The following is a 144,179-nucleotide window of genomic DNA, read 5'->3' on the forward strand; positions in this document are numbered from 1 at the left end:
GTTCTTTCTTTCCCTTTCTTCCTTTCTCTGTCTGCTCTTTCTTTCCCCTCTTTCTTTCTCTCTCCCTCTCTGTTCTTTCTTTTTCTTATTTTCTTTCTTTTTGTCTCGCTGTCCTTTTTTTCTGTCCCCTCTTTCTTGCTCTCTGTACTTTTTTCCTTTCTCTCTGTTTCTTCTTTCTTTCTCTCTGTTCTTTCTTTCTCTCTCCTTTTTTCTCTCTTTTTCTTTTTTCTCTCTCTGTTGTTTCTTTATTTTCCTCAGTACCAGTCAATGTGCCCACAGTACCAGCCACGGTGCCCATAATGTCAGCCACTGTGCCCTCAGTACCAATCAGTGTGATCAGCAGTGCTAAATGGGTGTGGTTGGGGCATGGACATGGGTGTGACTAGTTGTGAAATGGGTGTGGTCGGGCAGCCGGTAACCAATCATCATAGTGGTTGTCATCTGTTTCCATCAACTTTGTTATATGTGGGCAGTGGGCACCTCTAGTAAGGTGGGAACGAGATGGCGGGTCTTGTCGCCTCTGCCTCACACATAAGTTACTATGAGGTGTACTTTATTCCTGCCACATTTCTTTCTTGGCCTACTGAGAGAAATGTTTTGACCAGTTGAAAGTTATACAACCTGAGGATTGTGCATGTGTACGCTGCCCGCATGTAGTAATATGTGTCTGTATATATATATACTTACTCCGATCCCTATATAAACCCTGCCCCTCCGACCGCCATCCACTTTCCCATGCTCCTGTTCCAATCCTGGGGTCTTTTTTGTCCCCCCTTGGTCCCCCACATGCTGAACATCTGGGACATGACTAACATTGCGCATTGTGCGCTTGTTTGTCGCCAGATGCAGCGTCGTGTCCAGTGTGTGAGGAGACGGCGACTTGTCTGTGGCGTTAACCTCTCTGCTGCCATGTTGGGCACAGCCTGTGACGAGGAGCGTCTCTTCCTGTGTATCCGGCCACAGGCTGCACATTGGAGGCTGCTTCTATCTGGGGAAGTTCATGAAGCAGAAGCCTCTGTCTGACTCATGTGAAGTAACTTGTCTGACAGGTCATGGGCCCAGGTCAGCAGGTGATTGCAGACTATTAGCTGGTTTCAATGTTAGGTACAGGTGAGTCAGGACTAGATGTTGGGTGGAAGCCTTCCAGTATTTGTAAGGCCTCGTGCACACGCTGAGTATTTGGTGAGTTTTTACCTCAGTATTTATAAGGCCTCGTGCACACGCTGAGTATTTGGTGAGTTTTTACTTCAGTATTTATAAGGCCTTGTGCACATGCTAAAATAAAATAACTCAAGGAAAGTGCAGTATAAAATTCACCTAAATATCATAGTTATGCACCCATGGAAAATATTAAAAGACAACTCGGACAAATAAGATAAAACAAACGAAAAAACCGAGGAAAATGTCCAATAATTAAAATTTCTTTATTTTATTATTTAACAAACAAATGTATACATTATATATATAATTAAAATAAATTAATAAGGGGAGGTCAATGCCAAAATGAAGGCACAGCCAGGGGACAGCTGTAAATACTTAGTAAAAATGCACCCACAGTAATGTCATACAAAATCTAGTGAAAACAAAAATGTATAATTAATGTATAATATATAAATATATAAACATATATATCAAGTGCAAAACTACAGATGATAAGTGCAAGCAAGAAAGAACTGTGTAAAAAAATATATATATATTAAAAAATGTAATATAAAAATAAAACTAAAATAAATATGCAATAAAAAAGATTAATTAATAATAAATAATAAATATATTACCACAAATAAAGTGCAATGTGTTGAAAAAAAGTGAATAAAAAATCCCTGTATAAATATATATATATATACACATATATTTAAGACCAAGTGCTGAAATAATTAATAATAAATAAAAAATAAATAAATAAACTAATAAGCTGCCGCACATAAAGTGCGATGTGCTGCGGTGATGAGGTGATGCGGTAAATCAGCGCTTATAGTAAAAAATAAATAATAAAAGAAGTGAGCACAGTGTGGATACCTTTCTGCTGCTTCTGTCCCCAGGATGTGCCAGCCCCGACGCGCGTTTCGGCGTACCTTCGTCAGGGGTACGCCGAAACGCGCGTCGGGGCTGGCACATCCTGGGGACAGAAGCAGCAGAAAGGTATCCACACTGTGCTCACTTCTTTTATTATTTATTTTTTACTATAAGCGCTGATTTACCGCATCACCTCATCACCGCAGCACATCGCACTTTATGTGCGGCAGCTTATTAGTTTATTTATTTATTTTTTATTTATTATTAATTATTTCAGCACTTGGTCTTAAATATATGTGTATATATATATATTTATACAGGGATTTTTTATTCACTTTTTTTCAACACATTGCACTTTATTTGTGGTAATATATTTATTATTTATTATTAATTAATCTTTTTTATTGCATATTTATTTTAGTTTTATTTTTATATTACATTTTTTAATATATATATATTTTTTTACACAGTTCTTTCTTGCTTGCACTTATCATCTGTAGTTTTGCACTTGATATATATGTTTATATATTTATATATTATACATTAATTATACATTTTTGTTTTCACTAGATTTTGTATGACATTACTGTGGGTGCATTTTTACTAAGTATTTACAGCTGTCCCCTGGCTGTGCCTTCATTTTGGCATTGACCTCCCCTTATTAATTTATTTTAATTATATATATAATGTATACATTTGTTTGTTAAATAATAAAATAAAGAAATTTTAATTATTGGACATTTTCCTCGGTTTTTTCGTTTGTTTTATCTTGTGCACATGCTGAGTATTTGGTGAGGTTTTACCTCAGTATTTATAAGGCCTCGTGCACATGCTGAGTATTTGGTGAGTTTTTACCTCAGTGTTTATAAGGCCTCGTGCACACGCTGAGTACTTGTTGAGTTTTTCACTCAGTATTTGTAAGGCCTCATGGACACACTGAGCATTTGGTGTTTTTTACCTCAGTATTTGTGAGGCCTCGTGCACACGTTGCGTATCTGCAGAGTTTTTTTACCTCAGTATTTAACCCCTTCCCACCCCTTGACGCACCGTATGCGTCATGAAAACTAGTGACTTCCCGACCCCGTCACATGATCGGGGGGCCCACAGAGTCTGAGCAGCCCGGGGCCCTGACAATCCTTAATCTACCCCTGGATGTATGCCACCGCCGCGGCATTATCTGTATTATTATTATTATATGTATTATTATTAATTATTATTGTATGTATTATCTGTATTATCTGTATCTGTATCTGTATTATCTGCATTATCTGTATTCTTGTAGATTGTAAGCTTGCGAGCAGGGACCTCAATCCTAATGTCATTGTTTGAATTGTCTTAACTTGTATTGAATTTATTGTCTGTACATGTCCCCGCTTAATTGTAAAGTGCTGCGGAATATGTTGGCACTATATAAATAAAAATTATTATTATTATATCTGTTTGAATCCGGACTGGCTGGTTGTTGAGGTATCTTTCCCAATGTAGAAGTGCTAGGAAGACCGCCCTCAGTTTTAGAATGTTGATTGATAGTGAGGATTCTTGCTTCGACCATCGTCCCTGGACTGTCAGGTGTCAGAATACCGCACCCCAACCCAGGGGACTGGCATCTGTAGTCACTACCTGCCAGTGGACGGGGGAAAAGGCCGAACCAGATGAACGAGGAGGTCAGCCACCACTTGAGGGACTCCCTGGTCGGAATTTCAACAGAGAACGAATTCCCTGCTGGAGGGTAATTCACTATCTTTCTGGGAGAAAGACCCTCGAGGGGCCGGCGTTGATTACCATTCCTAAGATTTCTAGGCGTTGTGTTGGCGTTAGGTGAGATTTCTCCCTGTTTGTGATCCAACCAAAACGGGACAGCGCGTTTAAAACTACCGCTAGATTTTCCTGGGCCTGAGCGAAGGAGGGCACCTTGACTAGAATATCGTCGGATATGACACCAATAATATGCCTCTGCCTCTTAATATAGCTACCATCACTGCCACAATCTTTGTGAAAATTCTGGGGGCTGTTGCCAGCCCAAATGGCAGGGCCACAAACTGGAAATGCTTCCTTTGGACAGAAAAACGCAGAAACCTCTGATGTCCCTGAAAAATGGGGACGTGTAGGTAGGCGTCCCGGATGTCTATGGAACATAGGAATTCCTGATCCTCCATAGACGTAATTACCAACTGAATCAATTCTGATGAAATGGCGTAAGCGGACCCATCTGTTTAGCCCTTTGAGGTCTAGTATGGGACGAACTGAACCATCCTTTTTTAGTATCACAAACAGGTTTAAGTAAAGGCCGGCGAAACGTTCCTGCTCGGCAACGGGGACGATTACTCCTGCGTTGAAGAGAGAGTCGATTGCTGCAGAAAAACCTAGAGCCCTAGCAGCATCTTTTGGTTGCGATAGAAAGAAGCGATCTCACGGGAGCACCCTGAAGTCCATCTTGCATCCTGTCGATACTACCTCCTTTACCCAGATATCCTCTAATGAACTCTGACAGACATCTCTGAAGAGGAGAAGGTGGCCTCCTAGTCAGGGAGAGGTACTGGAAAGGAAGTTGGACTCCCTGCTGGTGTCAGGCTGAAGTGGCTCTGCCTGGCCCTGACCTGGTAGTTCTGTTGTTGGAACTGCGGAAATGCCATGAAGGGGTGGCTCGAAAGGATACCTTCCTTCTATCTCTCGGTGCGGTGCTTGCGACCTCTGTGGGCTCTGAGCATAAGTGCCTGTCGCTGGGGTATGGCGAAAGGGCTGAAAGGGCTGAGCCCTACATTTGAAAACATATCGACGAGGCTTGGCCTGGAGGAGAAGGAAGCGTGTACCCCCATTGCATCCTTAGTGATTTGATCTAGCATTGACCCAAAGAACTGGGTGCTCTGAAACGGCAGATTGGTCAGTGATTTCTTTGAGGACAAATCAGCCTGCCAAGCCTTAGGCCAGACCGTCCGCCGGACGGCTACCACGTTACTGGATGCTTGAGCTGCACAAGACGCGGCATCCAGGGCTGCTGATACCATATACCTCCCGGCATGGGAGATTTGATCTGCGAATTCCGCCAGTTCCGCTGGTGGTGCCCCGGCCAATATGCCCTGTCTAAGCTGTTTTGCCCATTCTGTAACAGACTTAGCTACCCAAGCTGAGGTGAAGGTTTGACACAATGTGGTGGCTGCTGCCTCAAAGGCGGATTTTGACAGGGATTCTATCCTCCTATCATTGGGATATTTTAAAGCTTCCCCACTGGTGAGTGGGAGGACTGTATTGGTAGCGAGTCTGGACACTGGTGGATCCACAGAAGGGGAGGCGGTCCAGTTGGCGGTGAGATCTGGAGGGAAGGGATGTAGCATCCCAAAACGACTTTCTCTCTAAAATTGCCTGGTTGGGTTTTCCCTTTCCCTGGCCAACACTTCCTTAAAATCCTTGTGGGAGGCGAAAACCCTAGAGGGGGACTTATGATGCATAAATGAAAAAGCCTGATTATTAGGTTTTTATGTGGCGTCCCCAATGTTAAAAGGTCTCATTGACTGCAGTAATGAGGCCCTGAACCATATCCTTGACCTGGGACTGTTCTGACCCGTACTCAGAACCCTCCTCTGAGTGTATCTCCGATAATGCCTCGCCTGATTCCGGGGATGGGGACCGGGAGGAGGCAGACGGCCAGAGGAATTCTGGCGGTGAGATGGAGTGAGAAGGGGACCTGGGTCGATGGTCCTGTCTAAACCTTTTACGGCCTCTAGAAGGCCCAATATGAGGCTCCTTTTATGCTCCTGTGTCCACTGGAGTCTGAAGTGGCAATCTGTTAAGCGCCGTTACGAAGGTCTGTGATACCCTGGTAAGGTCGGCCACGGACTTGGATAAGGAAGAGGCCCATCCTGGACACTCGCTGTCTCCCATGGCTATGGATGGCCCCTGGGCGGCAGGCAAGGTGCTTCCACCTGCTCCAGGGGTAATGTGGGAGCTCTGACAGGCAAAACGGGGGGCTGCACCTGCTCTCTATCGTAGGTGACACCGTAGGTCTGCTGCAATCTGAGCAGAGTGGTGAGGACTGACCTAAAGGAGGCCTGACATTGCATTTGGTACATACAAAATATTAGACCAAGGTCACTGAAGCAGATGAGGGGGAGGAGTGCGACTGCTCTCCCTTGAGCATAATGACAGGTTTTACCAGGTGCCGACCGTCGGGGGTAGAAAGCGGAGTGAGAGAGCAACCTGTAGTGCAGTACTCACATACCCACGACCTTTGTGCCCGCCGCAGCTGCCACCCGAAGGCTGATGAGGGTGAGAGAGAGCAAGGTGAACAGCCCTGCCTAGAGGCCTTATGAAATCCCGCCCAGGAGCGGTGGGCGGGGGCCCTGCTCTGGCCTCCTGGAGCACCAAGATGGCGCTGGTATAGGAAGAGGAAGCCGGGGGGCAGAGCCTGCCAGAAGCCGGAATCTAGCGTTGGCCCTGCTGGGCTCCTACTGGAGCCCAGGGCCATAACGCTGCCACGGGAGGAGGCTGGAACTGTGCTGCACCGCGTGCTTGAAAATAAGTGTTGGCTCCTAACATAAGAATATAGTCATGGGCTGTAAGCCCGAGTGCTGATTACAGTGGTCACATTCAGCCAGAGCGGCTGGTAAGCGGATCATACTACGCCTCTTACCTCCAGTTCACCCCGTAACAGGGGTCGGTTATCTGAATGAAAAGATTGCTGTCCCAAACCTTTTCTTCAGGGCGACTCTCTCGATCATCAGGCTCTGGTGGGTAAGTGATGGGAGACTAAGGTCGGGACCAGGAGCGGCCATCTGAACACGTGTCCTGTGTTAGGGGATAGGGTCCTGCTCGTGGGATTCATGAGGATACGGGGTGGCAGTACACGCCATACTCATGATCCCAGTGTGGGAGTACAGATGTAGCAGCTCTACTCTGTATCCCTCCATGGTTACCTGAAAAGGACCGACGCACATTGAGGTAGGCATGGATCTACGAGGGACCCCTGTCCACCTCCTGCTGACATGAAGCAAAACTGATTGTCCTACAGCCTGTCAGAGGGGTGTATAATGCGGAGGCGGAGTTAACATTTTTTTCATGCATAGTGTCAACCTCCTAGTGACAGCAGCACACACCCACGGTCTCTGTGTCCCCCAATGAGACGAAAGAGAAAGAAAGTTTTACAAGCTGGGTGTGATCCTCCGGTTTTCCGTTATTTAGAGAATACCTGAATGGTATGTTTTTAGGATCCCGGAGATTATGTTCCTCTGTGTGATTCAACAATGTTCCAGGGGTCCACTGAACAATGGGGATCCCATGAACATTAAGTCGGAATACTTTAAACTCTGGATATCTTTCTGACAGAGGTCCAAACCCAGTGTACACTTGACTATAACCTTTGTCAACAATTTTAACAATTCTCCAACCCTCAGAGGATATAGCTAACATCAATCTAAATTTACACTCAGGGCATGACATCTACAAGATATTTGCCGGAGGTTGTCCTTTCCAGGTAATCCCAACTGCTACACACAATGCAAATATCATAATTCCCAGAAAAACAAGAGCAGTGCCTTCAGCACAATGAAGATTAACATATTTCAATGGTTGTTGACAATGACCAGCACTGTTTTCCATGTATTCATATAAATATATACATACATGCATCTATATATATATAGATATGTACAGTCATATGTTAAAGTTTTGGGCACCCCTATTAATGTTAACCTTTTTTCTTTATAACAACTTTGGTTTTTGCAACAGCTATTTCAGTTTCATATATCTAATAACTGATGGACTCAGTTATATTTCTGGATTCAAATGAGGTTTATTGTACTAACAGAAAATGTGCAATCTGTATTTTAACAAAATTTGACCTGTGCAAAAGTATGGGCACCTCAACATAAAAGTGACATTAATATTTCGTAGATCCTCCTTTTGCAAAAATAACAGCCTCTAGTTGCTTCCTGTAGCTATTAATGAGTTCCTGGATCCTGGATGAAGGTATTTGTGACCATTCCTGTTTACAAAACAATTCTAGTTCAGTTAAGTTTGATGGTCGCCGAGCATGGACAGCCCGCTTCAAATCATCCCACAGATGTTCAATGATACTCAGGTCTGGGGACTGGGATGGCCATTCCAGAACATTGTAATTGTTCCTCTGCATGAATGCCTGAGTAGATTTGGAGCGGTGTTTTGGATCATTGTCTTGCTGAAATATCCATCCCCTGCGTAACTTCAACTTCGTCACTGATTCTTGCACATTATTGTCAAGAATCTGCTGATACTGAGTTGAATCCATGCGACCCTCAACTTTAACAAGATTCCTGGTGCCGGCATTGGCCACACAGACCCAAAGCATGATGGAACCTCCATCAAATTTTACTGTGGGTAGCAAGTGTTTTTCTTGGAATACTGTGTTTTTTAGCCTCCATGCATAACGCCTTTTTGTATGACCAAACAACTCAATCTTTGTTTCATCAGTCCACAGGACCTTCTTCCAAAATGTAACTGGCTTGTCCAAATGTGCATTTGCATACCTCAGGCGACTCTGTTTGTGGCGTGCTTGCAGAAACGGCTTCTTTCGCATCACTCTCCCATACAGCTTCTCCTAGTGCAAAGTGCGCTGTATTGTTGACCGATGCACAGTGACACCATCTGCAGCAAGATGATGCTGCAGGTCTTTGGAGGTGGTCTGTGGATTGTCCTTGACTGTTCTCACCATTCTTCTTCTCTGCCTTTCTGATATTTTTCTTGGCCTGCCACTTCTGGGCTTAACAAGAACTGTACCTGTGTTCTTCCATTTCCTTACTATGTTCCTCACAGTTGAAACTGACAGGTTAAATCTCTGAGACAACTTTTTGTATCTTTCCCCTGAAAAGCTATGTTGAATAATCTTTGTTTTCAGATCATTTGAGAGTTGTTTTGAGGAGCCCATGATGCCACTCTTCATAGGAGAATCAAATAGGAGAACTACTTGCAAGTGGCCACCTTAAATACCTTTTCTCATGATTTGATACACCTGGCTATGAAGTTCAAAGCTCAATGAGGTTACAAAACCAATTTAGTGCTTCAGGAAGTCAGTAAAAAGTAGTTAGGAGTGTTCAAATCAAGAAAATGATAAGGGTGCCCATACTTTTGCACCGGTCAAATTTTGTTTAAATGCAGATTGCACATTTTCTGTTAGTACAATAAACCTCATTTGAATCCAGAAATATAACTGAGTCCATCAGTTATTAGATATATGAAACTGAAATAGCTGTTGCAAAAACCAAAATTGTTATAAAGAAAAAAGCTTAACATTAATAGGGGTGCCCAAACTTTAACATATGACTGTATGTATATTTAATTAGGAGCTCTGTTTCTAACCCATATGCGCTTGGTGTGAAAGACCTCTCCGTCCGGACTTTGATGTAAATACAGGGCGTTGTTTTTCAATCCAAAAAGAAGAAAAAAAAGAAAAAAATCCCAGCTTCTGAAAGATCTATTTATTGAGTAAAAAAAAGTAAGACAGAGTTCACATGAATGTCTCCATGACGCGTTTCGAACACCAGAACTGTGTTCTTTATCAAAAGCTGAGAACAATGCTGGCAGGTAACATTTTGTACCCAGCTTCAGCCAATAGACAACAATTATACACATGTGTTACATGAAATTAATGAAAATTACCACTTAAGGGTAGTGTTGAGCATTCCGATACCGCAAGTATCGGGTATCGGCCGATACTTGCTGTATCGGAATTCCGATACCGACATCCGATATTTTTTCAATATCGGGCATGGGCATCGGAATCGGAAGTTCAAAGTTGATTGACAGCCGAAATGACGTCATCATGATGCGCGGTGTGTGCGCATCATGATGCGCCGTCATTTCGGGCCTTCCGGGGGTCTCTGCCGGCCTGCCGGGGGGCTGTGCCGGCCTGCCGGGGGGCTGTGTGGACTGCCCGGGGTCTGTACCGGCCTGCCGGGGGGCTGTACTGGCCTGCCGGGGGGCTGTGCTGATGTCCGGGGGTCTGTGCAGGCATCGTCCGATGGGACTACAAGTCCCATCGGGCGATGCCTGCTACCATGACAGTGATTGACACATTAGCCAATGATGGGACAGTAGTAGTCCCATCATCCGGCTAATGTGTTAAATGTTAAAAAAAAAAAAAAAAATACTACATACATACTACATGCATGCTACATACATACTACATGCTACATACATACCACATATATACTACATGCATGCTACATACATACTACATGCTACATACATACTACATATATACTACATGCATGCTACATGCATACTACATGCTACATACATACTACATATATACTACATGCATGCTACATACATACTACATGCATACTACATACATACTACATACATACTACATGCATGCTACATACATACTACATGCTACATGCATGCTACATACATACTACATACATACTACATACATACTACATGCTACATACATACCACATATATACTACATACATACTACATGCATGCTACATACATACTACATGCTACATACATACCATATATACTACATACATACTACATGCATGCTACATACATACTACATGCTACATACATACCACATATATACTACATACATACTACATGCATGCTACATACATACTACATGCTACATACATACTACATTTATACTATATGCATGCTACATACATACTACATGCTACATGCATGCTACATACATACTACATGCTACATACATACTACATACATACTACATACATACTACATGCATGCTACCTACATACTACATGCTACATACATGCCACATATATACTACATGCATGCTACATGCATGCTACATGCTACATACATACTACATGCATGCTACATACATACTACATGCTACATACATACCACATATATACTACATACATACTACATACATGCTACATACATACTACATGCATGCTACATACAATACATACATAGACATACAGTACATATACAGTAACATAGAGTAACATACTTACCAATACTTGTCACATTGTTCCCCGAAGCCATTGTCGTCTACGGAATAAATCTTAACATAACAAACCACAAAAATACTCACCCATGATCCGAAGCAGTCCACGAGTGTGTCCCACGACGATCTTGGGTAGAGAACTGCAGCATCAGCTGATGCTGCCGCTCTCTACGGCCTGCAGGAATCCAATGACGGAAGGTAGGTATCCTTCCGCACTGTATTCCTCCGCCACTTAAAAAAAAAAAAATCCCTAGTCTCACTTTATGGTAAAAGCTGTGTGCCCACGATGCGCTTTTGAAGCGTTTTTTTCCTGAGCAGAAACGCATTCCCTTGCCAGGAAAAACGCGTTTGTTTACACGGTTTTTGACACGTTTCTCATGCGTTTTTTCATGCGTTTTTCAATGCATTTTTAATGCATTTTTTTAAGCATTTTTTGACTCCAAATATAGTTGTTTATTAAAAAAAAAGCTACTATGAGGTCATTTCCTTTTCCAACCCCTTTTCTCCATTTTGATTTCGGGTTGTTTTCAAAATGCCTCACGTGCAGGACCAGTGGAGTCTGAGCGAAGAAAACTTGCGGATTTTGCTGCTGACTTTGTTACTGAATCTGCTACACCTACACCACAACGAGCAGGTAACATAATGTCATGCGATTTTTTGATCTGTTTAATATTTTATTAAATATTTTATGTATTTTTGACTAAAGTCTATATTCTCTCATAGGAGCGCTCTAGGAGGAAGAGGAGGAGGAGGAGAACAAGAATGTGGGTGCACCCGATAGATCAAGAGCGGGCGGCAAAGGGCCACTTCAAGCTCCTTTACCAGGATATACGGAGGTAAGATATATAATGGAAAATAGGTCTATTGGTAGCCGTGTGAACCTAATGGATACTTAAGTTTATGTTTTGTTCTTATGTCACATTTTCATCTGTGTGCTTAATCGTAATTTTTTTTTTTTTGCAGTCATCCTGAAAAATTCATACAGTTCTGCAGGATCCCAATTGAAGCATTCGATCGCCTACTCGGCCTTCTCTCTCCAGCTTTAGATTATGAGGACACGGTCATGCGACGAGCCATCTCTGCTGCGGAAAGGCTGCTCATCACCTTGCGGTAATTTTTTTTTGTTTTGTTTTGGTAACACATTTGGCCTCCAAAAGACTGATACACTGCCCCCATACTGCTGCTAGCCACTGCCCCCAATACTGCTGCCAGCCACTGCCCCAATATTGCTGCCAGCCACTGCCCTTTCCACTGCCCCCATACTGCTGCCAGCCACTGCCCCCCATACTGGTGCCAGCCACTGCCATTTCCACTGCCCCCATACTGCTGCCAGCCACTGCCCCCATACTGCTGCCAGCCACTGCTCTTTCCACTGCCCCCAATACTGCTGCCAGCCACTGCCCATTTTCATCTGTGTGCTTAATCGTAATTTTTTTTTTTTTTGCAGTCATCCTGAAAAATTCATACAGTTCTGCAGGATCCCAATTGAAGCATTCGATCGCCTACTCGGCCCCATACTGCTGCCGGCCACTGCCCTTTCCACTGCCCCCATACTGCTGCCAGCCACTGCCCCATACTGCTGCCAGCCCCTGCCCTTTCCACTGCCCCCATACTGCTGCCAGCAGTGTGCTATTTACGCCTGGCCTTTTTTTTTGCTTATCAATGTTTTTTTTTCAGGTTTTTGGCCACAGGAGAGAGCTACACATCACTGCACCTCCAATTTAGGGTTGGTAAAACCACCATCTCTAGAATTGTGAGGTGCACATGTGCCGTCATCTGGCAGAAGTTGCAGCCCATGGTGATGCCTTCCCCAACCGAGGAGACTTGGCTGCAGGTTGCAGCAGGCTTTCAGACTGTGGCCAATTTCCCAAACTGCATAGGTGCTGTCGATGGCAAACATGTGAGAGTGCTGAAGCCACCATGATCAGGATCACGCTTCTTTAATTATAAGAAGTATTTTTTGGTGGTCCTGATGGCGTTGGCTGATGCACATTGCAAATTTGTTGCCATTGACGTTGGTGCTTATGGCAGTACTGGGGATTCTCGGGTGTTGCGAACATCACAGATTGGACTGCAAATTCTTCGAGATGGCGGAACGCTCTCAGCCCCAAGAACTTTGCCGGGTTCCACACTTTGCCTCTGATGAGGCGTTTCCCTTACAGACCAACCTGCTGCGTCCATACCCACGAAGGGCACTGGATGACCAGCGGAGGGTTTTTAATCATCGGCTGAGTCGTGTACGCAGATATGTGGAATGCACCTTCGGGATCATGTGTAGTCAGTGGCGGATCTTTCACACAGCCATCCAGTTGGATACGCAGACTGCTGACATAGTCATTAAGGCATGCTGTGTACTCCACAACTACGCTCGAGAATATGCCATCGACGTAGATGAGGAGTCACAGCTGTCTGAATTAAATGCTGTTTCAAATTTGGGTCAAGGAAGGGTATCCAACTCGGGTGTGCGTGTGCAAGAAACCTTCACTGACTACTTCCTGAGTCTGAAGGTGCCATGCACTGGCAATACTCCTGTGCCGGTGTAGGGCAGCCAGGACAGCAGAGAAGATCTGAAGACTAACTACAAGCAAGCAAGGTCCGTTGTTCTCTAATAAATGTGAAAATACAAAAAAGTTAATAAAAATTAACTTTGTTTGCAAAATAAAATCTGTTCTCCATTATTATTATTCAATAATAGCGGTTGTTGGTATGGGCAGTTATTGGGGGATGTTGGAAGACATTATGCATAATGTGGTTAATTTTTGAAATGCCAGCAGCTCCGGTTTGCACTGAGGCACTTGAGCTTTATGCTGTAATGAATATATATTTAATATATTTATTATACTGATTGCCTACACACCTTAAGGCCGTTTACATACTTGCTTGCTTGTCCGTTCCTCAAATTGATTCTTGTTTTGACCTTTGTGCTGTTATGGTAATATGTATTTTATGTTATTTTTTTCTTTAAATAAAAATTTATTTTATAACCAATTTTGTTGGTTTTTTTTTTAATATATACCAAAACTTTGCAAGAATTCCAAAAAAATCGAAGGCAGCTGAGCACACCAGTAACTAGAAATTCACATGTAGTTTATTTGCCCATGTGTAACTTTTCAGTCACAAGTCTGGACCGTGAGCCCGCTCCAAACACCCGCTTTAGACTTGAGTCGTGCGTGTATAGTGGATGCTGTGAAGGGTTTTAAGCCTTACAATAGGCTAGTCCTTCATTTTCTTTACAGATCACTTATCAGTTGTCATACTATTGTGTCAGGTAGGATTACAATAAGGCCAAGGTCACACTTGCATGTGCAATGCGAGAAACTCACGCCTCAATGCTGCTGCCACTCGGGATCGGAGTGTGCAGCCGCAGGTATTTCTATGCAGCCGCACACTACGATCCGAGTGTTGACGGCAGTGTCGCGCATTGATGAGAGAGACTTGCGCGAGTTCCTTACATTGCACATGCAAGTGTGACCCCGGCCTAAGGGTATGTTCACATGCCTTTTTTGGTGCAAAAAATTTTTTGCGAAAGAAATTAAAATACACATATTTTCTTTTGAAAATTTTTTTAATAAACATTAAACACTTGTTTTGAAAAAAACAAAACAAAAATTATTTAAATAACAAAAAGCACCCTGTCAACAGGACAGAGAAGGGGGGGTGGGACATACAGAGTGGTTTGTGGTGATACTAGGAAATTTCTCACAAAGTATGGTAGTCAGGATCATATCCATAGGTTGGATACATGTTTGGGGATGACATAATTGAGGTGGGTGAAGTATTATGGCCTGCGGTCTGTGTTGATGGTGGTCGGCCAAAACCAGACGGTTCAGCAGCGTCATTTCTGTATGCTGCCGCCTGCCGAAAACGCTGCCATGCAGCTGGTGCTGGTGGTGGTGGAGGCCCACTTTGGGAATTAAAAATATTAAGAATCCCCGTCATTATAGCTGATGACGGGGGAATTGGGGATGGGACGTCAACAGTCATTAAGAGTAAATTGACTGCTGACATCAACATATTCTGCCGGTCACGTGTCATGGATCTGAGGCGGCCGGCTAAAAATGAGCCAAATTTGTCAAGTTCATCTTGCCTCGACGAAGTGTCGAGCATACTGAGGGTTCGACTAGTGAGGTTTTGTAACACACTAGTCGAAGGCTCAGTATTGTTTACCTTTTTGGGTGCCGCCCTTCTCGATGGCACGGGACGGGCAGAAGCAGCGCCCATACTAGTAGGCCTTGACACGCCACCAGCAGAGCTACAGGCAGCGCCCGAGGCAGGAGCAGCAAAACAGGACTCTGACGCGACCTCAACCACAGATGCCGAAGTTCCCGCAGCAGAAAATGTTGGTGTTGCAGATAACATACAGTGGGGAAAAAAAGTATTTAGTCAGTCAGCAATAGTGCAAGTTCCACCACTTAAAAAGATGAGAGGCGTCTGTAATTTACATCATAGGTAGACCTCAACTATGGGAGACAAACAGAAAAACAAATCCAGAAAATCACATTGTCTGTTTTTTTTTTTCATTTTATTTGCATATTATGGTGGAAAATAAGTATTTGGTCAGAAACAAAATTTCATCTCAATACTTTGTGATATATCCTTTGTTGGCAATGACAGAGGTCAAACGTTTTCTGTAAGTCTTCACAAGGTTGCCACACACTGTTGTTGGTATGTTGGCCCATTCCTCCATGCAGATCTCCTCTAGAGCAGTGATGTTTTTGGCTTTTCGCTTGGCAACACGGACTTTCAACTCCCTCCAAAGGTTTTCTATAGGGTTGAGATCTGGAGACTGGCTAGGCCACTCCAGGACCTTGAAATGCTTCTTACGAAGCCACTCCTTCGTTGCCCTGGCGGTGTGCTTTGGATCATTGTCATGTTGAAAGACCCAGCCACATTTCATCTTCAATGCCCTTGCTGATGGAAGGAGGTTTGCACTCAAAATCTCACGATACATGGCCCCATTCATTCTTTCTTGTACCCGGATCAGTCGTCCTGGCCCCTTTGCAGAGAAACAGCCCCAAAGCATGATGTTTCCACCACCATGGTTAACAGTAGGTATGGTGTTTGATGGATGCAACTCAGTATTCTTTTTCCTCCAAACACGACAAGTTGTGTTTCTACCAAACAGTTCCAGTTTGGTTTCATCAGACCATAGGACATTCTCCCAAAACTCCTCTGGATCATCCAAATGCTCTCTAGCAAACTTCAGACGGGCCCGGACATGTACAGGCTTAAGCAGTGGGACACGTCTGGCACTGCAGGATCTGAGTCCATGGTGGCGTAGTGTGTTACTTATGGTAGGCCTTGTTACATTGGTCCCAGCTCTCTGCAGTTCATTCACTAGGTCCCCCCGCGTGGTTCTGGGATTTTTGCTCACCATTCTTGTGATCATTCTGACCCCACGGGGTGGGATTTTGCGTGGAGCACCAGATCGAGGGAGATTATCAGTGGTCTTGTATGTCTTCCATTTTCTAATTATTGCTCCCACAGTTGATTTCTTCACTCCAAGCTGGTTGGCTATTGCAGATTCAGTCTTCCCAGCCTGGTGCAGGGCTACAATTTTGTTTCTGGTGTCCTTTGACAGCTCTTTGGTCTTCACCATAGTGGAGTTTGGAGTCAGACTGTTTGAGGGTGTGCACAGGTGTCTTTTTATACTGATAACAAGTTTAAACAGGTGCCATTACTACAGGTAATGAGTGGAGGAAAGAGGAGACTCTTAAAGAAGAAGTTACAGGTCTGTGAGAGCCAGAAATCTTGATTGCTTGTTTCTGACCAAATACTTATTTCCCACCATAATATGCAAATAAAATGGAAAAAAAACAGACAATGTGATTTTCTGGATTTTTTTTTCTCAGTTTGTCTCCCATAGTTGAGGTCTACCTATGATGTAAATTACAGACGCCTCTCATCTTTTTAAGTGGTGGAACTTGCACTATTGCTGACTGACTAAATACTTTTTTTCTCCACTGTATCTGTGGGCATCAAGGATGATGGGCAGTCCTCAGGAACATCTGGTAAGGAGAACGTATGATCCTCCACCTCCTCTCCCAGACCCTGCTCTGGGCTATTTGGATGGGCCGGAGGAGTTTCAGCCCTGATGTTGCCGTCAGTTCTGTAGAAGAAAGAAAAAACCATGTTAATTACAGACTATTTAAAAATGTTACATAAATTGTAATAAAAATTTATATGTAAAATTTACTGTCACGGTCACGTGTGTCAGGACGCAGCGAGTACCGCAAGGCGAACCCATGTGACGCACGTGAACCTGGATACAGCCTCCAGTGGGGCGAATTTAAATAATAAACACGTGCAGCTGGATACACCGCCTCCAACTGGCGAATTTAGACATTACACGTATATACAAGTCTGGAAACCCCGCCTCCAGTAAGGCGAATTTAAACAATAAGGGAAACCTGGGAAACATTAACAATGGTGGGCCCTGCGATAGGGAATAGGGAAATGGAGACCTCCTGAGCTCCCCTGAGCCAGTGTCCCTGCACTCCTAACGTTCCCTATGCCGGTTCCGCACCGGGCGCGCAACAGGAATCTAAAAACCCTAGCTCGTCCTGACCTAAACCCTCACTAGGGAATTGGTCGGTGCGGAAACTAATCCCACCACTGCACTAAAACACACATGATGAAAGATGACAAAACAGGGGAAACACCAATTAGCTTTGCTCTGTTGCGTACGCTCCTAGGAACAGAGCCCACCACCTGTGTATATTTTCTCCACCTGGATCCATCACCATAACTGGATCCTTCACCATAGTGCAGCCTTGGAGCAGAGTCCACCACCAGTTGCAGCTGTCCAGTAACAGAGTCCCAAAGTTGAGTTCAGCTCCTGCCCAAGAAGTCCAGCATGCTTGAGTCCAGCTCTCAGCAACCAAGTCCCGCATGCTGAGTGCAACTCTCTCCATAGTCGTCACTCCACCAAGCCATGCAAGCACTTCCTGCCAACCCCATAAACTGTGACTTCACCACGCCATGCCAGCCCTTCTTGCAGACCACATAGCTGCCACTTGTCCCCTCTGGCTGGGCTGCGCAGGACTCATGTTCAGCTCCTTCCTCGCCCAGGCTTCCTTGTGAATGACTAACACACAATATCACCAACAGTCATCAGACACACCTGGCTCCCTTTTATAGAGCCTAACACCTGATTTGTAATTAAGTGCACATTAAACCAAAGAAACTAAAGTGCACTACCATTCACCACCACCGGGGCAACTTAGAATGCACAACACCACGTGTAATAATTCTAATGGCCACCGGGGGCAATCAACCCACTTTGGCACCAAGCCAAAGGAAAAAAAAAGTTCAATTTGTGTATTTAAACTGTCAGATCCAGCCTGGATCATGACATTTACCTCCGCAAGTTCCTGCTAGTTAAAATAAACTTGAGCTGGTCTGAGTATTGGACCCTACCCCTCGGAGGTGAGCTTCCACTTGGAGGTTTTAACGACTTCATAAAGCAATCTGTTACAGACCTCCATCGTTTCTTTACATCTTCCACTGAAATGAAACAATAAAAAAAAGTTTTTGAAAATTCAATCATTAAAAAAACTGGACAAATTCAATGTATGCAATACATACTAATTATTTTTTGTCCAGCTGAAGACAGATGAGGCCACTGAGGATAAAGTTCCTTCACAATAGCCGGCCATACATCCCGCTTGGAACCCTTGTATTCCTCACATGAGCGGTCCCATACGGCCAGATGTTTTTCAATCTACAATAAAGTTAAGGTATTTTTTGGAAATTATTGTGTAGTCAACAATAAGAAGATTATAACAATATCTACTTTTTCACACATCAATTAATATATATCCACACGGTAACACACTTTCAAAACCAATATAGATATGTATGAATCCATGTACACATGTGCACACACACACAATCACCCCAACATGGCTCTTTCAGTCTACTCTCCGTTACGATGATGATTACCCTAACCCTAATCCCAACCCTAACCCTAATTCCAACCCTAACCCTAATCCCAACCCTAACCCTAATTCCAACCCTAACCCTAATCCCAACCCTAACCCTTATCCCAACCCTAACCCTAATTCCAACCCTAACCCTAATACCAACCCTAACCCTAATCCCAACCCTAACCTAATATATATACACACACATACATTTATATACCCCATTTTCAACCCCTCCCCACAAAAAAATTTTTTTCTGGCAGGGGGGGTAAAAATGTGGAATAAATATATATATATATTTTTTTTATTTTTTCGGGTGGGGGGGTTAAAAATGTGGAATAAATATATATATTTTTTATTTTTTTTGGGTGGGGGGTTAAAAATGGGGAATAAATATATATATATTTTTTTTTTTTCGGGCGGGGGGTTAAAAATGGGGAATAAATATATATATTTTTTTAATTTTTTTTTTCGGGCGGGGGGTTAAAAATGGGGAATAAATGTATATATTTTTTTTATTTTTTTCGGGCGGGATGTTAAAAATGGGGAATAATTATATATATATTTTTTAATTTTCTTTTTCGGGCGGGGGGTTAAAAATAGGGAATATATATATTTTTTATATTTTTTTGGCAGGGGGGGTTAAAAATGCGGATTAAATATATAATTTTTTTGTTTTGAATTTTTTATTTAGACATTTATTTTTTTGGGAGGGAGGGGGTTACAAAAAACCACACACTTTAATTTAAAAAAAAATTAATGAAATAAGCACAACAATTTTTGGGAAATTTTTTTTATTTTTTAAGCAATACAAAAAAAAAAATGATGTCATGCTGGCTGCACTGCGCAGGCACCCTGGCTCACCTGAGATGAACTAATTGGCGTGGGAAAAATTCCCACGCTCATGAGTTCACCTCAGGTGAACCTGGGAGTCCGCGCATGAGCACACCGCACCTCCCGAGTTCACCCGAGCAGCGCGAGCTGCCTTCGGGTGAACTCGGCATACATTGAACCGGGGCGCTTTACGACCCCGTTCATTGTAGCGGCGTCGGTGGTTTAGAGCGGCCACATATTATGTGGCCGCTCTAAACTTTAGATCTTCGTGGGACACTCGTTTTTATGGGATGCTGCGGAGGGTAGGTATTTTTGTGGTTTGTTTTTTTATAATTTTATTTAGGTGGAACATGGTCTTCGGGGAATTAGCTGTGTAGGTGATTACGGGTTTTTTATTTTATTTTTTTTTTAGGTGGCGACATCGGGGACAGGTAATTATAATTTTTTTCCACAGGTAACCACTGGCCATCAATGAAAAAAAAATATTGGACACATTTTATAATTTTGAAAAAAAAAAAACTTATGAAAAAAATTTAACAAAAGGGGGCCGGACCATGAAAAATATTATTATTATATATATATTTTTTTGCTATATAAGGGGGGTTATTTGATGGACGGACATGGGGGGGCGGGGCAACCGAAAAAAATGTTTTGGTTTTTTTAACAGCAGGAACAGCTCGATGGGAAATACTGCTCCCATCGTGCTGAGCCTGCTGGCGCTACTGAAGGGGGAACAGACATAGGCCGATGGGAGTAGTTGTCCTATCGGCCTATGGCAGACAGCACACAGACGCCGCACACACACCACATATACACCGCACACACACATCACATATACACCGCACACCCGACACACACAGAGACACACACCGAAACTTACCACACGTATGAGGAGGCCCACATCCAGGTCCATCCTATGGTACCATTCCATGTCAGCAGCCATGATCCAGGAAGACAGGAATTATGGGATTTTTTCTTGTCTTCCTGGATTATGGGATGCTCCTGGGATGGCATTATGGGATGGGCCGATGTCACTTCCTGTAGTGTGCGTTTTGAGACGCTTGAAAAACCGCAAATGTTTGTTACATTTGAGATTTTCAAGCGTTTCAATACATGTCTATGTAGGCGGAATCGCATGTGATTCCGCAAATTAATGAACATGCTGCGATTTTTACCGCTTAGCGATACCGCAGCGGTAAAAATCGCAACATTAGCACAAGGGTATGTGATACTTTTTTTTAAGTGTTTCTGCGGCAGAATCGCGCGTTTAAAATCGCCGTGGAAACGCTTAAAAATCACTACGTGGGCACACAGCCTAAGTGGTAATTTTTATTAATTTCATGTGACACGTGCATAATTAGACACAAAAGGAAGCCCAACACTCTATAACAGAAGAAAATGCGTCAACCTAAGCAAATAAACCGCCATAATGGTGCAGTTTCCACTCTATAAGTCTCATAGAAAAAGGCAAAAAATGGGAGTAATGGATACAAAAAAGTCTTTATAAAAGTATATATTTTATTCAACAGTAACATCACTAATTACCATGTAAATAGCACGGTGGCAACAAATACAAAAGACGCAAACAGGACAACATTAAAGGAGAGACTGAGGTGTAATCCCAAAAGCCAGTCGCACAAGAATTGCCATAAAAACGTGTCAAACAATAATGACACAAAAAGTACCCATAATCAAAAATATCAGCAAGCAAAAATATGTATCATATGCTGTAAATAGGGGCAGGATACAAAGTAGAATGGCAATGTGCTAGCGGCAAAAATTGGCAAGCCATGTCCATAAAACATCTCATGGTGGCCATAATTGGTGATAACAAAAGTAAAGCGGACAGCTTACCAATATGTACACATCGGCCAAATCCAGCTGGGCAACCCCCGACGCGCGTTTTGCGCTCACACTGGGCGCTTTCTCAAGGAGGATAAAGGTTGGAAGAGGAGTAGGACCTTAAGTATCCTAGGCAACGTGATCACATGTGTGATCACATGGTATAGAAGAGCCAGTCAGAGGCAGCAATCACGGCGCATGCGCCGCGTCATCAAAGGCCCTGTAACATGACGGCGGGCGTCAGGTCAAAGTACGCACGCGCGGGGAAAGAATTCCACCGCGCTTGCGCCAGAGACACAGCAGACGCCAGCCCCCATGCCAAAGGCAAATACCACCTTCATCGTAGTTGTAACACAATATAACACATCATAAGGCACAGGTATTGGAATAAAATCTCCAAAAGTTACCAGAACAAAATGCTGAACATAAAAAACCAACAATTAATAAAAATAACAATCTGGATATACAAAAAATGGCCCAAAGAATACAGAGGTGGTTAATATAATGCAAAATAACCGGCACATATAAATCTATATCCGTGGATGATGATAATTCTCGTTCATTGGAGCACGTAGCAGATATCCATATGTCAATCAAGCCGGAAGGGTGACATGGAGACAATACGAGTAAAAAGGGGTCCATGAATCCAATATGAGTGATCACAAGGTCCATAGGTCCAAGAAGAGCCAGTAGGAAAACAATATAAAACTAAAAAAGACAAAACAACATATGTTACAAGCATATAAAAACCCCACAAGGAAAAGGAATAGGTACAACAATGGATGCAATAGAAAGTGAGTTATAAAAATATACATTGCAGAAAAGACACGAAGCTAAGGGACTCGTTAAGACCCCTGGGGGTTACTGTGTCAAGTGTGACGATCCATCTTGCCTCTTTTTGGGCCAGTATTTTCTTATAGTTGCCCGCTCTAATTCCCAAATGGACACAATCTATGCCCCTAACCATAAAGGACTGTGGATCACAATTATGTACAGCCCTAAAATGGCGGGGGATAGTTTTAAGAGTCAAAGGGTCCACCACTGTCTTGGCTGCACAAATGTCCCGCACATGCTCATGCACCCTCACTCGCAGTTCCCTAGATGTCAAGCCAATGTATATCATGGGGCACCCGCATGTAGCATAATAGATAACGTTGGTGTTCCCACATGATATACGCTGCTGTATCTGGAAGTTTTTAGAACCATCCGATGAGTGGAACGTCGAGCAGCGCAGGACATTCTAGCAGGCAAGACAGTGACCACAAGGGTATGATCCCACATTTGGACCCCTAGATCCAAAGGGGTTGCCAGACACTGGAACATAATGGCTCCTAACCAGGAGGTCCTTGAGATTTTTGGATCTCCTGGCCGTCATCAAAGGACGATCTCCAATAGCAGGAGTCAAGGAGGATTCAGAGCTCAGAATCATAGAATCATAGAATCATAGAATCGTAGAGTTGGAAGGGACCTCCTGGGCCATCTGGTCCAACCCCCTGCTCAAAGCAGGATTCGCTAAATCATCCCAGTCAGATGCCTGTCCAGCCTCTGTTTGAAGACTTCCATTGACGGAGAACTCACCACTTCTCGTGGCAGCCTGTTCCACTCATTGATCACTCTAACTGTCAAAAAGTTTTTTCTAATATCTAATCTGTGTCTCCTCCCATTCAGTTTCATCCCATTGCTTCTAGTCTTTCCTTGTGCAAATGAGAATAAAGTTGATCCTTCTACAATGTGACAGCCCTTTAGATATTTGTAGACCGCTATTAAGTCTCCTCTCAGTCTTCTCTTTTGCAAACTAAACATTCCCAAATCCTGCAACCTTTCCTCATAAGACAGGGTTTGCAGACCGGTCACCATTCTGGTCGCTCTTTTCTGAACTTGCTCCAGTTTGTTGATGTCTTTTTTAAAATGTGGTGCCCAAAACTGGACACAATATTCCAGATGAGGTCTGACCAAAGAGGAGTAGAGGGAAATAATGACTTCACGTGATCTAGACTGTATGCTTCTGTTAATACATCCTAGAATTGCATTTGCCTTTTTTGCTGCTGCATCACACTGTTGACTCATATTCAGTCTGTGATCTATTAGTATACCCAAGTCTTTTTCACATGTGCTGTCACTTAGCCATATTCCTCCCATTCTATATATGCTTTTTTCATTTTTATTGCCCAGATGTAGTACTTTGCATTTCTCCCTGTTAAAAACCATTCTGTTAGTTGCTGCCCACTTCTCCAGTTTAATTAAATCTTTTTGAATCCTCTCTCTCTCTTCTCTAGTATTAGCTATCCCTCCTAGCTTTGTGTCATCAGCAAATTTGATCAGTTTACCCTCAATTCCTTCATCTAAATCATTGATAAAGATGTTGAACAATACAGGGCCCAGGACAGAGCCCTGTGGTACCCCACTTGAGACATTCCTCCAACTGGATGTGCAGCCATTTACGACCACTCTTTGGGTCCGATCACTAAGCCAGTTATGAATCCACCTAACAGTTGCCTTGTCCATTCCATACTTAGTCATTTTTTCAATAAGGATTGTATGAGAGACTTTGTCAAATGCTTTGCTGAAGTCAAGATATACTATATCTACAGCATTTCCTTGATCCACCCAATCAGTGATACCGTCATAGAAGGAAATTAAGTTAGTCTGACATGACTTATTAGTTACAAACCCATGCTGACTCTGTTTAATCACTTCATTCTTATCCAGGTATTGACATACATGTTGTTTAATAATTTGTTCAAAGATCTTTCCTGGTATAGAAGTCAGACTCACCGGCCTATAGTTGCCTGGGTCCACCTTCTTCCCCTTTTTGAAGATAGGAACAACATTTGCTCTTCTCCAGTCTTCTGGCACTTCTCCTGTTCTCCAAGAATTTTCAAAGATTATGGAGAGGGGTTCAAAAATTTCTTCTGCTATCTCCTTCAGTACTCTGGGGTGTAATTCATCTGGACCTGGAGACTTGAATTCATTTAGGTTAGCTAAGTGTTTCCTCACTATCTTTCTGTTTATAGATATCCTGGATTCTTCTATTCCCTTAATAGGACAGTGAATAACAGTTGATGTTACATTTCCTTTCTGAGAGAAAACAGATGCAAAATAGGAATTTAAAAGTTCAGCCTTCTCAACATCCTGTCTTACCATGTCATCATTTTCATCCTGTAAAAATCCTATAGCATCTTTGACTTTTCTTTTACTTTTGACATATCCCCAAAATCCTTTATTATTGCTTTTGACATCTCTTGCAAGCCTCAATTCATTTTCAGCTTTAGATAATCTGATTTGTACCCTGCAGGTTCTGCAGACAGCATTATATTCTTCTTTAGATATGCCTCCCTCTTTCCATTTTATAAACATTTTTTTCTTCCTTTTTAGCATGTGCTTAAGTTCTGTGTTCATCCATCCTGGCTTCCTTAAATGCTTCCTATTCTTCCCTCTTTTCGGAATTGTTAACAACTGTGCTTTGAGAATTTCATTTTTCAAGATTTCCCATCCTTCCTGGACATTTTTGTCTTTAAGGATATCCAGCCATTGGATCCCTCCAATTCTCTTTCTGAATCCCTTAAAATCTGCCTTTCTGAAATCTAACCTTGATGTCTGAGTCTTCACAGGTCTTCCGCCTCTAGTTATCCAAAATTCTAAAATAGCATGGTCGCTACCTCCTAGGGTCCCAGCCACTTTTACCTCCTCAACCATTTCCTCCCTGTTTATAAGGATTAGATCCAAGGTAGCAGTTCCCCTTGTTTTCTCCCTTACCTTTTGGAAGATAAAGTTGTCAGCAAGAGAGGATAAGAATCTCCTTGACCTGTTAGTTTTGCCTGAGAGAGATTCCCAACAAATGTCTGGATAGTCGAAATCTCCCATGACAACTATGTCATATTTTTTCGAGAACTTGGCCATTTGATGAATAAAGAGTTCATCCATATCTTCAGCTTGCACTGGCGGCCTGTAGTAAATGCCTACAATGGTGTCCTTTCCATTGTTCTGTCCTTGTATTCTTACCCAAACAGTTTCCACAGAACTCCCAGTCTCTGAAGCTTCAATCTCTGTGCAGATATACGCGTTTCTAACATACAATGCGACACCTCCTCCTCGTTTATCAAGTCTGTTTCTTGCAAATAAGTTGTATCCTTCTAGTCTTGTATTCCAATCATGTGTATTGTCCCACCAAGTTTCAGTGATTCCAATGACATCATATTTCTTTTCCTGTGTTAATAGTTCCAATTCTCCTTGTTTGTTGCCCATGCTTTGTGCATTAGTATAGAAACACTTTAGTTTGTGATTGGTTTCTCTTTCTCCAATATTTTTATTAATTAGATTCTTTCGTCTTTGTTCTTCCTTTCCACTTCTAATAGCAGAGTTCTCAATAGCATTTGTCAGGTGTATGGCTTTTTCTGGTCTTTTGCTTCCCTTCCCATGTTGTTCTAGTTTAAAGCTCTCCTTACAAGAGTAGCAAGGCGATTTCCAAATACATGCTTTCCAGTCTTCGTAAGGTGCACCCCATCTCTAGCAAGTAGTCCATCGTATAAGTAGTTCACTCCGTGATCCAGAAATCCAAATCGCCCAGTGACTAGAAAGGATCTCCCTCATGTGGCCCCACTCATGATTATAAGTGGAGATGAACCGAATGGGGTTAGAGTTCCTTCCCCCACCACAACCTCTAGTACTAGTCCTCGGATATAGAAGATCCTTCCGTGCAGTAACTCTTGCCCTGTCATAACCCCTCCCTATGCATCTGTTGCTGTATCCTCGATCACGAAAGCATGCGTGCAATTCTCTAGCACGCCTTTCAAACCTATCATCCGTAGAGAAAATTTGCCTCATCCTTAGAAATTGCCCGACCGGGACGGCCTTGATAATAGAATAATTGTGCGAGGATTCCGCATGTAACAAGGCATTAACCGCCGTAGGCTTTCTGTAGACGTCAGTCTGTCTAACTCCAGAGTGACGTCCAGAAAATCAATGCTTTTGGAATCATACTTAAAGGTAAACTTGATGTTGAAAGTATTAGTATTAAGCCATGCCATAAAATCCTCGAGTTGCTGCACAGTCCCGTCCCAGAAAAACAATACATCATCAATGTAGCGGTGCCAGCACAGCACATGGGAGGCGGCCGGCGCGCCCCCGTCCAATTGGCTGTTCTTGGACCTATGGACCTTGTGGTCACTGATATTGGATTCATGGACCCCTTTTTGCTCGTATTGTCTCCATGTCACCCTTCTGGCTTGATTGACATATGGATATCTGCTACGTGCTCCAATGAACGAGAATTATCATCATCCACGGATATAGATTTATATGTGCCGGTTATTTTGCATTATATTAACCGTCTCTGTATTCTTTGGTCCACTTTTTGTATATCAAGATTGTTATTTTTGTTAATTGTTGTTTTTTTATGTTCAGCTTTTTGTTCTGGTAACTTTTGGAGATCTTATTCCAATACCTGTGCCTTATGATGTGTTATATCGTGTTACAACCACGATGAAGGTGGTATTTGCCTTTCATGTGGTAGCGCGCATGTGATCCGCGTCTCCCTGGCTTCCCTGGCATGGGGGCTGGCGTCTGCTGTCTCTGGCGCGGTGGAATTCTTTGACGGCCAGGAGATCCAAAAATCTCAAGGACCTCCTGGTTAGGAGCCATTATGTTCCAGTGTCTGGCAACCCCTTTGGATCTAGGGGTCCAAATGTGGGATCATACCCTTGTGGTCACTGTCTTGCCTGCTTGAATGTCCTGCGCTGCTCGACGTTCCACTCATTGGATGGTTCTAAAAACTTCCAGATACAGCAGCGTATATCATGTGGGAGCACCAACATTATCTATTATGCTACATGCGGGTGCCCCATGATATACGTTGGCTTGACATCTAGGGAACTGCGAGTGAGGGTGCGTGAGCATGTGCAGGACATTTGTGCAGCCAAGACAGTGGTGGACCCTTTGACTCTTAAAACTATCCCCCGCCATTTTAGGGCTGTACATAATTGTGATCCACAGTCCTTTATGGTTAGGGGCATAGATTGTGTCCATTTGGGAATTAGAGCGGGCAACTATAAGAAAATCCTGGCCCAAAAAGAGGCAAGATGGATCGTCACACTTGACACAGTAACCCCCAGGGGTCTTAACGAGTCCCTTAGCTTCGCGTCTTTTCTGTAATGTATATTTTTATAACTCACTTTCTATTGCATCCATTGTTGTACCTATTCCTTTTCCTTGTGGGGTTTTTATATGCTTTTAACATATGTTGTTTTGTCTTTTTTAGTTTTATATTGTTTTCCTACTGGCTGTTCTTGGACCTATGGACCTTGTGATCACTCATATTGGATTCATGGACCCCTTTTTACTCGTATTGTCTCTATGTCACCCTTCCGGCTTGATTGACATATGGATATCTGCTACGTGCTCCAATGAACGACAATTATCATCATCCACGGATATAGATTTATATGTGCCGGTTATTTTGCATTATATTAACCGCCTCTGTATTCTTTGGGCCATTTTTTGTATATCCAGATTGTTATTTTTGTTAATTGTTGGTTTTTTATGTTCAGCATTTTGTTCTGGTAACTTTTGGAGATCTTATTCCAATACCTGTGCCTTATGATGTGTTATATCGTGTTACAACTACGATGAAGGTGGTATTTGCCTTTCAAGCGGTAGCGCGCATGCGATCCGCATCTCCCTGATCACCCTGGCATGGGGGCTGGCGTCTGCTGTGTCTCTGGCGCAGGTGCGGTGGAATTCTCTCCCCGCACATGCGTACATTGACCTGACGACCGCCGTCATGTTACAGAGCCTTCGATGACGCGGCGCATGCGCCGTGATTGCCGCCTCTGACTGGCTCTTCTATACCATGTGATCACACATGTGATCACATTGCCTAGGATATTTAAGGTCCTACTCCTCTTCTAGCCTTTATCCTCCTTGAGAAAGCGCCCAGTGTGAGCGCGAAACGTGCATCGGGGCTTGCCCTGCTGGATTTGGCCGATGTGTACATATTGGTAAGCTGTCCGCTTTACTTTTGTTATCACCAATTATGGCCACCATGAGATGTTTTATGGACATGGCTTGCCAATTTTTGCCGCTAGCACATTGCCATTCTACTTTGTATCCTGCCCCTATTTACAGCATATGATACATATTTTTGCTTGCTGATATTTTTGGTTATGGGTACTTTTTGTGTCATTATTGTTTGACACGTTTTTATGGCAATTCTTGTGCGACTGGCTTTTGGGATTACACCTCAGTCTCTCCTTTAATGTTGTCCTATTTGCGTCTTTTGTATTTGTTGCCACTGTGCTATTTACATGGTAATTATTGATGTTACTGTCGAATAAAATTTATACTTTTATAAAGACTTTTTTGTATCCATTACTCCCATTTTTCGCCTTTTTCTACATGTGTATAATTGTTGACTGTTGGCTGAAGCTGTGTATATAATGTTACCTGCCAGCATTGTTGTCAGCTTTTGATAAAGAACACAGTTCTGGTGTTCGAAACGCATCATGGAGACATTCATGTGAACTCTGTCTTACTTTTTTTTACTCAATAAATGGATCTTTCAGAAGCTGGGATTTTTTTTATTTTTTTTCTTCTTTTTGGATTGATTACACGCTGGACTACATGATCCCATGCTCCCACACACCACAGGCTGTTACAGGTGAACTGGTAGGATTTCTCTTTTCGTTGTTTTTCAAGTCTGTTGGGGTATGTTTTAAATGAGAATTACTTATAAGGGCATGGATATTCACATACCAGAGTGCCTACTGAGTATTCCCTTGCTTTACAAATCTTATTTTTGCCTGTGTGGTCTTTGGAAATACTTTGCTTAGTAACCACCTACCATAAAGGACACAATTCTCGTCTGTTCTTTTTCTGAAACATGTACAACCCACACAAAATCTGCAGAGCATTTAGCACAGTTGTTTCACTTGCAGCCTCCCCAAATATTAGATTATCGCAAAACCATAGACCACCAGAAGCACGGACAGGAAAGGCCCGACTACATGTTCCCAGTCTTTCTGCTTAGCTTCGAAATAATAAAAAAATATTTGGTTTCAGCTTATCTCACTCTTAGGCTGGAGTCACACACAACATATAAAAAATCAGTCCGAGAATCACAGAAATGTTCCCTGAACAGTGATCTGTATGTCATCCGTGTGCAATGCGAGGATGCAATTTTCTCGCATGTAAGCATCCGTGTGACATCCATAAGGTGAGATTTTCTTGCCAGCTTGCAAAATAGACATAATGGATCCATGGGCTCAAATTTTCGTGAAAACATATGTACAGTGAGACATATATATATATATATATATATTTATATTTTATACAGAGCTAGATAGTAGAATAGCCAATAATTTAATAGTAAGTTTCTGTAAAATCATTACAGAACCCCACAGGATATGAGACATGGTTTACATACAGTAAACCATTGCATATCCGTTAGATTTATACACTATATGTCCCTCAGTAATAATGTAATAATTAGTAGTGTATGTGTGTAAAATATTGGAGCTGTAGGTGTTAAATTTAAGAATTAATTCACGGAAAAAAAATGGCGTGGGTTCCCGTGCAATTTTCTCCGCCAGAGAGGGAAAGCCAGTGAGATGTGCCTATTCCAGCACTTAGCCTCTCTTTCTTCCCATTGCCCTGTAGTGGGTGGCATATGGGGTAATAATGGGTTTGTCAAAGAAATGGTTAATCTTAGTTCTCTAAAGTCTAGAAAAATATTAGAAAAACAAGTTTGTAACCCATGACACCATTTTAATTATTATCATCTGTCTACGTGGTTGAATACTTTTGCCAATGGTCAGCTCCAAATTCACCTCTGCTATATTTGAATGATGTCTAAATATGTCGAGGCCAAATATCTTCTTGGCCAAATGCACTAACAGGATATGGTTCAACGAATTATTAAAGTGACCTAAAGGAAATGCCAAAACCCCTCCCATGTTCCTGCCACATCTAATTAAATATATCTCATATCTCAGGATATAGTTGACATATCGTTATATAACTTATCTTTCTTGCCAATTATTGTGTAAACTCTTCTTCATTTTGCCAATTGTTACACAGTGCTACGGAATTGTCCATATTTGTTCATTTCCTCTACTGATGGGCTATAAAGGATCTAACCTGACCCTCCTAATAAAGGAGATTTACTTGACAGACAAGCAACCTGTGTCTCTCGTTTTATTTCTCCCAATCCTAGGTACCTAGGCAAAAGCTCCACCTGAGCTATACCCGAGGAGACATAGAAATCCCTTCTCCGACAACTTGGAGGCCCCAGCGAGATATAATATTCCCCTTCGACTTTCATCTCAGACTGAACAATTGACCGCCTCTATCCTGAACAGAAAACCAGATCCCGGGTAAGTGAGTAGATTTGTTACTCACACAGTTTTCTCTCCGGGAAAAGAGGCTATCTGGAGTCAGTCAGTGGGGATTTCTAATGGGAAAAGCCCTCCGGTAAAATATATATGTATATTACCTTTTTTATCTCTTGATTGTCTAAGTGCTGTTAGCAAGTGTTTTGTTTCAGGATGAAGTGCGATGATTTTCCATTTGTTTTGTCTCTATCTATAACGTGTTCCTGTCTCTGTTTGTAATGATGTAAGTGATTGTTAATACTGAAAATATTGCAATCAAATTGTCTTGATCCCGCTCTGCTATACTTGGTTTATGTTTGTTCTAACGTTTATTCTTTTGTTTGTTGATGCCTTGTCAGATGTTAATTGATAAGTAGTACGGATAATGCTGTGCTGAACTGTTCTGATTATAATGCAGTCCTGATATGTTGCTATATCTGTGTTGTGGGGTACTAAGCTGCGCTGTTGATGTATGGAGACTAAATGATGTGTGCTCAGTGTATAAATAGCCTTTTCATTATTCAAAGCAGTGAGTAAGATAAAACTCTCTGGTTAGTTGCTACTTGGAAAAAACTTATAGGAAGGTCCTGGGTGGGAGTTTGTAGTGAAGAGGGAAACTCACGTGAAGACAATCTATGGGAATGTAAATGTTTTATGTATGGAACCCGGTACTCAGATAGGGCGCTAATTAGAGGATATAATGAACCAAACATGAGTTTCTACAAATAGATGTGATTTATGTTTTTGTCCATTGGCACTAGAGCATTTTTGATAAGATGTGGGGAGCGAGAGAGTACACAAGTACTGTGTATATGGATGTGATTGAAATGTCGGACAAATGCTTACCATGTATCATATGCTGTGTGAAAAGGGTCTGTGTTCAGTTCAGCAGTATAGGCACAGAGTATATTCTGGTCATATGCATTGTTTAAAAGCTGCGTAGATGTATTGGACTCTAGATGGTATAAGCCAAGGTGGCAAGATAATATCACGCACGAATATTATCTTATTGAACCCGGAGCAGATTCAGGAATAGACCTTGCATATTCAGAGTCTAGTAAGGGCTCAGTTCCAGATGTATGAGGAGTATATAGCGCTTGTGTTTGGAACTGTGTTGTTGATAGTAATCTGTCTAATTGTTTGGGAGAGTATGTATCAGCATTAGGACAGAACAGAGAGCTGCGGTTCAGGTTATTGCTTTGATAGCAGGATTGCTTGCTATTGTAGTGGATCAGTGGGATCCAGCTATTACATAACAGGTCTGAAAATAGGGATCACTACCTTTGACAGCTGTTATTGGTGCCAGGCACACAGGTCAGGACAGACTACGGATCCGACATATAAGATAAAGGACCTGGAGCATCATGGGCAGGATTATAAAGCAGTTAGCAATACTGCTGACAATTCTTGAAAAGGCAGGAATGCCAAGGAATGGATGTTTGGATGCTGAGATATAAGTGTTTAAGTAAGGAGCAAGCTGTATGGATTGGAAAATGTGACTAGGGTGTGCAAGTTGCAGTGTGGATCAGAACCTCTGATTGAGATGGTCTGTTTTAATACTAAGAATGATGAATGTGATGAAGTTAGAATGAGAGAATGTATGTCAGGCAATTTGCAGTGTCTCCACACACAGGCTGCTCCCCCTTCACAAGATCAGTCTGTGCTTCCATAGCTCCCTCCGCCCCTGTAGTAGCGGGGGATAAGACCAGCCCCCCTTAAGCGGCCCAAAGAAGAGCGAAGCTGTGTGCTGACAGGAGATTTTTTCTTTGTCTGCAGCCTTAACATCTGTATACTATACTTGCTTGGCTCCTGTAGCCTCATCTCCACCCATCTCTGGTAGACCCTGGTGATATACCATCAGCCAAGGGTCCCATAGGTGCCAAATACGGGGGAGGACTGCTCCCCATGTCTCCACAGATGCAAACTAGCTGACTTGTGTATGATGCTTCTCCTCTATACTTATTACCCTTGGGTTGCCACAGGGGTTCACAGACAGTTTCTCCACTCCGGTAAGGAACAGCCCCAAGCATTTCCTACGGAGGGGAGAAATGAGGAAACATTTTACATTTCACTTGCAGACAACCCTTACACTTCATAACTATGATTTGAAAAACCCCAGAGAAGCCAGATTTGCAAAAATATGTTACTGACAGAATTGAAGGAAGATCTGAGAAAAGAAGTGATGAGAGTGCGGCCAGAATGTATATACAATCCCTTCCCATGTTTAGGGGATAGAGGACCAGATTAACAATAGGAAAGTAAAGAAGCAGCAGAAGGCAACTCCTGTTATGGTGAATATACCTCCGGATGCATTTAATAATGCTGTGAAAACTGTGGTGCAGGCGGCAGGTATACATCACAGGGGAACAGGGGGAGAGAAGAAAAGGAAAGATGGGATAACAGACCCAGAGAAGTGTAAACAAAAATAAGGGTTCCCCCACGGGATGGTCCAATCACTATGACATAATTTAAAATTTCCTCATGGTAAACAATTAAAATGCCTGATTGATACTGGGGTGAGCAGTTCAATTATATAAGGATATGCCACAACGATTCAGGACAGGAGGAACAGTCTATTGCATGAAACAGAACCCATGAATGTGTGAATAGCACGTACCACATACTTGTGTGCCTAATTTCTAGTCTCAGATATACAGTGGGGAAAAAAAGTATTTAGTCAGTCAGCAATAGTGCAAGTTCCACCACTTAAAAAGATGAGAGGCGTCTGTAATTTACATCATATGTAGACCTCAACTATGGGAGACAAACTGAGAAAAAAAAATCCAGAAAATCACATTGTCTGTTTTTTTTCATTTTATTTGCATATTATGGTGGAAAATAAGTATTTGGTCAGAAACAAGCAATCAAGATTTCTGGCTCTCACAGACCTGTAACTTCTTCTTTGAGTCTCCTCTTTCCTCCACTCATTACCTGTAGTAATGGCACCTGTTTAAACTTGTTATCAGTATAAAAAGACACCTGTGCACACCCTCAAACAGTCTGACTCCAAACTCCACTATGGTGAAGACCAAAGAGCTGTCAAAGGACACCAGAAACAAAATTGTAGCCTTGCACCAGGCTGGGAAGACTGAATCTGCAATAGCCAACCAGTTTGGAGTGAAGAAATCAACTGTGGGAGCAATAATTAGAAAATGGAAGACATACAAGACCACTGATAATCTCCCTCGATCTGGTGCTCCACGCAAAATCCCACCCCGTGGGGTCAGAATGATCACAAGAACGGTGAACAAAAATCCCAGAACCACGCGGGGGGACCTAGTGAATGAACTGCAGAGAGCTGGGACCAATGTAACAAGGCCTACCATAAGTAACACACTACGCCACCATGAACTCAGATCCTGCAGTGCCAGACGTGTCCCACTGCTTAAGCCTGTACATGTCCGGGCCCGTCTGAAGTTTGCTAGAGAGCATTTGGATGATCCAGAGGAGTTTTGGGAGAATGTCCTATGGTCTGATGAAACCAAACTGGAACTGTTTGGTAGAAACACAACTTGTCGTGTTTGGAGGAAAAAGAATACTGAGTTGCATCCATCAAACACCATACCTACTGTAAAGCATGGTGGTGGAAACATCATGCTTTGGGGCTGTTTCACTGCAAAGGGGCCAGGACGACTGATCCGGGTACATGAAAGAATGAATGGGGCCATGTATCGTGAGATTTTGAGTGCAAACCTCCTTCCATCAGCAAGGGCATTGAAGATGAAACGTGGCTGGGTCTTTCAACATGACAATGATCCAAAGCACACTGCCAGGGCAACGAAGGAGTGGCTTCCTAAGAAGCATTTCAAGGTCCTGGAGTGGCCTAGCCAGTCTCCAGATCTCAACCCTATAGAAAACCTTTGGAGGGAGTTGAAAGTCCGTGTTGCCAAGCGAAAAGCCAAAAACATCACTGCTCTAGAGGAGATCTGCATGGAGGAATGGGCCAACATACCAACAACAGTGTGTGGCAACCTTGTGAAGACTTACAGAAAACGTTTGACCTCTGTCATTGCCAACAAAGGATATATCACAAAGTATTGAGATGAAATTTTGTTTCTGACCAAATACTTATTTTCCACCATAATATGCAAATAAAATGAAAAAAAAACAGACAATGTGATTTTCTGGATTTTTTTTTCTCAGTTTGTCTCCCATAGTTGAGGTCTACCTATGATGTAAATTACAGACGCCTCTCATCTTTTTAAGTGGTGGAACTTGCACTATTGCTGAATGACTAAATACTTTTTTTCCCCACTGTATGTGATATATAATCTTTGTAACAACCCTGCTGGCGTCACTGCATGGCCTCCCATCCCCCGCGCATCAACTTACTCACTGCTCCGGGTCATGCTGTGAATTCTGTCTGTTGCCAGTCCTGTGCTCTTTGCCTCTGCTCTCCTGCATGTTTCCTGGCTATGTGTGTATAGGGGGGCGGCGCCAGAACTCTCTGGTTCTTATGCAGTCAGGGTGCACCTGTCTAATCTGTCCCTGACCAATCACCTAGAGCCCTTGACTATTTAGCTCCGCCACACCCCTGAAACATTGCCTGTGCAATGTCTAATCTCAGTATCTTGCTGCTGAGGAAGCAGGCCCTGTCCTGTGTATTTCCTCCTTCTCTGGAGGAATACTTCTTGTCTTGCCTTACACCTTGTCTGCCTGCCAGGAGGCTGAATATCCTGGCCCTTGAGTCTTGTTCCCAGTACCTTGTCTGTACTCTGTCCTACCTTAGTCTCCCTTTCTCCTTGTCCGTGGCTTCCTTCCCTGCTGTGTCTTTCCTTGTGTCCTCTCTGTCTGTGCATCTGCACCCTTGCAGCTCTGTCTGTGCATCTGCACCCATGCAGCTCTGTCTGTGCATCTGCACCCTTGCAGCTCTGTCTGTGCATCTGCACCCTTGCAGCTCTGTCTGTGCATCTGCACCCTTGCAGCTGTCTGTGCATCTGCACCCTTGCAGCTGTCTGTGCATCTGCACCCTTGCAGCTCTGTCAGTGCATCTGCACCCTTGCAGTTCTGGCTGCTCAGCTCCCTAGCTGCTCTGCCTGCTCGGCTCCCTAGCCGCTCTGCCTGCACGGCTCCCTAGCCGCTCTGCCTGACGGCTCTCTTGCCGCCCAGCCTACTCCGCACTCCTGCGGCTCCACCTACTCCACACTCCTGCCTATATCCATACCTGCACCTCCTGTGTGAACAGGTCCAAATCCTGTTCCAACATACACCACTCCCTCCTGCCTACACCTGCTGTGTGAACAGGTCCCTACCTGCCCCTTCTCATACCATGCCAGTCTGTTCTGTGTCTCAAGCCGTGCCCGCCTGTCCGGTGTCTCCAAGCCGTGCCCGCCTGTCCGGTGTCTCCAAGCCGTGCCCGGCTGCCCAGTGTCTCCAAGCCGTGCCCGCCTGCCCTGTGTCTCCTAGCCACGCCTGCTTCTGCTTGCCTAGTGTCTCAGCCGTGCCTGTCATGGCTACCTGCCTGCCTGTCTATAGCTGCTGTCAAAGTGACTTGTCCCCGAGTGGGACCAGCAGCCACAGCCAGACACCACCCTGGAGTGGCACCCAACAGCTATCTGCCGCACAAGCCTGACCTCACCATCAGAGGCTCCAGTGAAATCCGAGGTAGCTGTTGTTGCCACGCCCCTTCCAGGGTAGTCTGGTTTGTGGCACAGAGGGGCCACAAACCCCCGGCTTGCGCCATTCAGCCAAGGCGCGAGCGTGACAATCTTGATAGGTGCTGATATCCTGAGTGCTATAAATGCAGTTTTTTAATTAAGTTTGGAAGAAAGGCATTACTGTTACAGGCCCGTTGTCTGAGGCAACCCTCTCACAATGATGTTGCTAATTTAGCTAGATGGCGAGAAAAACTGCAACTGACCAAGATGAGGACATTTGGCAAATGTTCGATCAGGTACCACTTGCAGTATGGGTAAAGGATACGACAGATGTTGGTTTAGGATAGTACTAGTATTCATCAGATTGAAGCCAGGAACTGTACCGGTGCGTATTAGATGATATCCCCTGAGCAGAGAGAAAACAGGTACTGTATGTCTAATGGAAACAGCTTCCTTGTTAATATTTTTGTACCATGAAGGATGTAAGGTGTCAAGAGGTAACTGCCAATAGCAAAGAAAAAAGTTGTTTTTTTAGGTCATTGCATTTCACTTCAGCTGAAACACATAGCACCAGAAGAAAAAGCCATAAGCCAAGCAATGGAGCTCACTTCCATCTGCCACTGAGGACATTCCTTTGGCTGATCAGCTACTGTAGAGAATGGATTCCCTCTGCATCACAAACGATACAGCCTCTCTTTGATGTGTTGTCATTGTGGTACAACAAGGGACAGCCATACCAACTGACCCAGGAAGCAAAAGAGGGGTTCAAGAACCTGAAGGAAGCCATTCTCTCAGCCTCGGCTCTAGGAATCCCAAATTATGACCTCCACTTCCATTTGAATTGTCATGAATTGGGGGGGACATGCTAAGGGTATACTGTATTTTTAACATGGCTACTTGCCAATGTGCAAGAGATACCAATCCCTAATGTAGATCCAGAGTTTTATGTAGATGTGTCACAGGATTTACCAAGATGAAGTACCTTATACAGGTTATTCAGTGGTTGATCAACATAAGGTGGTACAAAGTAAAGTTTTACCTTCTGGGATGTCTGCTCGGGGAAGCTGAATTGAAAGCACTCACTGAGGCATGTATAATGGAGCATTTACTGATTGCCAAATACGTTGCACTTTTTCCATGATTGCAGTCCCTTATGGAAGAGCAGAAAGTTTGTTGGTTCCTCTGGTAAGCCCATTAAAAATGCAGAATTGGTGGCTCAGCTTCTCAGGGCATTGTAGCTGCCTAAAAAAGTTGCTATAGTGAAAGTGGAAGCTCACAATAAAAAGCGCACTAAGGAAGCCGAAGGTAATAACCAAGCTGATATTGCAGCCAAGGCTGCCGCTTTGTTCCCTCTTCCCGCAGGAACATACACTGTACAAGTGTCAGGGGAGGTGGATCTTCAATTACTCCAAAGCCTGCAAGAACAGACCTCTGCACCAGAAAAGGAAGAATGACAAAGGCACTCAGGTGTGAAAGAAGAAGATCGATTGTGGAGAGCGGACGGTAAGTATTGCTTGCCTAGGGCATTGGTCCCTATGGTGTGCGCCCTCTCCCATGGATTAACACATCAATGCAAGGATGCAATGGTAAGCCAGGTAAAAGCAAGTTGGGTCGCACCAGGGTTCCATTATGCTACTGCAAAATTTGTACAGGGATGTGTAATCTGCGCATGCCATAATGTAGGAAAAAAGGTGAAGGTGTCACCAAAGTGCACTCCCAAGTCATTTTACCCTTTTCAGCTACTGAAGATTGATTTCATTCAGCTTCCAAGAGTAGGCAACTATGAATACGTGCTGGTATGTGTGGATCTTTTCTCCAATTGGCCAGAGGCATGGCCCTGTGCTCATGCAAATGCACGCACTGTGGTTAAAAAGCTAATGTCAGAAGTTGTTTGCAGATATGGAGTGCCAGAGGTAATTGAAAGTGTCCGAGGTAGTCATTTCACGTCACAGGTGTGCCAAGGAATCACCCGAGCCTTAGGGATGGAGCAATCATTTCACACTCCCTATCATCCTCATAGCAGTGGCAGGGTGGAAAGGTTAAATGGTACACTAAAAATGAAAATTCAAAAAGCGATGGCAGAAACAGGTAAAAACCATGGACTGAGTGTTTTCCCATTGCATTGTACACAGTTAGGGTTATTCCCAACAAAAAGACAAGTTTGAGTCCATATGAAGTTTTGTTCTACTGCTCTGTGTTAGTTACGTCTTATACAGGTTAAGTGTTTCTTCATTTATAAGCATCTCTGGAGGCAGATTCTCAGGCAGATCAGTATCTGGCCCATAGCCTGGGACAGTTCATTTACATATTCAGGAGAAATCCACATTTTTCTTACAAGACTTCAGATCACAAATATTAAGGTATCATTTTATTCAGCTTCCTATTATCTACATGGCCATATAGACATATAAATATAATTCACCTTGAATATGCAGCTAAGTCTTTTTAGCTTTTGAGCATTTTTTGAGTACACCTGCACTTTAATTATTGGGGTAGTTCTCTTTTTTGCCCTTTTTTGTATCTGTTTGGCTGCTTCACGTACTTCTTACAAGGGTCATGAGATTAGACTAAGATTACAGCCTTTTGTTACATCTTAAAACTGACATTCATGCACTTGTGGTTTGATTTTAGCACCTACTACCCATCCTATTGCTACATGTTGCTAGATGGATAATATACTTTGAAAGATCAATTACATATTAAGTCTTTGAATGTGCCATGCCATGTTTTGAACTCTTGAGATACCATGATGAAGTGAACAGGCCAGGTCAGTATAACTCTATGTAACACTATAACTGTCTGTTGCATTGTAGGCTATAGCCATATCAATCAGTTAAGGATTTATCTATTAACTAGCTGAAGAGCCCGGCGCTGCCCGGGCATAGTAACTAACTACGGTTAGTTATAACAAATTATAATGATTATATCTATATATTGTGGTGTAGTTACCACTATGTCAGCTAGGGGGCGCTGTGTGGGTGTCCCAGGACGGGTGTACAGGCACATTCAGTGTGGTAACAGGAGCAGGGTCCTAAATGACCATTATGGGTCTCAAGGTGGGTGGCCTTGGGATGCAGGCTCCAGGGTGTATTGATCAGCAGAGGTACTGCTGATCTTTCTGTTACACTGTGTCAGGGAAGCCTGTGTGTGTCTATACAACCTTTAGTGATGTCATAGCCATGTGATCACCTGTGGGTGTGGTTACAGGGCTATGTAATTGAGGTGTTTGGCACATGTGAGAGAGTGTGGAGGGAGTCTGTCTGAGTGTGGACAGACTTCCATGTGTCCAGGGGGGACACTACAGAGAGTGTATATGGGGAGGACTACAGCTCCCAGCATGTGCTGAGACTCTCAGTCCGAGTCTGAAGCCACGGACATTTCTGTTCCTTTGCCTGAAGTGAAGGTTACATTTCAGTGTTATGCTGTCTATGGTTTATGGAGTAATAAACCTGGTGAAATTTTAAAGGAACGTGCCTCATGTTTGTCTCCCGCTGCACCTAAGCGAGTCGAATCCCTACAATTGGTGACAGACTGCGGGCAGCGACTCCCAGAAGCACGTGTGGCAGTGCTGTCGATTCTGAGCCAGGAGAGCAGACGGTCTGACAACTGTGAGTAATACTGACCGAGGTCAGAGAAAGTGACTGTATTAAAATTTGTGGGATACCTCTGAGGAGAAGAGGCGTCCAGGAACCTGTGTGGCCGACACAGGTAACAGACAGGAGTCTGTGTTGCACTGGGGTCAGTGAGAGACTGTGTTCCTGGATTGGTTCAGTGAGCAAGGTCCTGGAGGGTCAGTGTTGGGAGGTTCTGGGAGAGGAATTGGATCCCGGGAACACGTGATATGACCTTGGACCTGGTGAGGCGTGTGTTGGGCAGTCTCAGGCGGAGACGGATGTCCTGAAGAGCACCCGCTGAGCCCCTGGACCTGGTGAGGCTGGTGTGTTGGGAGACCCTGGGAGGGGGGTCGGCTCCCTGAATAGCACCCGGTGTGCCCTGTGTGTTGGACGGTCTCATGTGGAGACAGTACGTCCTGAGTGGCACACAAACAGGACATGTAAGAGACTGTGCATGTGTTTTTTCTTTTTTTTTTCTTTTCCTCTGCAAAACCTGAAGGTGCTTGCTGTGGCTCAGTGGGGTCACGAAGGTCTCGCAGCACAGGGACCTGGTGTTTTTCTTGGGAGCATTGGTAGCAGACGCTGTCTGTCTACACCATCCTGCTGCAGCTTTATTGCATGTGACTAAGCGGATACAGTAGTTGTGGCTTTACACAACTATTAAGGGTGAGTACCCTGTATTATTGCTGCGTAACCCATTATACCTGCACTGGTAAGGCCCTATGGGCGCGCTTTTGTGGTTTCTTTTATCTTTGAGGGTGACAAGCGTCTTCCAGTAACCCGGCGGGGTTACGAAGGTGACAAGCGGCTTCCGGTGGATCGGCGGGTCCACGAAGATGGCGCAGCAGGAGCTGCAGTGACACCAGCCGCTGGGTGTGTGTGTGTGAACAGCAGCCGGAGGTGCCGGTGATCAGTGACAGCAGGAGCTGTGGTGGTGCCAGCAAAGACTTGTGTGGTATCGTTAAAAGACAAACTGTACTGTGTGAACTGTGGCCTAAGAGGTTCTGCAGGACGGACATGGGGAAATCCCAAAAGGGGGCGGTGACCCAAAAGGGGGCGGTGACCCAAATTGGAGTGGTAACCCAAAAAGGGGTGGAAACCCAAAAGGGGGCGGTGACCCAAATTGGAGTGGTAACCCAAAAAGGGGTGGAGTCCCAAAAGGGGGCGGTGACCCAAATTGGAGTGGTAACCCAAAAAGGGGTGGAGTTCCAAAAGGGGGCGGTGACCAAAATTGGGGTGGCAACCCAAAGCGGGGTGGTGGTCCAGAAAGGGGCCAAGTGTGAAGAAGTGACAGCACTGGGTGTCTCAGTAGGTATGTCTGGAGTACCGCAGTGTATGTGCAGGTCTTTTTCAGAATGTGGAATATCCTTTCCGGGGAGTAATGATGGGCCACAGATGTGTACAGTGATGCTGCACCGGGAAGGAGCCTTTGGTCGGCTGGAATCAGAGAGTCAGGTGACTCTGACAGGAACTCCTCTCGTTTTCTCTCTGACCGAGAAAAACATCAGGGTTCGCTGTAAACACGGGGTCACGGTGAACTACGCAGTAGACACAGTAGTGTTTGAGGGGACCAAAGGTGGTGAGTGCCAAGGTAGAGGAATACCACGGGACTTAGTCTATGCCTGGGAGAGGGGCCGGGACTTTCTTTTGTTTGATGACGTTTGGCCTGACGATGGAGATGCTTCGACTGTGGGGCCAGCGGACACTGAGACAGTGACGGCTCCTGACATGGACAGGTCAGAGGTAGAACTGACCAGAGGAAGAAGTACATCTGCCCAACTGACGGACCTGATGTCTCGTGATAAGACAGATGGTGGGCTGGGGGATGAGACGACTGGACTAGACACATTGGTGCTGGACGGTAACTGGAGGGTTCACTCGACTGGGGTGACTGACCCAGTGGTACCCTTTAACGATATAATTAAAGAGGTAGTGGTGCGACACGTGATGAACAAAAGAGAACAAGATCATGAGATACAGCTGATAAAGGAGACTGTAACAGAACATGTCGAACGGGAAAGAGTCCTAAGGCAAGCAGCTGAGCACAGAGTGGATGAGCTGGAGAAGGAAGTCTCTGAGCTCAGAGGTCACCTGTCAGCATGTAAAACCATGAACAAGACCCTGTTGGAAGATATGGAGGTGCTCAGAGAGGCCCAAGAGAAGCATCAACAGGAGATTCTCAGGAGAGAGGATCAGCGTCGCTACCTGGCAGAGGAGCGAGATAAAGTTCTGCAAGAACTCAGTGGAGTAGTAAAAGGTCTTCTGCAGGAGAAGTGGATGGGCGAAGACGTACAGCGGCCGTGCCCGACTGATAGCAAGGCAGAACTGCCAAAGCCCATCTTGGAAAAGGGTCCTGAAGACTGTAAATCTCAGGAAGATGGTGAGCCAAGAGCTGCACAAGACAGTCACCCGGTCTTGGCAGATACCTTGAGGGAAGTGTCCGTGGGGAACCCAGAGCCATCTGTCCAGGATGAGAGCAAGTCCATGACCTTCAAGTGCGTGATGGAGGTACCCGAAGACGTGCGAGAAGCGTGTGCCAGCGAAGGTGTGCATGAGACCTTTAAAAAGGCAGTAAAGGCCTATAGTGTGAGCTGGGCACCAGAAACAGACCAGTTGGTGATACTGGCAGAAACGGAAGACACAGAGAGAAGGGTGGCTGTCCTGAAGGAGATGCACCTACAATGTCTCCACACGAAACAGATGCTCGTGGAGCGTAATAGGAAAGCCGCTCGACGTCTGGAGCTTGCAAGGGAAGCACAAAGTCGGCTGGGCTTTGTGGAAGACATAATTCCGGTACCCAGAAATCTGGTGGGGAAAGTCGTTGGCAGACTTGGAAAGGTGATGCAGGAGATGGTGAATCGATCCTGTGTGAAGAGAGTGAGGATCCCACCTGCTGGTGAAATCCAAGTCGTTATTGAAGATGACATGGTTCCTGTCATTGTGGTTGGTTCGGTGGAAAGCATTGGGAAGCTTCGCATGCTCCTGGAATATCGGGTAGCGTACCTGAAGGAGATTGAGCAGCTAAGACAGGATCGACTGCAGATGAATGAGCAGATAGAGAACGTCAGGTGGCGTCCCCCTCCAACCCAAGGTGTAAGGACCCGAAGGGATCCTCCAAGGAATGAAAGGACATGTAGTCGAAGGCAAGAACGTCGAGAGTCCGCAAGTGGCCGTTCTAATCTTAGTAACATAGGCACGAGACTCGGTGGTGGACATAGCGACAGAGGGTCAGACTCAGACCAGCCAGTTGGCCCAGCTGGACGTGGGACTCATGACCATGCGAACTGGGAGAGCCAGCCAGTGAGAGAAAGGTCGCGTGATGAAGCACACTGCAGACAGGTGGAGACTAAAGAGTGTCTGGTCACACTGACGGACGTTGACGGGAAGGCCAAAGCCCAAGGCCGAGATACTGACCGCTGGGGGCAGGGGAGGCCTAACGTAAATATGCAGTATGACTACCGAAACAGACGGAGATGGTCCTACCGACTGGTAGGGCAAGGTGACATGGGTGCCAGGTCTCAAGATCCCTGGGTGATGTCATGTGTTCAACCCCACAAGTTTGAACAGATGGGGGAGGTATGTGGTGTAGTTACCACTATGTCAGCTAGGGGGCGCTGTGTGGGTGTCCCAGGACGGGTGTACAGGCACATTCAGTGTGGTAACAGGAGCAGGGTCCTAAATGACCATTATGGGTCTCAAGGTGGGTGGCCTTGGGATGCAGGCTCCAGGGTGTATTGATCAGCAGAGGTACTGCTCTTTCTGTTACACTGTGTCAGGGAAGCCTGTGTGTGTCTATACAACCTTTAGTGATGTCATAGCCATGTGATCACCTGTGGGTGTGGTTACAGGGCTATGTAATTGAGGTGTTTGGCACATGTGAGAGAGTGTGGAGGGAGTCTGTCTGAGTGTGGACAGACTTCCATGTGTCCAGGGGGGACACTACAGAGAGTGTATATGGGGAGGACTACAGCTCCCAGCATGTGCTGAGACTCTCAGTCCGAGTCTGAAGCCACGGACATTTCTGTTCCTTTGCCTGAAGTGAAGGTTACATTTCAGTGTTATGCTGTCTATGGTGTATGGAGTAATAAACCTGGTGAAATTTTAAAGGAACGTGCCTCATGTTTGTCTCCCGCTGCACCTAAGCGAGTCGAATCCCTACAATATATAAAGCTGAGTGCATAGCCCCACCAACTCCACATAGCCACATTCACTATAATATCCCACATCATCCCGTCAAAGCCACCGGACTACTACCCCTATTATCCCACATCATCCCATCAGCCAGAGCCACCGGACTACTACCCTTAATACCCCACATCCTCCCTTCAGCCAGAGCCACCGGACTACTACCCTTAATATCCCATATCATCCCTTCAGCCTGGGGTCAGAACCAGAGCGCTAAGTGGAACGGTCCTAACTTCCATACCGGGGATCCCTTTAAGAGAGGCCTGGCGTCAGAACCAGAGCGCGGAGTGGATTTGCCCTGACTTCCATACCAATGATCCCTTTAATAGAAGCCTGGGGTGAGAATCAGAGCGCTGAGGGATATACCCTAACTTCCATACCGGAGATCCCTTTAAGAGAAGCCTGGGGTCAGTACCAAAGCGCAGAGTGGATTTTCCCTCACTTCCATACCGGGGATCCCTTTAAGAGGGGCCTTGGGTCAGAACCAGAGTGCTGAGTGGATTTGCCCTAACTTCCATAACGGGGATCCCTTTAAGAGAGACTGGGATCAGAACCAGAGCGCTGAGTGGATTTGCCCTGACTTGCATACCAATGATTCCTTTAATAGAATCCTGGGGTCAGAATCAGAGTGCTGAGGGATTTGCCCTAACTTCCATACAGATCCCTTTAAGAGAGCATGGGGTCAGTACCAAAGCATTTGAAGGCAATTTCCCTGACTCCCATAGCGGGGATCCCTTTAAGAGAGGCATGGGGTCAGAACCAAAGCGCTGGATGGATTTGCCCTGACTTCCATACCGGAGATCCCTTTAAGAGAGGCCTGGGGTCAAAACCAAAGCGCTGGATGGATTTGCCCTAACTTCCATACCAATGATCCCTTTAAGAGGGAAGCTGTTAGGCGTCGGATTTCTGGCTCTACACAGAATCCAGAGCTGTACATTCAGCGGTATCCCATTCCGCTCCGACCGCTCAGGGTCCTGCTCAGCAATCACGGCAAGCCAGACGTGCTGCTCAGACTTGTTCTGTGAGCCTGGATGTTGCTGCCACCTCTGGTGCAGCAACGGCAACGCAACCTGCTCAGCAGGGAACCGCTCCAGAGGCTAAGTCCTCGTGCCGTGCTACTGGACATGTCCAAAAATTGACCTCTAACTGGAGAGCAGAGGTCACGTGCTCAGGTTCTGCGTCGGATCTGATTGGTTCCTTCCAGGGTACTGGAAGGTCCCGGAAGCGCATGGCTATAAAAGCCCGCATGGCGGCTCGGCCATGCGCTAGTGTAGCATATTATGCTGAGTGTGAATGGTGATGGATGCATGTTCTGGTGACTGACTTATTAAGAAACCCCTTCCCTCTGATATTACGAATGGTGACAGAGTGTTGGAGATAGTCAGCTCCCATTAGTGGCAAGCCAAGCGCCACTGTGCTTCCTGCACTGCACACTAGCGTCCAGCTTTCCGGTGCCGTCGTCTAGCGGCTATAGTTATTGCCGCACAGCGGTAGCAGCGTCCATTGGCGGTTGCAACGTCACCCGCTGGTTATCCAGTGAGGCTAACAGGGCCAGCGTCTTTGTGTTATTTACTGTAAAGCGACTTAGTGTCTGAACAGAGCCGCTCTTAGTGTTCGGGTGACGTTAACCCGAGTGCAGTACTCACCTAGTGGTGTATCTGCCATTGTCCAGAAGTGGTCTTATCATCTACCGCACGGTGGACCCCGGGCGGCGAACGCACCTTCTATTATTTATATCTGGTGCGTTCCGCCGACCCTAACATTACACTAGTGCCAGGGTCTGGCTAGTAATGGCAGACGTGCAGCAGTTGCAGCGCTATATTCGGCAGCTGGAGAGCAGGTTGGCGGCTATTGAGAGCACCAACTCAGCTGCGAATACTGCGCTAGCTGCTGCTCAGACAGTCGCTGAGGCTGTCTCACGTGTGCCCGCACTTTTGCCCACGCCGACAATTACTCGCCTCCCGCTTCCCGACAAGTTTTCGGGTGACAGTGCCACCTGTAGGGGATTCGTGAGCCAGTGCTCAATTCAGCTCGAGTTACTGGCTGCACGGTCTCCTACTGTCATGATCCAGGACGGGGTTTCGCTTTGGCCCTTCCTGATCAGACTGGGGGCTAATTGTTCCGCCTCTCTCTGGCAGAGGGCGGTTATTTAATGTTCACTGGACCTAGGTCCGGTGTCAGTTATACTCCTGCCCTCGGCTGAGTTAGTTGACCTTGTGCATACGTGTGCCTTGTGCCTGATATCTTGCTTGCTTGTTTGGTTTGGATCCGGTTCTGTCCCTGTTACGAGTTCTGCCTGTCCCTCTTGTACTGCGCTACCTCTCGTGTATGACTCTCTGCTTGTGTCCCGACTTCTCTATGCTCGTCCCTTTGGCACCACGTCGCCCTCTTGTGTATGACCTTTGGCTTTGTCTGACCACCCGTCTGTTTGTCCCTCCTGTGCCTCGTTTGCCCGTACTGTGTGTGACCTCCGTTTTGCCTGACTCTGAGTTGTTGTATGGTGTCCTGTTATCTCTGAAAGCAGGACGCTAAGCCCCTCCCCTTGCAGTCACATGACCATAGGTCCTGTGCCAGCTTGCTAACTTCAGTGTCCTCAGGTCCTGTGCATCTTTACTTTCCAGCGCTGACAGGATCCTGACACCGATAGTTTGAAGAATGCATTGTCACCTCTGCTGCCCTGCTCCACAGGTATCTTTTAGCACTGTTTCTGTACTCAGGACATGCGCACTGGCTCAGTGAGCGAGTGTAGTGCGGCGTTCCTGACATTATAACTGGCCATTACCATTTTTTTTTCTCTGCTCCCCTTCTCCTGTGTATGTGATGGATCCTATGCACGCTCTTTCTGAGCAGGTAAAGCAGCTGACTCAGATACTCCTTGGAGAACGAGTCCTGGCTCAGTCTCAGCAGCTGATCGCTGACACTGTGCAGGGGGTATACTCATCGGGGGCTCGGGATGTTACATTAGTTTCCCCTGAGTCTCCGGTTAAGTTACCGGATACCTTTTCTGGAGATAAAAAGTTCAGAGTTTTCAAGGAGGGCTATAAGCTTTTTTTTTCATTGAGACCACACTCTTCTGGGGATGACGGTCAGAGAGTGGGGGTCATTATATCTCTGTTAAGGGGAGCCCCCCAAGCTTGGGCTTTCTCCCTTTCGACCATGGCCCCTGAGCGTATGAATGTGGATGCATTTTTTGAGGCCCTGGGGCATACAGTTGTGGCCAAAAGTATTGACACCCCTGCAATTCTGTCAGATAATACTCAGTTTCTTCCTGAAAATGATTGCAAACACAAATTCTTTGGTATTATTATCTTCATTTAATTTGTCTTAAATGAAAAAACACAAAAAGAATTGTCCTAAAGCCAAATTGGATATAATTTCACACCAAACATAAAAAAGAGGGTGGACAAAAGTATTGGCACTGTTCAAAAAATCATGTGATGCTTCTCTAATTTGTGTAATTAACAGCACCTGTAACTTACCTGTGGCACCTAACAGGTGTTGGCAATAACTAAATCACACTTGCAGCCAGTTGACATGCATTAAAGTTGACTCAACCTATGTCCTGTGTCCTTGTGTGTACCACATTGAGAATGGAGAAAAGAAAGAAGACCAAAGAACTGTCTGAGGACTTGAGAAATTGTGAGGAAGCATGAGCAATCTCAAGGCTACAAGTCCATCTCCAAAGACCTGAATGTTCCTGTGTCTACCGTGCGCAGTGTCATCAAGAAGTTTAAAGCCCATGGCACTGTGGCTAACCTCCCTAGATGTGGACGGAAAAGAAAAATTGACAAGAGATTTCAACACAAGATTGTGTGGATGTTGGATAAAGAACCTTGACTAACATCCAAACAAGTTCAAGCTGCACTGCAGTCCGAGGGTACAACAGTGTCAAAAGAAGAAATATGCAGCACTCACCGATATGGCTGAAAAACTGTGCGTCTTTATTTCACATGAATTCCATCAAATGTGTGGACATGCAGGACGTTAGAGGAATGTTGGGGGAGGGAGGTGCCGGACAACGGCCGTTTCGCAATTACTCGCTTTTCCGTATCTTTACTTTCCGGCGCTGACAGGATCCTGAAACCGATAGTTTGAAGCACGCATTGTCACCTCTGCTGCCCTGCTCCACAGGTATCTTTTAGCACTGTTTCTGTACTCAGGACCCGCGCACTGGCTCAGTGAGCGAGTGTAGTGCGGTGTTCCTGACACCTACAGAGCGGGCTAAGGTGGGCTTTATTGTGTCACTCTTGTCTGGCCGGGCATTACAGTGGGCTACACCGTTGTGGAAACGTGATGATCCTGTGGTTCAGGGTGCTGCTCAGTTCCTCACGGCCCTGAAGCAGGTCTTTTTGGGGTCACGGATCACGCACGACACCTCCCTGCAATTGCTATCCCTAACACAGGGCTCACTCTCGGTCAGCCATTATGCCGTCCGGTTCCGAACATTGGCTTCCGAGTTAGAGTTGCCTGACAAAAGCTTTAGTCCCGTTGTTTTGGAGAGGGTTAGCTGAGCACGTTAAAGACGCTCTAGCTACCAGAGAGGTTCCCGCAAGTCTGGTAGAATTGATTGCCGTCTCCACCCGCATTGACCTTTGGTTTACGGAGCACGGGTTGGAACGGGCACAATCCAGACGTAAGGTTCACTTGGCTCCCACATTCACCGAGCCGCTAACATATCCCGCACAGGAGCTTTTACCCTCCGAACCTATGGAGGTGTCTTGCACCGGCTCAAAGCCACAGCCGATGAGAAGCTCTGTACCTTGCTATCAGTGCCGACAGTTTGGTCATCCGGCTAGCCCGTGTCCCCTGCGGGTGAAAAAACGTCCACGTCCAGTGGTAGTAGGTGGTGGGCAGTCCAATATGAAACCCTTCTCACCCAAACTGGTATTCCGGGGCATCTTAGACAGTGGGTCCTCCACCTGGGAGGCAGAGGTTACCGTGGATTCCGGGGCCGAGGGGAACTTTATGTCTTCTGCCTTCGCCCAGAAACACGCCATTCCCCTGGTACTATTACCACAGCCTCTGACCATCAGGGTGGTTAACGGAGCACCGTTACCCTCTCAGGTGACCCATCAGACAGCTCCACTTGGGCTCTTTATCTCACCCTCTCATCGTGAGACTCTGTCCCTGCTCATCTTGCCCGATGGCATCGATCAGGTGCTTCTCGGGGTTCCATGGCTCCGTTGCCACTCTCCTCATATTGAGTGGGTGACAGGGAAGATACTCGCCTGGAGCAAGGACTGTGAGGGAAGGTGTCTGAGGGGCAGTCTTCAAGTGTCCTCCACTGAAGTGCCTGCGGATCTCTCCGCGCTACCTAAACCCTACCACCAGTACGCGGACGTCTTCTCCAAAAAATCTGCGGAAACGCTCCCACCGCACCATCCATACTATTGCCCGATAGACCTCATACCAGGCACGGAACCTCCTAGAGGCTATGTATATCCACTATCACTCCCCGAGACAGAAGCTATTTCACAATATATCCGGGAGAACCTGGCTAGGGGTTTTATTAGAAAGTCGGTGTCGCCGGCTGGTGCAGGGTTCTTCTTCGTTCAGAAGAGTGGAGAGTTACGCCCCTGCATAGACTACAGAGGTCTCAATGCCATAACTGTAAAAAATAAATACCCTCTTCAGCTGATCTCTGAACTGTTTGACAGGTTGCGAGGGGCCCGGATCTTTACGAAACTAGATCTACGGGGGGCATACAACCTGATCCGCATTCGTGAAGGAGACGAGTGGAAGACAGCCTTTAATACCAGGGATGGCCACTATGAATATCTGGTCATGCCCTTCGGCCTTTGTAATGCGCCTGCTGTCTTCCAGGATTTCGTCAACGACATCTTCCGCGACATGCTCTCTACTTCGGTGGTGGTCTATCTGGATGACATTCTCATCTTTTCGCCAGACTTGGCCACTCACCGAAGAGACGTCTGCAGGGTCTTCGACCGTCTACGGGCGAACTCCCTTTTCGCCAAGCTGGAAAAGTGCCAGTTGGAGCAGGAGTCCTTGCCGTTCCTGGGCTACATCATATCGGCCCAGGGGTTGGCTATGGATCCTGCCAAACTGCAAGCGGTAATGGATTGGCAAGAACCTTATTCACTCAAAGCGATGCAGCGCTTTTTAGGGTTCGTCAATTATTACCGCCAGTTTATACCTCACTTTTCCACACTGGTTGCTCCTTTGGTTGCTCTCACGAAGAAAGGAGCTAACCCTAATGCTTGGACCGAACAGGTCTCCAAGGCCTTCTCGGCTATAAAATCGCATTTTGCTGGCGCTCCCATTTTACATCGTCCCGATGTGAACAAACCGTTTATACTGGAGGTAGATGCCTCTTCTGTCGGGGCAGGAGCAGTCCTTTTCCAAAAGGATGCTCAAGGTCGGAAGCATCCCTGCTTCTTCTTCTCAAAGACCTTTGCACCGGCGGAGAATTACTCCATCAGGGACAAGGAGCTGCTAGCCATGAAGTTGGCCTTTTCAGAGTGGAGACATCTCCTAGAGGGAGCTCGGTTTCTCTTCCAGGTCTATACGGACCATAAAAACCTGGTCTACCTACAGACGGCCCAACGCCTGAACTCTCATCAGGCCAGGTGGTCGCTCTTTTTCTCCCGCTTCCGCTTCACCTTGCATTACCTATCAGGAGAGAAGAATGTCCGTGCGGATGCTCTCTCACGCTCGGTGGTTTCGGTGGAGGAAGGGGAGGCTGAGCCTCGGTTAATCCTCCCGCTGGAGAGTTTTACGACCGTGGCTCTCGAGTCAGTGCCACCAGGCAAGACCTTGGTGCCTCCTCAGCTACGGCCTGAGGTCCTCGCCTGGGCACATGCCTCCAGGGTAGGTGGTCATTTTGGTAATAAACGGACCACCAAACTCCTGGCAAGGTCATATTGGTGGCCACATATGGCTCAAGATGTTAAGGAATATGTGCAAGCATGCATCTCATGTGCTCGGAACAGACCCTCTAGACAGAGGCCGGCGGGCTGCTGTATCCCCTGCCAGTGGCGGATAGACCTTGGGAGATGGTTGGCATGGATTTCGTGGTTGGCCTGCCCAAGTCTGGTGGCAGTACGGTCATCTGGGTGGTCACCGACCATTTTTCCAAAATGGTGCATTTGGTGCCACTCGCACGGTTGTCGTCCGCTCGTGGTCTTGCCACTTTGTTCATCAAGCACGTATTCCGCCTACATGGCATGCCGGACAAAATCGTTAGTGATCGAGGTCCCAGTTCGCGTCTCGGTTTTGGAGGGAGCTCTGCAGCTTACTCAGCATCGAGCTAAATCTGTCCTCCGCTTACCATCCCGAGACGAACGGATTGGTCGAGAGAGCCAATCAGACCTTGCTCACCTACCTACGGCATTTTGTTTCTGCCAGGCAGGATGACTGGGCATCCTTGCTACCAAGGGCCGAATTTGCCCTAAACAATGCGGTGGCTGATTCCACTGGTCAGACACCCTTTCTCCTAAACTACGGCCAACATCCACGCGTCCCTGTCATGATGCCAGTGTCCTCCACTGACTCCAGGGTGGCAGACTGGGCAGTGGAGGCCCGGGACATTTGGGATTGCACTCAGGATGCCATCCGTGCTTCTAAGGAAAGGATGAGGGCGTCCGCGGACATGCATCGGCGACCCGTTCCAAGCTTCTTCCCTGGCGACATGGTGTGGCTCTCCACCCGAAATATCAAACTGCGGGTCGAGTCCCCCAAGTTCGCGCCGCATTACATTGGACCTTTCAAGGTCCTCGAGCGAATTAGCTCGGTGATCTATCGCCTGGCTCTTCCTCCACATTTAGCCATTTCGGACGTGTTTCATGTGTCCCTCCTCAAACCAGTTCACATGGCCCGTTTTTCTGAGTCATCGGCCGGGTCGTCAGACTTATCGTCTGACGAGTTTGAGGTTAATGCCATCGTAGGGCTCAGGTTTGTCCGTGGCAAAAAATTTTATTTAGTGGATTGGAAGGGTCATGGGTCCGAGGCTCGAACCTGGGAGCCGGTGGAAAACGTCCACGCACCGCTCCTGATCGCGGCCTTTGAGCGCAGTGAGGGGGGGGCCCTAGGAGGGGGGTATGAGCGCAGTGAGGGTGGGCCCTAGGAGGGGGGGTAATGTTAGGCGTCGGATTTCTGGCTCTGCACAGCTGGAATCCAGAGCCATACATTCAGCGGTCTCCCTTTCCGCTCCAACAGCTCAGGGTCCTGCTCAGCAATCACGGCGAGCCAGGCGTGCTGCTCAGACTTGTTCTGTGAGCCTGGATGTTGCTGCCACCTCTGGTGCAGCAACGGTAGCGCAACCTGCTCAGCAGGGAACCGCTCCAGAGGCCAAGTCCTCGTGCCGTGCTACTGGGCATGCCCGCAACTTGACCTCTAACTGGAGAGCAGAGGTCACGTGTTCAGGTCCTGCGTCGGATCTGATTGGTTCCTTCCAGGGTACTGGAAGGTCACGGAAGCGCATGGCTATAAAAAGCCCGCATGGCGGCTCGGCCATGTGCTAGTGTAGCATATTATGCTGAGTGTGAATGGTGATGGATGCATGTTCTGGTGACTGACTTATTAAGAAACCCCTTCCCTCTGATATTACGAATGGTGACAGTGTGTTGGTGATAGTCAGCTCCCATTAGTGGCAAGCCAAGCGCCACTGTGCTTCCTGCACTGCACACTAGCGTCCGTCGGTCTCCGGCTTTCCGGCGCCGTCGTCTAGCGGCTATAGTTACAGTGGGGCAAAAAAGTATTTAGTCAGTTAGCAATAGTGCAAGTTCCACCACTTAAAAAGATGAGAGGCGTCTGTAATTTACATCATAGGTAGACCTCAACTATGGGAGACAAACTGAGAAAAAAAAATCCAGAAAATCACATTGTCTGTTTTTTTTTCATTTTATTTGCATATTATGGTGGAAAATAAGTATTTGGTCAGAAACAAAATTTCATCTCAATACTTTGTGATATATCCTTTGTTGTCAATGACAGAGGTCAAACGTTTTCTGTAAGTCTTCACAAGGTTGCCACACACTGTTGTTGGTATGTTGGCCCATTCCTCCATGCAGATCTCCTCTAGAGCAGTGATGTTTTTGGCTTTTCGCTTGGCAACACGGACTTTCAACTCCCTCCAAAGGTTTTCTATAGGGTTGAGATCTGGAGACTGGCTAGGCCACTCCAGGACCTTGAAATGCTTCTTAGGAAGCCACTCCTTCGTTGCCCTGGCGGTGTGCTTTGGATCATTGTCATGTTGAAAGACCCAGCCACATTTCATCTTCAATGCCCTTGCTGATGGAAGGAGGTTTGCACTCAAAATCTCACGATACATGGCCCCATTCATTCTTTCATGTACCCTGATCAGTCGTCCTGGCCCCTTTGCAGAGAAACAGTCCCAATGCATGATGTTTCCACCACCATGCTTTACAGTAGGTATGGTGTTTGATGGATGCAACTCAGTATTCTTTTTCCTCCAAACACGACAAGTTGTGTTTCTACAAAACAGTTCCAGTTTGGTTTCATCAGACCATAGGACATTCTCCCAAAACTCCTCTGGATCATCCAAATGCTCTCTAGCAAACTTCAGACGGGCCCGGACATGTACAGGCTTAAGCAGTGGGACACGTCTGGCACTGCAGGATCTGAGTCCATGGTGGCGTAGTGTGTTACTTATGGTAGGCCTTGTTACATTGGTCCCAGCTCTCTGCAGTTCATTCACTAGGTCCCCCTGCGTGGTTTTGGGATTTTTGCTCACCGTTCTTGTGATCATTCTGACCCCACGGGGTGGGATTTTGCGTGGAGCACCAGATCGAGGGAGATTATCAGTGGTCTTGTATGTCTTCCATTTTCTAATTATTGCTCCCACAGTTGATTTCTTCACTCCAAGCTGGTTGGCTATTGCAGATTCAGTCTTCCCAGCCTGGTGCAGGGCTACAATTTTGTTTCTGGTGTCCTTTGACAGCTCTTTGGTCTTCACCATAGTGGAGTTTGGAGTCAGACTGTTTGAGGGTGTGCACAGGTGTCTTTTTATACTGATAACAAGTTTAAACAGGTGCCATTACTACAGGTAATGAGTGGAGGAAAGAGGAGACTCTTAAAGAAGAAGTTACAGGTCTGTGAGAGCCAGAAATCTTGTTTGCTTGGTTCTGACCAAATACTTATTTTCCACCATAATATGCAAATAAAATGAAAAAAAAACAGACAATGTGATTTTCTGGATTTTTTTTTCTCAGTTTGTCTCCCATAGTTGAGGTCTACCTATGATGTAAATTACAGACGCCTCTCATCTTTTTAAGTGGTGGAACTTGCACTATTGCTGACTGACTAAATACTTTTTTGCCCCACTGTATTGCCGCGCTGCGGTAGCAGCGTCCATTGGCGGTTGCAACGCCACCCGCTGGTTATCCTGTGAGGCTAACAGGGCCAGCGTCTTTGTGTTACTTACTGTGAAGCGACTCTATGTCTGAACAGAGCCGCTCTTAGCGTTCGGGTGACGTTAACCCGAGCGCAGTACTCACCTAGTGGTGTGTCTGCCATTGTCCAGCAGCGGTCTTATCATCTACCGCACGGTGGACCCCGGGCGGCGAACGCACCTTCTATTATTTATATCTGGTGCGTTCCGCCAACCCTAACAGATGCTGTGCCTATGGGATGATGTGTGATGGGGATATAGGCGCGGGAAGCGGGATTCTTTTCTGTCATGTGCCCTTTGCTTCTTTCAGGGGGCAGACAATGGCTGGGAGGAGGGTGGATAAAAATCAATGTTTTTTTAAAAAAAATCAAAAAAATCGGATTTTTTTTATTTAAATCGGATTTTTTTTATTTAAATCGGATTTTTTTCAATAAACTGCTTTTTGAGGAAAATATTTTACCATCCAAAGGTTCTTCCATCATGAGATAAAGCTGAGTTGTTTAACTCAGTAGAATAAAGGCTGTATATGTGTAACATTCACAATGCCATGCTCTTCCAGAGGTTTCTGTAGGATTAGTGGGCAGTTTCTCTCCTATATTATCACAGACGCTCGCTTTACTTACGCAGTTCTCAAAACTGAATTTGACTCCGCAGAGGTCCCAGCCTCTTCTTCATGGCAAAAATGTTACAACATGAACAGAGTTGTGAAAAAGACCTTAATCCTATTGTTCTACAAACCTATGAATACAGAATCAACCCCTTCAGTGCCAAGTCCAAGAAGTTAGACAATATGTTTCTGATTGTTTGGAGTGGAATAGATCTGCACAACACAAGAAGAATGTGAATCTAAGTGTGAGGAGGAGGAAGGGCAAGCAGACAAGAAAATTAAAGTGAAACTTTGAGCACAATACTGCAGCATAGCCACAGACAGACAAGTCTGGATCTGTTTGTGTGTACGATCTGAGGTTTATTACATTCTTTCCTTATAATGGCAGCAGGCCGTAAAAGAGACCCAGTTTGGGAATATTTTAATGAAGCTCCTTCTCCTATCGGTAAGGCAGGCATGCGTGCAAAATGCAAACGATGCAACAAAGAGATGCAAGGCCTGGTGGCGCGAATGAGGCAACATCATGAGAAGTGCGGTGATGAAGATGACCAAAGAAACACTTCTGAACAGGCAGGATCTTCAGGTTGGTAAACATTTTTATTGAATCCTAGTTATGAAGAAAAACAAATATTCCTTTTGGGGCAGGGGCAGTGATGTGTTGTGTACAATAAGCAGAAATTGTATAAACAATAAAATAACAGCATTGACTTTTTTTGTTTAGGGGAATTCATGGATTCTGGAAACTATCCACCTCCAAGATCACCATCATCCTGTTCTACAGTTTCAGAGTTATCCATCCAGGATAGTGCTTCATTAGCAGCAGCAGCATCATCATCAGACACCCACAGCCACATATCACCATCACCCAAAAGGAAGAAAAAACCTTTACCTCCTGGAACCACCATAGATAGGTTTGTGATAAGAACTAGCAGATTAGAAAAAGAGTTGATTGATGAAAAAATTGCCTAGTTTATTTATGCAACGAACTCTTCTTTCCGTCTGACTGAGAACCCACATTTCATTAATATGGTTCAGTCACTGAGACCAGGATACAGTCCACCCGGCAGAGCTGATGTTGCAGGGAAACTGCTGGATCAAGTGTATGACAGAAAAATGGAGCAATGTGCAACAGCTCTGGAGGGTAAAATTGTTAACCTAAGTATTGATGGGTGGAGTAATGTCCACAATGATCCTATTGTATGTGCTTGTATAACAACAGAAGAAGGTAAAGTCTTCCTTGCACAAACAACTGATACGTCAGGAAATGCACACACAGCAGAATACTTACAAGAAGTGGCAGTAAAAGCTATAACGACATGTGAACAAAAATTCAAATGTCTAGTACACAGTTTGGTCACTGACAATGCTGCAAACGTATCCAAAATGAGAAGAGATTTAGAAGAGCAGGGAGGGAATACAAAGCTGCTAATAACATATGGTTGCAGTGCTCATTTGCTGCACCTCTTAGCCAAAGACTTAAGTGTTCCAGAAATAAAGGCTAATGTTGTTGAAATTGCTAAATACTTCTGTAATAATCATTTTGCAGCAGCAGCTCTGAAAAGGATGGGTGGAACCAAGCTAACGCTCCCACAAGATGTTAGATGGAACTCTGTGGTGGACTGTTTTGAGCAGTATATAAAAAACTGGCCTATTCTGATGACACTTTGTGAAGAAAATCGAGATAAAATAGATGGCACTGTCACGGCCAAAATCCTCAACATTGGGCTTAAGAGAAATGTTGAACATATGCTGAGCTTCCTGAAACCCATCTCTCAAGCTTTAAACAAAATACAGAAAAATAGCTGTTTTATTGCAGATGCTGTTGAAATTTGGAAGGAACTGAGTGAACACTTAAAAACAGAACTACACATGGACAGAATTAAATTACAAGCAGTAAACAAACGAATGGGACAAGCACTGACTCCAGCTCATTTTTTGGCAAATATTGTCAATATCCAATATCAGGGTCAAAATCTAAGTGCTGAGGAAGAGGAGTTAGCTATGACATGGGTATCCAGCAATCATCCATCTTTAATGCCAACTATAATAATCTTCAGAGCTAAGGGGGAACCATTCAAGAAATATATGTTTGCTGAAGACATTTTAAGGAAGGTCACACCAGTAAACTGGTGGAAGTCACTTAAGCGCTTGGATTTAGAGACTGTTCAAGTAATGATTTCACTTTTAACAGCAGTAGCTTCTTCTGCAGGCGTTGAAAGAATATTCTCTTCCTTTGGACTCATTCATTCTAAATTGAGAAATCGGTTGGGACCCAATAAAGCAGGAAAGCTTGTTTTTCTTTTCCAGATTATGAATAGGAACAAAGAAGAAGATGATGATGAAGATGACGACAAGTGAGCTACAGAGGACAGCAGGGACAGTAGTATTTAAGTTTTTCATGTGTCGGCTGGGCTGACAGTCTAAGTTTCTTAAAATATATATATTTTGTTTAGCCAAATTAGTTAACAAACATGGATGTTTGTTTAAGCAAATAACTTATGCTGTAATGTTGTTGTTGTTTCAGTTGAATAAATCTATTTAAATTGTTATTAAGGTCAGGATTATTTTTCTCCTTCCTAAGTACAACAGAACAGTGGTGTCGAAATATGAATGATTAACCCATTAAACTGGGGAGAAAAAAGTAATATAAAAAGTGATTCTAAAAATCTTCATCTACTTGCATGTTAAAGTAGCAAGAACTAGTTTAGGTAGAAACTTTGATTTAAATCACTGATTTAAATCAAGCCTTACTGACTAGTGATTTAAATCGTGATTTAAATCGTGATTTAAATCTAACCAATCAAATCCACCCTGGCTGGGAGCTTATATTTCTGGGGATGCTAGATTTCTCCCACCATGTCAGTGACTGTTGAGGTGTTGTCAAGTGGGAAAAGTTGCTCATAGCAACCAATCACAGCTCAGCTTCTTTTAAGCAGCTCTGGTGAAATGAGAGATGCTTAGTGATTGGTTGCAAGGAAAACTGTTGCTCATAGCAACCAATCACAGCTCTAATTCTAGCTCTGGTGAAATGAAAGATGCTTCGTGATTGGTTGGTGATACACACACACGTTCATTTTTATATATATTGTCTTTGACCCATGTTAAACTAGTGCTTGCCTAGTCTGTATGCACAGCAGTAGCCAGGTGTGCTCAACTTTCATACAGACGCACTGGATCCATTTTGGATCTGAGTACATCTGTTTTTCTGTGTGTTTTTAATGTGTTACATTAGGGATTGACAGGGATGGACAGCTGTCATTGAGCGGGGGCGCCACATCGCTAAATTAGGGTGCCAACATCCACTGTTAGGTAGGCCATCAGATCCTAAGGCTTACTAGGGGGAGCTTTAGGTATATTATATCAGCCCCCCAAAGACCGCTGCCCTGATTCCCTGTATGTTATCCTCATTTGGGGGTTTTTGTATATTTATCTAATTACTAATAAAATATATCTTTTAAGGGGAATTCTCTGTATGGTTTAGTTACTAATAAAATATATCTTTTAAGGGACATTCTCTGTATGGTTTAGTTTGGTACGTGTTACCCCCTTTGTCAGTTCATTCATACTGGTTTACGATAAATGAAAATACCAATCATACAAATATGCACTCACAAACAGAATGGAAAACCAGGAAGTAAAGGAAGGAAAACCCAAATGGGAGAGGATAAGAATATGCACACAGACAAATTTCTAAGCAACAGTCTCCTAAACACTCCAAAACGTTTATTACATTGCATCCTCTATTATGTATAGTGCTATTCAGGGCCGGGTTTGAGCGGTAGCCACCAGCCTAGGGCACCCTGAGGGGGGCACACTTTGAGAAACAAAGAAAGTGACATGGCTGAATGCCTGCGGCCATCCAGTGTCTTTCTCTGGCCGCAGACATTTAGGCCACTGAAGCTGGGGTGAGGGCACAAAAAGTTGTGAATAGGTGGGTACTTTAGGAGTTCTTTTACCTTAGTTTCTGGCCCTTTCCTTAGGTGCTGAAGGTTCATTGGGGAGGAGGGGTGGACCAGCATTGTTTGCATAAAGCAGAGGGATATGCATTTTGCATCTGCAGATGTGCATCAGAGCACCTATATTAATCACATGATCTCTAAAAGGAATCATGTGACATAATAGATTGGGAGCTGGGGGCTACACCCCCTAAACTGGCTGGGACCCTGGCTACTCTTAATCAGCCCTTGAATGTGTACTTATAAGCAGGGCCGTCATCAGGGCATTATGTTAGGAGTCGGATTTCTGCGTTTACTCAGCAAGGATCCAGATTCTCACATTCTGCACTCTCCTCCTATTTATCCACTGCAGAGGAGATTGCCTTGCAGCAAATTTCTCCTGAGGCTAAGTCCTTCTGTGCTCCTACTGGGCATGCTCACGAGAAGATCTCACATTGGAGATCGGGAGTCATGTGTCCAGGTCCTGTTCCAGATCTCATTGGTCCATCTCGGAGATCTGTAAGGTCCCGCACGGCTATAAAAAGTGCGCATGGCCGTTCTGCCATGCGCTAGTATAGACTATACTGCTATGTGTGAATGGTGATGGATGTATGACTCTGGTGACTGACTCATTTGAAACCCCTTCCCTCTGATATTACGCATGGCGATAGGGAATTAGTTTAGTAGTCAGCGCCAGTCAGTGGCAAGTCTTAAGCCACTGTGCTCACCGCACCGCTAGCGTCCGACATCGTGCTTGCCTTCCAGCCTTGTCGTCGAGCGGCAGTGTCTTACGCCGCGCTGCAGCCCCTCTTGGCGCTCGCGGTAGCGACGCCGCACACACGGTATGTCTAGAAGGACGCAGATCCTCTTAGGGCCTGCTCCTGTGACCAGATACCGTGTGAGCATTTTACTGAACTCTGTGACACTAACAGGTTCAGTGTTCTTTGTGTTTTTGTGTTGCGGCACCTCTGTGTGTGAACAGAGCCCGCTCTGCCCACTACGGGTGAAGTTGAACCCGTGCGCATTATACTGCCATATTGCTCCTGCCATCACTCAGCAGCGGTTGTAACACCTACTGCACTGTGGACCCCGAGCGGCGAACGCAATTTATTATTTATTTTTATTTAGTGCGTTACGCCGTTCCTAACATTATAATAGCGCCAGGGTCTGGCTAGTGATGGCAGAACAGCAGCAACTCTTAGGCCGGGATCACACACAGCGAGATACGGCAGAGTCTCGCAGGTTAAAACCAAGCTGTAGGCACCGGCAGCTCCATGTATTGCTGTGCGGCTGCACGCTCCGCTCCGGAGTGCCGGTGCCAGAGCTTGGTTTTAACCTGCGAGACTCGTCCATATCTGGCTGTAGTGTGACTCCGGCCTTACAGTGTATTCGGCAGCTTGTGGGCCGGCTGGCCACTCGTGAGATGGCTCAGCTGCACAATCCACCGAAGCTGTTGTAAAGGCAATCACAGACGCGGTTTCCCGTATGTCCACGTCCTCCCCCCGCGCCGACAGTTACCCGCCTCCCGTTGCCCGATAAACCGCCGCGAAAACACCGTGACGTGGAAACGCAGCCTTACAGATACTGAGGTAAAATACTGACCAAATACTGAATGTGTGCATGTGACCTGGTGATGAACACGTCTTCAGCCTTTCTGTTGCTCTGGACAGCAGGAGGGTTAAGCAGTGAACACAACCTGTCAGCAGGTTTTACCATATAGTGTGCAGCCAGCACTTGTAATTCCTCATATACAGTATTCTAGAATGCTCTGTAACAGTCCTCAATGCGCTCTCCAAAAACGAAAAATAGCTCTCATTATACTCACCCGTAGGGTGGTCCAGTCCGATGGGCGTCACTGGTCTTGGTCCGGCGCTACCTCGTCGTCCTTTTTGCTTTGCGTGGCTGAGGCTTCCTACAGCGTCCTCCATTGCGCTCCTGCGGAGGGCAGATAACAGTACTGTAGTGCGCGCTGTTCTGGCCTTTCCCAAAGCATACGCACTACAGTACTGGTATCTGCCCTCCGCAGGAGCGCAATGGAGGACGCTGTAGGAAGCCTCAGCCACAAAAAGGACGACGAACACGAGAGGAAGCGCCGGACCAAGACCAGTGACGCCCATCGGACTGGACCACCCCATAAGGGAGGATAATAAAAGCTATTTCGTGTTTTATTTTATGCAGCACACTGGGGGCATATCGCACTCCAGAATGCGGTCACAGGTGCTGGCCCGATTTATATGGGGAAAACCTGGCGACAAGCTCCATTTAAAGGGAAGCTGCATTACACAAGCCAGACATAGGAATGGCTCACCCTCTCCCCTCCTGAGAGCCCATTCACACGGACCCTACACGCCCTATGCCCGCGATACTTGTGCGGACGTGCGTGCTGTGCGGCAGTCACCGTGTCTGTCCGCATCCTCACACTCAGGCTCAGCCGCGCGATAATCACGTGACCGCGGGATCGGCTATCAGTGATCACGTGTTCGCGCCAGTTTTCCGCCTCCTGCGCCGTCGCCCCCCTTTCTGTCACCTGATTGAGTTCGGCCGCCACTTCCGGCAGTCACTGGACAGCTCCCGATCCGTTCCGCCTGGGTCACCGTTTGTTTGGTTGTCAATGGCAGAAACCGTGGCAGATACCCGCCGCCTACACAGCAAACCCCAGAATCTGAACGACGCGTACGGGCCGCCAAGCAATTTCCTGGAGATAGATGTGAGCAACCCGCAGACGGTCGGTGTGGGCCGGAACCGCTACACGACATACGAAGTCCGGCTGAAGGTGAGCGGGGCTGTGCGGCGCTACCGGGGGACTGGTCAGTAAGGAGTCAGTAAGGTACCAGCCTGTACCCTGGCGCAGTACATTCCTATACTGACCTGTGTGCTGTGCCACCTACCACCCTGTACCCAAGAGCTGGCGCAGTACATTCCTATACTGACCTGTGTGCTGTGCCACCTACCACCCTGTACCCAAGAGCTGGCACAGTACATTCCTATACTGACCTGTGTGCTGTGCCACCTACCACCCTGTACCCAAGAGCTGGCACAGTACATTCCTATACTGACCTGTGTGCTGTGCCACCTACCACCCTGTACCCAAGAGCTGGCGCAGTACATTCCTATACTGACCTGTGTGCTGTGCCACCTACCACCCTGTACCCAAGAGCTGGCGCAGTACATTCCTATACTGACCTGTGTGCTGTGCCACCTACCACCCTGTACCCAAGAGCTGGCGCAGTACATTCCTATACTGACCTGTGTGCTGTGCCACCTACCACCCTGTACCCAAGAGCTGGCGCAGTACATTCCTATACTGACCTGTGTGCTGTGCCACCTACCAGCCTGTACCCAAGAGCTGGCACAGTACATTCCTATACTGACCTGTGTGCTGTGCCACCTACCAGCCTGTACCCAAGAGCTGGCGCAGTACATTCCTATACTGACCTGTGTGCTGTGCCACCTACCAGCCTGTACCCAAGAGCTGGCGCAGTACATTCCTATACTGACCTGTGTGCTGTGCCACCTACCACCCTGTACCCAAGAGCTGGCACAGTACATTCCTATACTGACCTGTGTGCTGTGCCACCTACCAGCCTGTACCCAAGAGCTGGCGCAGTACATTCCTATACTGACCTGTGTGCTGTGCCACCTACCACCCTGTACCCAAGAGCTGGCACAGTACATTCCTATACTGACCTGTGTGCTGTGCCACCTACCACCCTGTACCCAAGAGCTGGCACGGTACATTCCTATACTGACCTATGTGCTGTGCCACCTACCAGCCTGTACCCAAGAGCTGGCGCAGTACATTCCTATACTGACCTGTGTGCTGTGCCACCTACCAGCCTGTACCCAAGAGCTGGCGCAGTACATTCCTATACTGACCTGTGTGCTGTGCCACCTACCAGCCTGTACCCAAGAGCTGGCGCAGTACATTCCTATACTGACCTGTGTGCTGTGCCACCTACCAGCCTGTACCCAAGAGCTGGCGCAGTACATTCCTATACTGACCTGTGTGCTGTGCCACCTACCACCCTGTACCCAAGAGCTGGCGCAGTACATTCCTATACTGACCTGTGTGCTGTGCCACCTACCAGCCTGTACCCAAGAGCTGGCGCGGTACATTCCTATACTGACCTGTGTGCTGTGCCACCTACCACCCTGTACTCCAAGAGCTGGCACGGTACATTCCTATACTGACCTGTGTGCTGTGCCACCTACCACCCTGTACCCAAGAGCTGGCGCGGTACATTCCTATACTGACCTGTGTGCTGTGCCACCTACCACCCTGTACCCAAGAGCTGGCACGGTACATTCCTATACTGACCTGTGTGCTGTGCCACCTACCAGCCTGTACCCAAGAGCTGGCACAGTACATTCCTATACTGACCTGTGTGCTGTGCCACCTACCAGCCTGTACCCAAGAGCTGGCACAGTACATTCCTATACTGACCTGTGTGCTGTGCCACCTACCACCCTGTACCCAAGAGCTGGCGCAGTACATTCCTATACTGACCTGTGTGCTGTGCCACCTACCACCCTGTACCCAAGAGCTGGCGCAGTACATTCCTATACTGACCTGTGTGCTGTGCCACCTACCAGCCTGTACCCAAGAGCTGGCGCAGTACATTCCTATACTGACCTGTGTGCTGTGCCACCTACCACCCTGTACCCAAGAGCTGGCGCAGTACATTCCTATACTGACCTGTGTGCTGTGCCACCTACCAGCCTGTACCCAAGAGCTGGCGCAGTACATTCCTATACTGACCTGTGTGCTGTGCCACCTACCACCCTGTACCCAAGAGCTGGCACAGTACATTCCTATACTGACCTGTGTGCTGTGCCACCTACCAGCCTGTACCCAAGAGCTGGCGCAGTACATTCCTATACTGACCTGTGTGCTGTGCCACCTACCACCCTGTACCCCAAGAGCTGGCACAGTACATTCCTATACTGACCTGTGTGCTGTGCCACCTACCACCCTGTACCCAAGAGCTGGCGCGGTACATTCCTATACTGACCTGTGTGCTGTGCCACCTACCACCCTGTACCCAAGAGCTGGCACGGTACATTCCTATACTGACCTGTGTGCTGTGCCACCTACCACCCTGTACCCAAGAGCTGGCACGGTACATTCCTATACTGACCTGTGTGCTGTGCCACCTACCACCCTGTACCCAAGAGCTGGCACAGTACATTCCTATACTGACCTGTGTGCTGTGCCACCTACCACCCTGTACCCAAGAGCTGGCACAGTACATTCCTATACTGACCTGTGTGCTGTGCCACCTACCACCCTGTACCCAAGAGCTGGCGCAGTACATTCCTATACTGACCTGTGTGCTGTGCCACCTACCAGCCTGTACCCAAGAGCTGGCGCAGTACATTCCTATACTGACCTGTGTGCTGTGCCACCTACCAGCCTGTACCCAAGAGCTGGCGCGGTACATTCCTATACTGACCTGTGTGCTGTGCCACCTACCACCCTGTACCCAAGAGCTGGCACAGTACATTCCTATACTGACCTGTGTGCTGTGCCACCTACCACCCTGTACCCAAGAGCTGGCGCGGTACATTCCTATACTGACCTGTGTGCTGTGCCACCTACCACCCTGTACCCAAGAGCTGGTACAGTACATTCCTATACAGACCTGTGTGCTGTGCCACCTACCACCCTGGGGACAGTAAGGTACCAGCCTGTACCCCAAGAGCTGGCACAGTACATTCCTATACTGACCTGTGTGCTGTGCCACCTACCACCCTGGGGACAGTAAGGTACCAGCTTGTACCCCAAGAGCTGGCACAGTACATTCCTATACTGACCTGTATGCTGTGCCACCTACCACCCTGGGGACAGTAAGGTACCAGCTTGTACCCCAAGAGCTGGCACAGTACATTCCTATACAGACCTGTGTGCTGTGCCACCTACCACCCTGGGGACAGTAAGGTACCAGCCTGTACCCCAAGAGCTGGCACAGTACATTCCTATACAGACCTGTTTGCTGTGCCACCTACCACCCTGGGGACAGTAAGGTACCAGCCTGTACCCCAAAAGCTGGCACAGTACATTCCTATACAGACCTGTGTGCTGTGCCACCTACCACCCTTGGCTCATTAAGGTACCAGCCTATTCTCCATGAGCTGGCACAGTACATTCCTATACTGACCTGTATGCTGTGCCACCTACCACCCTGGGGTCAGTAAGGTACCAGCCTATACCTTATGAGCTAGGCATAGTACATTACCGTACAGACCTGTGTGCTGTGCCACCTACCGCCCTTGGCTCATTAAGGTACCAGCCTATTCTACATGAGCTGGCATAGTACATTCCTGTACAGAGCTGTGCCACCTACCACCCTGGGGTCAGTAAGGTGCCAGTCTATACGCTATGAGCTGGCACAGTAGATTACCGTACAGACCTGTATGCTGTGCCACATACCAACCTGGGGTCAGTAAGGTACCATTCCCGTACAGACCTGTGCTGTGCCACCTACCACCCTGGGCTCAGTAAGGTACCACCCTGTACTCGCATGAGCTGGGTACAGTACATTTCTGTACAGACCTGTGTGCTGTTTGCCTCCTTCTACTGTGAGATTAGTAAAGTACCAATCTATATCCCATGATCCAGCATGAAATTCGCAGCTGGGTTTTGCTGTTTTTTCATGCTGATATACCATACTAAACATTATATGTGTGCATATATTCATAGTGTGCGCAGATGATAGATATATTGAATTGGGTAGGAAAAAAAATCTATTAAACTGATTTGTAGTGCTTGTTACTTGTGTTTGCCGAGGGTGCTCGGGTATGCACAGAGTAGCGCGGGTGCTCAAGTGCCATTTTCGCCTCCCCGCGGCTGTTAGACAGCAACAAAACATGCGGGGATTGCCTGACATACGTGCATACCCGAGAACCCTTGGCAAACACGAGTAACGAGCACTTGCGCTGCTGTAACTTAGTTATCTCCCATTATAGATTTTGGCACAAATCTCAACCCTGACTCAATACTCGTGGTGTTATGTAAATTGTTAAAAATGTTTGGTACCCAATTTCTGAAGTTCTAAGCAAATACCTTTTATACCACAGCAAGTATCTTTCTCCTGGAGCTCTCCTATAAATCGGCCAAATCTTTCACCATCACTTAATGGTCGTATGTATGGCCATCGTAAGATTTGGGATTTATCAAAAAAGTAATGTGTCAGTGATGCTGTGCGACGTCACTTGTACGATGTCGAATGTGTCAAGCACATGTTATATATTCTTGACAACAGCTGCCAGTAGTACGCTTCCTATATCACTGTCAATGGTTCTGATATGGGTGGCATATTTTGTTATAATATTTGCCAGAGATCACAACAGCTTGGTAGTCACATGCATAATGCTAAGGGTTTGTGCACATGTGAAATATTTTTCTGCACAGTTTTATCTAAAGCCAGCAAAGCGAATGAGATTTCTTAAGTGTCATGCACACATCACTTAAGGCCCCGTCACACTAAGCGATCTCTGTAGCGAGATCGCTGCTGAGTCACAACTTTTGTGACGTAACAGCCATCTCACCAACGAGATCGCTGTGTGTGACAGCGATCAGCGAGCGGCCCCCCTGCCGGGATCGCTGATCGCTGGAAGAAACCTCCGAACACTTCTTTCGTCGCTGGTCGCCCGCTGGCCAGCACGCATCGCTGCGTGTGACAGGCGGGAGACCAGCGATCAGGTGTAAAAAATAATAAAAAAAATATTGTTATTCTCACCTTCCGACGTCCCGTTCAGCCATCCTGCCTCTCTCCACGCTCCGGTCCCAGTGAGACTTTGTTATCCCGCGAGACCGTGACATCTCGCAGTCATTCGTGCAAAGGATCACTGGGACCGGAGCGTGGAGAGAGGCAGGATGGCTGAACGGGACGTCGGAAGGTGAGAATAACTATATTTTTTTATTTTGATTCTATTTTTTACAGGGATGGCAAGTGATGCCGGGCGCTCGGCATCGCTGTGCTGATCGCTGGTGAAGCTGTCTGTGTGACAGCTCACCAGCGATCCTGACACCTTGATATCGTTGTCGGGATCGCTGGTAAGTCGCTTAGTGTGACGGGGCCTTTACTTGTTTTTCTTTGCACGTGTGAAGCTATTTCAATTCATGAACATACCACAGCTACTGGTCAGGAGAGGACTCAAAAACGAGGATACAGACAGGACACCATGGGATCAATGAGGAAATCATGAGGTAAAATTTGTACTGCTTCTGGTTTTCAACAAGTTTTACCTCACAGAAAGCAACAGCTGTGAACCCCTGCTATAATGTCTGTCCTCCCCTGCCCAGGAGCTGTGGTATGATCAGACCATGTTCCTGTACGGTCAGACACAGCCATTACACAGTACACAGGGGCACATTTATAAGATTATCTCAGCACAGGAACATTTTATTTCCAGATCACAGCCAATTGTAGAAATTATTATTATTCAAAGATCTGTTCATACCCTAAGAGCCACAGGTGGCTTGCAAGCCGCTGGCTGGGAATTATTTTTTTTTTTTATAAACCTGCCTATATTCTGTGTACTTTTGGAGCAAACCTCTTTGTAAGGCTGGCGGATACCTTAGAGCGGGGCCGTCTGCATACGTAGGCCCCAATTAATCAAACTGGTTTCTCCAGAATTCTGATGTAAAGCTGTGTGAAATGTGGCAAAATTGTTGTGCATATATTTAGCGACTTCTGGCATTCTTACACCAAATGCTGCCACGTCCTGCAACATTTAGAAAAGTGGATGGAGTTTGGTGGGAATGGATGTGATTAAGCTCAGCAAACAAAATCATCATTTATGCCACTTTTGTGGCGTTAATTATGCCGGAAATGATCTCCAGTTTTTGATTGGAGTCCACTGCTTGTGGTGGTGCAGGTGAAAGATGCCCCATATTCAGCAGATCCCCGACCAGTTTTGATGAATTAGGACCATAAGGTGCCTTCACACTGAAAGCCTGTTGTGCACGAGCTTTCTTGTCGTGTAATCAGCCTGCTGATCACCTAATGAATGAGAAAAACACTCGTTCACCAGGTGAAAAGTCAGTATGCACAGAACAGTCTATTACAGATCTGTGTGCATAGATTACTTTGGTCTACCGGTGTAAACAGGCTATTAATCGACCACCTAAATGATTTCTGTCCGACAGCTGTTTTGTGCCGCCAGTTAGTCTGTGTAAATGGATCCAAGGTCTATTGCAAAGTGAGCAATGGGGGAGGGCTCTTTCATTATCCCGTTGCCTTTCACAAACAATTTGTCTGATGTAAACTATGTAAGAAGGTCTTAGGTGGAAATAATGGATATTCTGGCACATATAAGTATTTTTGTACACTTGTGATTGTAAAGTGGGAGATAACTGCAGGTTGTCTTACTCAGCAGAAGGGAATAGGCCACTGTCAGATCCCTGATACCAGTTTATCTCCAGCGAGAACCCAGAATGAAAATTTTGTAATCCAACATGCATAATCCTTCCATCATACCCATTAAATGGTTGGTTGTTTCCACAGAAATCTGCGAATTTTGCTGACATTTATGAAATCTGGTTTCACCTAAACTTTCTGTGAATCATTGCATTAACCATAAAGCTACAAAGATACTAGTAGTTTGTCATTGTCAATCCACACTATTCCTAGTGAATGGATGTCTGGAACCCCTGATGGTGGTCTATAGGCCCGGGGCCATGTGGCGAGCACAGTTCGCACAACTGTAGTGATCTCGTGCTTATACTAAGTGAGCAGTGGGAGTTTTCTATTAGGCTAGGGCTATACAATGACATTTGCTGCACAAAAGGAAACCTCTTTGTAACTTGTCTGTGACTACTTTAAAGCTGCGTTTTTTCTGTTAGTCACATGCAAGTTGTATTAGTCAGTTCGCAGGGTTGTACTGCAACACCAAAGGAACGCGTCACAACAAACTTAATATTGCTGGTTAGCGCTAACTTTGCTTCTTCCACCATTATCCTCAAAATCCAGCAGCAACCGCCACAAATTCCCATAGGGTAAGGATGGGCCTACCCAGCGACTTGTCATTTGACAACAATACTCAGAAAAGTCATATGGCCAAAACGTGTGCAGCTTGCCTTCGACTTACTGTTGCGCTACTATTTAAGAGCTCTGATTTTGCTGTATATAAATAGTCAAGTTGCAGACAAGTCACACAGTGAAGTCTATGGCAAGTGTGATGGGTGTGACTTGTCACAGGCAACAAAAAGTCCAAGTCAATAAGAAACATTTTCAACTGTCACAGTATGATACCATAGGAAATCGCAATGTGACACTGCGATTGTAGTGTAACATGGCATGTGTAGCCCTAGCCTAAGAGAAATAGCCTGCTGTCAGGAAAATTGAGCATTCATATATTAGGCCTGTTTCACACTTCCGTTGTTGTCTGTCAGTTGTTATCCGTGAAAATGGCAGAAAACGGATCCGTGATCGTTGAGATCAACGGGTGTCACCGGACCGTTCTTTTGACGGATCCGGCGAAAGTGAAATTTTAAAGGAACCGCAGAGAGAGAGAGAGAAATGTTTTTTTTTTTCTTTTCTTTTTTTACGATCACGGAAGGCATTACTGGGTTAAAAATGACCCCGGAGCAAAGCTTCTGGGCATGCACTTGCGCACATGAAAATAGCGGACCGTCAAGGAGAAAAAATGTTGCAGTGTCCGTCTCATCCGCCCGGGAGCCAGAAAAATTTTGGCGGATCTGTAAAAAAACGGGGGTGACGGACGACCGTCAATAATGTAAGTCTATGGGGGGAAAAAACGGATCCGCCCCTTTTTTGGTGGATCCGTTTTTTAAAAAAAATTGTCGGATTATGACTGACGTGAAAAAACTGAAGTGTGAAAAAGGCCTTATATGTAAACTCCTCTTCATAAATTGAGCAAGTCTGCAGTCATGTCAGTGTGGCTGTTTTATACAGGTCGCTTATCACTGCAGGACCAAAGTTACTGCTCTGAGAGATCTCCCCTATCATCACCAGCTAATCAAAGTTGTTTCAGGCCATACAGTTGTGCTCAAAAGTTTACATACCCTGGCAGAATTTTTGCTTTCTTGACCTTTTTTTGAGAATATGAATAACGCCAAAACGTTTTCTCCACTCATGGTTAGTGGTTGAGTGAAGCCATTTATTTGTCAAACTACTGTGTTTTCTCTTTTTAAATCATAATGACAACCCAAAACATCCAAATGATCCTGATCAAAAGTTCACATACCCTGGTGATTTTGGCCTGATAACATGTACAGAAGTTGAAACAAATGTGTTGGAATGGCTACTAAAGGTAACATCCTCACCTATCCTCACCCTGTTTGCTTGTAATCGGTGTGCATAAAAGCTGAGTGAGTTTCTGGGATCCAGACACTCTTGCATCTTTCATCCAGCCACTGATGTTTCTGGATTGTGAGTCATGGGGAAAGCAAAAGAATTGTCAATGGATCTATAGGAAAAGGTAGTTTAACTGTATAAAACAGGAAAGGGATACAAAAAGATATCCAAGGAATTGATAATGCCAGTTAGCAGCGTTCAAACGGATTAACAAATGGAAGATCAGGGGTTCTGTAAAACTACGGTCAGGTAGACAAACAAAAATTTCACCCACAACTGCCAGGAAAATTGTTCAGGATGCAAAGCAAAACCCACAAATAACATCACCTGAAATACTGAACTCTCTGAAAACTAGCGGTGTGGCTGTTTCAAGATGCACGATAAGGAGGCAATTGAAGAAAAATGGGCTGCGTGGTCGATTCTCCAGAAGAAAGCCATTACTGTGCCAATGCCACAAAGTATCTTGCCTACAAGAGGCAAAACAGCACAGAGACCAGCCTCAAAACTTCTGGAACAAGGTAATTTGGAGTGATGAGACCAAAATTGAATTTTTTGGCCACAACCATAAACGTTACATTTTGGAGAGAAGTCAACAAAGCCAATGATGAAAGGAACACCTTTCCTACTGTAAAGCACAGAGGTGAATCGCTGATGTTTTGGGGAAGTGTGAGCTACAAAGACAAAGTAAACTTGGTCAAAGTTGAATGCAGCACATTATCAGCAAATACTGGAGGCACATTTGCAATCAACAGCACGGAAGCTGAGTATGGGATGTACTTGGACGTTCCAACATGACGACAATCCAAAACACAAGGCCAAGTCGACCTGTCATTGGCTACAGCAGAACAATGTGAAGATTCTGGAGTGGCCATCTCTGTCTCCTGATCTTAATTTCATTGAGCCACTCTGGGGAGATCTCAAGTGCGCAGTTCATGATAGACAGCCCAGAAATTTACAGGAACTGGAGCTTTTTGCCAAGAAGAGTGGGCAGCTTTACCATCTGAGAAAATAAGAACCTCATCCACAACTACCACAAAAGACTTCAAGCTGTCATTGATGTTAGAGGGGGCAATACACGGTATTAAGAAATGGGGTATGTGAACTTTTGATCAGGGTCATTTGGATGTTTTGGGTTGTCATTATGATTTAAAAAGAGAAAACGGTAGTTTGACAATAAATGGCTTCACCCAACCACTAACCATGAGTGGAGAATTTTTTGGTGTGATCATTCATATTCTCTGAAAAAAAGGCCAAGAAAGAAAAAATTCTGCCGTGGTATGTAAACTTTTGAGCACAACAGTACATGCAGCGTAGATGGCCTCCTCATCTCACCATCACCAGTTTGTGCTGAGATTTCACAAGTCATAGCCAAGGTTCAACTGCATGTACTCACCAGGAGAGTTAATGCCTCACTCTCTCATAAGTGAATTCAGCTTAATGTGATGGGTGGTAGAAAATTCTCTGGAACTGTTTAATCATTTCTTTCTGTTCTGCTTTTCAGAAGAGACTGCAATACTTTTAGCTGAGGTAGCTCGTCAAGCCTCAACTGCTATCAGCGACTGCAAGCTCCATTTCACCCAACAGAAACTGCCACTGCCAAGCAGGAGAAAGGGGCACACAGTGGTGGTTTGAATTCTCGCTGTGGGCTCCTCTTGTCTAGGTCCATGTTTGCAGACAGTCCCAATGTAGGGTCTTCCACTCAGAGGATGACAATAGGCAACTTTATATAGCTGTGAAGTAGGTGAATACTTGTTATAACGTTTACTGTGATTGCTTGGAAAAGAAGAGGTTTTGCTCTGGTCAACATATAGGCTAAACATTAGTGGCAAACTACTTTTGACTACTAGAAATGTATGTGCTTAGAAGCTCCCAAGATCGCTATATATATGGACTTTTCTGGGATAACAGTTTTAATACATTTTTATGTGGCCATCTGGGAGTGGTTTCACTGTATATAGATATGCAGTCATATTGTGTACATGGTGTTTTGTGACCTCAATAATCCCAATTTCCTGACTGCCTGATGTAAAACGTGAGACGATAATTTTCCTATTTCAGGAAACTGAATCGCTGTCCTCAGCCATAAATCTGCACAGTTTATTACATTCTTTAGCCCACTGAACAGTAAGGCAGTGGAAAACCCGCTTATGTTTAGACATATTTACACGCAGAGCAGTAAATTCGGTTGAAAATGCTGAAATACGTAAAAATGATTACTGTGACCCCCACCAAACCCAAGAACAAGGTCTGCAGAGTCCTTTCTAAATGGAGCATTAGTTGAGCATTCGAGCCGGTGCTCTATTCATTGTCTTTGCAATGATTGTGGATAGCCAAACCTCATACTCATTCTGTGACAGTCCAATAGACCATGAATGGAGTAATTGCATGTACGGTATACTTGACCACCACTTCATTTAGATGGAGATTCATTTGGGGGTGAAATCCAGCGACTGCAGCTTCCTGATAGGGTTAAAGAGGGAACACTCTTCCTCATGTTAATCATCTCTACGTGCAGCTGTTGTAAATGACAGTGGGGTAAAACGTCTGTGACCCATGCAAAAAAACTAAACAATTTTGGCCAGTGAAGCAGGATGTTAGCTGTTATATACAGCCGACGCACACTGCTTTTTCTCCTGTCAGGGGGCGGTAATTACTTAAAGGGAATCTGAATAGCAAAAACCTTCTGTCAATCTGCGAGCACCTTAATATAGAGGTAGACACCCTGATCTCAGTCATGTGTCATTTACTAGGTTGCATGTTGTAGGTTCAATAAAACGATAAAATCAGTGTTTTATTCGCAACCTATTTTCCCTAGAGGAATAGTTGTCTTGTGCCATTTAGTCCTTCTACTCTTTGTAACCTTTGCTGCACTACTGAGTAGCAGCTTACTGCCTATGCACAGTTGACACAGAAAGCTTCCGATCAGTGGAGTGTGTTGGGTTATACAGAGCTCAGCATTCCGAGAACAGCTACATCTGAAGCATAAATCCAGCGATTTTATCAAAATAATACAGGCCAGAAGTGATACATTGCTGGAAACAGGGTCTCTGCCTCTACATCATGCTGCTCTCAGATTAGGTGGCAAAAACCTGCTGACTGATTCTTTTTAATCCTTAGCGCTATAAAAAAAAAAAGTTCTGAGGAATAAACAAGCTTTGAAATGCGTTGAAAAACATGAAGGTAATCTTCAAAAGAACCTGTCAGGTGATTCATGTTGCCGAACCATGGGCAAGATGAAATGGGGACAGGCTCCCTCATTACAAAGATCTATGTTTCACTCAAGTGCTGCTATGCTTCGGAGAGAAGTCATCAAACTTTGAATTACTGGTAAAATTAGTATTATTGAAATGATAACTTAGAGGAGTTTGGTTCAGACAAGTTATATAAGAGATGTAACACAGATGAATTCTGGAGAGCTCCGAGATGCCTTCTATCAAGGTTATTGGAGGAAATGTAGTGGTATGAAGCTGCTCTGGTGCTGGAAAGCTTTATCCACAATGCAAGTGATGGTGATCAGATATGGGCACCACTCTGTTTTACAGCCCTTGTGCTGTGCAGCCGAAAGTGTTGGCGGATTAATACACCAACCTGTATAAATGTATGTCCATGCTGAAAATGTTCTTTAGGTGTACAGTATCTACATATTAAAGGGGTAGTCCAGTCTAAAGCTAGAAGTCTGCTGTCAGGCTTCTCCGGTGTCGGGAGGGGGGGTGTCATGTAACCTCAGTTATGCGATATGCAAACTCACGTCCACATTCCAACTAGACTGTTTCTGGCTCTCGCTCAATACACTTGTATTGAGTGAGGCCGCGCCCGTCTAGTTGGAATGTGGCCGTCAGTATGCATATTGCATACTTGTGGTCACATGACCTACAGCACTGGAGAATCCTGATTGCGTGCATTGCGCACCATGTGAATCTCGTCTCCTGAGATCTCGGGACGAGATCTGAACCTGAGCATGCGCCGTTCCCGGACCAGCGGCCATCTTCCTGGCGTCCATGTTCCCGGAGGCCACCGCAACATGGCGGCAGCCAGCAACGGATTTGCGGGGGCCTCCGGGCTTTGAGGAAATGCCGGCGGAGCCCCCCACAGAGCACAGAAAGCCGCTACACCGGAGCACAGCCTGCCGCCAGCACCACACCACAGAGCCCCGCGGCACCCACACCAGCCTCCAGCCATGGTCGGAGGTTAGTATATTGCGACCATAAGATGCACCCCCCACTTTCCCCCAAAATTTTGGGGGAAAAAAGTGCGTCTTATGGTCCGAAAAATACGGTATTTGCTAATATTATTACTACTACTGCTACATATTCGGATAGGATCTTGGAGATGGGAAAACCTCTATAAGTTGTGTCTTCTGGCATTCACCTTACTTTTTCATTGAGTTTTATTGTATTGAGTATGGAGTGGCTTCATAGTGGAAAGAGAATGAAGAATGGGTGGCTCCCTTTTTTTTTTTTTTTTTTGCCGCTTGGCATTTTGGAAGTCCGAAGACTCTCAAAAGCTTGAACAGCAGCGTGATTTTACAGTAGAAATGGTTAGGAAAAAGTCAGGCACGCATTTTCTGAGTGGTATTTCTTTCTAGGCATCTTTTGGAGCTCCAAAAAATATCTTGACAAAACGGCTGTGTAAAGCCAGAATTGTGGCTGTTAGAGTAGTGACCGTTCTTGGCCTCCAGCCATGCGGATCTTGGATCTGTATATTTGGCGGCGTACATTAAATGCACAGTCAGTTTTGTGTGCTGGTACTATTTGTTTTGCTTGGCCCCCGGTTTTCAGTGCCGAGCCTTTGCCGTGAATGGCGCTCGGAGGTTGTGCAGCTGTAACACAGTGTGCTTCTTGCTGCACATATTCCACCTCTTTTGTTTGTTTTCCCAAGCTCACTTCTGATGCTCGCATCATTGAGATGCCCTTTTGAAAGTTAATTGGATATTAACATAAGCAATAAACAGTAAGCCGAAGTGAATAGCTTCTTTTTAAACTTTCAAACAACTATTTTAATGGAAATGTAAACCCAGCTGTATCAAGGCTACCTTGGCCTACTTGAAATGGCAGTATAAAAGTAGGCTCCATGGCAACCAGGCAGCTTTATGTTTGTCTATGACTAGTAAAGCAGGATGAAAGAAGCCCCGCAGTATTATTCATTATGTTCATTGGCTTCTAAAAAGCATCCAGCAACTACCTAAAGTGGTACTTGACTCTCTTCTAATTTCCAGTGTCTTTACTCTTGTTTTCCTTTATGTGGAGAGGCTGGGAGGGAAGGATTTTAAGGACATGCAATTTACGGTGACTTCCTCCAAATTATAAATATTATTTAAAAGCTATATTCAACCATTTTATTGCTGTGCTATTGCCTCCAGTAGTTTATCATTTTGCAACAGGTATGTTTTACAAGCAGTAAATTAATGGTGAGTTGGTTGTGTACCACAACAAAGCGAAGAATGTCCTAAACAAGACGTTCGGTGAAGAGGGCTTCAGAAAAGAGCTCCGATACCAAGTAGCTGTGTAATCCTCGCTGCATTGTTTCTGGGCAGCTTTTTCCCACACAGGATCCTATACCCTCTAACAAGCATTCAAGTGGGTTATTGTGTTTCAAAGACAATATAGAAATGTATGTAATATTATGTACATAAAACACTATTTACACCATTTCCTGCATAAATGCAAATTTGCTTGTACATTTACGTTTTTTTTGTTTTTTTTTGTTGATCCTACAACCATGGTTATTAACACCTACCTGCTCAGTTTTTCAAAGGGATCCTAACAGTGGGATCTACCCCCTATTAACTTTACAGCTCTGCATTCATCATTCAGCGCTGACTTTTAATAACCCCAATGTTATGGAATAGTTGCCAGCATGATTGTAAAATCCAGATTTTAGTCTCGTAGTACCACATATTCTAATTAGACTAGTTGGAAAGGCGAGCACTTAGCACTGAGCAGTCTATTCCAGCCCAGCCAGCTAAATATCATGGCCACAGAGTCATGACTGTACTCTGCTGTGCCCCTCCGTCTTTGCTGTTTCCTAAAGCACCCAAATGCGCAGCAGCCGCCATTACTCTGGACATGCACAGTAATTTTCTACCCATGTACCCCTGCCGTTGCATCACACTCAGTCTGACCAACTGAGGGCTTCCCTCTAAATTCTTGCTGCAGACAATAGTGCTGTTGCAGTGTAGAACTGACGTGTGGTGACATGTACTTTAGGCATGTACACTGAACGTCTTCCTATGCAACTACGTGCTGTTTCAGCATTATACAGTTGTGGCCAAAAGTATTGACACCCCTGCAATTCTGTCAGATAATACTCAGTTTCTTCCTGAAAATGATTGCAAACACAAATTCTTTGGTATTATCTTCATTTAATTTGTCTTAAATGAAAAAACACAAAAGAGAATGAAGCAAAAAGCAAAACATTGATCATTTCACACAAAACTCCAAAAATGGGCCTGACAAAAGTATTGGCATCCTCAGCCTAATACTTGGTTGCACAACCTTTAGCCAAAATAACTGCGACCAACCGCTTCCAGTAACCATCAATGAGTATCTTACAATGCTCTGCTGGAATTTTAGACCATTCTTCTTTGGCAAACTGCTCCAGGTCCCTGATATTTGAAGGGGGCCTCCTCCAAACTGCCATTTTTAGATCTCTCCACAGGTGTTCAATGGGATTCAGGTCTGGACTCATTGCTGGCCACCTTAGAAGTGTCCAGTGCTTTCTCTCAAACCATTTTCTAGTGCTTTTTGAAGTGTGTTTTGGGTCATTGTCCTGCTGGAAGACGCATGACCTCTGAGGGAGACCCAGCTTTCTCACACTGGTCCCTACATTATGCTGCAAAATTTGTTGGTAGTCTTCTGAGTTCATAATGCCATGCACACAGTCAAGCAGTCCAGTGCCAGAGGCAGCAAAGCAACCCCAAAACATCAGGGAACCTCCACCATGTTTGACTGTAGGGACCGTGTTCTTTTCTTTGAATGCCTCTTTTTTTTTTTTTTTTCTTTTTTCTCTCCTGTAAACTCTATGTTGATGCCTTTGCCCAAAATGCTCTACTTTTGTCTCATCTGACCAGAGAACATTTTTCCAAAACGTTTTAGGCTTTTTCAGGTAAGTTTTGGCAATCTCCAGCCTGGCTTTTTTGTGTCTCAGGGTAAGAAGTGGGGTCTTCCTAGGTCTCCTACCATACAGTCCATTTTCATTCAGACGCCGACAGATAGTACGAGTTGACACTGTTGTACTCTCAGACTGCAGGGCAGTTTGAACTTGTTTGGATGTTCGTGGAGGTTCTTTATCCAACATCCGCACAATCTTGGGTTGAATTCACTTGTCAATTTTTCTTTTCTGTCCACATCTAGGGAGGTTAGCCACAGTGCCATGGGCTTTAAACTTCTTGATGACACTGCGCACGGTAGACACAGGAACATTCAGGTCTTTGGAGTTGGACTTGTAGCCTTGAGATTGCTCATGCTTCCTCACAATTTGGTTTCTCAAGTCCTCAGACAGTTCTTTGGTCTTCTTTCTTTTGTCCATGCTCAATGTGGTACACACAAGGACACAGGACAGAGGTTGAGTCAACTTTAATCCATGTCAACTGGCTGCAAGTGTGATTTAGTTATTGCCAACACCTGTTAGGTGCCACAGTTAAGTTACAGGTGCTGTTAATTACACAAATTAGAGAAGCATCACATGATTTTTCGAACAGTGCCAATACTTTTGTCCACCCTCTTTTTTTTATGTTTGGTGTTGAATTATATTCAATTTAGCTTTAGGACAATTCTTTGTGTTTTTTCATTTAAGACAAATTAAATGAAGATAATACCAAAGAATGTGTTTGCAATCATTTTCAGGAAGAAACTGAGTATTATCTGACAGAATTGCAGGGGTGTCAATACTTCTGGCCACAACTGTACAAAGTAGCAATGCATCTGTTGCGAGATCGCAGAAGAAATTGCTCAGTCAGACTTTGGGTCCACACAATGTGTGGCATGTAAAAGTTTAAGCACCCCTGGTCAAAATTACTATTGTTGTGAATAGTTAACCCCTTAACGACCAGGAGAATTTTTGGCTTTGCATTTTCATTTTTTACTCCCCTTCTTCCCAGAGCCATAACTTTTTTTATTTTTAGGTCAAAATAGCCTTGTGAGGGCTTGGTTTTACCATGTCGAGTAATAGAAAGCAGAAAAAATATTCCAAGAGCGGTGAAACTACAAAAAAAAGTACAATCCCACACTTTTGTTTGGCTTTTTAATTTTTTTTTTTTACGAGGTTCACTAAATGCTAAAACTGACCTGCCATTATGAGTCTCCAGGTCATTATGAGTTCATAGACACCAAACATGTTTAAGGTTCTTTTTTTATCTAAGTAGTAAAAAAAATTCCAAAATTTGGGGAGATTTAAGTGAATAGAAAGACTGTCCCATAGATATACAGTTGGTGTCAATGTTGTTTGCAGTAATGGCTTCTTACCAAATTACAAATTATCTGGTATTTGCAATAAAGCAGTCAAACAAGAACAATGTAGATAAGTTTAGCACAACTAATAACAAGCATTTTCTCCAAATTCAACACAGAATGCCACTGTCATGATCCAGGACGGGGTTTCGCTTTGGTCCGTCCTGGTCTGACTGGGGGTTAATTGTTCTGCCTCTCCCTGGCAGAGGGCGGCTATTTAATGCTCACTGGACCTACGTCCGGTGTCAGTTATACTCCTGCCCTCGGCTGAGTTAGTTGACCTTGTGCGTACGTGTGCCTTGTGCCTGATATCTTGCTTGCTTGTTTGGTTTTGATCCGGTTCTGTCCCTGTTACGAGTTCTGCCTGTCCCTCTTGTACTGCGCTACCTCTCGTGTATGACTCTCTGCTTGTGACCCGACTTCTCTCTGCTCGTCCCCTTGGTACCACGTCGCCCTCTTGTGTATGACCTTTGGCTTTGTCTGACCTCCCGTCTGTTTATCCCTCCTGTACCTCGCTGTCCGTACAGTGTATGAACTCCGTTTTGCCTGACATGACCGTAGGTCCCGTGCCGGCTAGCTAAACTTCATCTCTCAGGTCCTGTGCACCTATACTTTCTGACTGTCCTGATCCCCAGGGGTCCCTAAAGTGCAGGTGAGTCCCTGCTCAGCGGTGGCTGTACGTCGGCGCTGTCAGGATCCTGATAGCCACTTTTAATATTTACTGCAGTCTAAGATTTACTTAAACCTTTCAATAGAATCCCTCATAAGAGTGCTCATTTGTCTCAAGCACACATTATGCAACTAATATAAAGACTAGCCAATACAATTTTAGATAAAACGCATAAAATAGGTGGACTAGTTAGGGATTTGTTGACATTTCCTTGCATGTTAGAATTATGGCTAAATTGTGGTCCAAAAAGTTAAGAGAAGAGAATATTGCTTTGCACAATTGGTGGAAGAAAGTTGAACTTGCTGGACATAGGTCTTTTTTTCAACCTATGTAACTACAGCTCAAGCAAAAATTAAGAGACCACTGCACCTTGTTATAAAAATCAGCTTCTCTACATGTCTGACTTCCATTCCAGTGTCAGTTGAGTTCCAACCAGAGTACGCCTCATTCTACGTAATGTGCTTCTAATTAGGTGATCACCTGAACCAAATCTTATTTAACGAAGGAATGTATAAAAAAAAACCCTGCTGTGGCGTTCACAATCCTCTTGCAATAGGACAAGCTGGATGGCAAAACAAGTGCTAGTAATATCCCAAAAGTAATAGGAATGAAAAAATAACTTTTAATCATGCCAAAGGAGTTGAAAAGAAAAGTCTTGAGGAAGGAAAAGAAGGGCTCAATTCTGGCTTTACTAGCAGAGGGATACAGTGAGCATTATGTTGCCTCCATCCTTAAAATTTCTAAAATGGCAGTCCCATTCCAACAAGGTCAAGCAGCAGACATTGGGGACAGCAAAGCTACAGACCGGCAGAGGGCAAAAAGGACTCTCCACTGACTGGAATGACCGTCATCTTATTCGAATGTCACTCAGCAACTGCAGGATGACATCAAGTGACCTACAAAAGAAATGGCAAATGGCAGCTGGGATGAAGTGCACAGCAAGAACAGTTTGTAACAGGCTCCTAGAGGCAGGTTTCAAGTCATGTAAAGTTAGAAAAAAGCCTTTCATCAATGAGAAGCAAAGGAGAGCCAGGCTGAAGTTTGCCAAAGACCATAAGGACTGGACCATAGAGGACTAGAGTAAGGTAATCTTCTTTGATTTTTAGCATTGCCCAACACCTGGTAATCTAATGGTTAGAAGGAGACCTGGAGAGGCGTACAAGCCACAGTGTCTTGCACCCACGGTGAGATTTGGTGGAGGATCGGTGATGATCTGGGGATCCTTCAGCAAGGCTGCAATTGGGCAGGTTAATCTTTGCGAAGGACATATGAATCAAGCCGCATACAAGGTTATCCTGGAAAAACAGTTGATTCCTTCTGCTAAGGCAATGTTCCCCAACTCTGAGGACTGGTCTTTCCAGCAAGACAATACGCCATGCCACACAGCTAGGTCAATCAATGTGTGGATGAAGGACCACCACATCAAATTCCTATCATGGCCAGCCCAATCTCCAGACCTGAACCCCATTGAAAACCTCTGGAATGTAGTCAAGAGGAAGATGGATAGTCACAAGCCATCAAAGAACTGTTAAATTTGTGTACCAGGAGTGGCATAAGATCACCCAAAAGCAGTGTGAAAGACTGGTGCAAAGCATGCCAAGACACATGAAAAATCTGATTAAAAATCATGATTATTCCACAAAATATTGATTTCTGAACTCTATCTGAGTTAAAACATTAATATTGTTTCTAAATGATTATGAACTTGTTTTCTTAGCATTGAGCTCTGCAAGCACTGCATTTTTTTATTGTGACCATTTCTCATTTTCTGAGAATACAAAATTTAGTGCTTGGAAGTTCGAAGACATGTTGAGCAATTTACATTTTACTCAAATTTACCTATAAAGAGAAAAATCAGACAAACTGAAAATTTTACAGTGGTCTCTTAATTTTTGCCAGCTCTGTATATGTAACAAAGAAGGAAAGGGTATACAAAGCAACAAATGCATTGAATGTCCATAGAGCTGGAAATGACCATAGTACATGGTAGAAAGAGGAAGCTATTATCAGCTGCCACCAGATTCCAGGTTGTCAAAAACCCACAAATGACCGCAAAAGACCTGCAGCAAGCTTTAGGGTCAGCAGACAATGCGGTTTCAGTTTGCACCAAGACATATACTAAAGATCTCCATGTCAGTCATACACTTCTACTAACCCAAAAGCATAAGGTGGACTTCAGTATGCTGTAAATCGAACAAATAAGCTACCGAAGTTTGGGGATAATGTTCTTTGATGAAAATAAAGTTTAACTTTTTGGACCTATAGATCAGCAGTATGTCTTTTGGAGGGAAAATTAAGCAAATGCAGAAAATAGTACGGCTACGTTCACATTAGCGTTCGGGGTCTTTGCGGAGGGCTGCGTGCTTCCTCAGTTAAACTCCGCCTCCTTCCGCATGCATCCTGTGTACCTATCTTTAACCCCTTTCTGCCATTAGACGTACTATCCCGTCCATGTGCCCTGGGACTTAATTCCCAAGGACGGGATAGTACGTCTAATATGATCAGCGGCGCCCACGTGGTGAGCGCCGCTGATCGCGGCCGGGTGTCAGCTGATTATCACAGCTGACACCCGGCACAATGTGTCAGGGGCGGTCACGGACCGCCCCCGACACGTTAACCCCTTGTACACCGCAAATCAAACACGATCGCGGTGTACCGGGAGTTAAAGGGAAGCATCGGCAGGGAGGGGGCTCCCTCCGTGCTTCCCTGAGCCCCCCAAGGCAGCGCAATGTGCAGCGCTGCTGCCGGGGGCTCTTTCCTTACAGGCCCCCGGATCCAAGATGGCGACGGGGGCCTGTAGGGAGCTGACTTCCTCACTGCCTGCAAAGCGCAGGCATGAGGAAGTCTGCAGAACTGCCTGTGACAGATTGCTGATCTGTCACAGGACAGTGATGTCCCACCTGGGACTATGTAATAAAGTAAAAAAAACAAAAAAAAACTGTAAAAATAATCGAAAAAAAATCGCTAAATAAATTAGTAAAAAAAAAAAAATTCCCCAATAAATTCATTTTTTGAAAATAAAAAAAACAAACAAAAGTACACATATTTGGTATCGCCGCGTCCGTAGCGACCCGCCCTATAAAACTGTCCCATTAGTTAACCCCTTTAGCGAACCCCTTAAAATATAAAAATAAAAAACGAAGCAAAAAATAATGATTTATTATCATACCACCAAACAAAAAGTGCAATAACACGCGATCAGAAAGACGCATATAAATATCCATGGTACCGCTGAAAACGTCATCTTGTCCCGCAAAAAAACGAGCCGCCATACAGCATCATCTGCAAAAAATAAAGTTATAGCTCGCAGAATAAAGCGATGCAAAAATAATTATTTTTTATATAAAATTGTTTTAATTGCAAAAAACGACAAAACATAAAAAAACAACCTAAATGAGGTATCTCTGTAAGCGTACTGACCCGAAGAATAAAACCGCTTTATCAATTTTACCGCACGCGGAACGGTGTAAACGCACCCCCCCAAAAGAAATTCATGAAACGCTGGTTTTTGTTCATTCTGCGTCCCAAAAATCGGAATAAAAAGCGATCAAAAAAGTCACGTGCCCAAAAATGGTACCGATAAAAACGTCAACTCGTCCCGCAAAGAATAAGACCTCACATGACTCGGTGGGTCAAAATACGGAAAAATTATAGCTCTCAATATGTGGTGATGCAAAAACTATTTTTACAATTAAAAAGCGTCTTTTAGCGTGCGACAGCCGCCAAACATAAAAACCGCCATAAATAGTAAATCAAACCCCCCGTTATCACCCCCTTAGTTAGGGGAAAAATAATAAAATTAAAAAAAAGTATTTTAGGGCTAGGGTTAGGGCTCAGATTAGGGTTAGGGGTGTGTTGGGGTTAGGGTTGGAGTTATAATTGGGGGGTTTTCACTGTTTGGGCACATCAGGTGCTCTCCAAATGCAACATGGTGTCTGATCTCAATTCCAGCCAATTCTGCGTTGAAAAAGTCAAATGGTGCTCCTTCCCTTCCAAGCTCTGCCATGCTCCCAAACAGTGTTTTACCCCCACATATAGGGTATCAGCCTACTCAGGACAAATTGCAAAACAACTTTTGGGGTCCAATTTCTCCTGTTACCCTTAGGAAAATAAAAAATTGGGGGCAAAAATATCATTTTTGTGGAAAAAAAATGATTTTTTTATTTTCACGCCCAGGCGTTATAAACGTCTGTGAAGCACTTGGGGGTTCAAAGTGCTCACCACACATCTAGATAAGTTCCGTGGGGGGGTCTAGTTTCCAAAATGGGGTCACTTGTGGGGAGTTTCGATAGTTTAGATACATCAGGGGCTCTCCAAACGCACATGACACCCGCAGACCAATCCATCAAAGTCTGCATTCCAAAACGTCACTACTTCCCTTCCGAGCCCCGACGTGTGCCCATACAGTAGTTTTCTCCCACATATGAGGTATCAGCGTACTCAGGACAAATTGGACAACAACTTTTGGCGTCCAATTTATCCTGTTACCCTTGGGAAAATAAAAAGGGTACCAAAAGATGTTTGTTGAAAAAATACGATATTTTTATTTTCACGCACAGTCGTTATAAACTTCTGTGAAGCACTGGGGGGTTCAAAGTGCTCACCACACATCTAGATAAGTTCCTTAGGGGGTCTAGTTTCCAAAATGGGGTCACTTGTGGGGGGTTTCCACTGTTTAGGTACATCAAGGGCTCTCCAAAAGCAACATGACACCCGCAGACCATTCCATCAAAGTCTGCATTCCAAAACGTCACTACTTCCCTTCCGAGCCCCGACGTGTGTCCATACAGTAGTTTTCTCCCACATATGGGGTGTCAGTGTACTCAGGACAAATTGGACAACAACTTTTGGGGTCCAATTTCTCCTTGTACCCTTGGGAAAATGAAAAAATTTATGACTAAAAGATCATGTTTGTGGAAAAAATACGATTTTTGTATTTTCACACACGGGCGTTATAAACTTCTATGAAGCCCTTGTGGGTTCAAAGTGCTCACCACACATCTAGATAAGTTCCTTAGGGGGTCTAGTTTCCAAAATGGTGTCATTTATGGGGGGTTTCTACTGTTTTGGTACATCAGGGGCTTTCCAAACGCGACATGGTGTCCGATCTCAATTCCAGCCAAAAACGTCAAATGGCGCTGCTTCCCTTCCGAGCTCTGCCATGCGCCCAAATAGTCATTTACACCCACATATGGGGTATCAGTGTACTCAGGACAAATTGCACAATAACTTTTAGGGACCTATTACCCTTGGAAAAATAAAAATTGGGTGAAAAGATCATTTTTGTGGAAAAAATGATTTTTTAATTGTACCACAGTACGTTATAAACTTCTGTGAAGCCCTTGTGGGTTCAAAGTTCTCACCACATATCTAGATAAGTTCCTTGGGGGGGTCTAGTTTCCAAAATGGGGTCACTTGGGGGGGTTTCCACTGTTTAGGTACATCAGGGGCTCTCCAAACACGACATGGCGTCCGATCTGAATTCCAGCCAATTTTGCATTGAAAAAGTCAAATGGCGCTCTTTCCCTGCTGAGGTCTGCCATGCGCCGAAACAGTGGTTCGCGCCCCCCCACATATCAGGTATCGGCATACTCAGGACCAATTGCACAATAACTTTTGCAGTCCAATTTCTCCTGTTACCCTTGGCAAATTAAAAAAAATTGAACCTGAAGTATTTTTTTAGTGAAAAAAAGTTAAATGTTCATTTTTTTTCTTTAAATATTCAAAAAATTCCTGTGACGCACCTAAAGGGTTAATATACTTCTTGAATGTGGTTTTGAGCACCTTAAGGGGTGCAGTTTTTAGAATGGTGTCACTTTTGGGTATTTTCTATCATATAGACCCCTCAAAGTGGCTTCAAATGTGATGTGGTCCGTAAAAATAAAATGGTGTTGCAAAAATGAGAAATCGCTGGTCAACTTTTAACCCTTATAACTTCCTAACAAAAAAAATATTGGTTTCAAAATTGTGCTGATGTAAAGTAAACATGTGGGAAATGTTACTTATTCAGTTTTTTGTGTGCTATATCTCTGATTTAAGGGCATAAAAATTCAAAGTTGGAAAATTGCAAAATTTTCGCCAAATTTCTGTTTTTTTCACAAATAAACGCAAGTTATTTGAATGAAACTCCACTAACATGAAGTACAATATGTCACGAGAAAACAATGTCAGAATCACCGGGATCCATGGAAGCGTTTCAGAGTTTTTACCTCATAAAGGGACAGTGGTCAGAATTGTAAAAATTGGCCTGGTCATTAACGTGCAAACCACCCTTGGGGCTTAAGGGGTTAACATGGGATACACCAGACATGCAGATGCGTTGTTTTGATGCGCCCGCCGACCGCACGGGAACGCAACAAGTTTCGTTTTGTGCAGACGGCGGGGGCGTCAAAACAATGCATCTGCATACATCCGCATGTCTTGCATACCCATTGTTAAGGATAGGTACGCAGGACGCATGCAGTAGTAGGCGGGGCTTAACGGAGGAAGTACGCAGCCCTCCGCAAAGCCCCCGAACGCTAATGTGAACCTGGCCTACCACTCCGTACACTGAAGCACAGCAACTTGAAACGTGCAACGTATGGCGAGCCACCTGGATTTTATCAAGTATAAGGAAATCATAGGAGTATGTCGTGCCAAATATGAGGAAACTGCTTATTCGTCATTGGACCTTCTAATGACATAATGATCCCAAACGTGCCTAAAAGTTTACCAAAAATTGATTTTAGATGGCCTGGAAGATTCTGGAGTGGTCATCACAGTTGACTGACTTGACTACTATAGACAAGATTTGGTTATAGCAGGCAGACCCTAGAATATTAGCATATTGGAATTGGAGTTCTTGGCCTATGAGGAATGGTCTGAGATTTCTCAGGAAAGCTTCAATAAGCTGGGTGCCTGGCTATGCATCAAAGGTACAGTAGGACATACTGCCAAACATACTCTAAAAACACTCGTCATGAAGTGGTTGAATAATAAGAGTAGCTGTCAGAAAAAGTAGAATTTTTTTGCTTAAAGGGAACTGGCATGTAAAAAAAAAATTAACCTGCAGATTAACCCAGTCAACTTTACGTCATGGTCGGGAAGAGGTCCCCGCAAAATTATGTAAATTTACATAATGGCGATCACAGGAGCTGTGCCTGGACAATCCCTCCAGGGAGCTTGGTGTAAGCTATAGCAGAGCTCTGATTGACGCTGTTAGTAGCAGTGTCTTCACCACTCCGTTCCAGTTAACTCCCAAATGCCATGATTGATAGTGATCTCAGCATTTAGAAGGCTAGGAGTGGGAGGGGTCTCCCTGTCCCTTTTAGATCAGCACCTCCCTGACATCATCAAATAAAGCTGTCATCATTTTTACCATATTGTGAATGACGTTAAAAAAAAAACCAAATCCTGAATTGCTGTTTTTTGTTCTTTCTTTTGTTCCCAAAAATCAGAATATAAAGCTATAAAAAGATGTTATGTGCCTGGAAAATGGTATCAATAAAAAAAGTCAACTCGTCCTGCAAAAAACAAGCCTTTTCTTGACTTAGCAGTAATATAGAAAAGTTTTATCTCCCAAAAATGGCATCTCGGCGTGTGAATACGGACAAACATGAAAAGCAGATATAAATCTGGTATTGCTGTAATCGCACAGACTCAAAGAACAAAACCATATAATCACTTAAACCGCACAAGGAACGGCGTAAAAAATAAAAGCAATTCTTGACCTACTGTTTATTTGTTCATTCTGCCTCCCAAAGATCGCAGTAAGGCTCGGGCTCACATTTATCCTGCCCTCTACGCTGAGCAGTTACACCAGGATTTTCATGTAAATCTCTGAAGTACATGATTCAGATGGAGCCCCTGGCAGAAGATTCTCTATAATGAAGCAGATGAAGACTCTGGACTCCCATCAGGCTTATAATTCAGCGTCATCCGTCTTTTTAAGTGTACATAAAAACTCGGTTGGCCACAGTTCTGTGCACCTCTGAAAAGAGGTCAGACAGAGTAACTTATCAGGCATTGCCCTGTTCTGCAGAAATTGTGTGACAAATTTTGGTGCCACTTATACCCGTTTCCCTGTGACAATCTAAAATTTAGGGCTAAAACATCATTTTTGTGGTTAAAAATGTAATTATTTTGTCTTCACTTTCCAGGGGTGTAAACTTCTGTTGTGGTATCAACATGATCACTGAACCCTTAGATGAATTCCTTAAGATGTGTAGGTTGTAAAATGGGGTCATTTATGGGGGGGGGGGTCAGCTTTTTTGGCACCTCGGTTTTTTTCTAGTTGGTCATGGCACCCGCAAACCTTAAGAAAATCTGCAATACAATATGGTACACCTTCCCTTGTGATCTTTGCAGTGTGCCTGAAAAGTATTTCCCAATTTAGATGTAGGGTATTGGCACACTCGGAAGAAATTGCACAAAAAACAGAGGTCCATTTTTTCCAATTAGCTGTTATAAAAAAAAAAAAATAATAAAAAAAAAAAAGCTTGGGGCTAAAACAACTTTTTACTAGTAAATTATTTCCTCTAGTGGTGTAGTTTCCAAATTTGATCACTTGTGGGGTTGTCTGTTTTGGCATGTCAGGGGATCTTCAAATGTGACATGGTGCCAATAATCTATTGTATCCAGAATTGAGCTCCAGCATTTAGTTGGCGTTCCTTCACCTCCAAACCTAAACATTAGTTTTCCACAATACACTGTTCCAAATTATTATGCAAAAAATATTTCCTCATATTTTCTCTAAATTACCTATATGAATTGCAGTCATTGTTATTTTCCAGAGAAAACAAAAAGCACAAATATCCTGAACTAAAAGTAAAAAAATATACTGCAAATAATGCATAAAGGTAATAATAATAATAATAATAATAATAATAATAATAAGGGTATTTAGTAAACATAATTTTGATCAAAATAATATACAAGCCATCCCGCCACGTCACGGCAACCCTTGTGGGACAGTCCCTACTCTAGTATTTAAAACCTTATCACTTGCCAAGTGGCGTGAATGTGAATAAAGGTCGAGCGGCTGAACCACTTGTAACAGCTTAGGCCAGACTGGATGGCTTTCCCAGCTCAGAAAGAGGGCGGTCACACCCATTATATGCACTGAATGCACAATGAAATGAATAAAAAACAAATCTGAACTGAGAAAAGTAAGTTAATGTGTATGCACAATGTAAGTGCATCATGACCACATTAACTTACTTTTCTCAGTTCAGATTTGTTTTTTATTGTTGTTTTCCAGTCATCTAATATTCTAGTATAATTGCAATGTTTTTGAACAAACTGCCTATGAAAACAGTATATTTTTAAAAATAAGAAACACTCAAAATGCATGTTCCAAATTATTATGCACAGCAGTTTTCAACCTTTTTTTATTTTGAACAATAAAATGTTCAGTTGTGAAATTATAAGCATTATCAGCTTATTACAAAATGAAATCAAACAGTTTTCAAGTCAGAACTTTATTCTAGGTGGTGATACATTTGCACATAGGACCCCTTGTTCGAAAGAAGCTTCAGAACTCTCTCGTCAATTGAATTTGTCAGTTTTTGGATGGTTTGTGCTTCAATTGTTTTGCATGTGGACAGAAAACCTGCCTCCCGCCAGCATAGACACTCCTTTTGATGATGCTCCAGAGGTTCTCAATGGGGTTGAGGTCAGGGGAAGATGGTGGCCACATCATAAGTTTGTCCTCTTTTATGCCCATAGCAGCCAGAGATGCAGATGTGTTATTTGCAGCGTGAGACGGTGCATTATCATGCATGAAAATGATCTTGCTGCGGAAAGCACAGTTCTTCCTGTTGAACCATGGCAGGAAGTGCTGTTTTAGAAACTCCACATAGATTATGGAGTTCATCTTTACCCCTTCAGGGATCCTAAAGGGGCCGACAATCTCTCTCCCCATGATTCCAGCCCAAAACATTACTCTACCTCCTCCTTGTTGGCGCCTTAGCTGTGTTTTCATGGGGTGTCCATCAACCAGCCATCCTCCACTCCATCCTTCTGGACCATCGAGCGTTGCACGGTACTCATCGGTGAACAAAACAGTTTGGAAGTCAGTCTTCATGTATAGTTTGGCCCACTGGAGCCGTTTCTGCTTGTGTGCAGTGGATAGAGGTGGTCGACAGGATGGCTTACGCACAGCTGCAAACCTCTGAAGGACTCTGCATCTTGTTGTTCGGGGGACGTTGGAGGCACCAGCAGCTTCAAAAACTTGTCTGCTGCTATGACAGGGCATTTTTGCAGCTACTGTTTTAACCTGACGCAATTGCCTGTTGGAAAGAGTCCTCAATTTTTCCTTATCAGCACGCACACGTGTGTGCTGGGAATCAGCTACATACTTCTTGATTGTGCGATGATCACGATGAAGTGCCTTGGCAATGTTGATTTTAGTCATGCCTTGACCTAAATACTCCACAATTTGTTGCTTCTCAGCAGCCGACACATCCTTTTTCTTTCCCATTTTGGCAAAAAATGTAGGCTGCTTAATAACGTGGAACAGCCTTCTTAAGTAGTCTTGCCTTTATTTGGACACACCTGCCAAACTAATTTGCACAGGTATCTGCAATTGCTTTCAGTGATATAAAGAGCCCTGACACATCAATGAGTTTAAATGACAAGCAAAAAAATTCTAACCTTATCAATCCTAAACTCTTTTTGCATAATAATTTGGAACACAATTTATATAGGGAATCTGTGTTGTACTGTCCATTTTTGGGAAAAGCAAACATTTGTGCGGGAATCCTTTTTTATTTTTTTATTTTTTTTTTTTCTTATTTTCCCTGCTCAACGTTCTATAAAATTTTTTGAAACACCTGTGGGTTCAAGGTGCTCGTCACACCTCTAGATAAGTTCCTAAAAATCGGATTGCATTTGTATCGTTTTAATCCTATGCTTCTGCTTTCAAAAGCATGTTTTTTTTTTCCTGCTTCAATCAGATAGTGATCAGACATGGGGGTGGGGGGGGAATGCAGCATGCTGCGATTGCATGCTAAATTTGAATCGCACTCACCCATATGTTGCACTATACTTGGATATCATCTGAGTGTACTGTGATTCCCGCTGATGCCAGCACCAGAGGAGATTAAATTAATTTCTCCATCTCCTTCGCACCTGTGCTGCGATTTTTCTCATGTCAAAGGATCGGAGCACTGACACTTGGCTCGCAGCAGATGTGATACGCTATTCTGACTTTGGCCTTAGATATTTGACCGGTGTGACTTCAGTCACCACTCAGTACGTACGGCCCAGGACTGCCTGACACCCGGCTCAGCAGTGTCATTGCTGAGCTGGCTGTCAATCTGGCCCAGGGTTTGGTCACAGCCACAGCTCTCTTTGTAATGACTGTTGACTTGAAGCCAAAGGCTTTTGGAAGGAATAAAGTTAATTTTGTTCCAGTAGCTAGGTTTTCAGAGCTGCAGCCACACAGATTTTGAATGCTATTAACCTACAGAATAACCCCTATCTACAGGTCAAATGCATTTTTTTTTTTTTTAGGTTGAATAATTTTGTTTGCAACTGTAGCTGTTTATTATTCTGAAGTTCAAGACCTTGCTTCACTTGAATAGATAAGGTGCAGTACCAGGCAGGACCCACTAAATAACTTACTGAACCTTTGTTTTGCTACGTATTTTGTATATATCCAGTACCCATTAGAGCAGATTGTCCGGGGTCTGATATCTGGCACCCCAGCCAATGGTCTAATATTGAAGACCAAAGTCCTAGACATCAGTTTTAAAGAGGACCTTTCACAAGGTCAAAAGTGTCCACTTTTTGCTTTTTTTTTTTTTTTAATTCTACTGCTCCCGAGTCATCAACTTTTTTACTTTTATCAAATCGGCCATATGGTTGCAGCGATATGGTCTTTTATAACGAATTCTAATTTTCTTTGGCTCTTCATGAAGGTGGGTGTAGCTCACAAGATTCTCTTTAGAATGATCTCCATTATTACCCTTTGATAAAAAGCATTCAAATTGGCAATAAATATAAAGACCCATATCTCAGGAACTGTATAGCAGATTTGAAAAGAAAAAAAAAAGTACAAAATTGTGCAGTGGGATTACGTAAGGGCAAAAGCTGAATACTTTTGAATGATGTAGATGGTAACTGGATAGAATTTGATGGAACTGTATTACATACAGTTGTATGAAAGTGTTTGCCCCATTCCTGATTTCATATTCTTTAGCATGTTTAACACACACTTAAATGTTTCAGATCAGGAAACAAATTTAAATGTTAGACAAAGATAACACAAGTAAACACAGAATGCAGTTCTTAAATGAAGATCTTTATTAAGGGAAAAATAAATCCAAACCTAGGGGGCCCTATGTGAGACAGTGATTGCCCACACCACCCTTAAATCATAAATTTACTCTGGGTTATCACAACTTTGGGAAGCGGAGTTGAATTTCCCGAGCCACACCCAGGCCTAATTACTGCCACACCTGTTTTTAAAACAAGAAATCACTTAAATAGGACCTGCCTGACAAAGAGTAGACCAAAAGATCCTCAAAAGCTAGATATCATGCCGCGATCCAAAGAAATTCTGGGGCAAATGTGAAACAAAGTAATTGAGATCTGTCAGTTTAGAAAAGGCTATAAAGCCATTTTTAAAGCTTTGGGACTCCAGTGAACCACATTGAGAGCCATTATCTACAAATTGCAAAAACAGGGAACAGCGGGAACCTTCGCAGGAGTGGCCAGCTGACCAAAATTACCCCAAGGGTGCAGCGACTACTCATCAAAGAGGTCACAAAGACCCCACAACAACATTCAAAGAACTGTAGGCCTCATTTGCCTCAGTAAAGGTAAGTGTTCATGACTCCACCATAAGAAAGAGACTGGGCAAAAATGGCCTGCATGGCAGTTCCAAGATGAAAACCACTGCTGAGCAATAAGAATAGAAAGGCTAATCTCAGTTTTGTCAGAAAACATCTTGATGATCCCCAAGACTTTGGGACAATACTCTTTGGACTAACGAGACAAAAGTTGAACTTTTTGCAAGATGTATGTCCCATTACGTCTGGCTTTTAAAAAAAAAAAAAAAAATGCTTTTTTTTAGACGTCATTGTGTCTGGTACGTGTGGGTGACAGGTTTCATCGGCGACACGTAGACCCATTTAAATTAATGGGTCTGGTTATCAAAAATACAGGTGAACCCCCATCTCATTTTGTATTTTTCATTATAGCGCAGGCCTAGGCTTATGAATACTCATCAGCCGCCTGCTCTTGCTGTTATCAGTTGAATATAACTCTCAATATTCTCCCATGCTAGCACTGATTACAGCGTGAGTAGGGGAGAATAATGAGAGCTGTCTTCAGCACCTGGCGTCGGTGAAGAGCCGAACTGTACCACTGACTTCCAGTTGCCGGTACGTGTGATACTGATGTGGCACACGTATGCCACACTTATTAAATGGACACCATCTCCGGCACTGGTTTTCCCAGTACCGGAAATGGCAGGATGTGTGAAAGAGCCCTAATGCAGGGTCTGGGGCTGTTTTGCTGCTTCAGGACTTGGAAGACTTGCTGTGGTAAATGGAACCATAAGGCTGTGTGCCCACAGTAGCGTTTTTTAAGCGTTTTTAGGGGTCAAACCGCTTCAAAAATGCTTAAAAGAAGCTTCCCAATCATTTTCCTCACCCAAGAATCTGCAAAAACCCTAGTCCATGCCCTCATCATCTCTCGCCTTGACTACTGCAACCTCATGCTCTGCGGCCTCCCCTCAAACACTCTCGCACCCCTCCAATCTATTCTAAACTCTGCTGCCCGACTAATCCACCTGTCCCCCCGCTATTCCCCAGCTTCTCCCCTCTGTCAATCCCTTCACTGGCTCCCAATTGCCCAGAGACTCCATTACAAAACCCTAACCATGACATACAAAGCCATCCACAACTTGTCTCCTCCATACATCTGTGACCTCGTCTCCCGGTACTTTCCTGCACGCAACCTCCGATCCTCACAAGATCTCCTTCTCTACTCCCGTCTTATCTCCTCTTCCCACAATCGCATACAAGATTTCTCTCGCGCATCACCCCTACTCTGGAACTCTCTACCACAACATATCAGACTCTCACCTACCATCGAAACCTTCAAAAAGAGCCTGAAGACCCACCTCTTCCGACAAGCCTATAACCTGCAGTAACCACCGATCGACCAAACCGCTGCACGACCAGCTCTACCCTCGCCTACTGTATTATCACCCATCCCTTGAAGATTGTGAGCCCTCGCGGGCAGGGTCCTCTCTCCTCCTGTACCAGTTATGACTTGTATTGTTTAAGATTATTGTACTTGTTTTTATGTATACCCCCCTCACATGTAAAGCGCCATGGAATAAATGGCGCTATAACAATAAATAATAATAATAATAATTTTAATGCTTTTTGGCCTTTTTGTGCGTATGGATGCGTTTTTTACCGCTAAGGAAACGCTTGGCAGCTAAAAATGCAGCATGCGCATTAATTTTGCGGCTTAGTCCGCGTTTTTAGCCATTTCCTATGGTCCAGAAGACACGTGGAAAAAAAACGCATCAAAAACGCACTGTAAAAAACGCGCGTTTTCTGGAAAGGAGTCTGGTTTTATGTCAGGTTTAAAACCCTACTGTGGGCACACAGCCTAAATTCTGCTGTCTACCAAAAAATCCTGAAGGAGAATGTCCAGCCAGCTGTTCGTGACCTCAAGCTGAAGCGCACTTGGGTTATGCCACAGGACAGTGATCCAAAACACCCTAGGAAGCCCACATCTGAATGGCTTAAGAAAAATAAAATTAAGACTTGAGTGGCCTAGTCAAAGTCCTGACCTTTAATCCGATAGAGATGCTGTGGCATGACCTTAAAAAAGTGGTTCATGCTCAAACGCCATGTGGCTGAATTACAACAATTATGTAAAGATGAGTGGCCAACATTCCTCTAGAGCATTGTTAAAGACTCATCGCCAGTTATTGCTGTTGTTGCTGCTGCTTAGGCCTGTTTCACACATCCGTTTGTCACCATCAGTCAAAATCCACTGTGTTGGCAAAAAAACGGATCCGCCATTTTTCTTGGCGGATCTGTTTTTTTTCCCCATTGACTTGCATTATCGGCGGATTTTGACTGATGGTGATCCGTTGCATCCGTTTGTCAGCAGATCCGCCAAGATTTTGGCGTCCGCTGACATGTCCGGATGGACCCTGCAACGTTTTTTTGCTGCCCGGATCCGCCATCTGGTATTTGTAAACATATTTAACCCCCAATTCTGTCTGGCTGCTGGATCTCTCTATCTCTCTCTCTCTCCCCCTGGCCTTTCAGCGACATCAGCGGTGCTCCCGCGAGATCCCGCCGTGCCCGCGACATGCAGATGCCTGCTCCCGGAGCACGCTACAGCGCCGGTATGCTTTTTTTTTTTTTTCCCAGGCGCGGTTCCTTTAAATTTTAACCATCAGCGGATCCATACTTCCGCCTATCCGGTGGCACCCGTTCCTGTCAGTCTGCCTGCGGATCCGTTTTCCGCTATTTTGGCGGATTTTGACTGACAAGAAAAACTGAAGTGTGAAACAGGCCTAAGGGTGGCCCAACCAGTTATAAGGTTTATGGGGCAATCCCTTTCTCACACAGGGCCCTGTAGGTTTGGTTTTCTTTTTCCCTTAATAATAAAGTTCTTCAGTTATAACCTGCATTTTGTGTTTTACTTATTTTATCTTTGTCTGATATTTACATTTGTTTGGTGATTTTGAATCATTTAAGTGTGACAAGCATGGAAATGAATAGGAAATCAGGAAGGGGGCAAACACTTTTTCATACAACTGTATGTGGTCTTCACATAGTCCTAGTTTTCTTAACTCCCAAATAGTAGTAACAGAACAATTCGTGGAGAAGACAGGAATTTTCAAGACTTTCAAAGTTTGGTAGAAAAAACATTGGGATTATAATTTTCCAATCCAAAAAAGAAGCGTCCTATAACTATTAATATGTCAAAAGTTCAGGATAAGGGAAATGCATGGTAAAATGAGATCAATTGGCACTTCTACCTTCTTGTATTGTACCCTTAAACTTGATCTGTTATTTCAGTGATTAACTTTATAGACTTCCGTACTGCATGTATGAAAATTCTTCTAAACGGTTTTCACAAGCTTGATCTTTACAGGGTCACTAGAAGAGAGCAGCTAATCCCCTTTTGTAAAGTAATTTGAGAGGAGAGAGTTTGAAATGCAAAGTATCACCTGCAGAAAAGCCTGAGCTGCGAAGCGTTCCGTCCTCTACACCACCCTTCCCCAGCACAGGATGAGTAGAGTTGAAGTTGGGTAAAAAGCCAATAGAGATGTAATAAGAGAGACCCGATACCATTCTTAATACCGGATTTGCTATCCTGCGGTCTGGGTGACCTCCCTTCTAGAGAGAAATCGGTTATACTAACACTGCATATGTCCAGATTTGACTTCACCTTAATGATAGGTTTGCTGCTTGTAATTAATCCTGATTCATGTTTTCACAGTTAGAGGCTTTAATCCATAAAGAATGTGTTCTTGGATTTAGTTTGGTTTTATTTCTTAATTCTTCCCTTGGGATAATATTGCAGGTTTTATGTAATTTTAGTGTACGAACTAGAACAGGGTTTTATGCAGAACATTTTTCAATTTATATTTGTTTTCGTATCCAACTTCATTGCTGTGACTGCAGACACACTGTCCCTTTCCGGCCCATAGTTAATTGCAGAGTTTCTAAACAGATAAAGCACAATATAATATGGAATTGGAATCCCTTAAATTAAAAATAAAATGGGTTTGTCTAGATATTGCTCTTATATTTTTGTGGATAGCACTGCAGCCTTGCAGAGCTAGAGTCCTGGGTTCGAATCCCACCAAGGACAACATCTGCAAGGAGTTTGTATGTTCTCCCCGTGTTTGCGTGGGTTTCCTCCGGGTACTTACTCCGGTTTCCTCCCACATTCCAAAGACCTACTGATAGGGAATTTAGATTGTGAGCCCCATTGGGGACAGTGATGATATGTGCAAACTGTAAAGCGCCGCGGAATATGTTAGCGCTATATAAAAATGTTTATTATTATTCAGAGCGTCTACGTCATGTCAATGTTTTTGGTCACACATGATCAGTATCTTATTCCTACCCACCTGGATCCATTTGGTTGCAAATGTTTGCTACTATTGTATGGACTATACAGTAAGGATCCTTGCGCTAACACAAACTGGGCTTTAATTGGTTGTTCCTTACTGCATCAGTTTAACTGTATCTGACTGCAGACTTGTGAATACTCATATTGCACCTACTGCGAACTGTGAGGACTCTTTGGTGCCAGCGGTGGTCCTGTGCTATATGCATACTCCCATCCACATGCTGACTGGACTGTTTCCAGCCTCGCTCAATACACTTGCATCGAGCGAGGCTGCGCCCATCTAGTCGAATGTGGTCTGAAGTGGGCATATCGCATATTTGTGGTCACAAGACCACTGCTCCCGTTACTGGTGAATCCTCACAGCATGCAGTGCACGCGATGTGAGGATTAACATGTCTGCAGTTACATAGTGACTGCAGACTTGTAGATCTAGACCAGACAACCTCTTTAAAAGTTCACCAGTTGTTTGCCACCTAATATGAGAGCAGCATAATGTAGCGAGAGACCCTGATTCCAGTGATGTCACTGAGCGACTTGCAGTAGTTGTGTGAACTTCTGTTTTATCTGCAGGATATTATCACTAGAAGACTTGTTAGCCTGCTGCTCTGTAGTCTTGCATAATCTTGAGCTCTGTACCACTTGAAGTACAGAGTGACAGCTTTCTGTGTATAGGCAAAAAGGTGCCAATCGGTGGTGTGAGCGGGGTTATGTGCAGAGCTCAGCATTCAGAAAACTGGTATATCTGCAGCAGATAAAACAGTGATTTTATCAAAGCTGCAGCAAGCATCCCAGAAGTGGTACATCGCTTGAATCAGAGTCTCTGCCCCTACACTGTTCTGAAATGGGGTCGGAAAAAACCTGGTGAAAGATTCCCTTTGAATAAATCAAGACTCAAATTAAAAATGGCAGTGCCGTTCCAGCTATTGTTGCCACTGCTTTTTCATTAGTGATGTGTCATTGGTGTGTCACGTGCCAGCTGCTGCCAACGAGCAGCCACTCTGTCTGCTGCAGTCTGTGCTGTTTAGTCAAAGTGCATATAACAAAACTACTAATATTTGCCAACCATGTGATGTTTAGCGAATTAGAAGAAAGTAAGCCCTTTATGAATATTGCACGTATTGAACACTGTGAGCTCATAATTGCTATTCATACTAAACATGGTACCTTGAAGTGGACTTTGTCCTAAAATCATATATATGCTGTTAAAATTTGTTGGTTTGTTTACAAGAAATCATCCTTTCTTACAAAATTCCAATTAGGTGCTTGGTGCACCCTAGGCATGGCAACATAGTTTTGTGCACATTCCCATCTACATGTTATAAAACTGTCACCCTCCTCTTCACTGATTACCAGCATTGACATAACTGAAATTGTGAGCTAACTTTTTTTGATTGAGTACTGAGGCATGTGCCAGGCGGACTCCCAAGGGAAGGTTGTTCTGAACATGTGCAGATATTTGATTGTTGTAACATGCACACAACTTCAGTGGCAACTGTAGCGTCTCCGTGAAACCTGCACTGTCAATCCGTGAAGAGGGGGGCAGAGGTAGCTTGAAAACATGTAGATTAGAAGGTGCACCAAAGCATGTTGAAGCTCCAACGGAGCATTGAGCATCCAATTGGAATGTTGGAAGAAAGGATGATGTCATGAAAAATGAGCCAACAGATATTAACAGCAAAATCCCCTACTAGGTGCCAGTTTTAGTTTGAGCTGTGATTGTGAGCTGACACTCCCTTGAGTATTCATACTTGAAAAATTACTAGCACAGTGCCATAGGAAGAAATGGTAGAATAACCATTTACAATTTGCTTCTACACAAGCACTACATGCCGGTTATCTTGCATAGCCAGCTTCGGTATCTAACAGCTGAGCGCAGATCGCTACTGTTAGCCATTTAAATGTCACTGTCACTCTGACTGCAGCATCTAAATGGAGTGGTTGGTTACTGGTGCTTCTTCCCATCGGCCCACGATAACCATTACATTATTCATAGAATTGTAGAGTTGGAAGGGACCTCCTTGGTCATCTGGTCCAACCCCCAGCTCAAAGCAGGATTCACAAATCATCCCAGACAGATGTCTGTCCAGCCTCTGCTGGAAGACTTCTATTGAAGGAGAATTCATCACCTGTTGTGGCAGCCTGTTCCACTCATTGATCACACTCACTGTCAAAAAGTGTTTTCTAATATCTAATCTGTCTCCTCCCATTCAGTTTCATCCCAATACTTCTAGTCTTTCCTTGTGCAAATGAGAGTAAAGATGATCCTTCTACAATGTGACAGCCCGAGATATTTGTAGACAGCTATTAAGTCTCCTCTCGATCTTCTTTTTTGCAAGCTAAACATTCCCAAATCCTGTAACTGTTCCTCATAGGACATGGTTTCCAGACTGGTCACCATTCTTGTCGCTCTTCTCTGAACTGGACAGAGTATTTCAGATGAGGTCTGACCAAAGAGGAGTAGAGGGGGATAATGACTTCACATGATCTAGACTGTATGCTTCTGTTAATACATGCCAGAATTTGCCTTTTTTGCTGCTGCATATTCAGTCTGTGATCGATTAGTATACCCAAGTCTGTTTCACATGTGCTGTTGCTTAGCCCTATTCCTCCCATTCAGTATATGCTTTTTTCATTTTTATTGCCCAGATGTAGTACTTTGCATTTTCCCTGTTAAAAAACATTGTTAGTTGCTGCCCACTGCTCCAGTTTACTAATATTTTTTTGAATCCTCTCTTCTCTAGTATTACCTATCCCTCCTAACTTTGTGTCATCAGCAAATTTAATCAGTGTACCCTCAATTCCTTCAACTAACTCATTGATAAAGATGTTGAACAATACAGGGCCGATAACAGAGCCCTGTGGTACCCCACTTGAGACATTCTTCAACTGGATGTGCAGCCATTTACGACCACTCTTTGGGTCTGATCACTAAGCCACTTATGAATCCATCTAACAGTTGCCTTGTCCATTCCATGCTTAATCATTTTTTCAATAAGGATGGTGTGAGATACTTTGTCAAATGCTTTGCTGAAGTCAAGATATACTATTATCTACAGCATTTCCCTGATCCGCCCAGTCAGTGATTGTCATAGAAGGAAATTAAGTTAGTCTGACATGACTTATTAGTTACAAACCCATGCTGACTCTGGTTAATCACATCATTCTTATCCAGGTACTTACATACATGTTGTTTAATAATTTGTTCAAAGATCTTTCCTGGTATAGAAGTCAGACTCACCGGCCTATAGTTTCCTGGGTCCACCTTCTTCCCCTTTTTTTGAAGATAGTAACAACATTTGCTCTTCTCCAATCTTCTGGGACTTCTGTTCACCAAGAATTTTCAAAAATTTTGGAGAGTGGTTCAAAAATTTCTTCTGCTATCTCCTTCAGTACTCTGGGGTGTAATTCATCTGTTAGCTAAATATTCCCTCACTATCTTTCTGTTTATGGATAGTCTGGATTCTTCTATTCCTTTCATAGGACAGTGAAGATCAGTTGATGTTACATTTCCTTTGAGAGAAAACCGATGCAAAAGAGGAATTTAAATGTTCGACCTTCTCAACATCCTTTCTTACCATTTCATCATTTTCATCTTGTAAAAATCCTATAGCACATTTCACTTTCACTTTTGACATATCCCCAAAATCCTTTTTTATTGCTTTTGACGTCTCTTGCAAGCCTTAATTCATTGCCAGCTTTAGATAATATGATGCGTCCCCTGCAGGTTCTGCAGATAGCATTATATTCTTCTTTAGATATGCCTCCCTCTTTCCATTTGACAAACATTTATTTCTTCCTTTTTAGCACGTGCTTAACCCCTTTCCAACCAGTGACACAGCGTATGCGTCATGAAAGTCGGTGCCAATCTGACCACTGACGCATATGCTGTGTCATGACTTTAAAGCCCCCCTGCAGGTAGGGTGACCAGGGTCAATGAAAGGTCACCCGACCCGCAGATACAGGGGGCTTTGTACTTCACCACAGGGGGCGTGACTTCGCCCCCATGTGGCTACGATCGCTCTGATTGACGGTTAAAAGTGAAGCAGCCAATCAGAGCGATAGTAATATTTCATCAATGAAATTTGATGAAATATTACAAACCAGCCATGGCCGATGCTGCAGTAGCATCGGACATGGCTGGAGACAGTTATCTGACACACACCCCCCCGCACCGGCTGACTGGGTCGATCGGCCCCCGCCACTGAATGACAGTGGTGATGTGCCGCCGCTGTCATCATCTCCTCCCCCCGCCTTCCGTCCGCTCCCTCCCAGCTTCCGATCAAGTCCCCTCCCACCCCCCGGTACCTACCGAGTGCCGCTGTCGCTCCCGGTGTCCCGCGGTCCCGGATGATGGGCACCACCATCTTGGAAAATGGCGGGCGCATGCGCAGTGCGCCCGCCAGAATCTGCCGCTGCAGATTCCATTCATTCATTTTGATCACATTGATCAAAATGATATAAAAAGTAAATAAACCCCCCCTTTATCACCCCCATTGGTTGAAACAAATAATAAAATAAAGAAAATATTTTTATTTTTCCGTTAGGGTTAGGGTGGAATTAGGGTTAGGGTTGGAATTAGGGGTGTGGTTAGGAGTGTGTTGAGGTTAGGGTTGGAGGGGTTTCCTCTATTTAGTCATATCAGGGGGTCTCCAAACGAACGCGACATGGTGCCACCATTGATTCCAGCCAATTTTGCGTTCAAAAAGTCAAATGGTGCTCCCTCCCTTCCAAGCCCCGACGTGTGCCCAAACAGTGGTTTACCCCAACATATGGGGTATCGGGCGTACTCAGGACAAATTGCACAGCAACTTTGGGCGTCTAGTTTCTCTTGTTACCCTTGGGAAAATAAAAAATTGGAGGCTAAAAATTTATTTTTGCGTAAAAAAAATGATTTTTTTATTTTCACGTCTCTGCGTTATAAACTTCTGTGAAGCACTTGGGTGTTCAAAGTGCTCACCGGACATCTAGATAAGTTCCTTGGAAGGTTAGTTTCCAAAATGGGGTCATTGTGGGGGGTTTCTACTGTTTAGGCACATCAGGGGCTCTGCAAATGTAACGATGACCGCAGACCATTCCATCAGTCTGCATTTCAAAATGTCACTACTTCCATTCCGAGCCCTGACGTGTGCCCAAAAAATGGTTCCCCCCCACATAGGAACTTTTAGGGTCCAATTTATCCTGTTACCCTTGTGAAAATAAAAAATTGCGGACTAAAAATATTTTCACGGCTCTGCGTTATAAACTTCTGTGGAGCACCTGGGGGTTCAAAGTGATCACTATTCATCTAGATAAGTTCCTTGGGGGGGTCTAGTTTCCAAAATGGGGTCACTTGTGGGGGAACTCCAATGTTTAGGCACACAGGGACTCTCCAAACGCGACATGGCAACTGCTCAATATTCCAGCATATTTTCCATTCAAAAAGTCAAATGGTGCTCGTTCCCTTCCGAGCCCTGCCGTGCGCCCAAACAGTGGTTTATGACCACATATGAGGTATCGGTGTACTCCGGAGAAATTGCCCAACACATTTTAGGATCCATTTTATCCTGTTGCCATGTGAAAATGAAAAAATTGATGATAAAAGAAAATATTTGTTGGAAAAATTGAAGTGTCCATTTTCTCCTTCCACGTGGCTTTAGTTCCTGTTAAACATCTGAAGGGTTAATAATATTCTTGAATGTAGTTTTGAGTAGCTTGAGGGGTGCAGTTTTTAGAATGTTGTCACTTTTGGGTATTTTCTGCCATATAGACCCCTCAAAGTGACTTCAAAGGTGATATGGTCCCAAAAAAAAAAAAAAAAAAAGTTTTGTAAATTTTGTTATAAAAATGAGAAATCACTGGTCAACTTTCAACCCTTATTGCTTCCTAACAAAAAAAAATGTTGTTTCCAAAATTGTGCTGATGTAAAGTAGATATGTGGGAAATGTTATTTAGTAACTATTTTCTGTCACATAACTCTGGTTTAACAGAATAAAAATTCAAAATTTGAAAATTGCGAAATTTTCGCTAAATTTCTGATTTTTTTCACAAATGGACGCAAAAATTATCAACCTAAATTTACCACTAACGTTAAGCCCAATATGTCACGAAAAAACAGTCTCAGAATCGCTAGGATGGGTTGAAGCGTTCTAGAGTTATTACCTCATAAAGGGACACTGGTCAGAATTGCAAAAAATGGCCTGGTCATTAAAGTCAAAATAGGCTTGGTCATGAAGGGGTTAAGTTCTGTGTTCATTTATCCTGGTTTTCTTAAATGCTTCCTATTCTTCCCTCTTTTCGGAATTGTTATCGATTGTGCTTTGAGAATCTCATTTTTCAAAATTTCCCCTCCTTCCTGGACATTTTTGTCCTTAAGGATAGCCAACCATTAGATCCCTTCAATTCTCTTTCAGAGTCCCTTAAAGTCTGCTTTTATGAAATCTAGCCTTGAAGTTTGAGTCTTCATAGGTCTTCCTATTCTAGTTATCCAAAATTCTAAAATAGCATGGTTAATTTACTCATGTTTTTATTTCCTACTGTCAGTCTGAATGTGTACGTCACCTTACCCTCATGGTTGGTTTTAAAGTAAGTGACATTTAATATTTTGTGTTACAGACTAATCTGCCAATTTTTAAACTGAAGGAATCTTGTGTCCGCAGAAGATACAGTGATTTTGAGTGGTTAAGGAGTGAACTTGAAAGAGAAAGCAAGGTAAGTGATCAAACTAGCTAATGCACATTACATTACATGTATGTTTTTAACAGATCTATGACTAAATTTTATAATACAAACTGAATACATTACTAAATCGTTTACTTTGAGGCTTAAGTTTTAAAAATTCTTGGAATGGTGAAAGTTTTTCTTTGGAATATTTAACCCCTTTCTGCCATCCGACGTACTATCCCGTCCACGGTACCCGGGCCCGTATGACCGGGGACGGGATAGTACGTCGGCGCGATCAGCGGCGCCCACGTGGTGAGCGCCGCTGATCGCGGCCGAGTGTCAGCTAATTATCATAGCTGACACCAGGCACAGTCACGGACCGCCCCCGACACGTTAACCCCTTGCACACCGCGATCAAACACGATCGCGGTGTATCGGGGGTTAAAGGGAAGAATCGGCAGGGAGGGGGCTCCCTCCGTGCTTCCCTGAGCCCCCCACGGCAGCGCAATGTGCAGCGCTGCTGCGGGGGACTCCCTCCCTCCAGGCCCCCGAATCCAAGATGGCGACGGGGGCCTTCGGGGGCCTGCGGAAGCTGGCTTCCTCAGTGCCTGCAAAGCGCAGGCATGAGGAAGCCTTCTGCAGTGCCTGTGTCAGATCGCTGATCTGTCACAGTGATCTGTGATGTGACAGATCAGCGATCTGTCACAGGACAGTGATGTCCCACCTGGGACTATTTAATAAAACCGCTTTATCAATTTTACCGCACGCGGAACGGTGTAAACGCACCCCCCCCCCCCAAAAGAAATTCATGAAACGCTGGTTTTTGTTCATTCTGCGTCCCAAAAATCGGAATAAAAAGCGATCAAAAAATTTCACGTGCCCGAAAATGGTACCAATAAAAACGTCAACTCGTCCCGCAAAAAATAAGACCTCACATGACTCGGTGGGTCAAAATACGGAAAAATTATAGCTCTCAATATGTGGTGATGCAAAAACTATTTTTACAATAAAAAACGTCTTTTAGCGTGCGACAGCCGCCAAACATAAAAACCGCCATAAATAGTAAATCAAACCCCCCGTTATCACCCCCTTAGTTAGGGAAAAATAATGAAATAAAAAAAATGTATTTATTTCCATTTTTCCTTTAGGGTTAGGGCTAGGGTTAGGGCTAGGGGTGTGTAGGGTTAGGGCTAGGGTTAGGGCTAGGGGCGTGTTGGGGTTCGGGTTGGAGTTAGAATTGGGGGTTTCCACTGTTTGGGCACATCAGGGGCTCTCCAAATGCAACATGGCGTCTGATCTCAATTCCAGCCAATTCTGAGTTGAAAAAGTCAAATGGTGCTCCTTCCCTTCCAAGCTCTGCTATGCGCCCAAACAGTGTTTTACCCCCACATGTAGGGTATCAGCCTACTCAGGACAAATTGCAAAACAATTTTTGGGGTCCAATTTCTCCTGTTACCCTTAGGAAAATAAAAAATTGGGGGCAAAAATATCATTTTTGTGGAAAAAAATGATTTTTTTATTTTCACGTCCGAGTGTTATAAACTTCTGTGAAGCACTTGGGGGTTCAAAGTGCTCACCACACATCTAGATAAGTTCCGTGGGGGGTCTCGTTTCCAAAATGGGGTCACTTGTGGGGGTTTCCACTGTTTAGGTACATTAGGGGCTCTCCAAAGGCAACATGACACCCGCAGACCATTCCATCAAAGTCTGCATTCCAAAACGTCACTACTTCCCTTCCGAGCCCTGACGTGTGTCCATACAGTAGTTTTATCCCACATATGGGGTGTCAGCATACTCAGGACAAATTGGACAACAACTTTTGGGGTTCAATTTCTCCTGTTACCCTTGGGAAAATAAAAAAATTGGGGACTAATTGATCATGTTTGTGGAAAAAATACGATTTTTTTATTTTGATGCCCTGGCATTATAAACTTCTGTGAAGCCCTTGGGGGTTCAAAGTGCTCACCTCACATCTAGATACGTTCCTTAGTGGGTCTAGTTTTCAAAATGGGGTCATTTGTGGGGGGTTTCCACTGTTTAGGTACATTAGGGGCTCTCCAAAGGCAACATGACACCCGCAGACCATTCCATCAAAGTCTGCATTCCAAAACGTCACTACTTCCCTTCCGAGCCCCGACGTGTGCAAATACAGTAGTTTTCTCCCACATATGGGGTATCAGCATACTCAGGACAAATTGGACAACAACTTTTGGGGTCCAATTTCTCCTGGTACCCTTGGGAAAATAAAAAATGGTGACTAAAAGATCATGTTTGTGGAAAAAATACGAATTTTTTATTTTCACGCCCGGGCGTTGTAAACTTCTGTGAAGCACTGGGGGGTTCAAAGTGCTCACCACACATCTAGATAAGTTCCTTGGGGGGTCTAGTATACAAAATGGTGTCATTTGTGGGGGGTGTCCACTGTTTAGGTACATTAGGGGTTTTCCAAACGCGACATCGTGTCCGATCTCAATTCCAGCCAAAAACGTCAAATGGCGCTGCTTCCCTTCCGAGCTCTGCCATGCGCCCAAATAGTGGTTTACCCCCACATGTGGGGTATCAGCGTACTCAGGACAAATTGCACAATAACTTTTAGGGTCCTGTTACCCTTGGAAAAATAAGAATTGAGGATGAAAAGATCATTTTTGTGGAAAAAATATGATTTTTTAATTGTATGGCTTTATGTTATAAACTTCTGTGAAGCCCATGGGGGTTCAAAATTCTCACCACACATCTAGATAAGTTCCTTAGGGGGTCTAGTTTCCAAAATGGTGTCATTTGTGGGGGGTTTCCACTGTTTTGGTACATCAGGGGTTTTCCAAACGCGACATCGTGTCCGATCTCCATTCCAGCCAAAAAGTCAAATGGCGCTGCTTCCCTTCCGAGCTCTGCCATGCGCCCAAATAGTGGTTTACCCCCACATGTGGGGTATCAGCGTACTCAGGACAAATTGCACAATAACTTTTAGGGTCCTGTTACCCTTGGGAAAATAAAAATTGGGGTGAAAAGATCATTTTTGTGGAAAAAATATGATTTTTTAATTGTACCGCTGTACGTTATAAACTTCTGTAAAGCCCTTGTGGGTTCAAAGTTCTCACCACATATCTAGATAAGTTCCTTGGGGGGTCTAGTTTCCAAAATGGGGTCACTTGTAGGGGGTTTCCACTGTTTAGGTACATCAGGGACTCTCCAAACGTGACATGGCGTCCAATCTGAATTCCAGCCAATTTTGCATTGAAAAAGTCAAACGGCGCTCCTTCCATTCTGAGCTCTGCCATGCGCAGAAACAGTGGTTCCCCCCCACATATCAGGTATCTGCGTACTCAGGACAAATTGCACAATAACTTTTGCAGTTCAATTTCTCCTGTTACCCTTGGTAAAATAAAAAAAATTAAACCTGAAGTATTTTTTTTATGAAAAAAAGTTAGATGTTCATTTTTTTTTTTAAATATTCAAAAAAATTCCTGTGACGCACCTAAAGGGTTAATAAACTTCTTGAATGTGGTTTTGAGCACCTTAAGGGGTGCAGTTTTTAGAATGGTGTCACTATTGGGTATTTTCTATCATATAGACCCCTCAAAGTGGCTTCAAATGTGATGTGGTCCGTAAAAATAAAATGGTGTTGTAAAAATGAGAAATCGCTGGTCAACTTTTAACCCTTATAACTTCCTAACAAAAAAAAATTTTGGTTCCAAAATTGTGCTGATGTAAAGTAAACATGTGGGAAATGTTAGTTATCAAGTTTTTTGTGTGCCGTATCTCTGTGATTTAAGGGCATAAAAATTCAAAGTTGGAAAATTGCGAAATTTTCAAAATTTTCGCCAAATTTCCGTTTTTCTCACAAATAATCGCAAGTTATTTGAATGAAATTTTACCACTAACGTGAAGTACAATATGTCACGACAAAACAATGTCAGAATCACCGGGATCCATGGAAGCGTTCCAGAGTTATGACCTCATAAAGGTACAGTGGTCAGAATTGTAAAAATTGGCCCGGTCATGAACGTGCAAACCACCCTTGGGGGTGAAGGGGTTAAATGTGTATGTTGTGAGTCTTGGAGATGTATTTGGTTAATTTTCTGAAATGGAGTGAATTCAGAAACTCATAATAGAATTTTATACAAAAAACATACATTTTGTGTGGAGTATGAGGCAGGCTCCCTTGACAACCATGAAACTATGAGAAAAGTACACATATTTGGAATTGCCATATCCAGAACGACCCAATCTATAAAACTGTAGAACTAGTTAACCCCCTAGAGTGAATGCTGTAAAAAAAAAAAAAAAACATAGGGCAAACTATGGTTTTTCATCATACCACTGGAAATAAAGTGGAACAAAACCTCATAAAAAAAGACAACTGTAAATACTGTAAATAAAGTATAGCTGCCTCTGTGACCCGCTGCTCCCCACCACAGCCAGAGCCGGTACATCTCGTTTATAAGACCCCCCCCCATTTTCCTCTACATTTTTGCAGGAAAAAAGTGCGTCTTATAGTCTGAAAAATACGGTGTTTCAGAGGTTTACTTGGAATGCTCCAGTGGAAGCGTAGAGTGCAGGATATATGCGCCAAACTTTACTGAAATCTTTGGGAGACAGAATGAACAAATCAACAGCATGTTGATTGGTTTTATTTTATCCCCTTGTGCAGTATAACTGATTAGAAGACTATTCTTCGGTGCGGTTAGAGCGATATCAGATTTATAGAGCTGTGATTTCTTATATTTCTGCTGCCCGAATCATGGGAGGGTTGTTCTTTTTACAGGAAAAGTCGACGTTTTTATTGGTACCATTTTCGGGCACATAACAATTCCTGGTCACTTTTCTATTCCGATTTTTGGGACGCATAATGAACTAAAACCAGCAACTCATGTTAATTTGTGTTTTTTTTTGTTTTTTGTTTTTTTTTTTTGCCATTCACAGTGTGGTAAAATTGATGAGGCGGGTTTTATTTTTCGGTACGATTACAGCAATACCTCATTTTTATAATTTTTTTTTTTTTTTTGCATTGCTTTATTCTAAGAACCATAACTTTATTTTTCCCCTAACGCGGCTTTATGGTGGCTTGTTTTTTGCAGGACAAGATGATGTTTTCAGCTATACCTTTTTTATTTTCAGTTGTCGTTTTTTTATAATGTTTTATTCCACTTTATTTCCAATGGTATGATGAAAAACCATAGTTTGCCATATTTTTTTTTTTTTTTTTAACAGCAGTCACTCCAGGGGTTGACTAGTACTACAGTTGTATAGATTGAGTCATTCTGGTTACGGCAATTCCAAATATATGTACTTTTTTTGTTTTGCATAAAAATACATGTGTGTGTGTGTGTGTGTGTGTGTGTGTATATATATATGTATATATATATATATATATATATATATATATATATATATATATATATATATATATATATATATATAGCATAAAAGAGAAAAAAAAGCTGATGGCACTGCTGTTACTGTGAGAAGGTCAACTTGTGCGCGGTTGTCGGTTATAGGCTTGCCTGCAGCCACGGGTGCACGTCCTGGAAAATCACAGCAATGTCCAAATCCATGTAGAGAAAAATGGACCGCACTCTTCAGGCTGGTGAGGAAACGCTGCTATTGAAGCTCTGTTGCAGAGCGAAACAGCCGTTGTCAGCTTTCTGCTCACTCCTGCTGTCACTCCCCCGGCCACCATGTATTGTATGTGCCAATAAAATAGCGTTTCCTCACCTGCCTGAAGAGAGCGGTCCATTTTTCTCTACATGGATTCAGACAGACACACACACACACCAGCACATGTGCATGAATCTAGGCCATGTGAAAACACAGGAAAACATTAAAAACATTCAATTTAAATACTTCTGAAAATTTTCTGAAGAAATTGTTCCAAAATTTTTTTCTGTGTTTTCACATGGCCTAGATTTATGCACATGTGCTGCTGAGTTCTTTTATGCATGTTAAAAAAAAAAAAAGTAAATTTATTTACATACATATTCAAATAAAAGTAAAAAAAACACATTATACTCTCCCAACATCAAATCACCAATGCCCTCCTCTCTTAGAAAAAATGTAAAATAAAGAAACATATGCTCACCTTAATGCCTTATCCCCGATGACCATGTCTCCTAGAAATAATCAAAAAGAATAAACCACCATATACTCTTCTGTCCGCTGTAGTCCACGTAATTTTGAGTGTCCCATGGCAATATCACGTGTAGAACAGTCACATTGTGAGATGTGACTGCTCTACCCTGCCGCCAGATAATACACTGCGGGAACGATTACCTCCTGTCAGTGTATCACTGAGGTGCCGTGAGAGAGGTCTCTGGAGTTCATGAGCTGATCAGCTCTGGTAATCTCCATTACGGCACCACAGGTGTGTGAGAAAGTTCTCATGCAGCGATGGTGCCGTAAGATCACCGGAATTGATCAGCTGATGAACTCCAGTGATCTCTCTCACGGCAGCTCAGTGATACACTGTGGGAGCGATTACCGCCTACCTATGTATTGCCAGCTGTCTTTGAGAGCAGTCACATCAGTGACTGCTATCAAAGTCATCAAGATCATCATGGGACATTATGGATTGTCTTCTCTGCGGACAGGTGAGGAATATATTTATTTTATTTTTGTTGCAGGAGACATTTGCGTCAGTGGATCAGGTGTTCGATAAGTGTGGTTTAATTTAGATTCAATATAGGAGACTTTATTCTGGATCTGTGTTTTTATATTATCACTATGGGGTAAGTAATGGGGGCATCGTATAGACGCCTCTCCATTACTAATCTGTGGGCTTGATATCACCTGACAATACCAAGGTGACATCGACCCCTCCCCCCCTTCGACCATTATCTCATTTACCACCACTACAGGGCAAGTGGGAAGAGCGAGGCTATGTGCCAGATTTGGCGCATCTTATAGATGCGCCTTGTCTGGGGAGGTTGAAAGCTGATGATTTTAGCCGGGGGGGGCCACTATCCATGGCCCCTTCCTATGCTATTAATATTAGCCCGCAGCTGTCTTTCTAGCCTTTGCTGGTTAAATTTTATAAGGAGATCCTATGTCAATTTTTTTGGTGTTCCCCCTGTAAACTAGCCGGGAAGGGCTAAGTTGACAGCTATGAGTTGATCGTAATAGCCTGGGATCCTTTAATGGCTATAGGCTCCTTCCCAGAATATTAACATCAGCTCTCAGCCGTCGGCTTTCCCTTTGCTGGTTATAAAATGTTACGTGGGAGCCCACGCAATTTTTTTGAGTTGCTGTTTGGTTCCAGCTTATGTAGTTTCATTCTGTAACCATTCTACATAGGCTGGGGACAATGTGTGTGTGTGTGTTTACTTATCGGCTTAGCAATGAGGGTGTCGGGCTGACACATGTTCATTACTAAGCCTAGGGCTTGATGTCAATGACCGCTGCTGACACCAAGCCCTAATGCCATTACTCTGATGCTACTGCATCAGATTTAAAAACGTGGTATTGAACCACAAAATTAAATCACAAAACTTTTTAATAACTTTATTTAGCTCAAAAAAGCCTTCATTGCTATACAAAAACACACCAAATATTGCGACAAAACTCGTGTTTTTGCCACAGCGTTTTTACTGCCAAGAGATACAGAAACCTTGAGTGTTTGCTTGAAGAAAGTTCTGCAATGTGCGCACACGGCCTAAATGTTATATTCCGGTTAGCTAGACTGTTGAGCTCGATTTCTTAACTAAAATATCATCTAAATTTATTTTGATCAGGATTTAAAATTCGGCAGCCAGCTTTCTCATGTGAGTGAAGGATAGATTTAAAAAATCAAACATCAATTACTCCGATAAAGGTGGAAACTGATAAAATAGCAAAGTGAAGCACGTGGAATATTACTACATCCAACTCTCAAAAATAAGCGTCTCTCATGTGCTTAGATGTTAAAAGATGTTGTCCTGGTAAAATCAAACTTTGTCTAGGAGTCTGGATATGTAAAAAATAAAACCTTTACTCAGTCATACTCTCCTTCTGACACCTGCCTGGATCCGGTGTGAGCCGCTCCGTGGACTGCACAGAGAGGAAGCGCAGACGTCACCATTCCACCATCATCATGACTGCTGCAGCAGACAAGGGACTTTTAGCAACATGGGTGTAAAAAATAGAATTAAAATAAAAAAAATCGTCATATTCTCACCTTCCGATGCTCCCGGCACGTCCCGTTCCCAGTGATGCATTGCGCCAATGATCTTTGACGTCGCGGTCTCGCGATACCGTAGATGTTTCGCGAGACGTGACGTCATCAAAGGTCATTGTCGCAATGCATCACTGGGAACGGGACCTGCCGGGATCATCGCGATGATCGGGAACGCTGCACGGGACATCGGAAGTTGATAAAAACATGATTTTTTTTTTTTTTTTAACATTTTATCTTTTTACTACTGATGCTGCATAGTCAGCCTCAATAGTAAAAAGTTGGTCACAGTCGTGACCAACCTGTCAATCCGTTTTCCAAGCGATGCTACAGATCGCTTGGAAAACTCTGGCATTCTGCAAGCTAATTACGCTTACAAATCGCTAGTTTTTCCGTGGGAAAATCGCGGGAATTTAAAATGCGGTTTTCCCGCGGAATGGAATTCCCGCGGTAACTTCTGCAGGAATTCCGTAATGTGTGCACATAGCCTGAGGGTTTGGATAGGATGCAATATAAGAGCTTTTTTCCGTTGTTACGAAAGCTGGCTGCAGACAATAAAACACACTTATTCCTACTAAGAAGTATGGTAAATTCCAAAACATCAGATATTTCTGGCTACTAAAAGTCAAGGGAAAAAAAAAGGATTCGCAAGAAAAGTTAAAGATTTGCTAGGTGTGGCAAGTAATAGAAGTCAGTGACTCTTAAATCCTGTATGTAACTGGCAAATATGGACAGTGTGATATTACATTATACACATGTAAACTGCAAATGAAATACCAATTAAAACTATCTTCTTTCTGAAATAATTGCATTATAGCAGCACAGTAAGTAAATGGTTCTGCTAACTACATTTATTTGGCTTGGATAACTAAAGGTCCTAGTCCTAACTATACCTTCTCTGAAAATGATGCCGCCTTCTGAGCATACATATTGACTAAGACTCACAAATGATCCATACTCCTGATTTCTATATTTCCTCTGCTTAATGTTAGGTTGTGGTGCCCCCTCTACCTGGCAAGGCTCTTTTTCGACAGCTTCCATTCAGAGGAGATGAAGGAATCTTTGATGAATCTTTCATCGAGGATAGAAAGCTTGGGCTTGAGCAATTTATAAACAAGTAAGTGTGATCCACTGCATCTTAAGTGCTAGGAAATGCTTCAGCAATGTATAAAAGACTGTATTACAGGGGGGCACAGTTTAATCCCTGCACTGAATGAGTTAAAACAAATCCTCCTTATTGCTGACCTTCTGTTTGTTGTGTATAGTTAATGTATGCAGATTGCCTGCGAAATTGATGGCGCTGAAACAAATAGTTACGTGCTATACCATAGCTCTCCCTGGTTTCAACATATGCCCTATTGCTGGAACAATGCCGCTTACAAAGCCGGGGTAATCATTTGCATTGATTGCAGATTGTGGTATTATCTCTAGTTGTGAAATGTGCCCAGTGTACTTAATCACCTTCTTCTTTACATCACTGCTGATTTTATGCGCTACTTTAATATTTTCATATAATTTATAAGATTTGGGTGTAAATGGGTTTGCAGATCACAATTGCCCTTGAAATATAAGTCATAGAACTGATAATGGCATTGAAAGACCATGCCTCACACTTGCTGTTGTATCAGTTGACATGTTTTATAATTTAATTTTTTTTTTTTTTTTTTAACTTGCAGAGTTGCCGGTCACCCTTTGGCACAAAACGAACGTTGCCTTCATATGTTTCTACAAGATGAAATTATCGACAGGAACTACACACCATCCAAAATAAGACATGCTTGATAACTGGAAGCAAGTGAAATCCTATGACTGTAAAACATTATTTTATTATATTGTTGGCATGTTACAATCTGCTGTAATAAATGTAACATACTAACCTCTATATTACTCTACAATGTTACTTTTCATTTCAGCTCCGGAAGCGGGTTCAATTGCCACTAAAGTATATGATCACACACACTGAACCTCAAGGTGCTTGGACAGGATTCGCTGAATTTTTTTTTTTTTTTTTTACTTGTTGTAAGCCAAATTGAACCATGACAACATGTATTTCCAGCACTACAGTAAAGATTCAGACTGTGACAAAGAGGCTTGTGTTCATAAAGGGGTACCTAAATCAGCATGTATGTTGTAAAAGGAGTCATTCGTGATGGAAAGACAAAAGTGTTAACTGAGTTCTATTCAGTTGTGTTCAGGTCTTCCAGGAAAAGTCCATTTCTGTGTAGCTTGCCTGACATGAGCCTCTCACACTAAGAAATGTGAAAGTCCTCATTATAGTCAGTCGCCTTGCGTCAGGAATCTTGCAGCTTCTTTGGCAGTCATTTCCCTTTTGTGGGTAATGCCGTATTGTTTTGCCATTTGTTCTCTTAGTGTTTATTGTTCATGTTTAGCATTATCTTTTTTTTTTTTTTTTATTTCCATTTGGAAAGTCATCGTTCAATTTCTGCCTTTTCCAGCTGAGGACTTGGATGAAATAATGTTTGTTGAGGACCAAGATCACTTTACAGTAATCACTGATCTGATTGTAATGGATGCTCACTAAAGTTGCCTTTTTTCTTTTTATCATAAAAGCTGCTTTCACCTTGGCAGTGATGCTACTTTTGTTGGATTACTGGCATTTTGTTCTTAATTGGAAAACAATAGTCTAGCAATCCCTCTCTCTTTACACATCATTTATCATATATATATATCTATCTATCTATCTAGGAATAATTAGATGGCAGCTAACTAGCACTAACAAAGACTCTCACTAGAATGTTTCTGTTCCATATTATCTTGTGCCACTATCTTACTCTGTATATCTTCACGTGTAATCTTAGCATACTGAAACTCCTCAAAGCTTGCAAAAGACTTTATAAAAAATGTTACAAAGAAATTTATACAAGTATAAAACATCTTTATATGACTTGTTTGAATTTTTGAAATACAAATATGGAAATAAAAATCTTTTATCTACAATGTTTATTATTATATTTCAGTGTATCCTGACAAGATTTTTTTTTTTTCTTCATACTTTACCGATCGTTTGTGCTGAATTGCTAATTATGTGATCTTTAGTTAGTTTCTAGCTGTTTCTCTTCGTTTTTCCTTGGCTAATTTGCCCAAGCAACAACCTATGAATTTTATTACACACTAAAAAATAATGGATCAGCAGTGGTATTTATATACACTCCTCAACAAACTGGACAATGAAATTGTAGCAAGATGGAAAAGTTGTGGAATTATGGAAATCACAGACATGTTTATTTTTTTCATCATTTACATATCATTAACAATTTTCAAAACATTTCAATTTATTCAGCTTCAAGTATTAATGCCACATACAGAAATACACACACAGCCTTGGCATGCTATCGTTGAGTTTATTAATGTTTTTCTGAGTGATGTTTTGCCACACTGATGCTCTCATCCGCTGCTGGCAGCTTCTTTTTCAATTGCCGACCAATGATGTCCCAGTTATGTTCAATGGTAGATAAGTCCAGGGACACTGCCGGCCATGATAAATGTTTAGTCTACCCAGGCTGCCCACAGTAGAGTGCGCCACTTGCGGCTTGGACGCTTCACTGAAATGGCCATACTATTGGATCCACCATTAAATCAATGTGTTAGTGTACCTGGAATGAAGACTAGAGGGATCTCGCTGTCATTCATTATGCCACCCCACACCATTTAATCCCGGGAGTAGGGTTGGTGTGATCTCTTCTGAAGACCTTTTTATGGCATTGCCCATGTTGTCTCCAGACCACACTAAGGCTATAATTTTCTGCAAGACAACAATGGGACTCATTGCTGAAGTGGCTAGATGTTCATTCATGCCTGCATTTCCGGCTCTGGGCTCCATCTGACGACCATGTGGGCAATGCCATGAAAAGGCCTTTACATTCCACCAAATGGTCCCAGGAACCATTTTTCAAACATGACAACGCCTGGCCACATGTTTGTGCTACAGTGAGCAGCCTCTCAGCCTAAACATGCTACCATGGCCTGCAGCATCTCCTGACTTGTCTCCTATCAAGCACACCTAACACTTCATTGGTCAGTAATTGCAAAGCAGTGGAATTTTATTTGCATGTCCAAGTCCATTCAGCGTGGCAGAACATTCCTCAGACTACCACTAGGAACCTCATTGATTGCATGCTAAGGTGTCAGTGTGTGTATCTTTGGACATGGCTCTAATACTTGATAGAGATGTTTTTGTAAAATAGTTTCTTCATTTGCATATAATTAACATGTCTATCGATCCTGTGATTTCTATAAAGTCCACAAGTATTTTTTCTTGGTGTTGCAATTTCAATTTTGAGTGACACACCACCCACTCTCTACGCACAACTTGGATGTGACTTTAAAGGGGTACTCCACTCATTTGTCCTCTGACCTCATCACATGGGCAGACAATGAGCTAAGTGACCCAACAGCCAGTTCGCACATTCAGGCCACGCTTTTTGGTGTCACCACTCCCCATTTAGATAGGCCAACAATATGCCTGCCTGGGTTCACACACTAGCATTTACACACCCAACTTTCCCAAGTACATGATACATACTCTTTTCATTCTGGCACACAAGCAGGCTATCCTTTTCCTCTTTGAGGTTGTGGGTATGTTCAAAGCTGCAAGGAAGAAACTTACTACATTTTTAAACTTAATATATGAAGAAAAAGCTAATGTGTGTTATATCTTTGAGGCTGGCATATTTTTGTTTGACTTGTGCTTTGCTTGATCATGAAGTAAGTCTCTTAGGCATTGCTACTCACATACACCAGCTGCTATGAGTCAGTGTGTGCTTTGCAGTACCATTTCTTACCACAGTGCAGCTTTCTGTTGGTGTTCAGCATTAATAGACTATCCATAAATTCTCAGCAACAAAGAACAATTGGGCACCTTTAGCACATACAGTTAAGGTACTGTCACGCTTAGCGATGCACCAGCGATCCCGACCAGCGATATGACGCGGTCAGGATCGCTGGTGCATCGCTAAGTGGTCGCTAGTGAGCTGCCACACAGGCAGATCTCACCAGCGACATCGCAGGGGTCGGGGGTCGCTACTTGCCTGTCACACTAGGCAATCCTGACGTCCTCCCGCCCGGCTCCACACTCGTCACTCATCTCTCCACAGGAAGCCCAGCAGGAAGCTGACGACGAGAAACGGTCCTGGACGTTCTCGCGCGATCAGCGATAATCAGCGGGGGAGCGGGTCGTAGGTAAGTATCAGACAGCGATATCGCTAGGAATATCGCTATAACGTCACAAGGGGACAGTACCTTTACAGTTTTCATATAACTGAAAGGAACTTGATGCATTTATTGATGCACTTTGCTTCCTCTATCTGATCAGTCCACAGGAACATTGTGTTAACCTTACATATCTTATCCTATAATATCAGAATTATGAATTTCATGTATATGGTTTATCAAGAGTACAACCTTTTCTAGTAAACCTCTAATCAAAACTCATGGAAACAGAAAAGGTTGTCAAATTGTTTTTCCAGGACGTCCCTCCTGACAGCACCACGGAGGTCATCCTCCTTACAGGGACAGGAAACACACTAGAGGTTAAAAGACCCCTCCCCACCCACCTGCCTCCTGTCCCTGCATGGTGGGATGCACGAGAGAGCAAGCAGGAGCTTACCGGATGGGCTCGGGTATCATGCAGCTGAGGCTGACACTCTTCGGTGGGGAGTCCCTTAGCTACAGAGGCTTCCTTACGATGGGGGGGGGGCTCTTGGCACCGGCTGGCAGGGTGCTGCATCTTCCGGAAGACACGCGGTGTGCAGGTCCGTCGCACTTCCGGTGACGTCAGAAACGCAACAGGTAAGTGGGTCGGCGGGCGTTCCAGGGTGAAATGTGGAAATGATGCGGAGACAGGTAATAAAACTTACCTGGGTCTCAGGAGACACTCTGCACGCACGGGGTCACTATGGAGGAAGCGGGCAGAGGAGACCAGGACTGCGTGGTAAGTCTGTTTTATGCAGTCCCACCTTTTGCAGCAGCCTGATTATCCCTTCTCTCTATACTAAATAGGATAAGGGAACCCCAGCTATGTCCCTCCCCACGCCTAAGAGTTCTGGCAAGGCCTCTGCGAGGGCTGCACTACCAAAGTTGTGAGGGAAAAACAGCCTTGTCTGCTGTCTGAAATGAAGTCCCTAATTTGTGAAGAGGTCCAGGCTTCTATATCTAGCCCTTACCCTGCCACAACCTTCCAATCCAGGTCCAAGAGCTAAGAGACCTCGATGGGAGATGGAGCTAAGCTCTGACGAGGACTTCCAGTTTCCTGGTTCAGACCAGGAAGAAGAGGGTGAATTAGTGATGGAAAATCCAGAATGGGGCAGAAGATATTTATTTGCCTCTGAGGATACCGACAACCTAGTCCAGGCAGTCAGAAATACGATGCAGGTGGAGGAGGTCCCAAAACCGCAGTCCATACAGGATGAGCTGTTTGGGGTCTCAGAGGACAGAAGCAGCAGGTGTTTCCGGTGAATGACCATATATATCCGAGCTATGATCCTGGAGGAATGGGAGGATGTGGAGAAATGCTTGGTGGTACCACGAGACTTTAAAAATAGTTTACCATTTGCTCTTGAGGGCATTAAGATCTTGAATGAGGTCCCCAAAATAGACGTACCGGTGGCTAAAGTAGCTAGGAAGACATCTATACCCTTTGAAGACTCAACGAGTCTGAAGGACCCTAGCGACAGAAAGGTGGATAATCTGAAATGGGCTTGGGAAACGTCCAAAGCATTGATTAAGACCAATATAGCCGCCACTACAGTTGACAGGTCTATGTTTCTATGGATGGGGCAACTGGCGGAGAATTTGAATAGTAAGACTCCGAGAGAAGATATAGCCTCCCTCCCACTGATGAAGTCGGCCACAGCCTTTTTGGCTGATACATTCGCCGAATCAGTAAGGTTCTCGGCTAGGAATAGCTCGTTGTCTAACTCGACCCATAGGGCCATCTGGATGAAGACCTGGTCTGGGGACAACGCCTCTAAAAATAACGTTCCATTCCCTCCCTTCTCAGGGTTAAGGGTGTTTGGGCCGACTTTGGAAGATATCTTAGAGAAAGCATAGGATAAAAAGAAAGGATTCCCTGAAGATAGGTTTAGAAGGACTGAGTCCTTTCGGAAACATGGGCCGTCTCAGAGACAGTCCGATTGTACGGGCCAGGGGAAGTCCAGTAGAGGAACCTACCACAAAGGAGGGAAAAGTAAGGGATCCCTATTTTGGTCAGGTTCAAGGTCAAGGAGGCAATGATGCCATCCTGGTCGGGGGGCAACTCTGGCAGTTCGCGCGAAGTTAGCATCATATTACCCAGGACCAGTGGGTCTTGAGATCCATCGCGGATATGTACGCAATAGAGTTTATAGCGCCTCCCCTCGAAAGGTATATTGCTTCTCGTACCTTGTTGGCAAATTTGCTTATGGTAGCAGACATAAGAGCTTATCGACAAAGCTGTTGTAATTCCGGTCCCTCATTCGGAAGAGGGCAAAGGACGCTATTCAGCATTATTCACCATCATAAAGCCATCGGGCGAGTCCCGCACTATAATAAATCTAAAGCCCATAAACTTCTGGGTAAAATACAAAGGATTCAGGATGAAGTTGATAAAACTTGCAGTTCCCCTTATAGACAGGGACGCATTTATGTGCACCTTGGATCTAAAAAGTATTTATTACCAGGTCACGATACACCCGGCATCCCAAAAATTCTTGAGATTCGCAGTAGAAATCCAGAATCGACCCTGTCACTTTCAATTTCAGTGCCTTCCATTTGGCCTAGCCTCGGGTCCTTACCAAATTGGTGTCAGATCGTAGCCTACTTAAGGCACAATGGGATAATTATAGTGCCATATCTGGACTGTTGCCTCCTGATGTCGAGTTCGGTGGAAGAGGTCCGGTCCCACAGGGAGAAGACCATATCCACATTGGGTTACCTAGGATGGATCCTCAATCAGCAGAAGTCGGACTTGGTGCCGGGGAACAGGAAGATTTTCCTGGGAGTGCTGTTGGATTCCAGATGCAGAGCATCTTTCCTGCCAGAAGAAAAACGGGAGACCATGAGAAACAGAATCCGAGAGTTCCTGAGAAGTTGGGCTTCCATCAGGTCGGCAATGAAGATTCTAGGCCTCCTGACAGCTTGCATCCCCTGTATCAGGGGGGGCAGTTCCACTCGAGAGCTTTGCAGAGAGAAATTGTCTGTCTGGGACCGACGCCAGATATCACTCAACAGAGGAATGTCCTTAACCCCTGCGGTGAGAAAATTGCTACTTTGGTGGACTCGGCCAGAAAATCTGCAGCTAAGCATTCCTTGGATCTCTTCACATTGCATAGTGATCACTACGGATGCCAGCAAGGAGCGATGGGGAGGACACTTGGAGGGAAGGATTCTGCAGGGCAGATGGCCATCAGAGATCCGGTCCAAGTCGTCAAATTACAAGGAGCTCAATGCTGTCTGGGAAGCCCTAAAGCGAAATCAGTTGTGGGTAAAGGGACAAAATGTCAAACTCTTATTGGACAACGTAATAACGGTGCCTTTCTTGCGACACGAGTGGGACCCCAGACACCGTGCTCTCCAGGATTTGGCATACAGAATCTTTTCCTGGGCAGAGAAGACTGTCCTTTCGGTGGCAAGGGGTTCATCTCTAGGGATCCCAAAACGTAGTGGCGGATTACCTGAACAGACAAAAGGTCTGGCCACCGAAATGGGAGCTAAACGAGGAGGTGTTCCAGCACTTGTGCCATCTCGGGTATGCCTCAAATAGACCTATTCGCCACCTGAAAGAACTCAAAGGCCATCATATTCTACTCCCTGAATCCTGCGGACAATCCAGAAGCGGTTGACGCGTTAATTCAGAGGTGGGACAGGTCTCTGTCTTATGCCTTTCCCCAATGGCACTTATCCAAACAGTACTCGGGAAGATCCAGGAGGATCATGCTAAGGTACTTCTGATTGTTCTGTATTGACCAAAGAGAAGTTGTTTCCCTCAGCTAAGAACTATGGCTTTAGAAGATCCTGTCATGCTTCCCCAGAGGAAAGATCTAATACACCAGGGTCCAGTCCTCCATCAGAATCCGGAAAAACTATCTGTCAGCCTGGATCCTGAGCAGAACATCCTCAGGGGTTATCAGACCATGATTCAGGCTAGCAGGAAGCAAGTCACCTCGGCAATATACAATAAAATTTGGAAAAGGTTCTGTTTGGAAGGTGGCAGGTCCGATGTTGTTCCTGGCAGGCCCATTATTCTAAGGTTCTTAGATTTCCTCCAGGCGGGTTTTAATAAGGGTCTCAAACCTAGAACCCTTAAAGTCCGGATATCAGCATTAAGTATATTCTTTAATCATCCATTGGCCACGCACCTGTGGGTAGCTAGGTTCATCAGGGCAATGCAAAGGTTGCGGCCTTCTACAAGGAGTTTGCTGCCCCCTTGGGATCTGAATCGGGTCCTTAAAGCCCTTTGTAAAGATTTTTATGTACCTGGGGTGATTTTGTCCTTCTTATATCGGACCATCAAAATGGCATTCTTAGTGGCCATTACTACTGCAAAGAGGGTTGGAGAGATTCAGGCCCTGTCTACTCGGGATCCGTATCTTCAATTATGGGATGACTGCATAGTCCTTAAGTTAGATCCTGCTTTTCTACCAAAGGTAGTGTCCACTCAAAACCTAAACCAGGAAATTATCTTACCGTTACCTTCCTTTTGTGAGAATCCGTCAAATCAGAAAGACCAGGTCTCTCATGCACTGGACGTTAGACAGGCGGTCATCGAATATTTATAGGCCAGTCGTAGTTGGAGGCAGGATCCTAATTTGCTTTATTTGGGGGAAAAGAGCCTCAAAAACCACTATTGCAAGGTGGATCAATTTGACAATTTCCCTAGCTTACCATTCAGAAGGGATTATTACCCCTGACAAGAGCAATCTCCACCTTCTTTGCTGAGAGGGCGGGGGCTTCAGTCGAACAAATTTGTAGGGCAGCAACGTGGGCCAGATGGGATACATTTTGCAAACAAATTAGATGTATTATCTAGTCAACAAACTGCCTTCAGGAGAAAGGTTCTCCAGTCAGTGGTCCCACCCTGAGGAGTTACTTTGGTATTCTCCATGGTGCTGTCAGGAGGGACATTCTGGAAAATAGGTATTAGACATACCAGTAATTATGTTTCCAGGAGTCCATCCTGACAGCACAGTTCCCTCCCTTTTGGTGTTGTTTCATGATGTCTTAATGTGATATTGGTTGAAATTAATTAGTTAAATTGCATCAATCATGGTGTTGTACTTGTTAAAACACTGAGGGAGGTGGGTGGGGAGGGGCCTTTTAACCTCTCGTGTGTTTCCTGTCCTTGTAAGGAGGAGGAGGATGACCTCCATGGTGCTGTCAGGATGGAAACATAATTTCTGGTAGGTCTAATACCTATTTTCCTGTTTTGAGGCAGTGACCGTGTCACAGGTAGGGGTCACTCTGTGTTCACCCCAGGATACGCACGGCTGCATATGAAGGCCATAGGAGTGCATGGCAGTCGCAGGCGTAGCTGTGATTGCAATGGTGAAGCAGTGACCGGTGTCACAGTAGGGTTCACTGTGTGTTCTCCCCAGAATGTGCATGGAGACGTATGAAGGCCATAGGAGTGCATGGCAGTCACGGGCGTAGCTGTGACTGCAATGCAGACTAAAAATAATAAAAATAAATGCTAGTCTTGGACATGCTAGTGTCCAAGGCAGATGTAGGGAAAACCTGCGATGGGATGTTGTGTTGTGAAACAGACTGCATGCAGGATGATAATCATGCAGTCCGTTTCATTCCAGGCCCGGGTTTTCCATGTGGCTAAAGGCCACAGGTTCCTTTGCTAGAAGCCCTGCAGGTGTTTGGGTATGTCAGGGCCAGAGTAAGATGGTTCTTGTTACTGTGCAGAGCAGTTGGTGTTGCAGAGCACGGCCTGTGTGAGGAAAGACAGGACAGAGCGGAGCCAATAGGCCTGGCACCCACATCATATACAGGGGTTTCATCTTCCACGGTAACTGGTCAGAGTAGGACTGGTATGTTTAACGACTGCAAAAAGGTGGATATGGTTCCCGGCTGTAATCGGAGGATATCATGGACTGTGTATGGCTGTGAGTAAGAGACATTGACAAGGGCGTGCAGACGCCCACGGCTGCTGGTCAAAGGGAAGTCCAGCGTGTTTAGTGACTAATTTAAAGGATGCTGTGCAGTATGTAGTACTGTGAAATGGATACTAACGTTATATGTGGTTGTGTGTGAAATGGACATTTAATGTGTGAAGTAGCACATTAAAGAGACTTTGTGTTTTGAACGTTGTAGGTCACTGCCTCCTTATTGTAATACGATGCTACCGATGCACTACACTGTGTAGAAATAGCAACATGGACATAGTATTTTCATTGGTGGAACAGCAACTGATAAAATCTTTTACCTGTATATTGATAGAATGACTACATTTCTGGATTCCTTCCAATTTGGTATGGTTTAGCAGAGTGGGATTCACCTTCTGGTCTTCCAAAAAATGTTCCCTTACTACTTAATCATGTATGTTTTTGTACCTTTGGAACAAAATTATTGGAAGTACTTTAGTACAATCTGCTAATTTTAGATCTTCTGTTGATCATGCCCAATTGCTCAAATAAGCTATCTGTTATACTTTACCTCCATTTAAACCCTTTTACAAATACACTCCCTATGATGACACCTCGCTATTGAGGCTGAAATGCGTTGGGAGGGACCAAGAGGCTATATTTGTTGTAGGGTCAAAATTGGGTACTGCCCTTGTCAAAGCAGGAATAACCACTTGAGGCACGACGGGACAATAGCTCTTCGACAATATATCCCCTAGCATTTGCTTTTCTTGAGCAAAAGAAGCACAATGTAGAAAAAAAATCAGAATTCCAAAGATTCACTGTATTGCATAGAGATGAGTGAATGTTTTGAAATTACAATTCATTATCTTTGCTGACTTTTTCCCAAGAATTTAATTTGCTTTGAATCGCAAATAATGCAAAGCCTCCAATTCCCTTGAAAATGTGTGTAATGCTCTGAAATATTCTAGGACAGTATCCAACCCTTTCTCAATCTTTTACTTAATGCAACACAGCCTTTGTATTGTCAAAATGACTCCTATATAAGTGGATGGTAACCAATAGTAATCAACAGCCTGTTCATTAATATAGCATTGCCAGACTTTTAATGCATTTTAAAATGCAAAAAAAAGTCCAATAATTAACCCTCTTAAAGCACCAATACAACTTTTTTCAGCCCTGGAGTGGCGCTTTAAATGTAAGCACCCTGCCTCTATTCTTATACTCGCCTTCCAGCGGGTTCACCTTTTAACGACACTGCTCTGGTCCCGTTGCTCCATTTTGTGCCCATAATTTGTGACTGACCGTAAATCAGAAGTTGCGTCACAAGCAGGGCTGTAGAGTTGGGAATCGTGGAGCTGGTATAAAATGAACCAACTCAGACTCCTAAAATATTTAATAAAATGGGTACCATATTTAAATGCAGTATATGCTGAATATTTTTTCATAAGAATTTGGGAAAGTTATGAAATGTCCTATGAATGGCTGTTCTGTTCCTGATCTAAGGATTATCGGCTTTTAGATGAGATGAATCTGTGCTGCACTTTATGTACATGCTCAGTAGTAAAGATCCTCTTCTACAGATCAGAGCAAAAAGGCACTGATAAGGAATACCGGTAGCCCTGCACTCATCTCAAGAAATGCTAGCTTAAACAGAAAAGCAGGATTAAGGCAAGTACTACTTAATACATTTCTAAACTTTCAATAACCTATGCATAAATCCATAGTCCAGTGTATGTTTTCCTTTATGCTTTGTGTTTGTTTTTCCTCTGAGTTCATATTTGGAGAGGTTAGTTGATCTGATACTCTTCATATTATTTGCTCTGCTAGCAGTTTCAGTTTCTTTCTCTGGTATGATTCAGGACAAAATTTGCTCCCTCCCTCTTCATAGACTGTGAAGCTTCATGATGTGAAAAAGTTATTGAGCTGTACCCTGTGAAACTCCTGAAATTGAAAGTTCAGAGTAAAGCTATCTAATAACATACAGTATTAAAAACTGTTTATTTGTCATAATCTGCACTATGATTTATGCAAAGTTTGTTTTATTTCTATCTAAAATTGTACATGATTCCCTATTCTTGCAGGAATTACAATATACCTTTATATTTTTTTTTTTATAAAACAAAATTATTTTGAGTGAATTTATATGATTACAAAATGCCTTAGAGACTTCCTATGAAGTAAGCTGTATTTGAGCATTTCATGTTAACTCAAGATAAAAAATATTTTGCATCACTGTATGACAGATGAAAACAAATGCTGTGAGCTCAAAATCAGTGCATACTCAGACAGTGATAAAAATGCTTCTACGTGAGCTTCCCAACTAAAAAGACATTTACAACTCTTACACCCAGAAGTTTTCAAAGCTGTGACAGAGAAAGATCACAGCAACACCCAAGACAACCGTGCACAACGGTTACTGTAACAAATGAACAAAGTTACTCTAGCAATGACCAGCAGATATGTTTAAAAGACAGCTTATAGAGCTTGCTGTGAAAGATGGTGTACCATTATTACTATTTGTACAACCAGCTTTTACAGCTCTTAATGGACAAGTGACTCACAAACTTGGTGTTTCTCTGGAACAAGAAAGTATTAGAAAATTAGTGATTAAAGAATCCCTTAGTCAAAAGGAGAATCTTAAAAAGTCTCTCGAGATGCTTTATGTTTTTTAAAATGGATGCCTGCATGCATCACAGAGTGAACTATTTTGCTATTAATGTTCGATTTGTTCGTAACAACAAGAAAATTGTTACAAAGGCACTGGCAGTAAAAGATACTAAAGCTCATCACACCAGCCAGTTTCTCCAGGCCGTAGTGGAAAAAGTTCTGCAAGATTCTGAAGGCAAAAAAAGAACAGGTTCTTGATATTGTAACTGACATTACTTCAAACATGATAGTACAATTAAACTTATGAATGAGAATAATGAAGGTGAACAACATCCGGAAAACTTCAGATTTGGTATGTTTGAGTTTGAAGGCTACCATCGCGTAAATGAGAAATGAACCGATATTACTACAGAAGAACAGCAAATTGTTACTTTACAATTAGATGATCTTGTTGAAGCTTCTGCAAAACTTTCTCATATTCATCATATGTGCTGTGTTGTTTACACACTGTAGCTAGCAATAAAAGATAGTCTGCAAGAGGGATATGCTGGAAGTCTGGCAAAGTGAGGAAATTGGTTATTTCTTGCCAGAACCCTTAAAATTGATTCCATCTTGAAGAGATGTGTTTGAAAAGGGGCAATTGTGGATGAAACCACTCAGTGGGGCAGAACCTTTTTAATGATTGAGTGATTGCTAGAGCTGAAACTCGTTCTTGTAAAGATGGCCAACCCTCAGGTAACACTAAAATGTCAGTGGCTGATTTGAAGACATTGCTTCATCACCCATTTACAATGACTACAAAATTAGAAGCTGAGGATTTAACTCCTAACATTTTCATAAAGGAGTGGAAGAGCTTGCTCTTTTGCTTGTCCCAGAGAGGAGGTTCAATCACAGCATTCCTCCTACAATGAAACGGAGAGAGACACTGCTAGCTCTATATATAAATCTGAATGTGTGTGTGTATCACCAACCAATCACGAAGCAGCACAGTGGGACACCAATTATGAAGCAGCAGCGTGGGACGTGGATGGAGAGCGGGGCTGAGGACATATACAGCAGGACAGTGCATGGAGAGCGGGGCAGTGGAGGAAGACAGTCTTCAGGACAGGGGCCGAATAGTGCTGACACCCTCCCAACCCTGTCCCGGCTCAGTCGGTGTTCCTTGTCGCCAACTGCGCTATCCCCCCTCTCCCCTGCAGCTTCCCGGCCTAAATTTAGTCCCCGGCTTCTACTGCGGCCTACTACAGCGCTAGACCATGCCCCCCACAGGCCGCCCAATCACACGCGCTGCAGCTCCGCTCTAGCTACGCCTACTCCGGCCGTCTGCGCTAGGCCATGCCCCCTGCATGCCGCCCAATCACATGCGCTGCAGCTCCGCCCACTCCGGCCGAACGAACAATCTGCGCACCTCTCCTGGTCCCGGCGTCACCGCGTGTAGTGCATGGAGAGCAGGGATGTGGAGAAAGTAAGACAGCGGGGATGTAGAGGGAGAGAGCAGGGCTGCGAAGAAAGAGAATGGGGCTGTGGACGGAGAGAGTGGGAGAGCAGGGCTGTGGACGAAGAGACCGGGGCTGTGGAGGGAGAGAGCGGGATAGTAGGGCTGTGGAAGAAGAGACCGGGACTGTGGTGGGAGAGAGCGGGACAGCAGGGCTGTGGAAGAAGAGACCGGGGCTGTGGAGGGAGAGAGCGGGACAGTAGGGCTATGAAAGAAGAGACCGGGCTGTGGAGGGAGAGAGCGGGACAGCAGGGCTGTGGGCGAAGAGACCGGGGCTGTGGAGGGAGAGAGCGGGACAGCAGGGCTGTGGAAGAAGAGACCGGGACTGTGGAGGGAGAGAGCGGGACAGCAGGGCTGTGGAAGAAGAGACCGGGGCTGTGGAGGGAGAGAGCGGGACAGCAGGGCTGTGGAAGAAGAGACCGGGGCTGTGGAGGGACATCGGGATACGGATGTAGAGCGCGGCTGCGGAGGGCTATAACGGGACGGTGGGTGGAGAGCGGGGCTGCAGAAGGAGAGAGCGTGATGGCGGGTGGAGAGCGGGGCTGTTAAGGAAGACAGCGGGACCCACAGTTAGGTACTATGCCCGGGCAATGCCGGGCTCTTCAGCTAGTTAGAAAATATTCTTATAGCAGCTGCTTATATGGACCCAAGTCATCATATATTGCTGGATGATCAACCGCTTAATAAAGGAAAAGAAGCTCTGACTGAAGTAGCAATTAGGAAGAGTGGGCTACAAGACTGCCAAGTGCAAGATGACTTGGGTCTTGCCAGTGCTACTGCTACCATATCTTCAGCCTCATCAGATGAGGATTTTTAATTTTGAAAAGTATTTGGACAACATGGAGCAGGCAAAACGTTGCTGCAGTGAAAAATATTCCACTTCCATAGCAAACGGATTGCTATATTTCAGCAAAATTTTTCACTTGCTTTCAAAGAATTAGAAGAGTTCAACCGTTCATCAAAACCAACTGTGCATGAGGAAATTCGTTATACCCTGAAATTGTTAGAGATGTTGCCAATTTGGTTACCTGTTTGCCACCAACCCAAGTTAGTGTAAAGAGGTTATTCTCTAACCTTTAAATAATTAGATCAGTTTTGAGATCATCTATGAAGGAAGATCTGATGGAGGCGATACTGTTTCTTAGAACAAATTCATAGACTGCACAGTACGTTTTTGTTGAAAACTGTTTTCATCACTCTTACTAAATAGTGTATTGCATATTTACAATTTATTAAAGTTTTTTGTGTTCTAAAGGTGTATTCCAATAAATATACTTCATGTTCTATCTAAATAGCTTGATTATTGAATCATAATAGTGATTAAAAGCCTAATGTTACCATTTTTACTGCAGTAAATATCACTTAAACATGAACCATGTATGAGGGAGTTGGAGTCAGAGAAATCGAGCAGTCAGAGTTTTGGCTTAGCAACTCTATAACCCTGGTCACAAGAGTTCAATGCAACTCTGAGAGCTAGAATGAGGCTCTCATAGAGATGTATTGAAAAGTGACATCTGCCAAGCTCCAAGAACCACTGAAGCTACAGGCAGGTCACTTTTTTGCTGGGGAAGAACGGGAATGACTCTGGAAAAGGATGAAGGTAGCGGCAGGAGAGTATGAGACAGGTGGCAGGGGAATTACATTTAAAACCACTCCAGTGGTGCAATTTAAAAAAAAACAACTAATGGAGCTATAACCCTTTTTGACCTTAAACGTATCCATATTTCCAGATCGCCTGGTACTTACTGACTTTGGATTTATGGATACATCCAGATGATTTTGCCCTCACAGGCGTTGTGCATCCGCGATCGCCTCTGGATATCAACTGATTACGACAGCTGACACCTGGCATTCAGTGCCAGGAGTGGTCCCGCACCGCTCCCTTCACTTTAATCCCCTAAATGTTGTGATTGAACTCGATCACAGCACTTCGTGAGCAGGCAGAGGGAAGAAAATCCTTCAGCCCTTGGATCGGAGACACCGTGATGTCATTGCAGGGTCCCGATTGTTGCGATGGTGATAACATCTGGGTCACTTTGCATGACAACATCCAGGTCACTAAAGCTAGCAAAGTTGCTTGATCATGCTTAGAACATGATGAAGCAAGTTTGCCTGTCAGTGCAGCGCTGACAGCTTAGCATCCCTATGCTATATAAGTGATCAGTCAGCAAAAAATGAAAGTCCCATAGTGGGACAAAGTAAAGTGAAATTTAAAAAATAACAAAAATCTATATATATTGTACCCATAAATAAATATTTTTATAAAAATATATACAATAAAAGTACACATATTTAGTATCGCCACGCCTGAAACGACCTACAAAACTGCCCAACTAGTTAACCTCTTTAGTGATGAAAATAAAAAACAAGGCAAAAAAAATGCTATATCATCATACCGCTGAACAAAAGTGGAATAAAATGTGATCGAAAAGACAAATATAAATAAATATGGTACCGCTGAAAATGTGATCTTGTCCCGCAAAAGACAGTCATACAGCTCCATCAGCAGAAAAATAAAAAGTTATAGCTCTCAGAATAGAACAATGCAAAAATAATTATTTTTTCTATAAAATAGTTTTTGTGTAAAACCCCAAAACATTATATTCAGTTGTGCTCAAAAGTTTGCATGCACAGGCACAGGCAGGATTTTTGCTTTCTAGGCCATTTTTTCAGAGAATATGAATGATCGCACCAAAACTTTTTCTCCACTCATGGTTAGTGGTTGGGTGAAGCCATTGTCAAACTACTGTGTTTTCTCTTTTTAAATCATAATGACAACCCAAAACATCCAAATGACCCTGATCAAAAGTTCACATACCCTGATTTTGGCCTGATAACCTGCACATATTTTGACACAAATGGGTTTGAGTGGCTACTAAAAGCAACATCCTCAACTGTGACCTGTTTGCTTGTAATCAGTGTGTGTGCATAAAAGCTGAGGGAGTTTCTGGGATCCAGACTCTTGCATCTTTCATCCAGCCACTGACGTTTCTGGATTGTGAGTCATGGGGAAAGCAAAAGAATTGTCAATGGATCTACAGGAAAATGTAGTTGAACTGTATAAAAGAGGAAAAGGATACAAAAAGATATCAAGGAATTAATAATGCCAGTCAGCAGCTTTTAAACTGTGATTATCAAATGGAAAATCAGGGGCTCTGTAAAAACAAAACCACGGTCAGGTAGACCAACAAGAATTTTGCCCACAACTGCCAGGCAAATTGTTTGGGATGCAAAGAAAAACCCACAAATAACATCAGCTGAAATACTGAGCTCTCTGAAAACTAGCGGTGTGGCTGTTTCAAGGTGCATAGTAAGGAGGCATTTGAAGAAAAATGGGCTGCATGGTCCAGTCGCCAGAAGAAAGACACTACTGCGCAAATGCCACAAAGTATCTTACCTACAATACGCAAAACAGCAGAGACAAGCTCAGAATTTTTGGAAAAAGGTAATTTGGAGTGATATCAACAACCATAAATGATACATTTGGAGAGAATTCAACAAGGCCTATGAGGAAAGTAACACCATTCCTACTGTAAAGCACGGCAGTGGATCGCTGATGTTTTGGGGATGTGTGAGCTACAAAGGCACAGGAAACTTGGTCAAAGTTGAAGGAAAGATGAATGCAGCACATTATCAGCAAATACTGGAGGCAAATTTGTAGTTATCAGTCTGGAATCTGTGCATGGGACGTACTTGGACATTCCAACAGGATAACAATCCAAAACACCAGGCCAAGTTAACCTGTCATTGGCTACAGCAGAATAAAGTGAAGATTCTGGAGTGGCCATCTCAGTCTCCTGACCTCAAAATCATTAAGCCACTCTGGAGAGATCTCAAGCACACAGTCCATGCTAGACAGCCCAGGAATTTACAGGAACTGGAGGCTTTTTGCCAAGAAGAGTGGGCAGCTTTACCATATGAGAAAATAAAGAACTTCATCCACAACTACCACAAAAGACTTCAAGCTGTCATTGATGTTAGAGAGGGCAATACACGGTATTAAGAAATGGGGTATGTGAAATTTTGATCAGGGTCATTTGGATGTTTTGGGTTGTCATTATGATTTTAAAAGAGGAAACAGTAGTTTGACAATAAATGGCTTCACCCAACCACTAACCATGAGTGGAGAAAAAGGTTTGATGTTATCATTCATATTCTCGGGAAAAAAAGCCAAGAAAGCAAAAATTCTGCCGGGGTATGTGAACGTTTGAGCACAACTGTAAATGTGGTATAGCTGTAATCTTGCTGACCCAAAGAATAAAGCTGCTTTATGAATTTTACCAGAATAAAAAAACACACAAAAAAAATTCCTGAATTGCTGGTTTTTGTTCATTCTGCTTCCAAAAAATCAGAATTCAAAGCGATCAAAAAACTTCATGTGCCCAAAAATGGAGCCAATAAAAACATCAACAAGTCATGCAAAATACAAGCCCTCATGTTACTCTGTGGGCCAATATATAGAAAAATTCTAGCTCCCAAAATATGGTGATGCGTTTTTGCAACAAAAAAGCGTCATTTAGTGTGTGGCGGCAGACAAACATAAAAAATGATATAAATTTGATATAGTTGTAATCGCAACGACCCAAAAAATAAAGTAGTCTACTTATTTATACCACATGAGGAACAGTGTAAAAAATCAAACCAATTTTTCACCTGTTGTTAATTTTTTCATTCTGCCTCCCAAAGATCACAGTAAAGCTTGGTGCACATTTATCCTGCTCTCTGCGCTGAGCACTTACATCTAGGGGTTTCCATGTAAATCTCTGAAATAAATGATTCAGATGGAATCCCCAGTGGAAGATTTCCTATAATGAGGCAGATGGAGGCACTGTGGACGCCGTCTGGTCTATGATCCCGCGGTGTCTGTCTTTTTAGGCGTGCATAAAAATGCCTTCAGCTACAGTTTTGTGCACTTTTAAAAATAAGGACACTGCTGAACAAAGGCCAGACTGAGTACAGAGTAACTCTGCTTTCTCATAGTGAATTTATCCCTCCGGGGTTTCATCTGAATCACGTCACTCAGAGATTTAGCTAGAAACCACGATGTAAGTGCTCAGTGTAGAGCGCCAGATAAATGTGATCCCAAACGTTATGTAAAATGTTTCAAATAAAAGCCTCAACTCAATCCACAAAAAAAGCAAGTCCCCACTAAGGTCTGTCATCTTTCAACAGAAATATAAGGGGACTTCCAAGTAACTGGTAGCACAAAAGCTCAGGAGAAGCAAAATGGCAAATCACCCTCCAAAAGAAATTCTGGAAATTCTGAGCTCTCTCATGGCCCTGTAGTGTGATGTATAAATTTAGAATCATTCTAAGGGATGCATGCATGTGTGGGGCTTGCACGCATTCAGCAAAGCATCGCATTAGCTAAGCATCCAGCAAAAGGCAGTTACTCCATGGCAGGAGTCAGGTAAATCACACTTTGCTCTCCCTTTTAACCATGTGCTTTTTTTCTATTCTCCTGTGTTCCCTTGCAATCCAGATTCACCACCCCATCCCCCCTCCATCACGACTCATACACATCAGGCCCTCTATATTTTCCTCTCCCATGTACAGCTCCCGTGCACTCCTCACCTTCCCGAAAAACCTCAGCCCATCTTGCCCAAACACACTGCACAAAAAATCTTCTTACATTTCAAAGAACTACTTGCTCTTTATTTTCCTACTCCTACTGATTTCAAGGGACATATCCCCCAACCCCAGTCCACCATCCCCCAACCTCAACCCCTACCCTACGCCATATTAAAACCATAATAATCTTATTAATATTACTTGCACTCCCTCATCTCCTTCATTTAATTGTGCCCTCTAGAATCCACGGTCTGTATGTAACAAACTTCCTTTCCTGCGCAATTACTTTCTGAACAACTCTCTGAATCTGTTGGCCCTCACTTAAACCTGGATTCAGGATTCTGACACTGTCTCCCCTGCTACCATTTTGGATGATGGCTTACAATTCACCCATTCCCTGAGACCCACAAACAGACCTGGTGGTGGAGTCGGTATACTCCTGTCCCCACAATGCACTTTCCAGGTCATCCCCCCCAGTTCCATCACTCTCATTCCCTTCTTTTGAGGTCCACATGATCAGGCTCTCCCGTCCCCTCTCCCTCAGAGTAGCGGTCATGTACTGGCCCCTAGGCTTACCCACCCACTTCCTTGACCACTTCTCAGCCTGGCTGCCACACTTCATGTCCTCAGAACTACCAACCCTTATCCTGGGAGACTTCAACATCCCCATTTTGAAACTATATCGTAGCACAGCTGTGATGGTGCTCAAAAGAGGTTCCCACACCAGAATAATATTCAAATAAACATTTGGCACTCAACTTAAGAAAAAGATGAATTTTATTAGCAGTCACAGGTAGACGTTTCGATCAGCACATCTGACCTTCCTCAATACACCAACTGCTCCTGAGGTGTCTGTGTGAATAGCACATGGAAGATACTTTAAGAATCCCCAAAGATTAATTTTGTAAGGTCCTAGATGGGTCCTCTGGTTAAATATGAATCAAAAAGGCTCAAGATGCGAGTCCTGTATAATGTTCAGTGTAGGTGTCTTTCACCCCATTAACATGTGATTTCAAATACGAATTACATCCGTGAACGAAAGGGTCTGCGTATCTCTTTATTGATGAGACCATATAAAATTGTCTGCAATGAGGACCTAGATAATGGACCCAGGTGCAGCGACTATCGGTAGTGGATAGTGGTATCTCCTGCCCAGCAAGAACACTGTGTCCACCGCTTGTTTCCATCAATAAAGAGATACGCAGACCCATTCGTTCATGGATGTAATTCGTATTTGAAATCACATCCCGTGGTGTCAATATGATCACTTCACCCCTAGATGAATTCGTTGAGAGGTGTAGTTTGTAAAATGTGGTCACTTATATGGAGTATTGGCGTACTCAGGAGAAATTGAAGAACAAACAATTCATATGATGCAATTTCTCCTGTTACCCTTGTGAAAATAAAAAAGTGGGGCTAATATAACATTTTTGTGGGCAAAGTGTGATTTTTTTTTTTTATTTTCATAACTCAATGTTATAAACTTCTGTGAAGCACCTGCTGGTTCAAGGTGCTAACCACATCTAAGTACATTCCTTGAGGGTTCTAGTTTCCAAAATGGGATCACTTATGGGGGTTTCCAATGTTTAGGCATATCAGGGGCTCACCAAACATGGTGTTTGCTAATGATTCCAGCAAATCTTCCATTTAAAAAGTCAAATGACACTCCTTTTTTGTGCCCTCCCTTGTACCCAAACAGTACTATTCTCCTTCATGTGGGGTATCGGCATACTCAGGGGAAATTGCACAACAAATTGTACAGTGTAATTTCTCCTGTTACCCTTATGAAAATGAAAATTTGGGGCTAAAAACATTTTTTAGGGAAAAATTTGATTTTTTTTATTTTCACGGTTCAATGTTAACTTCTGTGAGGCACCTGGGGGTTCAGTGTGCTCACCATACATCTAGATAAGTTCTCTGAGGGGTCTAGTTTACAAATGGTGTCACGAGTGGGAGATTTGCACTGTTTGGGCACATCAGGTGCTCTTTAAACACAACATGGTGTTTGCTAATTGTTCTAACAAATTTTCCATTCCGCGCTCTGCCATGCGCCCAAAGAGTGGTTTTCCCACATATATGGGGTATTGGTATGCTCAGGAAAAATTTTAAAACAAATTTTTTCAACCATTTATTTCCTGGTACCCTTACAAAAATAAAAAAAATGTCGGTCTAAAGTAAAATTTTGTGAAAAAAAAATATTCATTTTTTTCCATATCCCAAAAATTCCTGTGAAGCACCTGAAGGGTTAATAAACTTCTTGAGGGATGCAGTTTTTAGAATGGTGTCTGTTTTTGGTATTTTTTGTCATATAGACCCGTCAAAGTCACTTCAAATGTGAGGTGGTCCCTAAAAAAATGGTTTTGTAAATTTTGATGAAAAAATGGGAATTCGCTGGTCAACTTTTAACCCTTATAACGTAATAACACAAAAAAAAGTTTAAAAAATAGTTCTGATGTAAACTGCACATGGGAAATGTTATTTATGAACTATTTTGTGTGACATATCTTTCTGATTTAAGGGCATAAAAATTCAAAGTTTGAAAATTGCACAATTTTCACCAAATTTCCATTTTTTTTCACAAATAAACTCAAGTCATATCAGAGACATTTTTACCACTCTCATGAAGTACAATATGTCACAAAAAAACAGTCTCAGAATCAACAGGATCTGTTGAAGCGTTTCAGAGTTAGTACCTCATAAAGTAACACTCATCAGAATTGTAAAAATTGGCCCGATCATTAATGTGCAAACCACCTTGGTAAATGTAGCATCAGATCCTGATTCATCAAGTGTGGTCTTGAGGGGGGGTGGGGGGGGGGCTTGGTGTCAGATGAAGAGGTGCGCTATGCAAAGATTCTTACTGCTGTTCCCGACTGCCGTAAGACGTTTGGCATAACACCTCAGGTCGTCATGAGTTAAACTAGCTGTGGCGTCGCACATAGAAATGCTAACAGTGTCAAACTTTTGCAAATTTTCAAAGCAGTTTAGAAGCAATTGTAGGCACAATTGCTTTGATGAATTGCTTTGATCAAGCAGACTGGTCACTGCTTGTAAGCAAGGAAAACTTAGGGGTTCACAAACAATTCACCTTCCTAGGCCTATTGTTTGATTATGCATTCTTTAACTGATGCATACATGGGTCAGGACTTTAGGATGGCTATTAGTTATGAATAGCAAATGTGCTCAGGTAGGGTGTTATCCGAGCATGCTCAGGTGCTAACCAAGTGACTTCGGTGTGCTCGAAAAATATGTTAGAGTCCTGGCAGCTACATGTCTAGCCACTGTTCCACAGCTGCAACACATACAAGGCTTGCCTAACAAACAGGCAATCCCGGAATGTGCTGCGGCTGTCAAATAGCCAGAAGACATGCGGCCGCGGGGACTAAAGCATATTTTTTAAGCACACCGAAGTCACTCGGTTACCACCTGAGTATGCTCATATAACACCTTATCCAAGCACGTTCTCTTATCACTAATGGCTATACATTTTTGTGTCTGTGTTGTATTTTGCTTTCTGTATCTACAATGATGACAAAGATCAGGGGAAATTTAAACTCAGTATTCTATTCCTGATTTGATTACCATTTCCAACAATGGTAGTTTGTGATAAAAAATAACACTGCAACAGCCTTTCCTGTTTCCAAACCTTTGCAGAGACCTACCAGCTGAATTCACACGGTCTCAGGATAAATTGCACAACAACTTTTGGGGCCCTTTTACCCTTGGGAAAATAAAAATTGGGGATGAAAAGATCATTTTTGTGGAAAAAATATGATTTTTTAATTTTACGGCTCTTTGTTTTAAACTTCTGTGTGTCATGGTTTGAACAGGGTTCTTGCCCTGCACTCACAGGGTTAAGTTTTTGTGGCCTCTTTCTGGATCTGGGAGGGGTATTTATACTCACTCTTTACAAGGGTTCTCTGTCAGCTATACTGCTGTTCTGGTGTGTCTGACCCCTGGTGTGCGTGTATTCTGCGTTGCTTGTTTGCTTCCCGTGTATGACCCGGCCTGTTCCCTCACTCTGTACTCTGTCTCTCGCTTTGGTACTATTGTCTTCTCTGGTTCTGACCTCCTGGCTTGGCTATCGTTACTCCGTTACAGTTTGTCCCTATTGTACCGTCTATTGCCCGTTCTGGTTTTCTGACCTATTGCTACGTCGTGACTATCCATTCTGCCTAACCCTTTGGTACTGTATTGCTATCTTGTGCTTTGACCCTGGTTTCATCTGGTTTCTGTCTCTGTCTATGCCCCTTGGTAACATTGTCCTGTAGTTACCTTTCTAGGTGTTTCCCTGCAGCTCCTAGATCTGTGGAGCTTAGACCACACCCCCAGCAGTCATGTGCTTCAGGTCCTGATACTCTGAAGCACGCATCATCACCGCTGCTGCCCTGCTCCACAGGTATCTTTGAGCACTGTCTTTGTACTCAGGACACCCGCATTGGCTCAGTGAGCAAGTGCAGTGCGGGGCTCCTGACACTGTGAACCCCTTGAGGGCTCAGAGCTCTCACCACACATCTAGATAAGTTCCTTGGGGGTCTAGTTTCTGAAATGGGGTCCCTTGTGGGGGTTTCCACTGTTTAAGCACATCAGGGGCTCTCCAAATGCGACATGGCATCCGATCTCAATTCCAGCCAAAAAAGTAAAATGGCGCCCAAATAGTGGTTTACCCCCACATATGGGGTATCAGCGTACACAGGACAAATTTCACAATAACTTTTGGGGTCCTGTTACCCTTGGGAAAATTAAAATTGGGGTGAAAAGATCATTTTTGTGGAAAAAATGATTTTTTAATTTTATGGCTCTATGTTATAACCTTCTGTGAAGCTCTTGGGGGTTTAAAGTGATCACCACACATTTAGATAATTTCCTTGAAGGGTCTAGTTTCCAAAATGGGGTCACTTATGTTGGGTTTCCACTGTTTAGGTACATCAGGGGATCTCCAAACGCGACATGGCGTCCGCTCTTGATTCCAGCCAATTTGACATTCAAAATCACAAATGATGCTCCTTCCCTTCTGAGCACTGCCGTGCGCCTAAAGATTGGTCTTCCTCCACACATGGGGTATCGGTGTACTCAGGAGAAATTGCACAACAAATATTTTGGTTCATTTTCTCCTGAAACCCTTGACAAAATAAAAAAAATTGTGTCCAAAGATAAATTTTGGAAAAGAAAATTAAATGTTCATTTTTTCCTTCCATATTGCTTCAATTCTTGTAAAGTACCTAAAGGGTTAATAAACTTCTTGATTGTGGTTTTGAAAACCTTGAGGGGTGCAGTTTTTAGAATGGTGTCACTTTTGGGTAGTTTCTGTCATATTGACCCCCTCAAAGTGACTTTAAATATGATTTGGTCCTTAAAAAAATGGTTTTGTAAAATTTGTTGTAAAAATGGGAAATCGCTGGTCAACTTTTAACCCTTATAACTTCCTAGCAAAAAAAAATTTTGGTTCCAAAATTGTGCTGATGTAAAGTAGATATGTGGGAAATGTTATTTATTAACTATTTTTTGTGACATATCTCTCTGATTTAAGGGCAAAAATTAAAAGTTTGAAAATAGAAAAATTTAAAAAATGTTTGCCATATTTTCGCGTTTTTCATAAATAAACGCAAGTCATATCGAAGAAATATTACCACTAACATGAAGTACAATATGTCACAAAAAAACAATATCAGAAGCTGCGGGATCCGTTGAAGCGTTCCAGAGTTATAAGCACAGAGTGACAGTGGTCTGATTTCAAAATTGAGGCCTGGTCTTTAACCTACAAAATGGCTTTGTGGTTAAGGGGTTAAATGTGATGTGGTCCCTAAAAATAATGGTTTTGTAAATTTTGTTGTAAAAATGAGAAATTGTTGGTCAACTTTTAACCCTTATAAGTTCCTAACAAAAAAAATTTGTTTCCAAAATTGTGCTGATGTAAAGTAGACATGTGGGTAATGTTATTTATTAACCGTATATACTCGAGTATAAGCCGACCCGAGTATAAGCCGACCCCCCCCAATTTTGCCACAAAAAACTGGGAAGCTTATAGACTCGAGTATAAGCCTAGGGTGGAAAATGCAGCAGCTACTGGTAAATTTAAAAAATAAAAATAGATACCAATAAAAATAAAATTAATTGAGACATCAGTAGGTTAAATGTTTTTGAATATCCATATTGAATCAGGAGCCCCATATAATGCTCCATACAGTTTATGATGGCCACATAAGATGCTCCATACAAAATACACCCCATATAATGCTGCAGAAAGGTTAATAATGGCCCCATAAGATGCTCCCTAGAATAATATGCCCCATATGCTGCTCCATAAAGGTTATGGCCCCATAAGATGCTCCATAGAATAGGCCCCATATGCTGCCCCCATAAGATGCTCCATAGATTATTCCCCCATATGCTGCCCCTATAAGATGCTCCATAGATTATACCCCTATATGCTGCCCCATAGATGCTCCATAGATTATGCCCCCATGTGCTGCCCCCATAAGATGCTCCATATATTATTCCCCCATGTGCTGCCGCTGCTGCATTTAAAAATAAAAAAAATGACATACTCACCTCTCCGTCGCTGGGGCCAGGTGCCGCTGCTTTCTGCTGTCTGGCACATCATCTGTCAGTGATGTTCAGACTGCAGGGGGTGCGGTGCGCACTAACACATCACCGCGCCCTCTGCTGTCTGAACGTCACTGACAGATGACGAGCCAGACAGCAGCAAGCAGCAATGGACCCGCACAGGTGAGTATCGCTATACTTACCGCTCCTGGCATGGTCTCTGCAGCCCCCAGCTTCTCCGCGATCTCCCTTCCTGCCTTCAGTGGTCACGTGGTACCGCTCATTACACCTCATGAATATGCGCACTGACTGTCATGCTCACAAAGTAGTGTGCGTATCACAAATGAGTTTTTTTTTTTTTTGCACTCGTTTTATTTGTCAAGTTTCACATCTGCACATACTACCCCTATACAGCAGCCTCTGGCAGTTGCTGGCTTTTTCGCATGTACCCACTAACTTTGCATTCCATGTTAAGTCCTTTTTGAGAAGGTAGAAAGAATGGTCTAAAAAATATTTATAAAAAACATCCAAACATTTGACTGTGAGTGCATGACAGTCAGTTAAAAGTCTAGTTATTGATTTATTTAATATTTTTAAAAGTTTTCACCCCCTTAAAACTTATAGCACGAAATGCATAAATTCAGTATAGACTCTCACTTGTGACAAGCACACTTTCACTGGCTGACACTGAGCTCAGATTTGTATTTTTTTGACAAATAATTGTGTAGGCTCAATGCTTTTCTAGTGCACGTAGAAATAAGAAAATGGACTAGAAAGCATTAGAACAAAATATTACTGATTACAGTATCTTTCAGACTATAAGATGCATTTTTAACAAGAAAACTTTTGTTAAAAAGTGCGTGCATCTTAGAGTCCGGAGGCAGCTTCCTGTGATGGAGGAGAACACTGTTGCCATGTAATTCCCAATCATAGAGAGATCTGCTGTCTCTTCTCTTGCCTGTCGCTGATCTATGTGATCGGTCCAGAGCAGAAGAGGAAAACACCAAGAATGAATGGAGGCTGCAGGAGCTGAGCAGCCGAAGGACCTTTTGCACAAGTAATTCCAGGACCTTTGTCGGCTGGCTTAGTTAATACATTTGTGATTATTTTTTTGTTTACTTAGACAATGTATCACTTTTTTTCTCTCTCTTTTTCCATTACATTAGACTCCATTGTCGAGTATTTTAAATATTTTACATACCAAATTTTTGCAATTGAAAAATTAGGCAATGTAGTACCTTATACAGTTGTCGCCAAAAGTATTGACACCCCTGCAATTCTGTCAGATAATACTCAGTTTCTTCCTGAAAATGATTGCAAACACAAATTCTTTGGTATTATTATCTTCATTTAATTTGTCTTAAATGAAAATACACAAAAAGAATTGTCCTAAAGCCAAATTGGATATAATTCCACACCAAACATAAAAAAGAGGGTGGACAAAAGTATTGGCACTGTTCGAAAAATCCATGTGATGCTTCTCTAATTTGTGTAATTAACAGCACCTGTAACTTACCTGTGGCACCTAACAGGTGTTGGCAATAACTAAATCACACTTGCAGCCAGTTGACATGGATTAAAGTTGACTCAACCTCTGTCCTGTGTCCTTGTGTGTACCACATTGAGCATGGAGAAAAGAAAGAAGACCAAAGAACTGTCTGAGGACTTGAGAAACCAAATTGTGAGGAAGCATGAGCAATCTCAAGGCTACAAGTCCATCTCCAAAGACCTGAATATTCCTGTGTCTACCGTGTGCAGTGTCATCAAGAAGTTTAAAGTCCATGGCACTGTGGCTAACCTCCCTAGATGTGGATGGAAAAGAAAAATTGACAAGAGATTTCAACGCAAGATTGTGCGGATGTTGGATAAAGAACCTCGACTAACATCCAAACAAGTTCAAGCTGCCCTGCAGTCCAAGGGTACAACAGTGTCAACCCGTACTATCCGTCGGCGTCTGAATGAAAAGGGACTGTATGGTAGAAGACCCAGGAAGACCCCACTTCTTACCCCGAGACATAAAAAAGCCAGGCTGGAGTTTGCCAAAACTTACCTGAAAAAGCCTAAAACGTTTTGGAAGAATGTTCTCTGGTCAGATGAGACAAAAGTAGAGCTTTTTGGGCAAAGGCATCAACATAGAGTTTACAGGAGAAAAAAAGAGGCATTCAAAGAAAAGAACACGGTCCCTACAGTCAAACATGGTGGAGGTTCCCTGATGTTTTGGGGTTGCTTTGCTGCCTCTGGCACTGGACTGCTTGACCGTGTGCATGGCATTGTGAAGTCAGAAGACTACCAACAAATTTTGCAGCATAATGTAGGGACCAGTGTGAGAAAGCTGTGTCTCCCTCAGAGGTCATGGGTCTTCCAGCAGGAAACTAACCTAAAACACACTTCAAAAAGCACTAGAAAATGGTTTGAGAGAAAGCACTGGAGACTTCTAAGGTGGCCAGCAATGAGTCCAGACCTGAATCCCATAGAACACCTGTGGAGAGATCTAAAAATGGCAGTTTGGAGACGGCACCCTTCTAATATCAGGGACCTGGAGCAGTTTGCCAAAGAAGAATGGTCTAAAATTCCAGCAGAGCATTGTAAGAAACTCATTGATGGTTACCAGAAGCGGTTGGTCGCAGTTATTTTGGATAAAGGTTGTGCAACCAAGTATTAGGCTGAGGGTGCCAATACTTTTGTCTGGCCTGTTTTTGGAGTTTTGTGTGAAATGATCAATGTTTTGCTTTTTGCATCATTCTCTTTTGTGTTTTTTCATTTAAGACAAATTAAATTAAGATAATAATACCAAAGAATTTGTGTTTGCAATCATTTTCAGGAAGAAACTGAGTATTATCTGACATAATTGCAGGGGTGTCAATACTTTTGGCCACAACTGTATACAGTAATAGGCACGAACACTATGGATTTAACTTTGTCCAAAAATCTGGTCTTGGTATTAATTTTGACCTCGGTGCTTTATCTTCCTCACTCATCGCACAAATTAATTAATGTCATCCTCTTATAATGATTAAACTTCTCACTTATTGTAAAACCAAGTAGACCTGTATTTACTGGAACATCACAAGTGCTTATCTTTTTCAAACCCTTGGGAAGTTTATCTTTATACGTGTCTAATAAATTCATTTTTCTAATAGATTTTAATAGATCGATTTCAAATTGAGTCTCATTAAACTGATTTGTTAATAAAAAAAATATATACCCTTAGCACGTATATACATTCAGGTGCCTATGGGACTTCCAATAAATTTACAGTATTGCATTGATCACATTTGTATCTATTGAAACACTATCAAATCACTAGAAGAACTATGCAAAGCAACACCAGTGAGGTAAAAGTGGCTGCCTTCACAAAGACAATCCCTGTAGAAAGTTGAGAAACATTACCAGGTCCATAGTCCAGTGGTCATGTCGGTCATCCATGACCATGAGGCGACTAGCCTTGCGAACATTCTAGCAGTCAATATTTCTGATTATGCTTTACATGCCAAAGAACCAACTTTATTCACATATATATAAACATTTAATTACACATTATACATATCTAAAAGTGCCAATAGTGCATGATCATGAGCCCAAAGGAACAAAGAACAAGTGGCACCAACAAGGAGCAGATAAGAATTCATATATCAATAAACCTCATTGATTACAAAGATGATGTAGTCATAAATAGTACTCAAAAAAGATAGTTTCCACGATGGTTACAACACCAAATAGCAGCAAACTTAGTTACAGATCATCCCTATGTACAGGAGTTTTTCTAAAAGTGAGCCACTAATCAAAACAATCACATAAATTGCTATAATTGTAACATACTGATGCTCCAGTAATGGTGCCGCTTCCCCAACGCGCGTTTCGGCAGCATGCCTTCGTAAAATCCATGTTTATCAGTTGAATTAAAGGAAAAACTGCTCACATCATCTAGTGGTGAAGCCAAACCAATGTGTTTGAGCTAGTATAAGCCTTACTCATGGTTATTCCTCCCTAGATGCCACCAAGGACACACCCAGATAGCAGATAAGGCTAGGTTCACATTGCTTTAGGGGTATCCGTTTATCTACGGATATATCTATAGATATATCTATGCATTGTATCTAGCCCGTATCTATTTATCTATCAATCTATAGATCTGTCTATCTGTCTGTCTGCTTTTTAAAAACTGATCCGTCAAAAAATGGAAGAAACGGATGAAAAAACGGATGCAACGGATCCTTTTTTTATGGATCCAGTGAAAACAACGGATCCGCCGCATCAGTTTTTCACAATCTGCAACGGATCCGTTGATCCGACGGATTGTGACTGACGCCAAAAAACTGATATGTGAAAGCAGCTTTACATTCAACTGATAAAGAGACAGCAGGCGATGGCTGATGAACTATTACTCCCATCAGCCTACACCTGCTGCCGCTAATAGCAGTGAGAGCAGGAGTGGCTGATGGGTGTATTCATCAAACGCCGCCTGCGCTGTAAATAAATTAAAAAACGGTGAGGGTTCCCCTGTTTTTTCTAAAACCAGCCAGGTGAAACTCACAGCTAGGGGCTGCAACCCTCAGCTGTCAGCTTCAGCAAGGCTGGTTATGAAGAACAGAGGGGTCCCCACGCCATTTTTTTTAAATTATTTAAATAAATTTTTAAAATACGGACTTGGATCCCCCATTTTTGACAACCAGCTGTGCTAAAGCTGATAGCTGGGGGCTGGTATTCTCAGGTTGGTAAGGAGCCATGGATGAGGGCCACCAGCCTAAAAATTACAGCCCCCAGATAAAAGATCATCTAGTAGATGCGCCAATTCTGGAATTTTTCCCAGCTCTTCCCATTTGCCCTGTAGTGGTGGCAAGTGGGGTAACATTTGTGGGGTTGATGTCACCTATGTAATGTCATGTGATATCAAGCAAATGGCTTAGTAATGGAGAGGTGGCTATAAAACACTTCTCCATTACTAATCCTATAGTTACAGTATATGGTAAATAAAGACACAGCCAGAATAAAGTACTTTATTTGAAATAAAACAAAACTCCGTTTTCTATTTTTATTTAAAAATAACAAACAGTTATACTCACCTAACACCTACAGTTGTGGCCAAAAGTATTGACACCCCTGCAATTCTGTCAGATAATACTCCGTTTCTTCCTGAAAATGATTGCAAACACAAATTCTTTGGTATTATTATCTTCATTTAATTTGTCTTAAATGAAAAAACACAAAAGAGAATGAAGCAAAAAGCAAAACATTGATCATTTCACACAAAACTCTAAAAAATGGGCCAGACAAAAGTATTGGCATCCTCAGCCTAATAGTTGGT

The 144,179-nt window shown here is 43.7% G+C and overlaps 1 protein-coding gene across 2 annotated transcripts; it reads left to right on the forward strand.

Annotated features, from left to right (window-relative positions):
- The first annotated feature begins 61,550 nt into the window (after positions 1-61,550).
- SNX3 (sorting nexin 3) lies at positions 61,551-114,526 on the forward strand. 2 transcript variants are annotated; one of them, XM_073576058.1, is made up of 5 exons: positions 61,551-62,015; positions 103,375-103,470; positions 112,561-112,685; positions 113,245-113,359; positions 113,482-114,526. In XM_073576058.1, the coding sequence occupies exons 1-4, from the start codon at positions 61,596-61,598 to the stop codon at positions 113,348-113,350; spliced, it is 747 nt and encodes a 248-aa protein (XP_073432159.1). In that variant the 5' UTR covers positions 61,551-61,595; the 3' UTR covers positions 113,351-113,359; positions 113,482-114,526. The 2 variants fall into 2 exon arrangements, with proteins under 2 accessions (XP_073432159.1, XP_073432158.1); XM_073576057.1 differs by having other exon boundaries at positions 61,555-62,015; positions 113,245-113,379.
- The last annotated feature ends 29,653 nt before the right edge of the window (positions 114,527-144,179 follow it).

This window comes from Dendrobates tinctorius, unplaced genomic scaffold (genome assembly GCF_039654945.1).
Source record: "Dendrobates tinctorius isolate UK_male_01 unplaced genomic scaffold, ASM3965494v1 ptg000046l, whole genome shotgun sequence".
Classification (NCBI taxonomy): domain Eukaryota; kingdom Metazoa; phylum Chordata; class Amphibia; order Anura; family Dendrobatidae; genus Dendrobates; species Dendrobates tinctorius.

Excerpts from the sequence above, each read along its gene's own strand:
- SNX3 (XM_073576058.1), top strand. The coding sequence starts at position 61,596 with ATGCCCGCGATACTTGTGCGGACGTGCGTGCTGTGCGGCAGTCACCGT. Across the intron at positions 62,016-103,374 it reads CATACGAAGTCCGGCTGAAG|ACTAATCTGCCAATTTTTAA; the intron begins GTGAGCGGGGCT and ends TTTGTGTTACAG. Across the intron at positions 112,686-113,244 it reads CTTGAGCAATTTATAAACAA|AGTTGCCGGTCACCCTTTGG; the intron begins GTAAGTGTGATC and ends TTTAACTTGCAG.